The following is a 121,896-nucleotide window of genomic DNA, read 5'->3' on the forward strand; positions in this document are numbered from 1 at the left end:
TACAAAAAACAGAAATGCAAGTTGTTGGATAAACAGAACTGGTGAACTTTTTCTGGAAAGGGCCAGAGAGTAAATATTTGAGGCTTTGCAGGTACACAGTCTTGTTGGGTGGGATAACTCAGCTCTGCCACCATAGCACAAGAGCAGACAATACTTAAATAAATGGGGTGGCTGCATCTCCACACAATTTTACTTACAATAAGCAACTGGCTAAATTTGGCCTATAGCCCATAATTTGGTGACCCCTAGATCAGGAAAAAATAATAACTTGAAAGCTTAGAAGCAAAAAAAAAAAAAAAAAATGAAGATGGAATGCTCAAACCTAGGGAAAATGGGGCAAGTTGAAACCATACATTCCTAGAAATAACAGTATTAATTAGACATTGAAAATATTAGAAATACAAGATTGTATTATAATAGAAGTGGTTAGGCTGGGCATAGTGGCTCACGCCTGTAATCCCAGCACTTTGGGAGGCCAAGGCAGGTGGATCACCTGAGGTCAGGAGTTCGAGACCAGCCTGGGCAACATGCTGAAACCCTGTCTCTACAAAAAATACAAAAATTAGCCAGGCTTGGTAGCAGGCACGTATAATCCCAGCTACTCTGGAGGCTGAGGCAGGAGAATCGCTGGAACCCAGGAGGCAGAGGTTGCAGTGAGCCAAGATTGCGCCACTGCACTCCAGCCTGGGCAACAGAGTGAGACTCGGTCTCAAAAAAAAAAAAAAAAACAAGTGGTTAATTTAAGAACATATTACATATTGGTTTAATGATGAATAATGAACTGTTAACTGGTTCTCATATTTTTTTTCTTCATCTTACCACATTTCTTATGTAAGAAAGATGTGGAAGACAACCATTTCTCAGGTTAACGTTCAAAGGAAATAATACCAGGAATTCTTACTATCCCTGATATTTAAAAAAATGTATTTTTGAGCTGGTAAAGGCCTTGCAGGAATACTGTTCTTTTACTCCTAACAGTGTTTTATGGCTGATCAATTACAGTGTTTTAAATGGAGCTTTTAATGCAGGTTAAAAAGAATAAGCTATCAAAAAGGATTATCAATTCCACATGATCAGCCAAACACTGAAAGGAGAAGAATTTCCTCAGTGTTTTGCCATGTACTGAAGTGCTCTGCCCCAGAGAGAGGCATGTCCTTGATCAGGGAAGTCCATGTGCTGACATGCTTTCCCTTTCCTCTTTCACACAGTCCATCTCAAAAGATCCCCCAACATCTGTGAACAGTAACAAAACAAAACTCTGAATACATTTCAGTGAGTACCTGCCAACAATTATTAGGTGGAACCACATGAAATTGCCAATACTCAACCATTTTTGACCTACAGAAGGGAAAGGGTCATTTCATCCGGTTCGTCGAACACATTTAAAAGCAAGTTGCAACTTATTAAGAGCAAGACAAAAGCTTCCTTTATCTACCTAATTCATCCTAGATTAGAGTTTTACCACAGGAGCTATAAAGTACAGTATTTTGTAAGTCTGTAGAGAAATGACGAGGTCAATTTTTGAATGTAAAGAACTGCTTTCTCACGCCCATAATCCCAGCACTTTGCGATGCCGAGGTGGGCAGATCACCTGAGGTCAGGAGTTCGAGACCAGCCTGGCCAACATGGCAAAACCCCGTCTCTACTAAAAATACAAAAATTAGCCAGGCTTGGTGGCACATGCCTGTAGTCCCAGCTACTCAGGAGGCTGAGGCAGGAGAATCGCTTGAACCTGGAAGATGGAGGTGGCAGTGAGCTGAGATTGCACCACTGCACTCCAGTCTGGGCTAGAGCAAGAGTCCGTCTCAAAAAAAAAAAAAGGAACTGTTTTCATACTTATGCCTATATCAAGCATGCACATAGAAGAGAAATCCTCACTTACCTTGCCCATTCCTTCGTCCAATATCATCCTTTTTAAATACTGCACCTCCACTGGGTACACATTTTTCACCCCATTCATCCTTCAATTTCAATTCTTCAATCTGATCATCAGTCAGTCCTTGCATATTAGGAGGGAGAAATATGCCATGTTCGGCTAATTCTTCCATTTCTTAAAAATAAGTGAAAGACGGTATCACAATCCTAACACCTCATACCCTATTGGAATGTCAGCTCCAAAGAGCCAGAGGTCTTGCCTATCTGGCTCACTATTTTGTGGAACAAACATTTATATGCCACTTGCTAAGTGCCAGGCCTGGGGTGGACCCTTGACAAAGAGTCACTGATCCATCCTCAGCCAACAGCACAGAGAGCTCAGGAGCTCACCCCAAGTCCCAGGCAGTTGGCCTGTAGATTGAGTGCTCCAATCATTTGTGGTACGATGTGTTTTCTGGAACTCAGGGAGGGCAAAATTACTATTCATTGAACGCCTGAATATATATTCACATGGGTTTTATAGTTTTCCAAGTGCACTCACATGGACTATCTCATTTAATTTAACCTTATACATTCCCCCTACCTTTCTTAATTTACGATTGTATCATGTCAGGCTCACTCAGATGACACATATGCAGCCGATATCTTTTTTTTTTTTTTTTTTTTTGAGATGGAATCTCACTGTGTCACCCAGGCTGGAGTGCAGTGGCACGATCTCAGGCTCACTGAAACCTCCAACTCACGGGTTCAAGTGATTTTCCTGCCTCAGCTTCCTGAGTAGCTGGGATTACAGGTGTCCACCACCACGCCCGGCTAATTTTTGTATTTTAATAGAGACAGGGTTTCGCCATGTTGACCAAGCTGGTCTTGAACTCCTGACCTCAAGTGATCCACCCGCCTCGGCCTCCCAAAGCACTGGGATTACAGGCATGAGCCACCGCGCCTGGCCTGAGACCTTCTATAAAACTTCATGTCAATGCTCCATAAACAATTTATACAAATCAGTGGGGAGGATTTAAAGAAGCTTATACCCGTCAAAGGTAGCAGAGATGGGACAAGGGACTTGGTTTTCTAGTATCATGTTCACTATTCATATGCATGGCTATTTTTCCTAATCGTTATATATTCACCCCACAACCAGTCCACATTTTAACCTTGCAAAATTGCCTTCCTTCCTTTCTCCCTCTCTCCTTCCTTCCTGTGAAGGAGGCACCTGGATCTCGGTGTTCCCATAACATTGTGTGAAGACATCACCTGACCTGTAATAATACAGTATTATGAACAAATGGTGTAATTGAATGGGATGTTTATTGTCTCCCTCTCCACCACAGTCTAAGCTACTTATTTCTTAAAAATAAGGGAAAGTTAGACAACATCTATCACAGTCATCATTATAACACCTCATACCCCATTGGAATGTTAGCTTCCAGGGGTCAGGGGCCTTGCCCATCTGGCTCACTATTTTATGAAACAAACATTTATATGCCACTTGCTATGTGCCAGACCTGGCCTTGGCCTTTGACACGGGGGGCACGGTACTGGTCTTATTCATCCTCGTCTTTTTTTTTCTTTGAGACAGGGTCTCACTCTGTCACCCAGGCAGGAGTGCAGTGGCGCGATCTCAGCTCACTGCAGCCATCTCAGCTCACTGCAGCATTGCCTCCCGGGTTCAACCAATTCTCACACCTCAGCCTCCCAAGTAGCTGGGACAACAGGCATGTGTCACCACGCCCAGCTCAGTTTTGTATTTTTAGTAGAGACTGGGTTTCACCATGTTGCCCAGGCTGGTCTAGAACTCCTAGGCTCAAGTGATCCGCCCGCCTCAGCCTCTCAAAGTGTCAGGATTACCCGTGTGAGCCACCGCGCCCGGCCCCATCCTTGTCTTCTGAAGGCTGAGCACTGGTGCAGAATAAATACACGAATTTTAAGCTCACTAATGTGACTCTTAGCATTCAGCACATTTCCAATTTATAACGTTATAGGAAAAGAAGATGAATTCCTTTTCTCCTCAAATGCTTTAACTTAAAAATAACATTTAATATTGCGTTTGTGTTGGAAGCTCAATTAAGAAACTACACATAAGTTTGATGAAAAGAACCATGACCCTCAGGAATTTCTCCACAGTGCAAAACTCACATATTCATATAATGTAATAAATACATTTCATAATAAATCACATATTCATGCAATTTGATGAATCACATAAATGAATATACTATTTATTGCAAATAGTTACGTTTGTATTTTCTATATATACACATGATAGTTATATAAACATTTAGTAATATCCTAGACCACATCAGGAAGTATCATTCCGTCAAGTTCAAAAACTGTGCTGTCTAATGCGGCAGCTACTCGCTCCACTTGGCGATTTAAATTTATTTAAATTAAAATGAGCCAGGCGCGATGGCTCACACTTGTAATCCTAGCACTTTGGGAGGCGGAGGCAGGCAGATCACCTGAGGTCAGGCGTTCGAGACCAGCCTGGCCAACATGATGAAACCCCGTCTCCACTAAAGATACAAATATTAGCTGGGCGTGGTGGTGTGCGCCTGTAATCCCAGATACTTGAGAGGCTGAGGCAGGAGAATAGCTTGAACGCGGGAGGCGAAGGTTGAGATCGGGCCGCTGCACTCCAGCCTGGGCGACAGTAAGACCCTGTCACACACACACACACACACTCTCTCTATATATTTATATTTATATATTTATATATATATTTATATATTTATATATATTTAATTAAAATGCAAATGTAAAATTCGGTTGTCTGGCCGCACTAGCCACATTCCAAATGCTCTACGGCCACAAGTGGCCGGCGGCTGCCCAATGGACAGCACAGATGGGGGCCCTTCCACCGCCAGAAAGTTCTGCGGGAAAGCGGGTGCCCTAGAACCTGCGCGGGGTAGGGAGACGGCGCTGCAACGCAACAGGCCGTTTCCAGGGCGGGGAAAGATCACCAAGGCTTCCTCAACTGTAAGGCGCCGTCCCAAAGCCAGCTGGCTCGCTGCTTTACATCGGGCGACTAAAAATAGTAAATTCAGCTTTTAAAAGCCCACCTAGTTCTCATCTCACCCCTCACACGTGATTAATTGCACTAAGTCTGCTGTTCAGCTCGGCCTTTCGGCTCCCTCCTCCCTCCCCAGCCCATTTCCACTTATTCGCAGCACCCCAAGTCCTGGCTCCGAGAGGCACCTGGGCCCACCTCCCAGCCGGGGGTGTCAGACAGGCCGGACCTTCTCCGGTTCCTTATTCATCTCCGGTTAACCCTAGTGTCCCGTTTCAACCCCGGCTGCTGCAAATCTCTTCAATAATCTTCACAAACCTGACCCCTCGGCCCACCCTGCCCCTCTTTATCCATCCCACGCCTGTCTCTCGATCTGTCCGGGACAAGCCCGCCCGCGAGCCTCACCTGAGCAGAGGCGCTGCACCTTGAGGCGCCCATTATAGACGCGGGCCACCTGCACCGTGAGCTCCTCCAGCTCGGTGCTCCCAGGCGCCTGCAGCAGGAACTGGCTCTCGTCGCCCCGCTTCACGTGCAGCAGAACCATGGCGGTCCCACTGAGGCGGTGAGAAGGCCCTGGCTGCGTGGCCCGCGGGTCCTGCCGGCCGAGGGTCGCCGGATCGCCAGCAGCGGCGACGCACTAACAGCCGCTCAGAGTCCGGAATCCCACGCTCCCTAGACCGCGGTGAGCGGGGGAAACGGCACTCGCTCCCGGAAGTGGATGTTGCCAAGAGCAACAGTGAACCGGAGATAGAGGAGCCGCCAGCTCAAGCTCAGAACCCAAGTGGGGGAGGCTGGGGTGCACCGAGGCCCAGCAATCCACACCCGTACCGAGCTGCGGCCGGGGAAACCACCCACACGGTCTGAGAGGACAGCTGATTGTGAACGGACCGGCGGAAGGAGATTCGCAGAACTCCTTCCCGGAAGTGACTGTTGTCGGGGCAACTGCCAAAACACAAACCAAGTCGCTGAAGGGGAGGGCGGACCTCCCAATCGACTGGTCTGGGGCCCGAGATTTCCACTCAGAGAGATACGTGGGCTGAGATGGGAGTTACTAGATGGGGAACGGGAAGTATGGCGGGAACCACAAGCGCCGAGTTCCGCAGCAGCCGCCCCACACCGCTCCACATACCAGCGTCCCTTCCGCCGCTTTCAGTCTCCACTTCCGGCAACGTTTCCACGCTGCTTCCGGCCTGGGAAAGTTTGGCGGCAGCGACCTAGAACTGAGTCTTGCCATTCGCTGCTGTTTGCGCGGGTCAGCTTTTCAGGACGGAGGGGCCAGGGCGAGTGTCCGCACTTCTTCGTTCGGGTTGATTTGGATGGCGTTGCTAGGGTACCTCCAGCGGCTCCTGCCAGAGCGACCCTCCCCGAAATATCCAGCCATCCTCCAGCGGACTCTTGCTGAACGCAGTCGGCGTCAGTCGCTGTTTATTCCGGGCCCCACAGATCCAGAGTCACTGCTCCCATGGAGCTTATATTTTAGTGTGACAAAAAGAAAACAAAAATAAATGGACAGGCCGGGAGCGGTGGCTCACGCGTGTAATCCCAACACTTAGGGAGGCCGAGGAGGGCGGATACCTGAGGTCAGGAGTTCGAAACCAGCCTGGCCAACATGGTGAAACCCCGTCTCTACTAAAAATACAAAAATTAGCCGAACGTAGTGGCGCGTGCCTGTAATTCCAGCTACTAGGGAGCCTGAGGTGGGAGAATTGCTTGAACCCGGGAGGCGGAGGTTGCAGTGAGCCTAGATCGCGCCACTACACTCCAGCCTCGGCGACAGAGTGAGACTGTCTCAAAAATAATAAATAAACAAACGGACAATACAAATTCAAATACAGATCTAAAGAAAACTAAACAGGTTGATGGACTTACGTTTGATGGTCAGGGAATGTACACCTGCGATATTGGGAGTAATATTATCGTCTCCCTCCCTGAATATTTAGAAAAATATCACAGTGGGGTGTACACACCTGCGATATTGGGAGTAATATCATCCCCTCCACCCAGGAAATTACTAACAAGGTCACGAGGGGGTGTACTCCCCCTGTGATATTGGGAGTAATGTTGTCCTCCCCAAACCTGGATGTTAGCAACAAGATAACAGAGGGGGTGTACACACCCTGCGATATTGGAAGTAATATGATCCTCTCCCCCCCGGATATTGGGAAAAATATCACAGCGCGGGTATACATTTCCTACGCTGTTGGGAGTAATATTCTTTTCCTCTCTGGATATCAGGAACAATATCACAGGGGTGGTGTACATTTCCTTCAATATGGGGAGTAATATCATCCTCTCCCCGTTGGGATACTAGGAACAATATCCCAGGGAGTGTCCACCCTCTGCGATATTGGGAGTAATATCATCCTGTTTCCTCGGATATTAGACACAATATCACAAAAAGGTGTACACTCCCTGCAATATTGGGAGTGATATCATACTCTCCTTCCCTGGATATTAGAAAACAATATCATCAGGGGTGAACACCCCCTGCGATAATGGCAGTGATATATTCTTTTTTTCTTTCTTTTTTTTTTTTTGAAACAGTTTCACTCTTGCTGCCCAGGCTGGAGTGCAATGGCACGATCTCGGCTCACTGCAACCTCTGCCTCCTGTATTCAAGCGATTCTCCTGTCTCAGCCTTCCAGGTAGCTGGGATTACAGGCATGCGCTACCACGCCCGGCTAATTTTTTTTTTTTTTTTTTTTTTTTTTTTTTGTATTTTTAGTAGAGACAGTGTTTCTCCATATTGGTCAGGCTGGTCTTGAACTCCCGACCTCAGGTGATCCACCTGCTTCAGCCTCCCAAAGTGCTGGGATTACAGGCGTGAGCGATCGCGCCCAGCCACCACTTAGCATTTTCATTTTACATTTGTTGAAGTTACAGATTTATACACACATTGATTGCTGCTTTATTATACACTTGCATATACATAACATGGGAAATAGAAAAGAATAAAATGGGCACAGTATCCCTAAAGTTTCACATTCCGAAACATTTTTAAAATATTTGCTTTTTAGAAATTTGTTTCAATTAAGAAACTGTGGTATACACACCCAATGAAGTATTATTCAGCCTAAAAAGGAATAAAATCCTCTCCACTGCAGAAAAAATGGATGAGATTGCAGGTCTGTATGTTAAGTGAAATAAGCCAGGCACAGAATGACAAATATTACATGTCCTCACTTACACGTAGGAACAAAAAAGAAAATCTTGGCCAGGTGTGGTGGCTCAGGCCTGTAATCCCAGCACTTTGGGAGGCCGAGTTGCACACACTACTTGAGGCCAGGAGTTTGAGAGCAGCCTGGACAACATGCTGAAACCCCGTCTCTACTAAAAACACAAACAATTAGCCAGGCGTGGTGACGCGTGCCTGTAGTCTCAGCTACTCGGAAGGCTGAGGCCCAAGAAGCGCTTGAACTCGGGAGGCGGAGGTTGCGGTGAGCCTGGATTGTGCCTGTATGCTCCAGTCTGGGCAATAGAAAGACACTCCATCACACACCTACACACAAAAGGAATCTCAGGAAGGTGGAGAGTATAAAGGGGGTTAGCAGACACTAGGAAGAAAAGGAGTGGATGGGGAATGAGGAGAAGTGGATAATTGGGTCCCAAAATACAGAAAGATGGAGTAAGTGAGTTCTAGTGTTTGACAGTACAGTATGAAAATTTTAGTTCACAAGAATTTCTTGCATATTTCCAGATGCTTTGGTAAGAAGCTTCCTAACTTTCTCATTATGCTGGTTTTTAAGCTCTTGTCTTCTGCTCTTGAAATCATGCTGGTTTGTCTTTTGTTTTTTGTTTTGAGATGGAGTTTCGCTCTTGTTGCCCAGGCTGGAGTGTAACGGTGCAATCTTGGCTCACTGCAACCTCTGCCTCCTGGGTTCAAGCCTCCACCTCTTGAGTAGCTGGGATTACAGGCATGCGCCAGCATGCCCAGCTAATGTTGTATTTTTAGTAGAGATGGGGGTTTCTCCCTGTCGGTCAGGCTGGTCTTGATCTCCTGACCTCAGGTGATCCGCCCGCCTCGGCCTCCCAAAGTGCTGGGATTACAGGCGTGAGCAACAATGCCCGGACCATGCTGTATCCTTATCTGTTGTCTGTTGTTGTTTGTTTTTGAGCCCAGAAATAACTTCTGACCTATGTGTTCAAATGATTTTTAACATGAGTGCTAAGAAAGCTCATTGGTGGAAAAGCAGCCTTTTCAAGAAATGGTGTTGGAGAAACTTGATTTCCACATGCAGAAGAATGAAGGTGGACCCTATGTCACACCAGGTGCAAAAATTAACACAAACTGGATCAAAGACCTAACCCCAAGTGCTAAAAGTATAATATGCCTAAAAGAAAACATTGGCCACACTTTCATGCCATCAGATTGGGCAATGCTTTCTGGGATATGACGCCAAAAGCATAGGCAACAAAAGAAAATTAGATTCCTTGGATTACATCTCAATGACAGACACTTTTGTGCATCAAAAAACACTGTGAACTGAGTGAAAAGATAACCCATGGATTAGGAAAAATATTTGCAAATCATATATCTGAAAAGAGGCTGATATCCATCATATATAAAGAACAGCTAGAACTAAACAACAAGAAACCCAAAGCATCCCATTAACAATGGTCAGAAGATTCAAGTAGACGTGACCCTAAAGATATAGCAATGGCCAATAAGCATCTAAAATGATGTTCAAAATCACTAATCATAGGGAAGCACAAATCAAACCAATAATGTGATACCACACATTAGGATGGATATGATAAACAAACAAACATTGGTGAGACTAGAGGGAAGTAGGAACGCTCGAATATGATTGGAGGGAATGTAAAACTGTGAAGGAACGGGAAAATAGTACGGCGTGTACTGGAAAAATTAGAAACAGAATTAGCAGATGTTCCCGCAGTTGCATTTGTGGGTACTTACCAAAAAGAATTAGAAGCCAGGAGTAGAAGAGATATTTGTACACCCATATTCATAGCAGCATTATTCACAACAGCCAAAATGTGGAAGCAACCCGAGGGTTCATGGACAGATGAATGAAAAAGCACGCTGCAGTTCATTCATACAGTGGAAGACTATTCAGCCTTAAAAATGCAGGCACTTCTGGCCGGTGCAGTGGCTCCTCCTGTAATCCCAGCATCTTGGAAGACCGAGGTGGGCGGATCACCTGAGGTCAGGAATTCAAGACCAGCCTGGCCATCTTGGTGAAACCCTGTCTCTACTGAAAATGCAAAAAATTAGACGAGCGTGGTGGCGTGTGCCTATAGTCCTAGCTACTTGGGAGGCTGAGGTACAAGAATCTCTTGAACCCGGGAGGCGGAGGTTGCAGTGAGCCCAGATTGTGCCACTGCACTCCAGCCTGTGCGACAGAGTGAGACTCCATGTAAACACGAAACGAAACAAAACAAAAAAAAACAGACAGGCACTTCTGACACAGGCTGCAACATGGATGAACCTTGAAGACATTATCGTCAGTGAAATAAATAAATCCCAAAAGGATAAACATGACCAGGCTCAGTGGCTCGCACCTGTAACCCCAGCACTTTGGGAGGCTGAGGCAGGCAGATCACTTAAGGTCAGGAGTTTGAGACCAGTCTGGCCAATATGGTGAAAGCTCGTCTCTATTAAAAATACATAAATTAGCTGGGCGTGGTGGCACACGCCTGTAATCCCAGCTACTCGGGAGACTGAGACAAAAGAACCACTTGAACCCACGATGTGGAGGTTGCAGTGAGCCGAGATCACGCCACTGCACTCCAGCCTCGGCGACAGAGAAAGACTCTGTCACCAAAAAAAAAAAAAATTAAACACGGTATGATTCCACTTATATCGAGTGTCTAGAGTAGTTAAACTCATAGAGTTGCAAACTAGAAAGGTGGCCCCCGGGGGGGGCGAGAGACAGGAAGGGAGAGTTTGGTGAATGGGTGCAATTTCCATTTTGAAAGATAAAACTATTCTGGAGATGATGGCGGTGATGGTTGCTAAACAATGTGAGTGTACTTAATGTCATTAAACTGTAAATTGAAAAATAGTGGAAATTGTTTATACTGGCCATTCTATATGAAATAATATATATTTATAATTTTTAATATTTATACGTGGTATATTTTCCCATAATAAAAGATGAAAATTAAAGCAGTTGGATCTTAGAAAAGAAAGAAGCGAATAATACACACCAGCTGTCTCCTGATTAGAGGAAGAGCCCCAAAGCATCTATGGACACTCGCTTTTCTCTTCCTCTTGCATTATTATGAAGAAATCCTTAGAGGTTGGGGAACTTGGGCGACTTTGGCTAATGAGGAGCTCTGTGCCTTGAGCCCCCCCCCAGGCTACAGAATAGTAAATACTCAGTCTGTGCCTCCAGTCCTGCAGTGTGAGGTTCCAGTCCTGTGGGCTCCACACCCGTCACCTGTATCAGGAGGCTCATGTCTCACCCTGTCTTCTTGCCAGCCTTGAGGACGGAGTCTGAGCCTCCATTGTGCACCACGCAGGGAGGACAGTGGACCTGTTCTCCATGGTCGTGGCCCAGCAGAGGGGAAGGGCAGTTCAGTGAGTGCTGAGGGACTGCTGGGAGCCTTGTTTTGTTTCCTCATCCTCAAGACAAACAGGAGACTGCGGTGGGCAGATGGGAGGAGACCAATGTGCAAACTGTCCATTCAGCAGACTGTGGAGTTTCTGTTCTTGGTTGTGGTAGGGGTCTCAGAAATCTTATTCAAAATTTTGCTTTCCTCCCCCACTGGTTGTCCTTTTCATAGACATCTCACCCATGATAGCAGAGAATGAGTCCCACTAAACTATTCCCTAAGAACAACAAAAAGATGATGAAGGTGATGATGAGGATAAAGAGGATGATGACAGACACCATGGCATCATGAACCCTTACTGAGGGCTTCCTAAAGGCCAGGCTCTGAGCTCTGTGGTCTGTGCAGCTTGTTTCATTTCATCTGCGTAGTCTCCCAGTTATTAGTGCACATTTCATTATTATTTTACAGACTAGAAAAGGAGCAACGCATTTTCATATAGCTTGTACTAGATCATGAAGTCAAAAAGGGTGAAGTCCAATTTGAACCAGGCAGTCTAAGTCCAGACACATGGCATTTGGCCAGTCCTCTCCCTGCATCCAACCTGCCCTCTCAAATCCTTGTCACTCAGGCCAATGCCCCTGCTCACTGTGCCCTTCCCTTTGGGGGTTCCTTGTAGACCACAGCTAGACCAGTGGGTGCCACAATCACTGTGTCAAGTATAGAAAGGGCAGCTGAGATCACATCAAAGATTCCAGAAAGAATTGGCACAGGACCATTTGGGACGCATCTCTCCCTTGGCCCTGTTCCTGGCTTTCCTTACAGCTCTTGACTTCCTCAAAGGAGTCACCAATTCGGAGTTTGGCTTCCATTCCTATTGAGGAAGCTGGAAACCATTTCAAAAATGCTCCTCAGATATGCCTGTGGTTAAGACCTCTGAGCTCTACTTAAAAGTTTTTGAACCTGGCGCGGTGGCTCACGCCTGTAATCCCAGCCCTTTGGGAGGCTGAGGCAGGCGAATCTCAAAGTCAGGAGTTCGAGACCAGCCTGGCCAACATGGTGAAACACCGTCTCTACTAAAAACAGAAGAAAATTAGCCGGGCGTAGTGGTGGGCGCCTGTCATCTCAGCTACTCGGCAGGCTGAGGCAGGAGAATAGCTTGAACCTGGATGCGGAGGTTGCAGTGAGCCGAGATCACCCCACTGCACTCCAGCCTGGGCAACAGAACAAGACTCCATCTCAAAAAAACAAAAACAAAAAAACCCCACAACTTTTTGAGAGTTGGAAGACCATGAAGTATAGTACCCGGGACTTAGAGTCTGGCCATTAATTTTGAATACCACCCTTTCTACTTATCTGTATGGCAAGGGGTGAGAGGTCCATCCTCTGAGACTCAGCACTCTCATATGAGTTGATTTCTAGTTGATCCAATGGAAGTGAGCAATGATTAAACCGATCGTGGGTGCCCGCTGCATTATCTCTATGTGATGGATGCATAAAGTCAAGGCAAAGTGAATTTGAGATACATTCGTTAATATTTTGAGCTTAAACTCCATACAATTCAATGGAAATATCCCCTGACCTGCAGTTCTGCTTTCCCTGCATTCCAGACAGGACATTTTGTTTTGTCCTTGTCTCAGTAAGTACTGAGTACTGTGAGAGGAACAAGTGAGTCTCTTTTGTTTCTGATTCCCTAGAGCCTATATCTTGCTTGGCACATAGCAGATAGCCAAAGTAAAAATCTATGTTAATTATTGAATGGATGCTTCCTTGGTTCACAAAAATTGGCTGTCATCAGTGTGACTTCGGCTTACTTGATTCTTTTCGTTTTTTGCTTTTTGTTTTTTGAGACGGAGTTCTGCTCTTGTTGCCCAGGCTGGAGTGCAGCGGTGTGATCTTGGCTCACTGCAGCCTCTGCCTCCCAGGTTCAAGCCATTCTTCTGCCTCAGCCTCCCGAGTAGCTGAGACTACAGGCACGTGCCACCATACCGGGCAGTTTTTGTATTTTTAGTACAGGTGGGGTTTCACCATGTTGGCCAGGATGGTTTTGATCTCCTGACCTCGTGATCCACCCTCCTCGGCCTCCCAAAGTGCTGGGATTACAGTCGTGAGCCACCGCGTCCAGCCAAACTTTCTTATGAAAACTCTAAGTCCACCTAAGCTAAGGACAGGAGTAATAGCTTACATGAATTTTAAAACAAGACCCACCAATTTGAGTAAGCAATTACTCTCTTAAAGGAGAAAAGTCAGAAAACGTAATAATGAAATCACTAGGACCTAACTGGCATGTGGAACTATTTTCTGCTTATGAACTATCAACTTCAATTTCATTTCCAGATGGCATGGTCTCAGGTGTTATACAGTGTTTATAAATGTTCTAAATCAAGGGAATTTGTATCAGTCTATTAGAATAAAATAAAATATTTGAGTTCTTAAATTCCTTTAATTAGGATAACCTTTTTCTTAAAGTGAAGAGAATGGTTTTATTACATATTTTTCTTCGGAAAAGATAGGCTGTATTTTCTAGCAATTACGAATTTGTTATATATGATGATCTGGTTCTTGGAACATTCTTGAATCTAGTGTCTCTAAGGCAGGTGTGTACAGCAAGAAGTGAATAACACAGAAATCAATGATGAAAGCATTATAAGACAATTGAGTTTGTCAGAACTGCAAAATATTGCTGAGTGTGGATTGCTCTGAAATCTGAAAACATTAGTTGTGAATTGCTTATATCCAAAATGCAGACACAATGCTGGGTGTTGGTTTGTTTCCGATTTTTCAACCCTCTTTTCTAGGCAAAAGGTGTCCAAACTATACAGACCCACAGAATCTAACAGATGTCTCTATATTCCTCCTCCTAGAACCTCAGAGGATCCAGAACTGCAGCCGGTCGTCGTTGGGCTGTTCCTGTCCGTGTGCCTGGTCACAGTGCTGGGGAACCTGCTCATCATCCTGGCCATCGGCCCTGACTCCCACCTCCATACCCCCATGTACTTCTTCCTCTGCAGCCTGTCCTTGCCTGACATCAGTTTCACCTCCACCATGGTCCCCAAGATGATTGTGGACATCCAGTCTCACAGCAGAGTCATCTCCTGCGCAGGCTGCCTGACTCAGATGTCTCTCTTTGCCATTTTTGGAGGGATGGAAGAGAGACATGCTCCTGAGTGTGATGGGCTGTGACCGGTTTGTAGCCATCTGTCACCCTCTATATCATTCAGCCATCATGAACCCATGTTTCTGTGGCTTCCTAGTTTTGTCTTTTTTTTTTTTCTCAGTCTTTTAGACTCCCAGCTGTACAACTTGATTGCCTTACAAATGACCTGCTTCAAGGATGTGGAAATTCCTAATTTCTTCTGTGACCCTTCTCAACTCCCCGATCTTGCACGTTGTGACACCTTCACCAATAACATCGTCATGTATTTCCCTGCTGCCATATTTGGTTTTCTTCCCATCTCGGGGACCCTTTTCTCTTACTATAAAATTGTTTCCTCCATTCTGAGGGTTTCCTCATCAGGTGGGAAGTATAAAACCTTCTCCACCTGTGGGTCTCACCTGCGAGTTGTTTGCTGATTTTATGGAACAGGTGTTGGAGGGTACCTCAGTTCAGATGTGTTGTCTTCCCCGAGAAAGGGTGCAGTGGCCTCAGTGATGCACATGGTGGTCACCCCATGCCGAACCCCTTCATCTACAGCCTGAGAAACAGGGATGTTAAAAGTGTCCTGCGGCGGCCGCACGGCAGCACAGTCTAATCTCAATATCTTCTTATCTGTTCCATTCCTTTTGTAGGGTGGATTAAAAAAGGCAGCAAGGTCAAATAAGAATGATATCACAGGGTGAACACCCAGTGTGACATTACAAGTAATACCTCCCTAGGATATAAAAAATGCTGTCACAGAGTATACACACATGGGGTACACCCACTGTGATATTAGAAGCAATATCTCCCTAAAATATTATGAAAAATATCACAGGGTATGCAGACTGTGTGATATTAGGAGTAATATTTGCCCTGGTTATTATGACTAATATCAAGGGTGTACACACACGGGGTACACGCACTGTGATATCAGGAGTTGTATCTCCCTAGGATATTATGAATAATATCACAGGGTATACACTATGTATGTACATCCACTGTGATCTTTGAAGTAGTATCTCTCTATGAGATTACAAATAATATCAAAGGGTGTACACCCCTGTGACATATTAGGAGTAACATCCTTCTAGGGTATTACAGATAACGTCACAAGGTGTACACCTTCTGTGACATTTTGTACACCCTTTGTGACATTTTGTACACCCTTTGTGACATTAAAAGTAACACCCCACTAGGATATTACGAGTAATGACACAGGCGGTGTACACACATGGTGTACACCGCCTGTGCCATCAGGAGTAACATTCCCCTAGGATATTATGAATAATATCACAGCAGGTGAACACACATGGTGTACACTCCGTGTGACATTAGGAGGAACATGCCCCTAGGATATTAGGAATAGTATCACAGGCGTTGAATACGCATGATATACACCCCCGGTGACATTAAAAGTAACATCCCCCTAGGATATTACGAATAATATCACAGGGAATACACCCCATGTGTCATTAGGAGTAACATCCCCCGAGGATATAACGAATAATATCAGAGGGTGCACATGCATTGTGACCTAAGTAGTAACATGTCTTTAGGATATTACAAATAATATCACAGGGTGTACACACATTGTGACATTAGGAGTAACATCTCGCTATGATATGACGAATAATATCACAGGAGGTACAGCCCCTGTGATTTACGAGTAACATTTCTATAGAATATTACAAGTCATATCACTGTGTGACTCTGTGTACACCCTGTGTGACATTAGGAGTAACATCCCACAAAACTATTACGAATAATATCACAGGGTGAACACCCTCTGTGACATGAGGAATAACGTAGTTTTAGGATATTATGAATGATATGACAAGGTGTACACACCCTGTGACGTTAGGAGCAATATCCGTCTAGGATATTAGGAATAATATCACAGGGAACACACCCCCTGTGACATTAGGATATTACGAATAATATCACAAGGTGTACACGCATTGTGACATTAGTACTAATATCCCTCTCATATACTATGAATAATATCACAGGGTGAACATCCCTGTGACATTAGGAGTAACATCCCCCTAGAATATGACGAATAATATCACAGGGAGTACACACCCTGTGACTTTAGGAGTATCACCGCCCTGGAATATGAGGAATACTGTCCCAGGGTATTAACCCCCTGTGACCTGAGGAGTAACATCCTGCTGGAATATTATGAATAATATCACAGTGTGTACACCAACTGTGATACACACTGTTTACAATAGTGTGTACACCTACTGTGATATTATATTAAAAGTTATATCTCCCTAGGGTATTGTGAATAACATCACAGTGGGTGTACACCCACTGTGATATTTGAAGTAATATCTGCCTAAGATATGACAAAAAATATCAAAGGGTGGACCCCATCTGTGACATCAAAAGTAACATCTCTTGTGGATATTCCAAATAATATCACTGGGGACTGTGTATTGGGGAAGGGGGCGTGTGGGGAGAAAGCGTATGACTGAAGGCCTGGAAATGCCCAGAGCCAATCTGGGCTTTATAGGAAGACTGATAACTGATAGTGGATAGAAGGGGGATGGAGCCTTAGGGGGAAGATGTGTCATTATTTCTAGTACTGTTGAGACAGGGATCACCCAAATGCTGGAACAGGCAGTACTGGTCTGATTGGCAAACGTCCATCTCGCCGGAAGGAGAAATGGGCTACTATGTTTTCTTAGCTCCTGACTGCCTGCCATAAGGTCATGCCCTTTCTCTTGAATCCAATTCTGTACTCATCAACTTCTTAAAATTTTACACTATAGCCTTACAGATAGAGAGCTACATGTCCACAAACTTACATATTTTACAGGATCTCAATATAATTTTTAATAATGTTGAGAAATGTAGAAAATCGTTGCATAAGAACCCATGTACTGACCATCCAGTTTTGTTTAAATATGTAGTTTAGTAATCATCTAGTGATTATTAAAATTACCACAGATCAAGCCCGTGCAGTATGTTTAAATTTGTCAGCCCTGGTATTCGTCGTCCTCATAACTTTATTATACCTGCATTCTGTTCAGCATTTTCTTTTTTTCTTTTTTCTTTTTGAGACAGAGTCTCACTCTTGTCGCCCAGGCTGGAATGCAGTGGCTTATTGCAACTGCCGCCTCCTGGCTTCAAGCGATTCTGCCGCCTCAGCTTCCTGAGTAGCTGGGATTACAGGCGCCCGCCACCATGCCCAGCTAATTTTTGTATTTTTAGTAGAGACGGGGTTTCACCATGTTGGCCAGGCTGGTCTCGTGACCTCAGGTGATCCGCCAACTTCAGCCTCCCAAAGTGCTGGAATTATAGGCGTGAGCCACCACCCGGCCCTGTTCAGCATTTTCTTAAGGTCCTTTTCTTCTCATACAGGTCTTGTCTGAAATATCTGTTAGCTCTTTCTTGGTGTGATTTCAGCAATCATAAATCATGCAAAGCCTGTTGTCTTGCCCTCAGGCACCCAAGTGACTTCTGAATCTGAAGACCAAGATGACACCCGGTGTGGTCTTGTGAGTTTTGGCTGTTTTTCTCTTAGTATTTTAGGTGCTGTTTGTTTTCTAGGATGAAGAGCATCTTATGAACACTTGTATCTGTTAAGCAATCCATCAGTGATTAACGTCCTGGTCTGGATAATTTATGAGTCATTCATGATGGCTGCTGGATGTCAGGCAGCCAGAAAGAAAAAGAGCAAATTTTACTCTATTGACTGCTTTTTTTTTGTCCTAATACACTACAGATACAGTTAAAGCCCCCACATACCTCTTTCTAATCCCATTCTCTTCTTCCCCTTCTCCAGAGGTAAATTGCTATTCTGAATTTGGTGTTTATCATTTCCATTGCATGTTTTTTATACCATTAACGTGTATGTACCCCTAAAAATACATCCTCTTGTGTATTTTAAATTTTATTTTATTTTATGTATTTATTTATTGAGACGGAGTCTCAGTCGCCCAGGCTGGAGTGCAGTGGTGCAATCTCGGATCACTGCAACCTCCGCCTCCCAGGTTCAAGCGATTCTCCTTGCCTCAGCCTCCCAAGTGGCTGGCATTACAGGCGCCTGCCACCACGCCCAGCTGATTTTTTTGTATTTTTAGTAGAGACGGAGTTTCACTATGTTGGCCTCGAACTCCTGACCTCGTGATCCGCCCGCCTTGGCCTCCCAAAGTACTAGGATTACAGGCGTGAGCCACCGCGCCTGGCCTTTTAAATGTTATATAAATGGTGTCTTACTATTTTGTATCTTGCTTTATGGCTACACCGTGAGGTTTTCTCATATGTTCTTCTCACTCACTTATTTTCACTGTTGTCTACTATTCCACTGTATGACTATGCCACTCCACTCCCCTGTTGACGTTTATTTCTGGTTTTCACCATTACAAACAATGCCTCTCATGCTCCACAGGTCCTAGTTTCTCTAGAAGTCGGATTTCTTATTGACAGGGTATATGAATTTTACCTAACATTGTTAAATTGTTTTCTTGAGCTGATGTGCCGGTTTACCCTTTCACCAACCATGTAAGAGTTCCCCTCTCTCCATATAATTGGTAATCCTTGATATGGTCAGACATTCTTCTAACATTAATAAATTGGTGTTTTGATTTATACATCAGTTTCTTGTGAGTTTGCTTATTACATGCCTATCACCCTTGCTATAGTTTCTGGTCCTGCAGAGCTCAGAATCTGGCTGTGGGTCATGTAAAAACGATGAAAACTAAGCTACAGACTGGAGAAGTATCTGCAAACCACATATCCAATGAAAGATGAGTAGAATCTGGAATATGTAAATAATCCTCAACTGTAGAAACAAAATCCATTTAGATGATGGGTAAAATACCACAGACACTTCACTGAATATAAGATGGCAAATAAGCACTTGAAAAGATCTTCAGGCTGGGCACAGTAGCTCACACCTATAATCCCAACAGTTTGGGAGGCCGAGGTGGGCGGATCACCTAAGGTCAGGAGTTCGAGACCAGCCTGGCCAAAATGGTGAAACCCATCTCTACTAAAAACACAAAAAATTAGCTGGGCATGGTGGCAGGTGACTATAATCCCCACTACTTGGGAGACTCAGGCAGGAGAATCGTTGGAACCCGGGAGGCGGAGGTTGCAGTGAACCAAGATTGTGCCACTGTACTCCAGCCTGGTCGACAGAGCAATACTCTGTCTCAAAAAACAAAACAAAAACAAAATATTTTTATCATTAGCTGTTAGGGAAATGCAAATTGAAACCACAATGAAACATCCGCTACTATAATGGCTAAAATAAAAAATAGCGACAACACCAAATGAGGAAAAGGATGTGGAGAAGCTGGATTACTCATGCATTGCTGATGGGAATGTAAAAGGGTAGGCACTCTGGAAGAGTTTCAGTTTTTAAAAAACTGAAGCATGCCATTACCATATAAGCAAGCAATTGCACTCCTGGGCATTTATCCCAGAGACATGAAAACTTATCTTCATAGCAGCTTTATTTGTAATAGCCACCAAACTGGAAACAACCCAGGTGTCCTTCAGTGGATGAATGGTTAAATAAACGGTGGTACATCCATACCATGGAATACTATTCAGCAATAAAAAGGACCAGAGAGTACATGCAACCTAGATGAATCTCCAGAGAATTATGCTGAGTGAAAAAAGCCAACCCCAAAAGGTTTCATACCACGATTCAATTTACATAACATTCTTGAAGTGAGAAAATTATACATGCAGAGATCAGATTAGTGGTTGCCAGAGGTTAAGGGCAGGGGAAAAGGAGATGGGATGAAAGGGCAGCAGGAAAAGGGCAACATGAGGGCTCCTTATGGTGATGGAAATGCTCTGTATCGTTCATGTCTTGGTCATGCTCTGGTACTGTAGTTTTGCAAGATGTTACCCATAGGGGCAAGTGGGTAAAGGGGTACACGGGGTCTCTTTATTATTTGTTATAACTCCATATTAACCTACAAGTATCTTAAAATGGTTTTTGTAAGCCAATAGTTCTGTAACTTCTTAATAAAAGGTTAATGAACATTAATAATTAAGGTAAGAATTTCAAATATCAATCAGATAGGTCTGAAAAAAGGTAATACTAGCCTTGGCTTTTTTTTTTTTTTTTTTTTTTTTTTTTGAGATAGGGTCTTGGTCCGACGCCCAGGCTGGAGTGTGGTTGTGTGATCATAGCTCACTCACTGCAGCCTCGATCTCCTGGGCTCAAGTGATGCCCTACTCAAACTTCTGAGTAGCTGGGACTACAGGGACGCACCGCCATGCCCAGCTAATTTTTTTGATTTTTATCAGAGAGAAAGTCTATGTTGTCCAGGTTGGTCTCGAACTCCTGGGCTCAATCAATCCTCCTGCCTTAGCCTCCCAAAATGCTGGGAGTATAGGCATGAGCCATTGCACCTTGCCTAGCCTTGGCCTCTTTTTCTTTTTTTTGAGACAGTCTCCCTCTGTCCCCCAGGATGAAGTGCAATGGCGTGATCTCGGCTCACTGCAACCTCCGCCTCCCAAATTCAAGCTATTCTCCTGCCTCAGCCGCCTGAGTAGCTGGGATTACAGATGCCTGCCACCATGCCTGGCTAATTTTTGTATTTTTAGTAGAGACAGGGATTCACCATGTTGGATGTTGGTCAGGCTGGTCTCGAACGCCTGACCTCATGATCCACCCATCTCGGCCTCCCAAAGCGCTGGGATTACAGGCGTGAGCCACCATGCCCGGCCCTGGCTTTTTAATTTGGGTCTCTTTAGGCAGTCCCTTTTTCTGACTGGTTATTTGTGTCCCAATTCCTCTTTGCCCCCCAGTTGTTCCTTCTGCTTTGGGTAAGAAAAATCATTCCTATTTCTTGCATTATTTTCAAGTCAGCATGTTTTGTGTGAAGGCCTCTCTTATGCAATAAGCGCATGGACTTTTTTTTTTTTTTTTGAAACGGAGTTTCACTCTTCTCGCCCAGGCTGGAGTGCAGTGGCACAATCTCGGCTCACTGCAACCTCTCCCTCCCAGGTTCTAGCGATTCTCCTGCCTCAGCCTTCCCAGTAGCTGGGATTACAGGCCTGCACCACCACGCCCGACTAATTTTTTTTTCGTATTTTTAGTAGAGACGGGGTTTCACCATGTTGGCCAGGCTGGGCACGGACTTTTTAATAATGATCAGTAATCTCGGAAAATCTTTCTTCTTATTTTTAGAGGAAGCACTATCTGGAGAAATGAAAATAAGGTCTTGAATTAAAATATCTGATTCGGCAATAAGGGTTAAGCTTATTTTGTTTGAACGTCACCAAACTCGTGTATGTAAAGTACAAGGAAAACGGCTGAGAAAAATTCTTCCCTTTCGAGCAAAGAAGTCAGCATGGTAAAGACAGATATATTTATTTCATATGACAGCACGTTTCACAGGATATGTACAGAATGTCTGTGTACCACTGACTTTAATACTGTACTTCTATAAAGTTTATAGTTATAAATATTGTATGCCACATAAGCAATAAAATTCTTACATATAAACGGCAATCTAATATAGAGAACAGACAGTTCACAAAGAGATCCTTAGTGTCTAACTTCTGCTCTGCTTTTAACAGAACTAGTAAATATTTAATAATACACAGAATAATGGCTAGTTATTTGCAGCATACCTTTAACTTTCATAACTTTGTGCATTTTCAGCAACTTGCCATGTGTAATTTTCCTGATAAAGGCTGGGCTGCTGATATGTATATTTTAGACAGTAGTTTATATCCAATAGGAAACATTGCTCACAGATCTGCAATTTGCACTAGTGAAGTTTACCTAACAATGAATTATTTTGCTAATGGAGAGCAAATACCATATACACTAGTCACATGGATGTTAAAGCCACAGTTTCAACAAGTTAATTCACATTTTGAAGCATACTGCTTATAGTAATACTGCTGTTTAAAAGACACTACTGCTGAAATGATTAGAACCTCCAAAAAGCACAATATAAAACTCACAAGAGTTATTTCTAACAGCAAATCCTGGCTGTTAACAGAGACGATTACTTCTATAAATATAGTATTTTGATAACATTTGAGCATTTAGAAAAATGCTTTTTTTCCTAATAGATTTGCTTTATGTCATAAGTGCAGTGCAGTTTGCTGTGCTTTTAACATTCTACATATTCGTAGCCATGAACGCTATTTTTTGATATTCCCTCAATGTACATCTTTAAAGGTTAAGTGTGGACATAGGAATTTAGGTGGACATATACAACTCTTTATATAAAAGGAACGTTAATGTAAGTCTTAATGGGTAAAGATGATTGTAACTGAAACTGACAAAGAAACAACTATTGCTCAAGGAGTTTTCTGATTGGTTTACTTAACGATATCAAAATACTACATTCTGTAAAAATTCTGTGTACTTCTTCAAAAAATTAATAAATGCGGGATCAGTTGCATATTGGCAGTGCAGGAGACAAAATCCGCAGCTACTTTGAGGTATAGCCTCTAAAAACTTAAAGCAGCATCATAGATGTGTTATGTAGCCTCGTAAGAGGGGGGAGAACATACACTGGGTATATTCCCAATTCAAAGCACTCAGGGGATGGCTGCTTTCCCTGCTAAAAGCAAAGTTCAGAGCAAAAGCAGCAAAAAGAAAACATGGGAGGGATATGGGCAACATATATTTGAACGTACGCAGAGAAGAGAGTATGGTTAGCTCTAATATTTCTCATTGAACTTGGTGGTATGTGCCTTCCCTGCATATAAGGCCATAGTGCTTTTTTGGGAGCGCTAGAATATCCATCCACTTGACAATGACCACAAAATAGGCTGTTTCCAGCTGTAAGAACCTCCTCCTGGAGAAAAGCGTATGAAGGTGCTGGAGTGAAAAGTAACAAGGTTGTGTGTATTTGAAGGGGTTGGGTGTGGAATGGTAGAAAATTCTGATTCTGTGGTGAGATTATTCTAGTTTTGAAAATAAAATTAACGAAAGGTCCAAATTACATTTGCAGCCATCTTTTTGGTAATGTGATACTGAAAAAGGGACTTTGTTGGAACTTTTAGGTATAATTTGGTCTGAGTTATAGCCTAGAAATTAAACTATGAATTGTAAAAATATGTAAATGTATATAGAAGTACATGTGTTTGTATGTATTTATATGTACACATACCTATACTTTTTTCCTTTAAAGCAATGCCTTTCAAAACTCTGTTCACTGTAATCTTGGCAGCTCTTTGGTAAATACTCATAGATACCAATTGTTAACAAGTATGAGAGGGCTGGTGGAAATGTCAGCTGAAAGTTGGGTGGGCTTTTTGAGATTCTTCAGAAGACTGACCAAAAAGTTTCTGAATAAGGACGGTTTTCTAAAGTAGTTTTAAGCACTTTTTATGGCTACTACTGTCTCCTATTCATCCAAAGAGAAATACATCAAAACTCCAGTTAACAATGAGAAGGGTTTTTCCTTATTTCCAATATACACATAGTCCAACTCTGTACACATCAAATAGTGGTGTTTTGTGAAGATATCAGTGCACTTACAATGACTTATTGCACATAATGAAATACTAATGCCCAATTCTCTTGGCTCTATCCTGCCAAAAGCAAATACCCACTGTCTTCTATTGCATGGCGTTATCTTTCCGTAAAGTCCAGTGTGGGTGAAGCCTTAGAGGCCAAGGTTGTGAAAGGATCTACTGGAGGGCTGGTGCCGGGTGGGAGCAGAGGGACAGGAGGTGGAGGAGGTCTTCTTGATGGCAACACACAGAAAGAGACATTTGTACCTTTATTCCAGTCGTCATTCAATGTCAGGTTGGAGCCGGAAAATGAACTTGGCTGATTACCCAGTAAGTCTGAGCAAGCTGACTTTGACTTCCCTTTCACACCAAAATCCTCTTCTTCCTCGAAGGTTACCCACCCTTTCGGGTTGCTGATTTTTAATGTAGACCGGCCCTGTAGATCAAAACTGTCCTTAAAGTCATCAAGTGAAGATGAAGCCTTGCTTTTGTTATGACCAAGAGGCTGCAGAGAAGGGAAAGGACTGATAGTAACGGGCTCTTCTTTGGAGAACCATGAAGTTGCCTCTGATTCTTGAGACTCGGCTCTAAATGGGTTTCCAGGAGCAGCAGTCCTGTCACTGAAAGGATTTGTCCTGGTCAAGCCAGTAATAAATAGGTTTGGAGAACTTCGCATATTTTCCTGGGATTGACTCCGAGCTGGAATTGGAGGCATTGTTGGCATGCAACTTACAGAACTCAAAGTATTAACATTACTTCGCGTTGCAGAAGGCAACTGGATCAACCTCTTTGGGTCTGGGGTTGGAACAGGTGACGTTTGAACAGATAGCTGAGCCTTTGATACAGCAAGCAGATTAAATGACAGATCTTCAAATGGGTCAATCTTTAATGGTGATTCTCGTTTGCCATCAGAGATTCCATTTGTTTTTACCTGCAAAAGAAAGGGAGCACTGAAAAATCAGTCTATATTTACTCTTAATACCCCCTATTCTTCCTGTCTCAATTATTCTTCCCTTTTTAGAGGCAAGCATATAAATTTAAAACTAAAAAGTAGCTTTGTGTAGTTACTCTGGTGGTTTAAATAAGATGAAACAGCTACAATCTTTAAAAACTTCTTTCTAAATAAATCCTTTCTAATTAAATCCATTTTTAAATCCCTCAAAATCAAATAGAGCTTATTTCATTCATGCAAGTTTTGAAATGGTAAGAAGGAGAATTGTACAGAATTAACAAATTTGTTCATGTCCAGTTCTATCACATTTCAGCATGAACTTAAGAAATCCATACTTATAACTTATGCTAAATCTATAAAAATAAAATTCTAACACCCATCTATGATGATGATGTGGTTTCACTGTTCTTTTAAGTATGTTTTCTAAAAGTAATGTTACTATGGAAATTCGATTTTATAGATAAAATTAATTCTATTAGCATATTTTATTCCTAAGATGAAGACTCCATCTTTCCCTCTTCTACTTGGAAAAATAAATTTTGAGAGTTCTTTGCGCACCCCCCCCCCCTTTTTTTTTTTGGAGACCGAGTCTTGTGCTGTCACCCAGGCTGGAGTGCAATGGCACAATTTTGGCTCACTGCAACCTCCACCTCCTGGGTTCAAGTGATTCTTGTGCCTCAGCCTCTGAGTAGCTGGGACTACAGGTGTGTGTCACCAGGTCCAGCTAATTTTTTGTATTTTAGTACAGATGGGGTTTCACTATGTTGCCCAGGCTGGTCTCAAACTCCTGAGCGCAGACAATCTGCCCACCTCAGCCTCCCAAAGTGTCAGGATTACAGGCGTGAGCCACCACGCCCAGCACTGCTGATTTTTAATGTAAGTTCTCCTTTGTTGAATAAACTGAGTAACGTGAGGCTGGGCGCAGTGGCTCATGCCTGTAATCCCTGCACTTCGTGAGGCTGAGGCAGGTGGATCACCTGAGGTCAGGAGTTCCAGACCAGCCTGGCCAACATGATGAAACCTGTCTCTACTAAAAATACAAAAAATTAGCTGGGCATGGTGGTGCGTGCCTATAATCCCAGCTACTCAGGAGGCTGAGGCAGGAGAATTGCTTGAACCTGGGAGGCAGAGGTTGCAGGGAGCTGAGATCGCACCACTGCACTCCAGCTTGGGCAAGAGCAAAACTCCGTCTCAAAAAACAAAAACTGAGTAATGTGGCAACTTTCCGTAAAAAAATTGACCCTCCTGTCTTGTAAAAATATTCCAAAACAGATACACTGTTAGTAACCAAATGCAACCATTGCTTAAAACCAGAGGAAAAAAAGTTCCATTTTCTATTTGGTTTATGAAGTCTACAACCACAATGAAGTTGTGCCTAGAGTGGTGCCTGGTCCCTTCTATGTGACAGAGTTGGCTGTGAACTGTTATCAGTAGAAAGAGTGCTTGGAATTCCTTCACTCTTGCCCTAAATCCCTTGGTCCCTACTCCATAAAGAAGGTGGTTGGAGTGGAGCACAGCCAAGGGACTGAGCAAAGACAAATGATCAGATGAAGGAAAAGAACTATGTTTCTGGCCTCATAAGCAAATTAGCTTATCAGGCATACATTATTAATTTTGAAAAAAATGTATATAATTCTTAAAACTAGGGTAGATGACTTGGACACTTATGCTAACTTAAGAAAATTTCAGGGTTGGATACAATAGGGCAAAAAAAAATTCAGTTCAAGACTGGCAATGTAATAAAATGAGCACTGCCCAAAAGGAATTTGGATAGTTGTTAAAGCAACATCACTATACTTTCATGAAATATATTGGAAAAAAACAGCAGCAGTCTCAATAAAATGTAACTGCATATTATGAAACACTTAGTTACTGCTTAAGAATAAGGAAGGATGTTCACTTGTAAAAGGAAATGGATGACTTAAGTGAATAACTTTCAAGTATCTGTTTTATTCAGCTATCCTAGAATATGCTTTATAATTGGTTGAAACAGTATATTTTTCTTCAAACTTAGTGTGATAAATTTGTACAAAATTAAAGAGAAAACATGTCACAGACTTTAAACTGCATTCTAAATGTCTTAGGTAAGTAGACCTATATGTGGAAATGTACTTAAAAAGAAATTTATATAGATATTATAAAATTAACTCTATATTACCAAAAATCTCTGGACTATTTATAGTTAATATAAAATGGAAATACTTGTGTCTGAGACAAAATTCTCCTATGGCAGATAGAACCGTATGCAAAACAGACATTATAGGAAAGGAGAATTTTGTGCTCTGCCAGCTTAGAATAGAAGTCACCTGCTTCATAAGTGCTATACATTTAAATACCTTTATTTTCATATATAAGAAAATTTTTATTTCAAAATAAGTTAATTTGATAGAATCAGGATCATTCTTCCCAGACTTGAAATTACAATGACAACCACATCACCATTCATCACATTAGAATTAATTTGTAATCTAAGCAGAATTTGTGATGACAATATTAAAATTGGTGCTACTTTTACAGAGAAAGGTGTTGGAAGGACCTTTAAATAATCTTGTTATACTGGTAACTTTAATCTTTCTAAACCATCAATTCTTCCTTACCAATAACAATCTTGCTACTAAAACTATTTGAAAAAATATTTCCCCCAAATATTTTTTCCTAAAAAAACATACTGAATTTTATGTTTATGTAATTACATAAACACCATTGTTAAAACCAAGAACCAATCTGGTTTTGCCAAAAAGGCCTTCATATACCTAAATCTTACTTTCTTGAAGTTACACTTTTTAGTTTTGTTAATTTTCATTAAAAAATGAAGCAAAAAGTGGTAAAGCATTAGCAAGAACAACTACATGGTTCCTAAAATCCAAAATACTAAGAAAAAGAAAAAGCAGGTTTTATGGTATGATAGAATTTATTAATGGAGACAGGTGGTTTTAAAAATGGGTGAAACTTTAGATGTATGAAGCAGAGATTCATACATCTAATGTGCTGAGACGAATGAGAACACATGTAAGATTGATAAATTGTCAGATACCTGTTACCCTGATGGTTGCTCCTGCTTTGAGAAAGGAAACAGACATCAAAGGAAAGAGTTAGGAGGACAATCCGAGATCAACCAGCAACCCTAACAATTCAGTCAACAAAATACTTTCTGTTCTAAGTTACATACAGAATCCAAGAGCAGCAACATTTGCAGGTTGTAACATAAATTCAAAAGACAATTCCAATTCCTTTTATAATTTTGTTGAATTAGGGTCCAGACTTTAGTTTTGTCTGAGGTTGATTACTAACCAGTTCAGTTTTGTTATTCCAAAAATAATACTCCAAATGATTTCAGAGTTCTAAAATATTTTAAGCAACCTGTTTTGGACTGAATATTTGTGTGCTCTCCCCTCCCAAATTCATGTTGATTCCATAAGCCCCTGTGTGATGGTATTTGGAGGTGGGGCCACTGGGAGGTAATTAGAGTTAGATGAGGTCATGAAGGTGGGACCCCATGATGGGATTAGTGTCCTTATGAGAAGAGACACCAGAGAGCTTGTGCAAGGGTGTGTGCATGCTCTCATTCCAGGCACCACATGCAATGAGGCTGTGTGAACACACAGTGAGAAGGTGGCTGTCAGCACACCACAAAGAGTGCCCTCACCAGAACTCAACCATGCTGGCACCCCAATCTCGGACTTCCAGCCTCCAAAACTGTGAGAAAATAAATTTCTGTTGTGTAAGCCACCCAGTCTATGGTATTTCGTATGTCAACCCAAGCAGACTAAGACACAGCCTTAGGATAGCCTAGGGATGTCATTATTAGAGAAAATGGCAATGTAATGGTACAAAATGGTACCATTTTTGGTACATACTATTTTGCAAAAAGACTACCCCACTGAAAATTAGTACTCATTTTAACAAAATGGTCAGGATCTAGCTTGTTTTATCTTACTCAAATTTTCTGAAGGATGATACTCTTAATATCATTAATTTACTTCATAATGTATTAGTTGGAAGGTACAAGAAACTTGTACCTTACAAGAAATTTGGAATTTACCTTTGTTTAAAAATGAAATAATAATCCCTCTATAATATACCATTATTTTTTAAAATCTGGTATCCTCAAGCAACAGTTTTGAGGTAAATCTCCAATATCTAAACCTATTACTAAACAGCAAAACTAATTTTGACAATTCAGAGACATTACCCTGAAATATATTAAGTACTTTAGAATTCCCTGTCTAGTAAACATGAGACTCTTATTTAACACTCAGAGTTTTATGTATCAGCTCTGGCAGTGGATAGATCAGGAATAGGTTTATACTGAGAGGTACAAAGTTGCTGTATCCTCCATTAAATGGGTCTAGAATGCTGCGATTTTTCTACCAGGTCTCACAGTAACAGTACAGCAGTGAGTTCGGTTCCTTTACTTCCAGTTGCATTTCCTTATTTCTGGCTCTCAGCTGATAAAGATGACTAAGATGCTGGAAGTCAGATAGATAAGTGAGGATTTTTTATACTTTGTAAAGGATGTATGACATGTTATATAATCACTCGAATTAAACGAATCTCTTCTATACAAAATTATAAAGTCAAAGGATAAATAATAAAAAGTAAAACTGGGTCATGTACGTTATGTTTTAAATACCTTGTAGATTTGGAACAGGATAAGTAAAGACTTGTGAAAATTACAAATGTTCAATTCTAAAACTATTCCATGTCATTACAAAGTATCAAACTTGTCATATTTAAAAATCTCACCATCAGGTTTGAAAATCTTGTAAATTTTTCAACTTACAGCTACTTCCAATAATTTAAAAAAATTTTTATTATTTTTAAAATAGGCATTATTTTATGGTTCAACATTCAAAAGGTACAAAAAGATAAAAAGACTCCTCCTCACCTCCCTCCTGGCCCCCAGCATTGGGCACTCCCTGGAGGAAACTGTAACCACTTTGTGATCCCTCACAATGACACTCTGCATGTAAACAAGACCCCACCCTCCAAGAAAGAAAAGTGTCTCTGTGTATCTAATATTAAGGAGTTTGATATCAATGACTGAGGCAAAAAGATACTTCAGGATTTGAAACAAATATCTTTGTCTTTTTGATGAACTGACAACCATGAGATTCAAGAACACAATCTAAGGGGGCACACACAAAGCATGTGCCGTCGGCCACCAAATCGCTATACTCACTTCAATGAAAAACATAAATCAAAACAATGGAAAGTTTTCTGAGAAAATGATATGTGTCTTAGAATGATTTTATAATGATAACTACAAACTCAGCTGACAGTTTGCACTTCCGGAAGTTTTTCAGAGTAGTTTATCTACTTTCGTATTGGTCTAAGGACACTTAAACCATCAGAGTTTTAGTAATTATGGCACGCATCTACAATGAGATGGATGCCCTAAAACAGTCCTAGAAAGCTCAGAGTGGCTAGTTGAAAAAGCTTTTTGCCCTTCAATTACATTTTAAAAACTACAACATAGTATACAAGAAAATAAGAAAAATTCACGATTCACTAAAAATGGATTAGCAGAAAAAAAATTCATTATTTGAAGGAGTTCTACCATTATTATATATTTTCACCATCCTCAATTTTTCTTTTTTTTTTTTTTGAGATGGAGTCTCACTCTGTCACCCAGGCTGGAGTGCAGTGGTGCGATCTCAGTTCACTGCAACCTCCACCTCCCGGGTTCAAGCAATTCTCCTGTCTCAGCCTCCTGAGTAGCTGGGACTACAGGCGCACACGACCACACCTGGGTAATTTTTGTATTTTTAGTAGAGACAGGGTTTCACCATATTGGTCAGGCTGGTCTTGAATTCCTGACCTCAGGCGATCCACCCGCCATGGCCTCCCAAAGTGCTAGGATTACAGGCATGAGCCACCGCTCCCAGACTTCATCCTCAATTTTCTAAACTAAAAAAATATAGAATTCTTTTTGGTATTAACCAGCTTAAGGGAACATTTATTTTTCTGTATTATATATCCTTCAACTTTTACAAATGTGACTTAATAAATGCTAACTGCTAACTTTTTTCACATTGTATTGAATCATATTTACTTTAACATCTGTTTTCACCCTGTAGACACTTAAGAAACTGCTCACTTCTGCCAACTAGCTGGACATACCTATATATCTGTAAAAATAAATGTAAACTATTACTTATAAATGTGCTTAAGGGACATTGCCAATACGTATTATTTCTGTATTTCAGATCTTTCCAAAGTGTAAAAGAAGACTTTTTATTTATTTATTATTATTTTTGGAGGTACAGGGTCTCACTGTGTCACCAGGCTGGAATGCAGTGGAGGGATCATGGCTCACTGCAGCCTTGACCTCTTGGGCTCAAGTAATCCTCCCACCTCAGCCTCCCAAGTAGCCAGGACCACAGGTGCATGGCACAACACCTGGATAGTTCTTTAATTTGTAGAGACAAGGTTTCACTATGTTGCCCAGGCTGGTCTTGAACTCTCAGGCTCAAGGGATCTGCCCACCTCAGCCTTCCAAAGTGTTAGGGTTCACTCATCTCACAGTTTTTTCAAAAGAGTTCAATGAGATACTTTAAGGAAAGATCACTTTGAAAATTCAGAGTAGGCTGGGCATGGTGGCTCACGCCTGTAATCCCAGCACTTTGGGAGGCCGAGGTGGGCAGATTGCCTGAGGTCAGGAGTTCAAGACCAGCCTGGCTAACATGGTGAAACCCTGTCTCTACCAAAAATATAAAAATTAGCCGGGCATGGTGGCAGGCACCTGTAATCCCAGCTACTCAGGAGGCTGAGGCAGGAGAATTGCTTGAACCCGGGAGGTGGAGGTTGCAGTGAGCGGAGATCATGCCACTTCACTCCAGCCTGGGAGACAGAGCAAGAGTTTGTCTTAAAAAGGAAAAAACAAACAAACAACAACAACAACAACAAAAAACCCAAACATACATATACACACATATATATGTGTAATAACAAAATATAAAAAGAAAATTAAAACTCGTATTTATTTTTACTTCTTATAACAGGCAATAATTAAAATAGGTATGTTCAAAGACTAAATCATATGCATCAAAGATAATATTTTGTGTAACAAATGAGACTTACTTGCGGTTGTGAGGAAGCTTCTGAAGGCAAGCTATGGGATGACCTGCTTCGAGGTGGTGGTTGTGGTGGGGTTTCCAAATTTGGCTGGGGGCCAGACTGAGGCATAGGTGCTGCCACAGGGACAAGAGGCTCTTGCAACCTTTGAGCAGGCGGGGGCAAAGAAGATGGCGGGGGCAAAGAAGACTGCGGAGGAAAAGCAGCCTGAGGCTTCAGTGGTTCAGGAAGGAAAGTTGAACCTAAAAAACCAGTGGTTGTCAGATGTTAGGTGTATTCTAGAAAACCACGTTTTTTTCCTTCGTTAGTGAAATGTTAGGAGAACATTCTAGTTATTTCTTCCCCCAATAAGTAGCCTAATTTCTTGTGGCATAATGAAGGAAGGATATATCTATTTGAATATGTTGTAGAAGGTGGGAGATGACAGAAGGAAAAAGAGAAAAATATACAACAAACCCAGTAGAGTATTTCTAATATAGTATCTACCTTTCTTTTCTTTCAATTTTTAAAAATTTTTGATTTTTGAGACAGGGTCTTGTTCTTTTGCCCAGGCTGGAGTGCAGTGGCGTGATCACGGCTTACCACAGTCTCAACCTCCCGGGCTCAAGTGATCCTTCCACCTTAGCCGCCCGAGTAGCTGGGACCACAGGCATGTGCCATCACCCCTGGCTAATGTTAAGAGTTTTTAATTTTTTTACAGGCGGGTCTCACTATGTTGCCCAAGCTGGTCTCAAATTTCTGGACTCAAGTGATCCTCCTGCCTCAGCCTCCCAAAGAGGATCTACCTTTCGACGTTTCTGATGTTTTGCTTTGGCTTTCAGGAGTCAGTCTTCCAGCAGATGCCCGCGCGTAGCTCTGTGGGGCACTGATAACTCCAGCACGAGGAGGAATCGTCTACAGATAGGAAACATAACACATGAGACATTTACTTACCTTCCACAGGTAAAATTCTGTGAAAACATTTGCTTTTGCATCTCATTTACTTTCTTCTATGATGGTATTAGTCCCTCATTTGTCATTTTAAGTGCTCTCTACTTGAAGCCATTATAATGATGAATTTTAAAATCTTCCTGTTTACTTCTGACTATTTACTATGTGCCAGACATTATGTTAATTACGTACTGTACAGGCATTTCCATTTCATCTTCAAAATATCCCTCAGAAGTAGGTATTATTTTATCATCTCTATTTTAAATTAAGATGAAGAAATATATACAACTTGCCCAAAGCCACACAGAAAGCAGAGCCAGGATCCGAACTCAGGTCTGACTAGCTGCAGGGCTAGGGTTCTTAACCATGTGCAATGCCGTCTTCATGGGGAAAAACTGGGATGATTTTAAAATATACCAGGAGATAGAGAGATATATATACCTGAGCAACTAGGAGACTCTGGGGAAAAAAACACCCTGAGATTTGTTTTCTTTTGGTTTTTTTTTGAGATGGAGTCTCACTCTGTGGCCAGATGGGAGTGCAGTGGCACAATCTCTGCTCACTGCAACCTCCACCTCCTGGGTTCTGGCCATTTTCCTGCCTCAGCCTCCTGAGTAGCTGGGACTACAGGCACCCGCCACCACACCCGGCTAATTTTTTGTATTTTTAGTAGAGATGGGGTTTCACCATGTTGGCCAGGATGGTCTCAATCTCCTGACATCGTGATCCACACGCCTTGGCCTCCCAAAGTGCTGGGACCACGGGCGTGAGCCACCGTACCTGGTCAAGATTTGTTTTTTAAGAGATGGGGTCTTGCTATGTTGCTCCAGCTAGACTTGGACTCCTGGGTTCAAGCGATCTTTCCATTGTACTCCCCTGAGTAGCTGGGACTACAGGTGCATGCCACTGCCACCCAGCCATATATATATTTTTTAAACACAGAAGTACAACTTTTGAATGACTAACTCAATATTCCGAATTTTCATATGTTTGCTGAAGGATCTAAGCTAACAATATTTATTTTAAGCAAAATATGAACTTTTAAACTCACAAAAATCCTGACTTTCTTTTCCTATACTTATGGTATTCAACAGAATAAAGAAAGTTCTTGTGCCAAATGTGGTAATGGAATCAGTGAATGGCAAATTTCCCTTTTTTTGAAAAAAGGAGGATAAATATTTGAGGAGTAATAATTACATATAAAAAAGAACCTTCAGATTGTTAAGTGGACAGCTACAACAGAAAAGACAAAAAACTTCTATCTTCACAGTAAGTGGTTTCTTCAGTTCTCACAATCTTAATAATCTTAATTTCTAGGTACAGTAACAGCTCTCAGTTTCTTACTCTTCAGATATGGGCCTCTCAGTAGTCCCAGCTTCTAGTGGACTAGCCTAAGTCACTGATTACTGGTTTCTATTTGCTCTTTCTCTCTGTTCTTGATTACCTGTTATAGTCCAGAGAAAGTTTTCAAATAATAAAAAACCTACGTGTTCTGAGAACATATAAACATATAGAAAAGATACATTCATCAGGTAGGGAAAAATCCCGTAACAACATCTACTCTCCTATTTCTAATACCTTTATGGAATATGATGAACCTGATCAAGAAAAAAACCAAAAAGAGAAAAAAAACCTTTAGAACCAGTTTTATTATACTGAATTTATCATTTTTTTTCTGAAATGTAATTAAAATCCTTTTTAATGAAGGATTACTTTATATCTTCATTAATTACTCAGGTAAAATGATAAAAAGCTGCCCAAATCCATCATTTCCTCATATACTGAGACTCTTAAGATATTTATTTAGTGACCATAATTGTTTTAAGTGTATCACTTTTATCCAAATAATGAAGTTTGTTATTTTTGAAGAGTATGTTAAAATAATGTTAGAGTCGGAAGATCATCAAGCGCAATTCCCTCATTTTAGAGTTGAGGAAATTGAGGCCTTGAAGGGTCACATGATTTCTCCAAGGTAACAAAACTGACTAGTAGTAAACAGGACTTAGAACCGAGACCCCTTGGCCCCAGGCGAGGTTTTACCTACCGGTCTGGCTGTACTGTATCCAGCAGGTCCTGGGCCTGCAAGTCCTGCTTGAGGTGAAGGCTGACTGCGTCCTGGAACAAAGACATCATATCATATATTTAAGTTTAAAAAAATAAAAAAGAAACCATGTACTTATATTCCAAGTGTCTATTTCATGGTCCAGTTTTAAGGGTGAATAGCTACATTCAAGTGTTTTTACCTATATTATCTTTCCGTGTTGTTCCAGGGCTTTTGGGTGCTTTGAAGCAAGAAGGGAAAAAAAAAATTAGTTGTAAGTTAACAATTAAGCAATATTGCATAACATCAGCTTGCTGTTCTGCTTCATTACCAGCAGAAATGGGGGCATGAGATGGTAACAAAACAAAGCACTTTGCTTTGTATAATGATGAAGGGTATTATCAGTCCTGAATGAAGTACTCCAAAAGAGAGAAAAATTACAATATTTAGAGAGACCTTTATGGGAGACAAGTGGTAACTTTAGTTTGATACCTCACTCATGGGACCACTTTTAGGGTGGCATTCCCCATAGAGCTCTCTCTTGTGAACCTTGAAAACATACAGTCAGCTGTGTGAATGGCCACTAGATGCGGCACTGCTGCCCCTTAGAGTCTGGAAGACAAGTGGCTTCTGAGCAACAGACAGGACTGCATTTGTCAAATTACACAAGAGGCTCCTAGTAGCACTACCTTAGGGCTTCACGCTGTAGATGTCATTGTGGATAAGGTTATCTTATGATGAGATCTTTTGGATTTCTATAACAAAATCGCATCATGAAGACAGAAGACAGGCATATGTTATTACCAAATATCTGCCTTATGGAAGACAGTGTTAAAAATATGTTCACACTCATTAGAAAGGTAGCTGAAGGATAAAATGAAACAAATTACTCTTGGAGCCAAAAGGAGTAGAAGTGACTATCAAGGGCAGCATCTTAGATAAACTCTCCTTTTTGTAAATAAATTCAAGTACAATTGTTATAAGAAATACATCAGCCTTTTAATAACTAAAATCATAACAAATGGCCTCTAGTCTTAAAGGTCTTTTAAACAAATCTGGCTCAGTGCTAATCTATAAAATAGCTATGTTATCTGAAATCAACTACAAAATATTATATTCTTGGATCTGAATTAATAGGGTTTAATTATAATCCTTAATTTTTAAAACTTCAGATTAGTAAAGTACATTTCTAAATATTTTACTTATTTTGAAAATAATTTTGAAGACATTCTTAAACAGTAATTTCACAACCTGGGCATATATAAACTATATATGAAACAGAGTACAAACAACATTAAGGATCTCAGGGAAATTAAATGGATATCCATTAGAAACTATAGGTGACATAGAATGAAGAGAGGAAAAAATACAAGGTATACATAAGGAGGGGAAAGAGAAGTTTACAGCTGGACCAAGAAAAGATTTAGTATGCCTGTAAACACTGGGGGGTGGGGAGGTGGGGCGCTGACACTGAGAAATAAAATGAGAGAACCACTTCTATAATGCAAGAGTCTTGTTACCTTCCATCTCTCTCCTAGCTACCCCAGGACTGGGAGGGGCTCCAATACCTTTTCAGAGAAAGAACAGAAACTATATATTGTTCAGGGCCCACAGCACAGAATGAAAGGCAGGCACACAAGACAATTTCCATAGTAAACTCACTTTTGCAAAAAGGCTCTTTTATTGCTTTAAATTTCTTCAAAGGTATCAATACAAACCAAAGTCACTTTAGATGCTTGGCCCAAATCTGAATCCTCCCTTTACTCAAACAGAAGTAGAAACAGGATGACAGTTTTCTTTTTATGTATGCAATTACTACCAGTAGGGAATTTAAAAATATGTTTAATGAAGCCCTTTGCTTTAAAAATCATCTTACTCCTTATATCCAGAGCAAGTAAAAACTCTGATATTTGATACTCAAAAGGAAAGAAATCATCAATTTCTATGAGACCATGTAAGTCTTTTGAAGTTAATTTTTGATGCATTCATTTTAAAAACTCTAATGTACTATAATGACGTAAAGGAATTATTGTTTATAGGATGAAGAAACATGTTGCAAACACTACTTACAAAAGAATTATGAAGGGGAGCAATTTTTAAAATTAAGACAGATTTCACTGTAATTCACTGGATTGCTAATATAACTTTTGACAGATTCATTTTAAATTTATTTTCTACAGGATGTTTTCCTAATTAAAACAGATGATAAGCAAAAATTATCATGGAAATTTAAATAAAAGCAGGAGCTTGAAAAGGGAAAAATTAAATGTTTTCTATAAAAGCAGGAGCTTGAAAAGGGAAAAATTAAATGTTTTCTGTAGGTCAATGGAAAAATGATCACTTAGCTGTATTCAGCAGAAGCCGTAATGCTGAAATAATTTAGCTATTCTTATCACACGCAGTCATTAAGATCTACACACAGGCAAAGGCAGTCTGTAGAAAGACCTGAATTGCTCAGCCATGTCACTAGGCAAGCTACAATAGAAACAGACCAGGCTACACATGCACAGTGAGCCTTAGTAACACTGGATTTGTAAAAGTTCTTCTGAGGAATTGTGAAAACTCATCTCATCTTTTCTTGAGAATTAGATTAAATAAACTTGTCAAATGTATAACTCCAACTGAGCTCTGTGAGTTTTCATGTAAACCAAATAAACTATACTTCAAACAAAAGGTAACCCATTGTGAATAAAAATTTCCTTATGAAGAAAGGAAAAGAAAATCATACAGTTCTTTGCTAATCCACAAGCTTTTCCACTAGAAAATAAATGTATCACTAATCAGATACTTGGGAAATGTTCTGTATTTACTGTACCTGAATGACTTTTAAAATTAATATAACTTTTGGGTATTAAATCTTTGTAAATGAATCGACCACATTTAGTAAAAAAAAAATTATTAGGCCTGATGAACAATCCCAGCCTACCTGGGAAATGAAAGCCTTTATTAGTTTTATTTGTGGATTAGTTTTAAACTAGAATGTCATTCATTTTGACTTTTATCAAACAAACCTCAAATGTCTTTCAGCTGTAGGGATCAAGCTCCATAACATTAATGAACCACGATTCACACATGCTAACAAATGTAAATGGTTACCTCCAAATTCCTTTCTAGTGGGTGCAGGACTCCTAGCCCCTTATAGTTCATAAGAAAATAGGCAGCAGAAAGGAAATGACATTAAATACAGAGTGAAATGTCAAAGATTGCTATAGTATCCGTGATGTCAAGTATCATGCAGGAATTACATATTATCTAGGCACTACAAAAACTATTATTCAATGCATATGCTTATAATTGAAGTAACAGCACTATATTTAAAAGAACATTAAACAAATATATACAATTGTACATTAATACGTATGCTCTCCAGTTTTATTATACATTTTACAGAAATTAGTACATTTTAATTATTTTATGCTTATAAATCACCCAGAAGTGAGGATTTTGAAAAAAAATAAACCTAATTTAACCTAAGAACAGTTTACATGCCTAACTAGATCAAATCAGCAAAAACAAAATAAACCTGTCTGGTTGGCTGGTGAGAAGGCAGCTAAAGGCAGCTGTGAAAACACCTTAGAGGAATCTACTCTGCAAACACTGTACCTTGTCTGTTGCGCCTACCATGTTCTTCAGAGAAAAGCTAAGAAATAGCAATAATGATAGAAAAAACAGTAAAATCCAGAAGCTAGAGATTGGAAAACATGCAAAACATTTTAAAATAGAGTGAAGAATTTTACATCTAGCAGAAATGGAAATAGAAGGTTGTCACCTGAAGGCGGAGGAGGTCTCTGTGGGGGAGCCGGGCGTGTGGGAGGGGCGACCGGGCGGGGCGGCGGCGGCCGCTTGGGCTCCAAGGGCTGGGCGGGGTCTTTCTGCGGCAGCGGCGTTGCTGGCTGCGCGTCAATAGGAGAACCTAAAAAGCGCACAGAAGGTAAGAAGATTAGGTTCCAAGTAGCTGTTGACAGAAGGGAACAGTCCTTCATATATATGTGTAATGTTCTATAAAATGTGCACAATGGTGTAAAGAAAGGGCAGTCTACAATTAAACTGCCCTCTGGTACCATGGCAGCAATAATGCTACCTCTGTGCTGACTTTTTACCTAGGCCTCAGGTGCTGAAAGCTAATTTACTAAGTGGCCCTATTGATATGGCACAAAGTATTGTTTGAGTTAAGCCATTTTGTAGTCTGGCCAGTAGAGAGAAGAAAAAGCTCAAATAGTTAATGGGTTCATACCATAGAAAATCATCAGTTATAAGACATAGACAAACCTAACCACATAGAAAAAAGATTAAGAGCAATTGTCATCTAGTGACAGTTATAGCAAGTTTCCTTTCCATTGAGAGCTTATCATCTACAAGTTTTCCTATTCTGTACCGGAGAAAACACGGTGCACTTTATCACCTAGGTATGAAACTTAAACAATGACTCTCCAATATCAAGCACATTGGCCACAGGAAGCCATACAAAACTTTCAAATAAAATGCATACTCTGTGCACTGGGAGGCCCGGGAGTTCTTGACGGTGCTCGGCTTGGTCTGATGGGAAGGGAAGGTACAGGACCCTCTGATATCGTAGGTGACTGGCAGGGACTAGTTCGGGGTGAAGAGCTGGGGGAAGTACCAAGGCCGGAACTTGAAGATGGCTGGAGATGCTGAGGAAGAAGTTCCTCCACTTCAGCACTATAGTCATCAACATCACCTAAAGAAAAGCAGGCTTGATCAGAGATAACTCCATTTTAACTTGCTCAGAGATGTTTTTCACCTTAGGTTTTAAAAAGTTAAAATACACAAAACAAATATGAACATTATGTCATTGCAAACACACATGGATTAAGCATGAAGGCATGTATAAAACCACAATTAGTAGAAATGCTTGTTTCAGAAGATGTAAAGATATCTATTGTCTCTGAGCAATAAGATGCCAGGTGACCAACCACTTGGAGCTGGGGTGACCCAATGGGCTTTCAATATGCCCCAGAGCAGCTTCTCCAGTGCAAGCCAACTCGTTTCCTGCTCTCCTTCCAAACCTGTCCACTGTGCTCTGTGGAACTGCCCCACTCCCTTGCCCAACCCAGGTCCAGCCTCAGAGTCAACAAGCTCTCAGGAGCCACACAGTCTTCCCCCAGAAGGCTCCTCCCTGCAACCCTCACCCAACAAAGACCCGCTTTGCTTTAATTAAGTAAACACTGGTTCTCCCCCAGGGTCTCCTCATCTCCACTTACTTCTGGGTAGGAAAGTGGGGTCAAGGTAACCCTTGCAACCTAACTGCCACTCCAGAACATTAGTCTTCTAATCCTGAACAAAAAGTCCTACTGCTCTGAGGCTATGCCATCAGGAATTTATCTAACACCCTCTATGCCCACTTGCTACAGTCATCTCCAACGTCCATTCTTCCATTTCCTGAACCCAAGCACTGAGGACTAAGCAGAGAGCAAGACTGTAAGTCAGGTCCCGCACCATCTTTCTGCGTGGCATCAAAGTCCGTTTGGACAACTCGTTCAATAACAAAATGCCTTGGTCCTATCCTTATGGACATTCACCTCCACTCCTAACTCACACCCCTCAGAACTGCACTCCTCTGAAATAATATACTCAAAAGCTTCATTCTGACTTTGGCCTCCCAGCTTTTCAGTTCTCTCCCTTGGCTACTCTTTCTCTTTTGATTTCTTCAGAAGCCAGGGCTTGATCCCTCTTTTACCTCCATCTGATTCTGCTTTCTTCCGTACCTACCTTCAGATTCTATGGTTCTTCATCTCAAACATTACCCTACTTCACTCTTCTTCCATTGCACGTGCTTGACATAACCCCATCCCTGCACTGGTTCCCCTGTTTAATCTTTCTGTGGTAACAGTTGGACTGCTGACTGCCTCTGCTAAAGAAAACCACCCAGTCCTGACAACTGCAGTCACATTTGAAATTATGCTTTTCAGTCTCTTCTGGCCTAAAAGTGCCTGGCAATTCCATGATTTCCTGGTTTGCTCTTCCCCTCACACTTTGCTCTTCAGGAGCTTTACTGCAAAACTCCTCAACCCTCCTGAAACCGTGAGCTGTCCCACTCCTGCAGATAACTTCAACACTTCACAGAGAAGAGAGAAGTCTTAAGATGGGAACGCCTACTTCAACAGCCTGCCCCCAAGCTGGAGTCTCATTACATGGTTGTCACTTGGGTATCTGAGGATGGAACAAATGGGCCCTACACAGCCTAATTTTCTCAGTGACACTGCTTTACTATTCTGCCTTGCCCTTCCCCCGAACCATCAGCCCTTTCTCCTCTACTTTTCCATCAGCACTGTGCATTCTCAAGCCTGTCCCATCCAAAACCACCACCCTAGGACCTCCAATCTTCCTAGAGCAATTGCCCTCTTCTCTTTCCCCCCAAACTTCCTTAAAGAGTTGTCTACAGACACTTTTCTCCACTTCTTCACCTTCCGTCCATACCAATTTACCACTATCTGACTTCACCACTTCTGAGATCATTCTCATGAAATGTCAACAACAGCTTCCCTTCCTGTTATTAAATCAGAAGGACACATTTCCGTCCTCACTTCTTCTCATCTTTCTGTGGCACAAGACACTACTGACTACTACCCTTCCATGCTCCACTTTCTTTCCTTGATTTTTAAGCCATGAATTTCTCTTGGCTCTTTGACATTTCTAGAAACAATTGCCATTGTTTCTTCTCATTTTCTTTTCATGGGCAGCCTTCTTCTGTCTATATTTAAACTCTGTGTTTCCACATATTCAATCCCAGGTCTGTATTTCTCCATATTTGATTCCTTCTCTTCTGTCTCGTCATAATCCTATTGGCCAAAGTTATATTAACAAATGCCCGTGACTTTGCACGCCATTAGAGCTGCCTTGACTCCAGAGCTCTTTCCTGAGCACCAGACTCATGTTTGATTGACTCCATGAACATCTCAAATTCAACATATCTGAAACAAAATTAATCTTCCATCCCACACCTACTTCCCTCTCTGCATTTCTTTTCTTCATTTACTCCCTCACAAACATCCCTACATAATCCATTTGGATCCTCTTTATCCCCGCTTAGGCTGTGCACATGCTTTCTTCTTGGATCACTCCTCTATAGCATTAATTCCATTCTCCCCGAGTCTTTGGATTCTCAACTTAAATTTCAATTCCTCTGGGAAACCTTGCCCAATTTCCCAAATCCAGGTTAAGCAACTTTCCCATGAGCTACCACAAAACCATTCATTATCACATTTGTCACTTTATTATAATTGCCTGCTTACTTATATGTAACACCCAATAAGCTATGAGTTCTGGAAAGGCAAGAACCACAGCTGTCAAATCTCCAGCACCCAGCTGTATCTGGCATAAAGGTACTACATAAATATGTGTGGACTGAGTAAACAAATGAACAGATAATGTGAAAATGAGATAACTTTGTAAGACGTTCAACTCTTAAATGTGGTACCTAGCTATACAGGGCATTACAATATGCATTTTAATGAAAAACTGGCTAGAATAGCATATTGTGTTAGAAAACAAACGCATTTAAAATTTTTTTCTTTTGATAATGTTGCCATCAAACAAATGCATTTTTAAATCATGGTTAAGGAAATTTTCGGCGTAATTACTTAAATTCATTTCTGTTCTTAGAATACCCTTCTGGAACTTCTACTTTTTTACCTTAACTTTAATTATTGGGACTAAACCATACACCAACAATACTAATTTGGGTATTTATCCAATAAGAATATAAATTAACATTTGTAAAGGTCTTAATATTTGATTGGAAGAATGGTAAATACATTTAAAGTATATGCAAAATAAACACAATATGATGTGAAATAAATTCGTTTTGTTTTGTTTTGTTTTGTTTTGAGACAGTCTCGCTCTGTTGCCCAGGCTGGAGTGCAGTGGCACAATCTCGGCTCACTGCAACCTCTGCCTCCTGGGTTCATGCGATTCTCCTGCCTCAGCCTCCCGAGTAGCTGGGATTACAGGCGTGCACCACCACGCCCAGCTAAATTTTGTATTTTTAGTAGAGACAGGGTTTCACCATGTTGGACAGGCTGGTCTCGAACTCCTGGCTTCAGGCAATCCGCCCTCCTCAGCCTCCCAAAGTGCTGTGATTGCAGGCATGAGCTGCTGCACCTGGCCAAAATACATTCTAATTAATAGTGCTATGTACGTCCCAAGAAGAAGAAGAAAGATGAACTTGGAAAATAAGACTTTACAGATGGGAAGAAAACATATCTAGAACTACAAGAAGTAAACGTGTTTAAGAAACAAACCTTCCATATCAAAATCTGCTGCAACCTCTGCATCTTCACCAAGCAGGGTAGAGCTTGTTGATGATGGCAATGCAATGCTAATTTTCTCTAAACTCATTTCTTCTTCCAAATTTGTGATCCAGTCTGGACTTTTTAAAGCAATAGTTATAGTCCGATTCAATAACTAGTGGAGTAAAAGAGATATAAAATAAAGATTAACATGAAAGCTAACTGTTTTGGAATAAAGAGGCTGACTTCGTTAAACTATGCAATGGTATAGACAGTTAATTTAGTTAGACAATTCAGCATAGTTCTTTCACATATACTAAATTTCAAACTAGTTTAAAGGTTGTTCCCAGTTCTCCCTTTAAACACCTGTGGTGATAAATAAAGATCTTTTCTAGGCTGCCCAGAGATGCAAGTTTCCTTTGCTACAACCACTATGTTTTCCTGGCCAGATGTAAATTCAGCAACAACTCTGCTACATAACTTTATACTTTCTTTATTTTGATTCACAGATTAAGTAATTGTTCCCACGTGAAACAACTACAAAAGAGACAGCAGAAAATCTTTAAAATGCATTTCCTGTTCCTGTTCATTTGGTCTTTCCTAACTTGGCATATGGTCCTGAGAGCTGCTATATTGTCAGCTGCTAAGTGCTAACCTATACAGTTTTAGCATTTCAAATGTCAGAAGAATATTAAGAGAACTGAACACCATTTTAAATCTTCATCAAAAGTTAATCATTCTAAAAACAGAATGACTTCTACCTGTGAAACTGGCACTCTGCCTTCTCTATAAATTTGGGTGACTTTTAGACTAAAGTATAATCTACGACAACCAAGACATTATAATCAAGTTATAGCAGATCGTGTCAATGTATTTAAAAAAATACTCTCAAGAAAACTTGCTGATAATAGCAAGACTCTTTGGTCAAGGATAAAATGTGCACTAGAAAGGAGTTCTCATTTAAAACCCATATTCTTATAACAAACTTGCTTTCTAAATTTAATCTCTCTCCCACATAGTTTCAATTTCCTTTGTTTGAAGAGTTTCTTAATGTGAACAAGATGTGAATATTTTTGGTATTTGCAAATGAACTGTGTAGCTGTGATCAATATGCTGTGCTGACAGTTGGCACCTTGGTGGGTACAGATCTTCCTTGCCTCAAAGTATTACTGATATTAGAATTCCTTGAAGGCATAATAATGGAGAGGTTGAAAGTTGCTGAACTGAGTGGCACAGCTGTGTTTATTAGTAATTTAGCATCCACACTGAGCTTTAAAGTCAGAATCCTAAGAATTCATAATCCTTTACTTGCCAAGTAGATATGAGTATGAAAATCAATCCAATTTCAGAACTTAACACGCTTTACAAGTCATATATTACTTTTTAAAGTTAACAAAATTCTTTTATATTCATCAAAAAATACTAACAAGCATTCTTAAATACCTATCACCATAATGGCCAATTAAGATGTAATTCCTTAGGAATATCCCCTTGGTAGAGACCAGGGCCAAATGAAAAGGAAGAAATTTAGAAGACCAAAAAAATATTAAAAAAGATACATAGAGGTTCACTGGAATATTGGGTTTAATAATTAAGAATAGGAAATAATCTAGATGTCTATGAATAGGAGTTTGGTTTAATAAATGTATATATTTATTCACATAATGAAATTAATGAAGCCATTAAAAATGACATATTTGTTTAAGGTGTCCCTGACACAGTCATAAGAGGTAGTAAGAAAATAGCTTTATAACATGGTTTCAATTTGTGTTTGCGTATACACATATCCCATTTGTGTTAATGTGTTTGTGTGTATATAAAATCCCATTTGTATTTACATATGTATATGCTAATATGAAGGTTAAGAGAAATTACTTCAGAATGGTAGCATTATGTGAGTGGTCTTATTTTTAATTCTTTTCCATATTTCCTGATACATGATTTTACATGAGTATACTAGTATTACATTTAGGAAAACAAACAAAACTCTACAAAACCTATTTCAAAAGCAATACACACAAAGAATTTTTTTTTTTTTTTTTTTTTTTTTTTTGAGACAGAGTCTCACTCTGTTGCCCAGGCTGGAGTGCACTGGTGCAATCTTGGCTCACTGCAACCTCTGCCACCCAGGTTCAAGTGATTCTGCTGCCTCAGTCTCCCAAGCAGCTGGGATTACAGGCACCCACCATCACGCCTGGCTACTTCTTGTATTTTTAGTAGAGACGGGTTTTTGCCATGTTGGCCAGGCTGGTCTCAAACTCCTGACCTCAGGTGACCCGCCTGTCTCGGCCTCCCAAAGTGCTGGGATTACAGGCGTGAGCCACCGCACCCAGCCTAATACATACAAAGAATTTTTTTTCTCCAAAGAAGTTGATGTGACAGAAAAGGAAGCTCAGGACAGTGCTCATGGAGTTGCTCAGTGCTGCAGGAATCAGGCCTAGAGTACAATCTATCCTGTGCACTGACCATATACTTAGAAATTTAGGATTTGGGTCTAAAAGAGTTCAGAAAAAAATGACAGATGAAGCACTTCAGAGAAGTAAAACTATTCCAGGCCAACAGTGTAAGTTTCCGTCATCAATGACTTTTCAAATCACAGGTTAGGAATATCTCCATTCGTTAAAAATTTCTAAAATACTTCAATGGGATGGATTTGTTATCTCTGGAAATTAATTTAGTTATGTTTGAAGAAGATAACTAGGTAAGCCAAGCCAATGAAACAAATTCCTAGGAATAATGAGCACCTCCCTCCCTTGTTTTCTGGTATATAATGCATTTTCTTCACTTGATAGAATGTTTTTCTACTATACAGATAAGCCAGACTACCCCCAATTAAAAATTTAAAACTTTTTGCATCATAAAATGTAATAAATCAAATTAGGTGCTAAACATGTTTCCTTCTTAGTCTATATCAACAGTTAATATCTCTGGGGAGGGACCAAAATAAGCCTAGGCTAGTCAGAAATCCAGTGTAAATAAAAAACATTAAATAACTCCTCGAACATACCATAAGGTCTTTTCCCCTCCCATTTAGATAATCTTGCTGCATGTCTATAAAAATATCATACCATCTTTAGACATTTAATTTCAGAATGGTTTAGAATCAACAAATGCTACCTTACCTCTTTACCATTTAGGCTCAGAACATTCAAGGCAGAGCTTCCCTCCAAAAATGTAACCCACATTTTATCTTCTACAAATCTTTAAGAAAGAGAGAAACAATAAAAAACCATAATTAATACCATAGACATAACAAGCTCAGTGACTACTCCCATGATTACTGATCATTAACAAGGGCCGCAAGAGGCCAGGAAGTAAAAAGTAAAGGAGGGAGCGCAGGTAGGGCTGGTGGTGACCTGGAGAGGGCACTCTTCCCCTAAAAACACTCTAACTCCAATTTCAAATACTATGTTAATGGAACAGCCACAAGAAATGAGTCTGTGCACCTCATTTGTGATCACTGCTAATCCAGTCCCATCTAATCCTCCATTTCATTGACAAGGCAAAAAGGGACAGAGGTTAAGTGACTTGTTCAAAGTGACTCTATAAGGAGAATAAGTTACAGGGCTGGGATCCAAGTCTCCTGACCCCACAACCCAGTACTATGTATTTTCACTGTCTCAGTGACTTCCCTGAAGAAAATTTCCTATGATCAAAAAAGATGAGAGTTGCCAGTGAAAGAAAACAAAACCAGACTGGCCCCAAGAAGCCTTAGATAAGTTATGCTCCTTGTCTTTTGTCATTGACAAACACTTACTCTTTTGGGACTTGAATGGTCTTTGATAGGATTCCAAGTTTTTACTTTTGAAATAAAAAAACTCTCAAGAGGAAAAAAATAAATAAAAAGGACAGAAGAAGTTCTGAAGAGGGTCATGGGTATGTAATGAAGTTATTATTCAAAAAAGAACAAATTATGATGTTATCAATCTTATTACAGAAATAATTTGGCGAGTTGAACCACAAGTTCAGAAATCTTTACAGATTTTTCCACAATGAGAGAGAGGAAAACATGTACACACACACACACACACACACACACACACACACACACACAGAGTATCACTCTCCCCCTAACCCCCTGCTTAAACTAGGATTCCAAAGTATGAATTATGAATATTAAGAGGAAAAGGCCAAAACAAAAGTATGCACAAGTACTTCACCCTGGTAAAATCAAGGGCCTGGAGGGAACAGATTTCTACAATCCCATAGATATGACCGAGGCAACTGACTCAATTTCTTTGGCATAAAACTAAATTGCAGGATGCTATCCTTTGAAATACACGGGGAGACCATTCTTACCTAACTACACGAAGGTATCTTTTTCAGATTGTTGGCAATGGAGACTATCCCTCCTCCAAAGGTTATAATCACCACTGTAAGCATACATTTATGCCACACCAGTCCCCTAAAACCCCAAACATTATTTGTTCTTTGATAGGTACCAACACTTTTGTGGTCCTGGGTTAGGGCTAATATCTTTGCCCTTATTCTCAATCAGCAATGTGCCCCTTACACATTTCTAACTTTAACAAGGGATTCTGGTTCTTATATCTATTGATTTATGTAAGTTCTTTCGGAAGCTATATTTTCTTCCTGCTTTCACTCACTACAGTAAAAGCTTCTAGACTCTTCCTTCAATTAATGTAAGCATCTGTATGTATTTAAATTTATCCCATACACATTTCCAGGGAACCTCTTATTTAAAAATAAAGGGGTTCACAGGGTTTACTCACTCCTTAATGGCTGTCTTAATCTAGACTAAAAGGTAATAATCAGTTTCTTCTCACTGCTTAGAGAGATCCTCTCCTTGTTGACTTTCAGTGTTCGCTTTTTCTCTTCCAACTTAGTCATCTTGGGGTTTAACAACCAAAATATTCCAGGTTGGAGACACCCCATGGCTTTATAATGTTAGGTTAATGCCTTAGTTTCTTACCAATACTTTTCCTAATGATGACAAACATTTGTGGGAAAACTTCTGGCTTCAATTTAACAAGTTCTTTAGAGGTTGGGTTATAAAGACAGGTCCCTTTCCTGTATCAGAGTCTTTCATCCCTTATACAGTTTGGATTCCTTGTAGCTCAGTGCAGTATTTTACATTTGCTCAGGAAGACATTTATCTGCTACTTTGCTGCCCACTCACACAGTCTACATAATGCTTCTGGTGGTTTGGCATTTCTGTACTTGGCAAAGTATACTGTCATCTGTATACTTGCAGATTTCATTGTGTACTTTCTAGAACCTTAAGATTTTTTAAATGTTTTGTTTAATTTGAAAGCTTTGGGATAGATCTTCGTCAAAAGATTTGAGGAAAGTCTAAACACAATTTCTTCTCCATTTGTTCATTTACTCTCTGAAAGGACTTGAGGTGTCTTTGATTTTCACTCTGTAGAAGTCATACCATCTTAATTCTGTGGACTACGCCCTTTAGGATCTGGGAGTGTCATTACACACATGCTGACTTTCCCTACTAGATTACAAGCAGGAGTTGTATCTTCCATTTCTCCTCTGCTCTTCTACAGCAACTAGTATAGAGATCTGCCCACCAAATATCTATAAAACATACCTAACTAAGCAAATGAATGGTATTTAAAGGGATTTAATGGTACCTCTTTCCCTATGAAATCCAAACACATGCACACATGCACATCATTCAGTCTCTCAAAACTGCTGTATAGTTGGAAGACAACGTTTTTAAAACAAGGAAACAGGCATCTGGTTCTGCAAAAGGCAGATGGCTAGATCAATGAGGGAAACCAAGACTAGAGGGAATGACTCTTGACTAGTCATCACATCTCTGTTTGTTAGAAATTAAACATACTTAAAATTACTCAAATTCCTTTAACTGAGGCAGGGAGGGAGTCACTCTTATCTCTCCTTAAAAAAAAAAAATAGCAATCACAGCTTCATTTTTTTATGGGGTTTTGTTACATGTTCTATTTTACAGGAATCGTGAGAATTCATATCTGAACTTGCACCTATTTTTGTTTTCAATTGTTCACATAAAGTTTCACCGTTTAGCTGGATGTGGTGGCTTATGCCTGTAATCCCAGCACTTTGTGGGGCTGAGCTGGGCAGATCACTTAAGGCCAGGGGTTTGAGACCAGCCTGGGCAACATGGTGAAACCCTGCCTCTACAAAAAAAAAAACAAAAAAAACAAAACTTAGCCAGGCATGGTAGTGTGCACTCGTAAACCCAGCTATTTGGGAGGCTGAGGTGGGAGAACTGCTTGAGCCTGGGTGGTTGGGGCTGCAGTGAGACATGAACACATGACTGCATTCCAGCCTGGGTGACTGGGTGAGACCCTGTCTTAAAAAAAAAGTTTTACTATTCATTTAAGCTAAGTTGAGAATTCAGTTATAAAACCTACAGAATAATATCCACAGTATGATCTTTCTTTAGTTTGGAAATAAAAATACTCATATACTAAACACTAAATAAGGTGATAGCTTTCTTTTTTTAAATTCTCTCCTTCCCCAAATAAGGTGATTTCTATATAGAAATGATTGTTTATGAATCACAAGCTACTTTTGCATAATAAACATCTTACCTTATAAGTATAACTTCACCAAAACTTGCAAACTGCTGCAGAAGCTCATCAATCAAGGCATCATCAAAAAAATTATTTTCTGGTGAAGAACTTTTGATTGAGACCAATACTGTACCATCTGGTGGACCCTGAACTGCAATTACTTCTTTATAAATGTTTTGCCTCTCTTCAGCTTCAACTTCAAATATATCTATATCAATCAGGGCAATGACAGGCCTTAAGGCATAAAGGAAGATAGATGTATTAGAAATGTTTTTAAAAGGGTGTATTTCAAACAAATTTCAAACACCATTAGAAAAACTGAGACTGCTTAAACCTATGGTCAGAAGTCTTCAGCTCAGCTCTTCCATAGTGCAGCAAAGTGCCTGGAGTCCACGTGTACAGGATTTTGCTTTCATCTTGAAAACTAGCATTTAGAAGATCTAGATCTTCAGCTGCAGTCAGAAGAAAAGAAAACACAAGAGAAGCTGTATGAGCAGGACAGATCATGTAGAGCAAAGAGGCATTCTCCTCCCTTTCATGAGCTTCAGTGGTTTGAGGCTGGAATGCCAGAAACACTTGGTAATAGGCAGGCAGTCTAAACACCTTTAAATTCGAAAGGTTTTGGTAAAGTTATCGTTTTATTCTTTATTTAGTAAAAATTAGGATGTGGCTTTACTTCCGCGATTACTTAAAGGACTGTGACTAAATGGTGTTTCATAAACAATTCAAGAGACAAGTGGCAGTTCAAAACATATGCAAACCACTAAAGTTAGCTTAGCTAAAAACCTAAATTAGCTTCAATTAAAAATTTCACAAAAATATTTCCTTGCTTCTCTTTACATGAAACTATATGAAAATATGCTGAAAAATTAAATAAGTTATTATAAACAGATCTGATAATATTTTTAAAAATCTGACATATTTAAATTTTATTTATTCTATTCCAGTTAACTTTCTTGAAAAACAATATTCTCCTCATTTGATAATATGTCATTCCCTGCTTCCTCATAAGTTTACATTAGTTCATTTAAATAAAGAAGTCCATTTCCCAACCTGATCTATCAAAAGGCCATTTCCTCCTTCTCCAAAGGACACGGTCTGTCCATGCAGGGGTGCGGCACTTTTCACTGGTGTCATAGTCGTCAGAAAACAAGTCATACTTATATGTCGGAGCAAAGGTTACCTTTCCTTCTAAAAATCCTCTAAAAATCTAAAATAAACATATGCAAAATAAGTTATTCCCAAACAGCAACAAGTTCCGTTTTCATTCAGACAGTCATCCATTAAATGTCTATTACGTGCTGGATGCTCTCAGAAGAAATCTGTATGTGTCTGACAAACACTTCTAGCTGAATGGAACAAAGCTTAGAAAAATAACCTGAGACATAGCCTTTTTCATACTGATAGGGACAGGAGGCAGGGAAATTCTGGGCAGAAGTGGGTGGGTGCCCTTGCTGGGTCCCACCCTCAAGCCAAAAAGCCTGTTACCAGAGCCCCAAATGAGAACTTATATCCCTGTTTTCCCGCTCGAATGTTGCTTTTTCCAAAACCACCCATGGCCTGCCTTGCCCCCAGTCCTGTGCCCATAAAAACCCCAGGCTCGGCTGGCAGAGAGAGGAGAAGCAGCTGGATGTCAGAGAGAAGCAGTTTGACTTCAAAGGGACAGCTTGGCAGCGTAGTTTTGGAGAGGAGTCCAGCCATGGGATGGCTGGATTTCAGGGGAAGATTATCTTATTGCTCTGTCCCCTTCTCAGCTCCCCTTCCTGCCAAGAGCCATTTTCATCAGCAATAAAATCCCCCATATTTCCCATCTTCAGTTCGTTCATGTGACCTCATTCCTCCCGGACGCCGGATAAGAACTCAGGTGCCATGAGTGTGGGAGCATAAGGCTGTCGCACTGACCTCCCACTAAGCTGTTAACACTTAAGCCATCTGCAGGCGGCAGAGCTAAAACTGCACTGTAACACTTTCTCTGGGGCTTCAGGGGTTGGAGGTACCCTCCCCTAGACGCTGCCATGGGCCTGGTACAAAGTTCGCTCTTGCCGGTGCCCAAAAGCGCTCACCCCAGCTCCTGCACTCACTCACCAGAACTCCCCCTCCTACAGGGGTGGAGTGCAGCGGGTCAAGTGAGCGGAGTTCGCCCCGCCAGTGCCCATGCACTCCAGTTCCCACCTGCGAAGGGGTCAGGGAAATATCCTGCTTCAATACCACTTGTTTGACATTTGATTAAACTAACTGCATGAATAAGGGAATTCTGCCTGATCTTTGAGCTATATGAGATATTTGGAACTGTAAATGGGATTCTGGAAACATCTAGCCTGATATCTTATTCTCAATGAGGTGCTGAGGCCTGAAAAGGTAATGTGGTGCCCAAAGATTCAAGTCTGGTGATCACCAGGCACCGTACCAGATGGCCACTGATCCTTTTACCTAAAAAAAAAAAAAAATTTAATACATTCTTCCCAAATTTTGTGGTCATAAGCTTTAAGAAGTGTTTCAAAAGTCAGATGACATAAGAAACAAAAGAAAAGTCAATAACCACAGGACTTAACCCAAAAAAAAAAAACAGCCCTAAAGATGAAGATTCTAAACTATTGCCAAGGAAAAAAAAGTTTATCCTTCTATTTGAAAGTGAATCTTATAGATACATAATATATTTTTCTTTATGGGAATTATTATGGGTTTTCTCTTTCCTATTTTTATTACTTTTAAGGGAGGACACTACCCCTCATATTGTCTTATGCCCAATTTCTGCCTCCAAAGAAAGAAGAAGTAAAAACTAAAAGACAGAAATGGAAGCCACAAGCAGATAGCCCAGCACCGTGCCCTGGGCCTGGTAGTTAAAAATCAACCCCTGACCTAACTGCTTGTGTTACCTACAGATTTCAGGCACTGTATGGAAAAGCATCATGAAAATCCCTGTCCTGTTCTTTTCTGATTACTGGTGCATGCAGCCCCCAGTCACGTACCCCCTGCTTGCTCAATTGATCATGACCCCATCACGCGGACCCCCTTGGAGTTGTAAGCCCTTAAAAGGGACAGGAATTGCTCACTCGGGGAGCTCAGTTTTTGGAGACCTAAGTCTGCCAATGCTCCCAGCTGAATTAAGCCCTTTCCTTCTACAACTCGGTGTCTGAGGGGTTCTTGTCTGAGACTCGTCCTGCTACATTTCTTGGTTCCCTGACTGGGAAGTGAGGTTATTAACGGACGGTCGAGGCAGCCCCTTAGGCGGCTTAGGCCTGCCCTGTGGAGCATCCCTGTGGGGGACTCTGGCCAGCTTGAGGAATGCGGATCCTGAGAGCACTCCTGGGTAGGTAATTGCCCCAGTCGAACGCCTCACCACAGCAGCGCGTGGCAGGCCCCCATGAGTTAAAGGAAAAACTTATGTTGGCCCCAGCCCTAGGACTACCAGATTTGACAAACCCCTTTACACTCTATGTGTCAGAAAGATAAAAAATGGCAGTTGGAGTTTTAACCCAGACTGTGCGGCTCTGGCCAAGGCCAGTGGCCTATCTCTCAAAACAACTAGATGGGGTTTCCAAAGGCTGGCCCCCATGTCTAAGGGCCCTGGCAGCAATGGCCCTGTTAGCACAAGAAGCAGATAAACTAACCCTTGGGCAAAACCTGAATATAAAGGCCTCCCATACTGTGGTAACTTTGATGAATACCAAAAGACATCATTGGCTAACAAATGCTAGATTAACCAAGTACCAAAGCTTGCTATGTGAAAATCCCCGCATAACCAGTGAAGTCTGTAACACCCTAAATCCCGCCACCCTGCTCCCAGTATGAGAGAGCCCGGTCAAGCATAACTGTGTAGAAGTGTTGGACTCAGTTTATTCTAGCAGACCTGACCTTCGGGACCAGCCATGGGCATCAGCAGACTGGGAGTTATACATGGACGGGAGCAACTTCATCAATCCACAAGGAGAAAGATGTGCAGGATATGCGGTGGTAACTTTGAATGCTGTCATTGAAGCCAAACCATTGCTACAGGGCACTTCAGCCCAGAAGACTGAGCTCATTGCTTTAACTCGGGCTCTAGAATTCAGTGAAGGTAAGACTGTAAACATCTACACTGACTCTTGATATGCCTTTCTAACCCTCCGAGTGCATGGAGCATTATATAAGGAAAAGGCCCTGTTAAACTCTGGGGGAAAGGACATAAAATATCAACAAGAAATTCTACAATTATTAGAGGCAGCGTGGAAACCTCAGAAGGTGATAGTCATGCACTGCAGGGGACGCCAGCGAGCCTCCACCTCAGTGGCCTTAGGAAACTCCCGAACTGACTCAGAAGCTCGAAAAACAGCATCTACCCCTCACTGTGCATCAATAGCAGCCCCCTCACTCCCTCAAACACCTGACCTGGTACCTACCTATTCTAAGGAAGAAAAAGACTTTTTTCCACACAGAAGTGGGGCAAGTAATAAAAGAAGGATGGATCAGACTGCCAGATGGGAAGGTAGCTGTGCCACAGTTGCTGAGAGCCACAGTCATACTGGCCACGCATGAAACCACTCATCTAGGTCAAGAGTCACTTGAAAAGTTGTTAGGCCGGTACTTCTACATCTCACACTTGCCAGCCCTTGCCAAAGCAGTAGCACAATGGTATGTTACTTGCTGACAGCACAATGCGAGGCAAGGCCCCACTGTTCCACCCGGCATACAAGCTTATGGAGCGGCTCCTTTTGAGGATCTTCAGGTGGATTTCACAGAAATGCCAAAATGTGAAGGTAACAATTATTTGCTGGTTCTTGTGTGTACTTACTCTGGGTGGGTGGAGGCTTATCCAACACAAACTGAAAAGGCCTACGAAGTAACCCGTGTGCTTCTCCGAGATCTTATTCCTAGGTTTGGACTGCCCTTACGAATCGGCTCACATAACGGGCCGGTGTTTGTGGCTGACTTGGTACAGAAGACAGCAAAGGCATTAGGAATCACTTGGAAGCTACATGCCGCCTACCGACCTCAGAGTTCCGGAAAGGTGGAGCGAATGAATCAGACTATCAAAAATAGTTTAGGGAAAGTATGTCAGGAAACAGGATTAAAATGGATACAGGCCCTTCCTATGGTATTGTTTAAAATTAGATGCATCCCTTCTAAGAAAACAGGATACTCCCCTTATGAAATACTGTATCATAGGCCTCCTCCTATACTAGGGGGACTTCCAGGCACTCCACAAAGAGTTAGGTGAAATTGAGTTACAGCGACAGCTATGGGCTTTGGGAAAAATTACACAAACAATCTCAACGGGTAAATGAGAGGTGTCCCGTCAGCTTATTCTCCCCAGTTCACCCTTTCTCTCCAAGTGATCGCATGTGGATCAAGGACTAGAACGTAGCCCCTTTGCGGCCACAGTGGAAAAGACCTCACACCGTCATCCTGACCACGCCCACGGCTGTAAAGGAGAAGGAATCCCAGCCTGGATCCACCACAGCCATGTGAAACCTGCAGCTGCTGAAACTTGGGAGGCAAAACCGAGCCCAGACAACCCCTGAAAGTGACTCTGAGGAGGATGACAAGCCCTGCTCCAGTCACACCTGGAAGCTGACTGGTCTACGCACAGCTGAGGCATGAGGAGAATCATCGTGGGACTCATTTTCCTTATAATTTGGACTTGTATAATAAAAACTTCCACGGATTTTTCCCGCATAGAGGACTGCTCTCAGTGTATACATCAGGTTACTGAGGTAGGGCAACAAGTTAAAACAATCTTTCTGTTCTATAGTTACTATGAATGCCTAGGAACTTTAAAAGGAACATGTTTATATAATGACACTCAGTACAAGGTATGTAGCCCAGGAAACGACCGCCCAGATGTGTGTTATGATCCCTCTGAGCCTCCCATGTCCACAGTTTTTGAAGTAAGATTAAGGACTGAAGACTGATGGGGACTCGTAAATGATACAAGTATTAGCCAAAACAGAAGAAAAAGGGGTGCCCAAACGCATAATCTTGAAATTTGATGCCTGTGCTGTCATTAATAGCAATAAGTTAGGAAGGGTGTGGCTCTTTTGATTGGAAAAAAAGGCTATATGACCAAAAATAAGTATATTTGTCATTAATTAGGACTGTGTGGAAATCAATGTGGATACTAGTCTTGTGTCATTTGGGCCACTTGGATAAAAAATGAAAAGGATCCAGTACAGCTTCAGAAAGGAAAAAGTGGCTCTTCCTGTACTAAGGGACAATGTAACCCCTTATAGCTAGTAACAACCAATCCCCTTGATCCTCGCTGGAAAAAAGGGGAGCGTGTGACCTTAGGAATCAATGGGGCTGGACTGGATCCTCGAGTAAATATCTTAGTTCGAGGAGTTTACAAACACTCTCCTGAGCCAGTGCTTCAAACTTCCTATGATGAACAAAATGTGCCAGTACCAGAAATTCCAGGAAAAACAAGAAATTTGTTTTTGCAGTTAGCCAAGCATGTAGCCTAGTCTCCCAATGTCACTTCATGTTATGTATGTGGAGGAACTGTAATGGGAGATCAATGGCCATGAGAAGCCTGAGAATTAGTACCTACAGACCCAGTTCCTGATGAATTCCCAGCTCAAAAGAATCACCTTGATAATTTCTGGGTCCTAAAAACCTCAATTATTGGACAATATTGCATAGCTAGAGAAGGAAAAGAATTCACTCACTCCATAGGATGACTTAGTTATCTTGGACAGAAACTGTATAATGGTACCACAAAAACAGTCACTTGGTGGAGTTCAAATCACACAGAAAGGAATCCATTTAGTAAATTCCAAAAGTTGCAAACCGTGTGGACCCACCAGGACTGGACAGCCTCCACTGGATTATACTGTATATGTGGGCATAGAGCTTACGCCAAATTACCTAAACAGTGGGCAGGTAGTTGTGTTATTGGCACTATTAAACCATCTTTCTTCCTACTGCCCAAAAGACAGGCAAACTCCTGGGTTTCCCTGTCTATGCTGCCCGCGAAAAGAGAAGCATAGCTATGGGAAATTGGAAAGATGATGAATGGCCCCCTGAGAGAATCATACAATATTACAGGCCTGCTACTTGGGCACAAGATGGCTCGTGGGGATACCGGACCCCCATTTACATGCTCAACCGAATCATACGGTTACAAGCTGTCTTAGAAATAATCACTAATAAAACCGGCAGAGCCTTGACTATTCTGCCCCAGCAAGAATCTCAGATAAGAAATGCTATCTATCAAAATAGATTGGCTCTCGACTACTTGCTAGCAGCTGAAGGTGGGGTCTGCGGGAAATTTAACCTTACTAATTGCTGTCTATACACAGATGATCAAGGGCAAGTAGTTGAAGACATAGTTAGAGACATGACAAAACTGGCACATGTGCCTGTGCAAGTGTGGCATGGATTTGATCCTGAGGCCATGTTTGAAAAATGGTTCCCAGTGCTAGGAGGATTTAAACCTCTTATAATAGGAGTTATAATAGTAATAGGAACCTGCTTACTGCTCCCTTGTTTGCTACCTGTACTTCTTCAAATGATAAAGAGCTTCATCACTACCTTAGCTCACCAAAATGCTTCAGCACAACAAGTGTACTATATGAATCACTATTGATCTGTCTTGGAAGAAGACATGGGTAGTGAGGATGAAAGTGAGAACTCCCACTAATGAGTGAAGTTCTCAAAGCGGGGAATAAGGGAGGAGACCACCCCTCATATTGTCTTATGCCCAATTTCTGCCTCCAAAGAAAGAAGTGAAAACTAAAAGGCAGAAGTGGAATCACAGGCAGATAGCCCAGCACTGTGCCCTGGGCCTGGTAGTTAAAAATCAACTCTTGACCTAACTGCTTGTGTTATCTATAGATTTCAGACATTATATGGAAAAACATCGTGAAAATCCCTATCCTGTTCTGTTCCATTCCGATTACCAGTGCATGCAGCCCCCAGTCCCGTACCCCCTTCTTGCTCAATCGATCACGACCCTCTCACATGGACCCCCTGAGAGTTGTAAGCCCTTAAAAGGGACAGGTATTGCTCACTCAGGGAGCTCGGTTTTTGGAGACATGAATCTACTGCTGCTCCCAACTGAATAAAGCCCTTTCCTTCTACAACTCAGTGTCCGAAGGGTTCTTGTCTGTGGCTCATCCTGCTACACTTTAAGGAAAGATAATTCTATTATCTGTTTACCTACAGATGCATATTTAAGTATAAAAAGACCCCAAGAAAATTTTAAAACATCTTGATTTAAAAAGGTATGTTTCATGACCCAAAATCTTAATGCAAGTATTTTCTCAAGTATGGATATACCTGTCCAGCATTTTTCTGATTGATAAGTTGATCTCCTGCTATAAGAGAATCCCAATTTTGCTGTCTTATGAGCTCTTTAACTTCTTCATTAGGGAGATCGATTCGATAGTTGAAATCACCACACCAAAATACATAGTCATGGGAAAACAGCATCCTTCCCTGAAAGCAATGAGATAGAATTTTAAATCCAAAACAATCAATGTTCAAAAATGTTTTACAGCTATTTCTTTGCCTGAGATATGCTTGTCTCCTCCCATGTCCTGTTTCTTTAACCCAACAGTAATAACACATGTGAAAGGAAAATAAATCTCAGGACCCCAAAATCACTAAGCCCAGAGAAAAATCAAGCCAGGAACTATGACAAGTAAACCTGCCTCCCATTTTACTCCTAAATAAGATAGCTCCAAAGGTAAGAAGCTACATAACTCCCTCACAATTTGCCCACAGGAAATTCCCTGTGGACAAAGTATAGACTGAACTCAAAGTCATTCCTCTGAGACTCACCTGAGACAAATGCACATCTGACTGCTTCCTCTGCCCTATTGTTTATGCAAAAATGCAGATTCACTGAGCCAGACTAAATTGTGTATTCAGTGGAAAGCTGATCTAGGACTTAAAAGAATGCAACCTTTTGCCTCTTATCTACTTCTAACCTGGAAGCCCCCACTTCGCGTTGTCCTGCCTTACCAGACTGAACCAGTGTACATCATACACATATTGACTGATGCCTCAGGTCTCCCTAAAATGTATAAAAGCAAACTGTACCCCCGACCACCTTGGGCACATGTCATTCTGAATTCTGGAGGCTACATCATGGCCACATCCTTAACCTTGGCAAAATAAACTTTCTAAATTGACTGAGCCCTGTCTCAGATATTTTGGGTTAATACACATGACATATCTATTTAGGTGAATATTCTTAATGATTCCAGGAACTATGTTAAATTTTCAAAAACATTGATGTAGAATTTGGGGCAAATTAAAATACATTTCAAAGCTTTATCTTCAACAACAAGCAGCAAGAGCTTACCATAGGAAAACTCAATTTTCGTGCTATTTCTACAAAATCTTCATTTCTTTCTTTGACTTGTGACTGCCCTGCAGCAAAGTGGCTACAGACGAAGCAAAGGCTGGTTGTATGGAAGAGCATTCGGATTGCAACTGCTCCCTTATTTCCAGTTGCACCTCCCATTCCAGTCTTCACAGTATCAACTGCAACATCCCTTTGAAACAAAGAATTCTAAATCGCAGATTTGAAATTTCAAGAGTTCCATGTGCATATGAAATTAGGAATATACATAATCATATAAGTACACATGGTAGGGTACTTTGAGGGCAAGCCTTTGAAATAGTACAGTGAAGCTATTGGTGAGTCTTTAATCAAAACCCCCAAAACCCCATTTTAAAACGAGAACTATGGATAGTTTTTGTTTGAAGAACTGAAACAATAAACATTCTAGGCTTTTTTCTTGTTATTTAATGGTAGGAAGTAGCCTTAGAGGAGTGTTCTGTTTACTGACCTGATAAAAGGAGCATGCTGTGGTCTGATAAAAACAAACAAACAGACGCCCACCAACTGTTCAGAAGCCAGCAGCACATACTTGTTGTCTCTGGAGATTGTCTTCTGAAGTTCTACAGCCCAGAGCTTCTGATTTGTTGTGCTACAAGAAAATATTAAAAAGAGAATTTTTTAAAAAGGTATTGACAATAGCCTATTTTATGACAATTGTCAATTATACCTTTATCTACCCAAATTTCCTAAGACTCTGAAGGAAGCTTAGGCTGTTTTTGTTTCCTTTAAAAAGGAAAATCTACAATTTAGCCAAAAGAAAACCACATTTCAAAATCTAATCTATTACTTCTTTACAAATAAAATATAAAGACATTAAATGGCTACTCACTGGGTGAGTAAACTCAAACTTATACATTTTACTTTTTCCTTAAGTATTCATTAAGGTCACAGAGAAGTATAGTAGTATCTGTGGGAGATTGGTTTCAGGACCTCCCATGATACCAAAATCCAAGGATACTCAAGTCCCTTATATAAAATGGAGTAATACTTGCATATAACCCATGTAAATCTCTCGTATACTTTAAATCATCTCTAGATTACCTATAATACCTAATACAATGTAATTAGTTGTTATATTGTATTGTTTAGGGAATAACGATACAAAAAAGTCTGCAAGTAAAAAAGACAAAAAAAAAAAAAGGCTGCACATGTTCAGTATAGACACAATTTTTAAAAATATTTAATATTTTGATGAGTTGAATCCAAAGATGTGCGACCCATGGATAAGGACAGCTAACTGTGCACATATATGTGACTATATGTGCTTCCAAATACATTTCCCCACTTTTCAAAATTTTTCTAAATTATAACTAATGTCTTTTTAAAAAATCTTGCTATGGGAAATTAGAAGACATAATCATTAAATAAACCACCATATACCCATTTCAAAATTACCAACATTTTGCCAACCTATTTTTTTCCATCCTCTTCACCTTATCACATTTAAACATTAATAATTCTTTAATATCATCTAATAGTTTATACTTAAAGTTCCCCATTTATTAAAAAAAAATCTTCTAACAGTTGGTTTGTTTCTTTAAAAAGGGTCCAAACAAGGTCTACATATTGCATTTGCTTGTCATGTCTCCTAATCTCTCTTTTTTTCTTGAGATGGGGTCTCACTCTGTCACCCAGGGCTGGAGTGCTGTGGCAGGATGTTGGTTCACTGCAACCTCTGCCTGAGCTCAAGCGATCCTCCCACCTCAGCCTCGTAAGTAGCTGAAACTCATTCCTCATCTTCTCAATGAACCTTATCCTGATCATTCATTTGAGACTTCCAGCACTTCCCTGTGTCCCTATAGTTGATCCCCTCCTCCTCTCTTTTCCATTGCACTTTTCTAACATGCTGTATAATTTACTTATTGTTGTTACTGTTCACTGTCTGTTTCTTCCCACTAGAATATGAAGTCCATGAAGATAGGGATTTTTGTGTGTTTGATTCATTGGAGGTACTTAGAGTGGTACTCAGTAGGTACTGCTTAAATAAATGAATAAATATTCACCACTTTATTAAAGAAGAATATATACGTGTGTGTGTGTGCGCATGTGTATATATATACACACACACATATATATACACATATATATGCACATATACACATATATACACATATACACATATATACACATATATACACACATACACATATATATATACACACATATACACATATATACACACATATATACATATATACACATATATACACACATATATACACATATATATACACATATATACACACACATATATATATACACATATATACACATATATATATACACACACACATATATATATACACACACATATATATATTTGAGACGGAGTCTTGCTCCGTCGCTCAGGCTGGAGGGCGGTGGTGCGATCTCCACTCACTGCAACCTCCGTCTCCCGGGTTCAAGCGATTCTCCCTGCCTCAGCCTCCTGAGTAGCTGAGATTGCAGGCACAGGGCACCATGTCCAGCTAATTTTTGTATTTTTAGTAGAGATGGGGTTTCACTACGTTGGCCAGGCTGGTCTCAAACTCCTGACCTCAAGTGATCCACCTGCCTTGGCCTCCCAAAGTGTTGGGATTACAGGTGTGAGCCACCATACCCAGCCTAAAGAATTTGATTAAACCTAGCCTAAAGAAGAATTTGATTAAACTCTATTTAGACAAACAATTGATCCATGCGCTTAGTACTAGGAACCCTCAGAGTTACCGTCTAGTTTAGGACCTGAATATATTTTTCAGGAAACATAATCAAAAAACAAAATGAGTGAAGTTGATTTCTTTCCAATTTTCCTGATGTGAATTGTTATTCATTTTGGCTAATAAAATATTTGTCACTTGCAAGATTGATGACTATTTCAGCCTATAATTTTCTCCTGAAAAATCTTTAAAAATGTCATAAAAGATGGGAAACTGCTGAAATTTAAAAGCAAGCATACTTTGTTAAAATAGAAGCTTTAAGCTTCACTCATATAATTTGTATTTATAATATAAGTTCAGAGCAGCATTCCCAAAGTGTGATCTGGAGACATCTTTGAGGGTTCCCAAAGCCCATGGGGTCACAACTATTTTCATAATACTATTAAGACATCTTTCACTGTGTTGACTAACATTTGCATTGATGGTGCAAAAGCAACAATGGGTAAAAGTGCTGGTGCTTTCACTTGAATTCAGGCACCAAACTATACTAGTCATCATTACAATCCCTACTGCCATATACTTGCAGGAAAAAAAAAAAATGCCACTTCGCCTAAGAATGTCCTTGATGAAGCAACAGACATTATTAATTTTATTAAAGCTCAACCCAGGTCGCATCTTTTTAATATTCTGTGTGATACACAGGAAATACACACAAAGCACTTGTGTTGCATACTAACTTATGATCTGTAACTCAAAAAAAGAAAATGCTTTAAGTTGTGAGTCAAACTGCCACTTTTTTTTTGGAATACAATTTTTCCTTAGAAGAACTAATGACAGACGGTGGTTATTCAGATTTAGGTTATGTGGCATTTTTTTCAACTAAGCCTGTCTCTTCAAGAAAAACAACCAAGAGCATTTGTTTTCAATGGAAAAACTTGAGTTTTCAGGCAAAAATTAGTATTCTGGAAAACTTGTATCTGCTACCATGATCCTTACAGCTTCCCAACAATTATTTTCTGATGCAGTTACCAGTGATGGTAATTAATCAATATGATGCTTTGATATTATATAATGAAATGTATTAAAATTTGGAAGTGCTACATAACTTAGGGAACCCAAGTGACCAATACATGATGTTACAAAATCATGCAAAGGTAAAAGATGAATTTTAGATAATAGAGCAGAAAAAGTTCATCAATATGGTTTCAGATTCCATTTTGCAACTAACCTTTAAGACACTACCATTTGGATGTAGTGTCTTATCCACACTACACCAAGATAATACTTCTCTGTTATCTACACTACAGCAGAGAATAAATGATCTGTTTTGGTGTAGTATCAGAGAAGAAATTATCTAGAAAGGTTATTAAAATATTTCCTTTTCAAACTACATAGTTATGTGATTTTTCTTCATACACTTCAATCAAAACAACATATTTCAGCAGACTGACATAGAAGTAGATGTAAGAATCTGGCTGTCTTAAACTACACATTAAAGAGATTTGGAAAACTACAAGACAGTGCCACCCTTCTCAGTAAATTTTTTGTTTTGAAAAAGTTATTTTTCGAAAAATTTATTTTATGTTAGCATGTAATAGGTTTATTATTGTTTTTAAGTGAATTAAATGTTTTTAAATTTTCATTTTTAATTTCTAATATAATAAACAGAAAGAGATATAAACAACATTAACAAAAGTTATTTAACATTCTCAATATTTTTAAGTGTGCAGAGAGATCCTCAGACCCAAAAGTATGAGAAATGCTCTTTTACAGTTTTACGAGCACCCTTCCATTTATTATTTCAAACTATCCTTGTAACAATGACTTAATTATCTGTCCTCCATAGTTTCCCTCAACTGGGAAATTTTTCAGTGTATTAATGTGGCTAGCTTACCTTGCATTCACAATGTTTCCAGCATTCAGTTCTACCATTTCTTCAAAACCAATCGCAAATATATCAGTTGGCTTACTTCTTTTATCTACAATTAAGCACCCAAAAAATACTTTTAAACACAGCCTCAGGCAAATGGCAACCCCATCCAACACAACATAACACCAGATCTCATAAAGATTGATTTCTGTGTTTTGAGTTTAACCAAATTCATATTAAAGGCAAAAACTCTTGAGTGGAATGAAATTATTAAAATTTACTTTCTATTAGGGTGTCCTAAGTTTCCTTCTTTAAGACTGTTATCCTTGAAGATTCTTAAGCTCTTTCAGAATTCACTTTGAAAAAACTCTTGCTAAAGTTTTTACTAGGGACAGCACAGAAACAAATCATTTCTCAAATCAAAATCGCACATAAAACTGGAGAGAGAAATTATTCAGAAAAGGCACAAAGAATAAAGTGACTGAGAAACTACCTCAAATTGCTGGTAACAGTTGGGAGGAATTTTTCACATTCAAATTTGAAAAACATAAGCTTGATCTTTTTGCTATTTTCTGGGTGAAAGAAATCCAGGAAAACTAGGAGAGATCCAGAAAGTAAGACACATCACTCTGTCTAGCTGCTGGCACTCTGGAAACTACAAGGACTAATGGAGAACAGAGCTGCCTGAGAAAGCAGCCCAGGGAGACTTCGGGTGCCCGAAGTTTCTAGAAATGAGGACAAATAGCTAGAAAGAGCCTATATGGCCAGATGCTACAGCCCCTGCCTGTAATGCCAAACACTTTGGAAGGCTGAGGTGAGAGGATCACTTGAAGCCAGGAGTTTGAGACCAGCCTGGGCAACATAGTGAGACCCCCATAAGTACAAAAAAATAAAAATAAAAAAATTAGCTTAGCATGGTGGCATGCCCGTAGTCCTAGCTATTCAGAAGGCTGAGGAGGGAGGATCTCTTGAGCCCAGGAGTTTGAGGTTATCGTGACCTATGATATGGATACTGCACCCCAGCCTGGGCAACAAAGACCCTGTCTCAAAAAGAAAAGAAAAGAAAAAAAAAAAAAAAAGAAGAGCCTATAAATAGTCTGAACTAATACTGAAATTTAAAAAAAATTATTGACTGCTATTATGTGCAAGGCTCATGCATACATCATCTCATTTAATCTGCCACAAAAACATCTTATAAGAAAGATTATTTTTGTCTTTTATTTACAAACAGGAGGCTTGCCCAAGTTCACACATAAAATGCAGCCTGGCATACACACTCTAAAGCCAAACTGCCTGAGTTCAAATCCTGGCTTTGCAACTACTGCACAAACATGGGCAGGTTCCTTCCCTTTCTATGTCTCAGTTTCCTCATCTGTAAATTGGAATAATGGAGTCTATGAAATAATAGGTCAGCTCTGAGGAGTAAATGAACACATGTAAAGTACACAGAATTATAGTGTTAGCTGTTATTTTATTATTATTACTATTACAACTTCAAGTTAGGTTCAATTAAGTAAGAAAGGGCATTTTAGGCCAGGTGCAGTGCCTCACGCTTGTAATCCCGGCACTTTGGGAAGCCGAGGCGGGTGGATCAACTGAGGTCAGGAGTTTGAGACCAGCCTGGCCAACATGGTGAAACCCCATCTCTACTAAAAATACAAAAAATTAGCCGGGCATGGTGGCACATGCCTGTAATCCCAGCTAGTCAGGAGGCTGAGGCAGGAGAATCGTTTGAACTCGGGAGGTAGAGGTTGCAGTGAGCCGAGATCTTGCCACTGCACTCTAGCCTGGGCAACAAGAGCTAAACTCAATCTCAAAAAAAAAAAAAAAAAAAAGAAAAGAAAGAAAGGTATTTTAATAAAAAGTTTGGGGAAAATCCCAGGGTTTAAGATGAAACTGATGAAAAACAACTAAAAAAGAAAAATTTTATCTCACACCATTTCCTATACACATCACCCTCACATATAAAACTTGGTAATTATATGCTATCTTAAAAAGGAATTAAAGTTAATTTTTAAAAAGAAGAAAATTAAGTTCATGATTCTAATCAAAATCTTTTTTTTCTTTTTTTTTGTTTTTTTGAGAAAGAGTTTCACTCTTGTCACTTGTCACTGTTTCACTGCTGGATGCAGTGGCGGGATCTCCGCTCACTGCAACCTCTACCTCCTGGATTCAAACATTTCTCCTGCCTCAGCCTCCCGAGTAGCTGGGATTACAGGCACACACCACCACACCCGGCTAATTTTTTTATTTTTAGTAGAGACGGAGTTTCACCATGTTGGCCAGGCTGCTCAAACTCCTATCCTCTAGTGATCTACCCGCCTCGGCCTCCCAAAGTGCTGGGATTACAGGCGTGAGCCACCGTGCCCGGCCCAAAACCTTAATAAAAGTATCCTCTGCTCAATGTTTGATTCTGGCTATTTATTAACAGTTTGGTGCAGTGAACCGAAACTGAATGCCAACAGAGTTTTTCAAGGATAAACCAGTGCTCTTAAGTTATTACATAAAGTATCAATAAATATCACAAGTTTTATAAGGCTGCTCAAGACCCACTCTGACATTTCTTATCTTAGTAACTAAATAGACGATTAAGAATTGAAAAATGGAACATAGTAGGTTTGAAAAATAAAACTCAAGTGATCAATTATATTTTAATTATGTAATTTTAATTAAAATTAATAAATGATCAATGTTAAATGGACATAATCTTAGTTTATGTCCATAATCTTGGTTTATGTCCATTTAAAATAAAAACAAAACTAGATTTTCTTATATGTGTGGTTGCCTTCAAAGAAATCTATGTGTGAATTCCTACTTCCTGAGAATCAACTATGGAAAAAAGATTGTTTGTTTTACCATCATATATTTTTAGGAAGTAGAAAATAATGGTCTAGAAATTTTAAAAAGCTGAGATTTTAATAGATGTGATCTTTAAAGATATTGGTCTTCAAATGTATAGCTCCAAGTTTCTTTCATAAATTAATGCATCCTCTGAAGTGCTATATTTGTTTTCTAGATCAATACAACACAGTCAGGATTTATTAACTAAATCCATATTATAAAAAGCCAACCTTGAAACTCCTGGATGCCAGCTAACTTGGGTGCATCAAGAAGCCAGTCAGTGAGTGTCTGATTCTTAAAAGCTATGCTGCGAAATTGCTTCCCACCATTCACATTCCAGGTTCCGACACATACTCGAATTTTCTTGGGCTTTGAATATTTGTAGAAATTCTCACACATGCTCTTTAGTACTTTAGAAGATGCTAATCAAGACAAGACACAACAGAATTTTAGCTGCATCAAACCATTTATAAAAATTGATTTTCATAACTGAGATACGATGTCCGCTGGAAAGCACAATTATTATCACAAGCACAAACAAGCAATAGATACATGCACAGGCACAAAAAAAGATCAGCTTTCAATGCAAAGCCTAGTATGAGGCAATTAACCAACACGTCTTTAAAAAAAAAAAAAAAGTCAACATTAAACACAATAGCCAAAAAAAAAAAAAAAAAAAAAATACTACACATACAGAATTACTGCAGCAACATGCAAAACAAATAGTTCTGTTTCAATGAAATGGTACATTAATGTACAAATCCTATGAACTATACATTTTTAGGAATATAGCAATTAACTTTCTACAACTTTCATTAAGAGTCTGGTAAAAATATAAATTTTATTTTTCTCCAAGCAAAAACATTTAAGAACATTTACATTTAAGATTGTAGCTACTGACAGGCAGCTTGATGAATAATGGCTCCTTGACAAAAATACAAGCTGATATTTCTGAAAATGAAATCACTACTAAATGCTTCCCATCTCACTCAGAGTGGAAGCCAAAGTCCTTAAACAATGGTCCACAAGGTCCTCAACAATTTGTCTTGTTTTTCCACACTCATCTTCCACTCTCCCTGGTGCACTCACTGCTCAGACACTGGCCTTCCTGCTGTTTCAAAAACATATGAGGCCTGCTTCCACCACAGGGCCTTTGCACTGGCTGTGCCCACAGCCTGCAACACTCTTCCCGCACATCCTTCAAGTCTTTACTTTCCAATGAGGCCTTCTCTGACCACTTTATTTAAACTGCACTCTGCCCTTAACTTTCCATTATCCCCTCCCTGCTTTATTTTTCTCTATAGCATTTATCACATTTATAAACTATGTATTTTATTTATTTGTACTGTAACTGTCTCCCCTCATGAGAATGGAAAATCCATGAGGGCAGACATGTTAGTCTGTTTTCTTTATGGGAATACTCCTAGTAACTAAAAGACTACCTGGTACGCAGTAAGTGCTCAATAAATAATTGTTAAATCAATGAATGTTCAATACATTTTGAATCCTCAATCTCTCTCCTTTTTTTTTTTTTTGGTCTACAACCCATCTTTTCCCTTTCTAAACCACATTCTATCTTGGTTAAATTCTCAGCATAGAACCTTAAAAGCACCTCAACCTAAAAACAGAATCTGTACTTAATTGGTAGCTAACCAGTAACAGGAAAAGGACATCAAAACTATTTTCACCTTTTACCACATGATCTTATTTTATTATGATATTATCTTATGATACCAAGATATAGCAGTCTTACGAGGAAATGAGAGTGAAAAAGGCGAGTGACATCTTAGTATTCTTGTAAAGATAATTTTGACCTGTGGAACTGCTGATTTAGATAAGTATATCCCCATTGTTTCCAGGGGCAAATATGCAGATTTCTCACCACCTTGCTTTGATTGCTTGTATAGAGGTGTCTGGGTGGTAATGAAAGCAGATTACTTGTCTGGCCTGTTGGTGTGGTTAATTCAAAGCTGACTGTACCTAGATAAAAATAATTCCCTATGATTATGGTTTATCATTGCTCTTAAAAATTGAAGTCACTGCTTGTTACCAATGCAAACATAGCTTCTACAATCCATTCTATATCAACACACCAGTTCTATAATAATTACACGGCTTAAAATATTCAGCAAGACAATGAACTGTGTGAATAAAAACGTACTGCCTCACTGTATGAACTAACAAAGTCAAGTCAGTTTTTAAACGAAATAAAAAGGTAAAAAATAGTCCTAGTTTATTTTTAACTGGTGGCACCTTAATGTGCTTAAAGAAACAGTGAGTCAAAAAAATAAAATAAAATAAAAAATTTTAAAAAAGAAATGAGTCTATGCTCAAACAACAGATGTCCATCCCTAAATACCATACCATTTCAGAAAATGGTGTTCATTACATAACTCAAAAATATATCTAGGTGCTCCCTTCCTCTACCCTTCTCGAGAAAATAATCAACAGCTTCTCAAAACATTCAGAACAATAACTAAGCCAAACAATTCTTAAGTGATAGCAAATCCTTTTCAACTAAATTTCTGGCAAGAGTTAAGCTTTCATTCCTTTTGCCACAGATTCATGTTTAAAGACAAGATCATAAACCTTGCCCAGAGAATGAAGATGTGAGATTCCTAGGAATAAATAGGCAAGAAAAATAATACATAGTCTTTAGGTCTTACACACTTAACTATTCTTTGTTAGAAATCTTGGCACTTTTTAAAATTAAAAGATTTCAGATCATATTTTAGTGCAAGTCTATAGTTTCGAAACTATTTCATTCACAATAAGGAAATGCAACAATGCCTTCTTAAATATTATATGTGAGAAACACTGTTGAGTAGTCGTAAATATCACAGATGGCACTGAGAAATTAATTCAAAGTAGTTACATCTGGATTTTTTTCCATCAGCCTATTAAGCGTAAGGCATAACACTAATAATGTTTGTTCAATGAAATGTAAAAGTGCAATTAAAACTAGCTGAATTATCTTTAACTGGAATTAAGTAATTGCTACAGGAAGACAAAGAGCACTGCACATTTTCTTCAGAATGAAGTACTTAATTTTCTCAAGCTTGAAATTATTTTCTCAGATTAAAACAAGGTATCAATTTATCCTGTTAGGATCTGATGGCAAAATGAGAAAGTTTCCAATTATATGGCTTTATTTGTTTACAATATCAACTTCAGAAAAAATAAGAAAAAATGGCTTTTATTTATAGATTGATTTTCTATACTGTACCTGACTGTAATGTCTGTTCAGAAACTATGGATGCATCAAGAAGAAAACAAAGAATCATTAGTAAAAACAAGTTACAATTAAAATGTAGAGTATAGTGACAAAACATTTTGAGAAGACCTCACTTAGGTCAATTTGATGACTTTATTTTTTCTGATAGCTATAGAACACCAAAGGTTACAAATAAATGACAATGATTGATACAAACCTTTTGCACCTAAGAAAAATCCTACAGTGACTCAGTGATGTCCACCGTTTCACCATCAGAAGCTCCTAGGCCTGCTCTTCTGGCTGCTCCTGTGTGTATGTTATGCATGCATGTGCACATGTTTGAGAATATTATGAATATAAATATGAAAACCTAAGAAGATGGAGGATGTTGAAGATATGGAAGATACTGCCCTAATACACACCTTTTAGTATTCTTTCTGGGACTTAGCAGTTGATAAGTACAATCACTTCAGCTATAACAAGAAAAATGCTTTCTAAAAACATCACCATGCTATGCAAATTTTGCAAATTCCCACAGCCACAGGGCTTATGGGAAAAATGAGGTTAGGGGTACCACATTCAAAAACTTCAACAGTGACACATCAAAAAAGATAGGAACCTCATAAAAATAGTAGCAAGACATTACACATGTTAAATGGTTATGAAATGCATGAATATAACCATTAATAAGGCACTTCATCTTGAATGAAGTTGGCTTGTAGAAATGGGCATCAGACAGATTGCAGCTTGTAATGTAAATAATGGAGAAAGGGATATCTGAAATTCAATGAAAAGTCAAAAGAACAGATGTGAATGGGTATGACTCATAACACACATAGTGAACTGAGGCAGGGGAAGATGTTTGAGGTGTGTGTGCATATGTGTATGTGTGTTTTATATGCTGTATATATTTCTAGCCATCTTAGTTCTGCTGGGTGCACTTTTCTGCATTTACCTAGTGTTGCTTCCCAGCAAAATCACGCATAAGCTCATGCAAAATTGGCCTTATGCTCAAACAGTTCCCTAATATATCATATTGGAACAAATTCCCATTCTCAGAACACACGTTACAGCAGAACTGACTATACTTTTTTTTAAAGGCATTATTTTACTTATAGTAAAATGTGCAGGAAACTAAAAACACTAATGCTGAAGTTTGGGGATTACATAGGTCCCTTGCTTCTCCTCTTCTTTCCTTCAACCACTTACTTTCAATTGTTGCTTATTAATGCCTCCACATCAATGTAGGCACAGGTGGAAAGAGGTGACAAAACACAAATCAGTCAAGTCTCTACTTTTGGAAGCCAGGAAGAAAGCCTGAAGTTGAAAGTAGTAGCTAAGATCAGACGTTTTTTGGAGTTTTAGTAGGTCTAAGCTCCCTAGCCCACTTACAGGTCCCTGAGGAACTGTCCATAATTAACTACCTTTAGGCACCATGCAGAATTCTGAAATAACCCATAACCTATTTGACCAAGTAATTACCCAAGAATACATTACTTGATGCAGAAACAATTTTCTCCCACTTGAACGGGGAACATTAAAAAGTTTGGTTTAGGCCTAACAGAAAAAAAATTTGTTTTTCAGAGTGCTAAAAAGTTAAAATGGAAAAATTTTATTTTGTCAATTATACCTCAATACATTTTAGAGAAAGAAAAAGTAAATCTAATCTATTAAGTTCTACAATGAATGTTGAGTTTTCTCATCTGCTACTTTTATGTGCTCACTGATAGGAGAAGTTTTTTTTTAAAAAGACACAGTGGAAGGTGAAAACCTATTCTGAAGGTCATATATTTATTTCAAATATTAAAATTGGTAATAGCAGTTGGTGCCCAATAATTAGCACTACTTTAAATTATTAATATGATTTAATGCTTATTCAAACAATAGCAATTAAAAGTTAAGACCAAGTTACAGAAACTTTTGGGGTAGTGATTTAAAAAATAACCAATATAGGCATTAGTTTTCCCAGTAAAGCATTTTTCTGTATAATTAGATTATTAAATGCTGTATTACAAGTACTAGCTGAATATTCTATGAAATCCTGCCTTGTACAAAGTTAACAATGCTTAATTATTTACCCCCTCAATCATAATCTATAGAAGAAACCATGCATGGGCCTCAGTTTACAGCTTAGTAATACCACTGATTGTACAAACATTTTAAAACAGACAAACTTCCCTTGGAGAATGTAATTTTCAAAAATTACCTTTACAGAAATCCCTTCGAAAACTATTTTAACCAACTAAAAATTCTGTGTAAATAAGTTTACATTTACCTCTTGGACTTTTAGGAATATAAACAACAAATAAAATATAAAGTGCACATACCACGCAAACTTCCAGTAGTTAAAAGTGCTCTAGCTTTGTCAGCTAAATCACTATTCAGAGTATTTCCCAGTAGCAAAACATCAATGGCCTCTTGCTTGGAGCTGTCAAAGAAGTTATTCTGAATTGTTCGGGTAACAGAACGAGCACCATCTTTTAACTTTCCAGCCTGTTAAGAAAGGAGCGCAGATTTTCATTTTAAATATCACTGATTTTATTCAGTAGGTATTTTGAAATTTTAAATCAGTTTTATATGATTTTAGTATAAAAAAGGACCTAATAATTCTATTTTGAATATATAGTCATGACAATTAAAATGCCTCCAACATGTCACTGTTTCCTTTCTTCTTTTGGATTAAAGCTCTGCACAAAGAAATGAAAAAGCTCGGTGCTACAACCTCATCCAGTAATGACATCTAGGGCAATAAATGTTTAAAACTGCTTATTTTACAAAGGAAATAAACTGAAGTGAACTTATTTAAAACAAGAAAATTCCTTCTTACAAGGTAATTTGTAAACTTGGGGATAAAATGGGTAAGGAGAAATGGGAGATAAAAGAAGATACACTGAGCTTAACTGCCCCTAGAAAACTTCAAATTACTTTGGTAGTAGAAAAAGAAAATGGAAACTGCTCCCAAATAGCTTACATGAGTTAAAATTAAAACTAAACCTAAGAATGAAGGTCTAGTCTCAAAAGAAATTTACAAGTACAGTTCATAAACGAGTATTACATGTAAACTACAGTTTGTATATTTTGAGTCATTTTATTGCCCATGCAAAAATACAGCATTAGATAATAAACTTATTCCTATAGTGAGAGTTGATTATAACTTTTAATGAATATATATTTTACTTAGGCATGTTAGTTACCATAATGATTTATTTCGACCTTACAAATTTTGATGATTGTCAAAACAAAAAACTTGCGCCTTTTAGGAAATAACTTTAGTTTGCAATATGTAACTTTTATTCTTTAAAGAAATAACAGTAACTCGAGGCTTCTTTTTAGAATAAAGAGCCAATTTTCTTAAATGCCACTAAATGAAGAACCAGTTTTCTTCAATGCCATTAAATGAATGCTACTATATTTAATAAGCAATTAATGTTTGGCATTAAATGTTATTTCTTTCTATATAATAACACATGCAAATGACATTATTTGAAAAGACACTCACCATTCACATTATCAGGCAATTAATCAAAAGGAACCCAGAGAAAGGAAAAGAAAGAGCAGTTCAGATGTTAGATTTTAGTTCAATTCAGACTAGCATATTTAATGTATAAAATTTTATATCTATATATTATGTTAAAGATAAAAGACCACTGAAAATATATGTAACCTCTGTACATATATTGTAGTCACTGCAGAAATGAAAAGGTAGAAGAATATAAAAGAATATTTTAAGCAATAGCTTGAGAATCAGCTTTTAATAGCAAGAATTATGTTCTTTATTTAAAAGGAATAAATCAAAGTTTAACAATTTGATGTTTAAAAAAATAGGGACCACTTAAGAAGTAAATATTTGTAAAAGTCAATACAATTATTTCTATGAGTTGAACAAAAGAAACTTTGCAGGTAAGGCCAATACCTCTGGGCAGAGGCATGGCACATTATGAGACACAGAAGAGGAAGACTTGGAAATTAAAAGAAGACTTGGAGATCATGAATGGTCTTTAAAGAATTTCAGTTGCTGTATGGAAGAAGCTGAATGAGAACTATAAAAATGATAAATGTTCTCATTTCTATTCTTGAAATAATTTGAGAAATTGTGGAGATTTAGAAAGTTGATAAATTCAAGTGAGGCCAGGATTCTTAAAAAGTTAAACAAAAGAATATAAAATAATGAAAACTATCTCAAGTATTGTTCCAAACTCCCTCAATAAGGGCCAAATACTTGAGAAGAAAGTAGTCTGCAGATAATACCAGGAAATAAAAAGTAATGATGAAACAGACAATTATAATTAAGTCCATTCTTTTTTTTTTTTTTGGAACAGAGCCTCACTCTGTCACTCAGGCTGGATGGAGTGCAGTGGCGTGATCTTGGCTCACTGCAACCTCCACCTCCTGGGTTCAAGTGATTCTCATGCCTCAAACTCCCGAGTAGCTGAGATTTCAGGTGTGCACCACCATGCCCAGCTAGTATTTTGTATTTTCAGTAGAGATGGGGTTTCGCTATGTTGGCCAGGCTAGTCTAGAACTACTGGCCTCAAGTGATCCACCTGCCTCAGCCTCCCAAAGTGCTGGGATTATAGGCGTGAGCCACTACACCTGGCCCATACATATCTCACACTTCGTTGGCACATCTTGATAGCCACCTTTCTAAGGTAAGATAAGTAAAGATCAATTATGCCCTAATCTTGGGTTCCTAGTAAGCACTGCATAAGCTGTTGATTGACTTATTTGTCCAAGTGGCATACGTCACACATCTATTAACAGTAGGCACTGTGTTAAGTGCAGGGAACACAAAGCCAAATAAGAGAGAACCCTTTATTAAGAGGTCTATGGTTTTAAAAATCATATTTGTAATCAAAACAAACAATACAAAAAGTAAAACAGATACACAAGGGAAATCATGAAGAAAAGAGCAATATATATCATCTTAGTGGATTGTCACTAAATGACTAGATACATTATATATACATACTTCCCAAACTTAGGGAAATATCTATCTTCCATTTATTCACTAGTATCCACTGTGAAAGGAAGTATCAAAGAAGGCATAAAAGCACATTAAACAGAATTCTAAGACACATCTATTAATTTAAACCATCTATTAACTTTTAAAAGGCCATTTAAAAGCTTTATGAAGAGAGGAAAAAGAGGATATTCTCTAATGTTATGATAGATCTAGATATACCTTCGCTTTCCCTTCAAGAGCTCCAGTTCCTGCATATATCTTACTGATTGAATCACCATTCACAGACCACATTGACCGAAAAACTTCTTGAAAGCGAGTCACCAACTGAGGCTTTTCAGCTAAACCAAGAGCTTCCAACTGTTTAGCTAGCATCTAAAAAAGCAAAAAAGAAATTTTTATAAGTACATTAATATATTAATTGTAATATGGCTTTTAAAAACTACCAGAATCAAACCAAAAATTTATCATTATAGCACTATTTGGGACTAGATTCTGAAAACATAACAGTTTACTAGGCTGAGTTATTTCCCATCATTTCAATTTTTAAAACAAATACTGTATCAATGGAAACTACAAGTATTGATAAGGACTTCTTTCTGGTTAAATGATAAAATTTATCTTATCAAAGTATCCCTATAAATCAGAGTTGTTTACCTTGCCCACCTAAAAGAATTCATCAATCAACAGCCTGCATTGGAATCGAAAAAAATGTTTACTTAGTTTACCTAAACATAAATAACTAGGTCTCTTTAATTTTTGGATTTGGCTTTATAAGTTTAAGTAATTAAGGTAAAAAAAAAAATGAAAAAAAAGGAGTTGCCCTTAAATTGTCACAAAATAAAGAAAATAAGTAAAACTTCTGAATGAAGTCATGACAGCTTTTTAGGCATAAAATCCGCATCGGTAATATATATAAGGGAAGAACTAGGGGGAATAGCATGCAAGAAATTCAAGGACCTCTCGGCTTCCACAAGTCCTTATCACATATAACAATAAAAGTGTTCCAAAAAGTTATTGATCTTTATATGTATGAATTCTAGCCTAGAAATCTGACAGAGTCAATGTTCCATCTTTATCCAATCTGTGTATTTGGAATCTAGTCATATTCTATGCCTTGCATTTTAACTTAACTCTTTCCAATTTATGTTTTATTTTATCATGTAAGTATGGTGATCATCCAATTATAGAAGAACCAAAAGCTAAAATAAGATTAAAAAAACCTTAAACTGGGTTCATTTAATTACCTAGAGACTTACACCAGAGCTGTTCTTTGCTAGCATGGAGAATAAAACAAAATGAGCCCCAGGGCCTCCTTTATCATTTAAATCTTTCTCTCTTCAAGGAACTGGGCAAAACTGATCTTATTCCTCTACTAGTTTGGCTTTGTCTATCTTGGTGGCAAACTTTGTAACCTGTCAACCAATTGCTGTCCTAGGGAGTTTTCTAATTCCTAACTATCAACAGTGGAGAATCAGCTAAGGCAGATCCTGAAAACTAACATCTGTTATAATTTTGATGAAGAGGTCCAAGTATTTCAATAAGCTTATTATCAGAATCCATGTGCATTTATTCAGCCACTTAAAACCAGAACTTGAAACAAATCCAAGGCATGTGATAAACTCTTATCTAAATGACCAACATGCTTGCTTTCATTTTCTTGTTTCTGTCAAATTTTCTAAATAAATTACAAATAAACCTCAAAAACATACTCAAAAAATCCAAACAGTAAAATTTATTTAGTTACATGAAAAATATATTCTGTAGTAGAGAATTTTATACACTGTACTTTCATTTTTGAGATAAAGAACCTCAGCTGCAAAGTAACTAATTAACCAATACTCAGGTCAAATTTAAGATCATTAACTAGAGGAAATAAGAACACGTAACTTCCTATTGCTGTTTTTTCATAGTATTTGAGAACTATGTTAAGTTCTGATGGAACTAAACGAAGTTTAGCCACAGCCTTATAACCCTAACTTGCAGAGGAGGGAAGACTTAGAAAGCTCAGCATTGCTAAATGGTTTGTCAAAGAGTTGAGACTATGTTTATCTTAGGCTGAATCTGATGGATAAGTAGTAAAGAAAAAAAAAAAAGAAAAAACGTTGCAAACAGCGACCTTATCAGAGAAGTTGAATTGCATTCATTTTCATTCTCACTAACTATGGCATTTTCATCTGATCCTGTTTTTTTATAGCTACTAATTTGAAAACACCAAATGAACTGGATTGGGCTACAAATTGTCAAAAATATAGTCCTATATAATTGTACATGTGAAAATAGACCCTTCTTATCCTAAAATAGATTTTTAAAAGAGAACACAGAGAATAAAAGGCCAAATACACACATACACCCACACCCACACCCACACACACACATATATATTTCCTCCAAAAGACAGGGAAAAAATTGTTGAAATACTATAAACAGCAGATTTTAAAAGGGAGAATAAGGAACAACAGAAGTAGATAGAGAGCTACCTAAAGAGAATATGAAGATCAGGTAAAGGAAATATTTAAATCAAAAGAAAGTTTGGCCAAAAAAAGAGACGGAGATTAGAAGTACAAAATGAAGCATAACATTACATATACTTTCTGGTAAGTAATAAGAAACGCAAGTACTAAAAAAGCACTTAAAGAGGCAGATGATACAAGGCACATACATTTTAATTTATTCTTTTACCTCTAAGCCAAGAAATGCCTGCACACTATTTGTTCTATCAAGACAATCCAAGCAGTTTGTTCGAACTGTACCACTCTGGCATCTGTAACCAATAAAGTTAAATATCCAGTTTGGAACAAAAATAAAGCTAAAACAAACAGTGAATAATTGAGGTAATTAAAATGTAGCATCCACCTTCCCTCTCCAACTTTTTATTATTACAGTATTCAAATATACAAAAAAAATTATACTCTGAACATCCATGTACCCACCATTTAAATTTGACAACTGTTAACATTTTGTCACATATGCTTCATTACATTATCTATCACACACTTATTTTTAATTAGGCCAATAATTAGAAACTAAATATACATTCAGGTTTATGTTCTTACAGTTCTTTGCACATAAAATAAAAATATTTATGGAACAAAATTTTTTTTAAACCTAAGATCTTTTATCGCTAATGACTGTGTCTACAGCATTGATGCTAAATAAAATACAATTGAAAAATTAAAAATTTGAGCTTTCTGCACTAAAGTTTCCCTTAACTCTTTTAACATTTACTTTTCTCCTCTATTTCACATACAAAAACTGAATATTTAAATTATACTAAAGCAGACAGTAAACAATGTCTTTCACTTCTATTTGCATTTAATAGTCTTTACTGGCATCAAGAAATATTAAAACGTAAGTTTTAAAAGAGAAGCAAAACAGTTTCATATATAATAGCATGAAATATGGAGCCAGACAAATCCCAGTTCTAACTCTTGCTAATTATGAGACTTGCAGCAGATGGAAGTGGGCATAATAATAGAGCCTATCCCTATAATTGTTATTGATACATGTTAAGACTTAAGTACACTGCCTGCTCCATAAAATGTGCTCACTAATGTAACCTCTCATTATTATTTGGTGAATTCTAAAGAAAGAAAAACAAGTTTAAAATCAAGTATAGGATGGGTGAGATGGCTCATGCCTGTAATCCTAGCACTTTGGGAGGCTGAGGCAGGTGGATCACCTGAGCCCAGGAGTTTGAGCCCAGCCAGGGCAATACACGGAGACCCCCGTCTCTATCCAAAAAAAAAAAAAAAAAGCCAGGCATGGTGGCACACACCTGTAGTCCCAGCTACTCAGGAGGCTGAGGTGAGAGGATCTCCTGAAACCAGAAGGCAGAGGCTGCAGGGAGCTGAGACTGCACCACTGCACACCAGCCTGGGCAACAAAGTGAGGCCCTATTTCAAAATAATAAAAATAAAAATAAAATGAAATATTTAAAAGATATTTAATTATAAACTTTAATTTTAAAAAGAAAATTTAAGAGTTCAACATTAAGAGTAATTTTTAATTAATGTTCCAATTCAAAGAACAGAGAAACAGAACAGTCAAACCTTTGAACTTCACTTCCATTGAAATAAAAAAATCCATAATCTAGAAACTTCTGGACTTGAGGTTTAAGAACACTGTGTAATTTTTCTGCCTTTCCTCCCTTAACCATTTGATGATAGTCAAAATTCACCATCTGGATATCAGCAGCATGTTCAGAAGCTTTCAAATGACTCTGAAAGTAAAAAGGCAAATATTCATCTAAATGAAAGTAAAAAGGCAAATATCCATCTAAATATTCATCACATTTCATTGACACTGGCAATAAATCTTTTCCCTAAAGCCTCACATACTATCCCTGAGAGATAAGGTGACACAATTAACATCAGTGTACTTAAATAAGATTCTCATCTGGCTTAGGAAATAAAAAGTTATTTCCAATTGCCAGCATTTTATTTTTACAACACAAATTTAATAACTATTTAGACCTATTATAGAATCTCAAAGTTATCTAAGACAAAGCCTATCAAAGACTGAAAGATTCATATTTTATAACTTCATTCAATACATACAAATATTCTTAAATTTTACCATAAAGTCACTCTGTAAAGTATAATCTGTTTATTAATAATATTTATTTCACAAGATTAAAAAAATAGCTATAAAATTAGGATGCTTTTGGACTTAGGAGATTGAACTTTAGAAAATGTTTTCTAATGATCTTGTTTAAGTTTACAATCTTATGTAACACCATAATTTATATTAATTCATTATTAATTCAATAAGTGTTCATTAAAATATTTTTCTTTAGAAGTCAGGCAATTTTGGGGTTCTTTTGACATGAAATTCTCAAGTTTTCTCTCATCAGTACAAGAAGGTATAGTGTTGCATGTACATAAATGCATCATTCACAATTCCATAGGTGAAAAACAATGACTATGGTTCTAGGAAGCAGGCAAAGCAATCAACAGATGAAGAAGGAAACTGCTATTTCTCTACTAGTGATAGATAAACATTTTTGGCGAGGAGGGTATTTTTCTGTTTCTCTACAAAATAAAAAAGCAGATTAGAAAACAGTGTCATTTGCGTTGAAAGCTTTTTAGAATTCCAATTTCAGCAACATTAGCCTAAATTGTTTAATAGACCCAAAGAGTTCAAGTTTCCAACAAGTACCCAACCTTTTTCTTGGAAGTAATTTACTTCCTGGAAGAATTTGATTACTGTATTATTTTATTTTTTAATACCATTCTAGGTGTCCATGGGCCAGAATGAAATAAGAAATGACCATACTTACCTGGAAAGCTTTACTTAGCATATGTTCACCTTCCTTAGATCCAAGCAAATTTACTATTATTTGTTTACCATATAAGTTCTTAAGTGTTCTAAAATGCCTATTTAAGAAAGAAAAGAAATAAATACGTGCGAAATAAGAAGCCCAATTTTTTCAATAAACAATAATCCATTATTAAATATAACTTACATGGCAGTATTTTAAACACAGAATTGGAAAACTGGGTGCGAATTCATTGTACATGGTCTCAAAGCTGAATTTATGAAAACTCATGAATGCAATTTCCTCTCTGACTTATGGGTACTGAGACTTCCACCCCTGTTGGAGCTGTGGAGGCATCCAGCTTCTGCCCACTCTGTGAGGCTGGCACCAGACAAGACAGACACCAGCCATAAGCTTGACTGGAAAGGCAGTAAGGGCAGATGGCAAAGGGCTGCTGCTCACATGTGAGGACATCACATACTCCATTGAGTATTCAGAGCGACCACCTTACTAGCTCCAGTCTTCAGAAAAACGGGCCCCAAATATGAGTCTTTTTTCTTTCCAGCTTCTAACCATTCCAGAAACTATGTAGAGCAATGCCACACAAAGAAATGTAACGTAAACCACACCTATAATGTTAAATTTTCAAGAAGGTGCATTTATAAACATGAAATTAATTATACTTTCTTTAACTCAACATGTCTAAAATATCATTTCAACATGTAATCAATATAAAACAACTACAATTAACCTTTCAACAACACAGGTTTGAACTATGCAAGTCCACTTACATATGGATTTTTTTCAACCAAACAAGAATCAAAACTACAGTATTCCTGGCATGCAAAACCCATGAATATGAATGATGACTTTTCATAAGTATGGGTTCCACAGGGCCGACTGTGGGACCTGAGTATGCACAGATTTTGGTATGTGAGGGTAGAACCAATACTCTGAGTATACCGAACATGATTTTACTAATGAGATACCTTACGTTCTTTTTTATTTTTTAAGGCAGTCTTTGAAATCTAGTGTGCATTTTATACTAGCAGCACATCTCAACTGAGACTAGTCACATTTCAAGTGCCCAGTAGCTACATGTGGCTAGTGGCTGCTATACTGGACAATGCACCCACAGAGGAAGTTTTAAGGTCAAGAGATCAAGACCCACACTTCCAGCACTACCAACCCCAGAAGTCATAACACTAGGTGTCACTGTCTTTCAATTAAATTAGGAGTCAGAGGAATTTTATCTAAAGCCAAAAAAGTTTGAAATGAATCAGTAAATACAAGCAGTCCCACTGCTTAGCAATATCAAAACTTAAAGCACTAGGTAAAAATTGTCTTACCTGTCAAAAGCAGGTGCATTAGCTTCAAATCCCCTTGACATACGGACACGATGAGATCCCACCTTAGACAAGAAAAATATATTTAATCAAACCAAAAACCAACATATAGAAGAAAGAAATATCACTGCTTACAATATCTAACAATTTCTTTGCTGAACACACAGTCGTTAATCAAATAACTGATTTCCATTCATGATATGCTTTTAAAAAAACAAGTTCCAGGGAATTTCCACCCCCCACCTTTATTTTTAAAAAACCAACCTCATCAAAAAAAGAACTAGAAGTTACATCATTATGAAATACTAGTAAACTAATAGGAATTTTTATTGATGAAAACTATTTTTAAAGGTGTTTTCATATATGTTACTTTAAGTTCAAACTACATGCCCTGTGTAACAGATACTATTATCATTCGGGTAATTAAAAAAACTGAAATACCAACAGGTGAAAGAACTTGCTATCTGAGATCAACATAACTAATTCCAAAAGAGATTCAGATGAGACTTTATGTTTCTGACCTAAATTCCTACTCCTCCAAGCTGCCTACCAGTATAAATGTCTGTGTTTTCTTCTCTGCTACGTTGAATACTCTATTCATCTCTCCCTCACCAAAGTTCCACCAAATTGAGAATATCATTCCTTCCTGGAAAAGCAGACTTTCCAAGTCAACCTTGCCATCACCCAACTATAGTAATTGCACATTTTGCAGAATCAGGAATTTTGGGTTAAGCAAATTAAACAAGATGGAAAATATCTACCTATTGTATATTGTTATAATTTTTCTTTTCTTACATAGGAGAATAGCAGAGAGATGAGGCATAATTGAGAAAGATATAACATGGCAAGAAGAAATATATAGATGAGACCAGATTACTTCCCTGAACTTCAATTTAAACATTTTTCTCTGAGATGTTGGAATGAAGGTTGCCCAATCACAACAAGGATCACTGAGGGGGGGGCAGAAAAAAGTTGCCCAAAATTCATTCTTGCTAACCTGTGAACAAACTGCTTTTTTTTGTGTGTGGGGGACGGAATCTCACTCTGTTGCCAGGCTGGAGTGCAGTGGCGTGATCTCGGCTCACTGCAACCTCCGCCTCCCGGGTTCAGGCGATTCTCCTGCCTCAGCCTCCCGAATGGCTGGGACTACAGGCGCACGCCACCACGCCCAGCTAATTTTTGTATTTTCAGTAGAGACAGGGTTTCACCATGTTGGCCAGGATGGTCTCAATCTCTTGACCTTGTGATCTGCCCGCCTCAGCCTCCCAAATTGCTGTGATTACAGGCATGAGCCACCGCGCCCCGTGCAAAGTGCTTTTAAAGAGGGTGTAAAAGGAGAGTTGTCAAATCAGTCATGTAATTGGACAAGTAAAACCAGAAAATAAACTCTAATATGCTCATCCAATTCCAAAACTGAATTAACAGTACAGTATTATCATTCATTAAGAGTTATCCCTCACTGCACTAAGTCAGATAATCTAATGGGTATTCTGATAACCAGGGGATTCTCTCTTTAATTTTTAAATAAGAAATCAATTAGCCTAATGTCACATCTGTGTTCAATTTCATTTTATAGTACTTAATAATATTCATAAAAGTTTAAAACTTGAAAAACATATGTCCCAGGACATTAAGCATTTTAGACTGCAGAAAACTCAGAAGAAGTTGATACTTTTTCTTTGGAGTAATCCCAGATTAATTGCCTATCACTCTATACAAGTTCAAGACTTAGCATTTTCTTTACTGATTAACATTTATTTTGCATAGTACTGCAACTGTGCATAAGGTGAAAAAAATCCAGTTCTCATGTCTTCCAGGTAATGCCTGCGGTTGTTTTCCACCACTCTGTTCCCCAACACATATATACATTCAGCTATGTATCACAGCTCTCATAGCAATATACTGGCTAGACTAGATTAGATTTTTGTTTTTGTGTTATTAGAGACAGGTCTCACTCTGTAACCATGTTGGAATGCAGTGGTACGACCATAGCTCACTGCAGCCTCAACCTCCTGGGCTCAAGGGATCCTCCCACCCCAGCCTGCTGAGTAGCTGAGACTACAGGCACATGTCACCATGCCTGAATGATTTTTATTTTTTTTTGTAGAAATAGGGGTCTATGTTGCCCAGGATGGTCTTGAACTCCTGGTCTCAAGTAATCCCCTCCCACCTTGGCCTCCTAGACTAGGTTTTATTACTCAATGTTGAAAGAAAAGTTTTACAATAACAGAGCTGTTGCCAATCGTGATAAAAGTAGCACTCCAGAAAGTGTTAAGGCTTTAAATAACCATAACTTTACCCAATTAAAAAAAAGTTGCGGCCAGGTGTGGTGGCTCATGCCTGTAATCCCAGTACTTGGGGAGGCCGAGGCAGCTGGATCACCTGAGGTCAGGAGTTTGAGACCGGCCTGACCAACACGGTGAAACCCTGTCTCTACTAAAATACAAAAATTAGCTGGGCAAGGTGGCACATGCCTGTAATTCCAGCTACTCGGGATGCTGAGGTAGGAGAATCACTTGAAGCTGGGAGGCGGAGGTTGCAGTGAGCCAAGACTGTGCCACTGCACTCCAATGGGCAACAAGAGTTAATTCCATCTTGGGGGGAAAAAAAAGTTGCATTAAAGGTATTTTTAAAAATCATTTAATTGTGTGGTATGGAAAATCATTTTCCATCAATATTACTTCTTTACATTCACATATTTCTGAAATTTCAACCAAAAATTGGGCATAGATCTCACAATGTTTACCATTTTTTGACTGATTGATATGGTTTGGATCTGTGTACCCCCTAAATCTCATTCTGAATTGTAATCCCCAAGGTTGAAGGTGGGTCTGGTGGCAGGTGACTGAATCATGGGGGTGGAGTTCTCATGAATGGTTTAGCACTATGCCCCCTTGTATTGTTCTCATGCTAGTGCGTGAGTTCTCATGAGATCTGGTTACTTAAAAGTGTGTAGCACCTCGCTCTTATCTTTCTTTTGCTCCTGCTCCCACCATGTGAGACTCCTCGCTCCCCCTTTGCCTTCTGCCATGATCGGAAGCTTCCTGAAGCCTCCCCAGAAGCAGATGCTGCCATTCTTCCTGTACAACCTGCAGAACCATGAGCCAATTAAACCTCTGTCTTCATAAATTACTCAGACTTGGGTATTTCTTTACAGCAATGTGAGAATGGACTAATAAACTGATATATACTATAATGTAGTATAATAATATACGATCTGAGTATTATAAGTTATAAATGCTAAAGAAACTTCAGAGAAAGGAAATCATAAGTAAAAGGAAAATCACAAGTCAAAGGAAATCATAAGTTGCCAGCACTAAAAATATCATTCTTACTTGTGTAACACCTTATGACAATTCTTATAATGCCTCAAACAAATTCATCTTGGTATTTATCTTTTCCATAAAAGGCCTGAGTGCCCAAATGGCAACCTCTCTATGAAGCATCATTATATCTTTGAATCTCTCACAGCACCTAGCATAAAATAACATACATAGGAAGAACTCAAGTATTTAGTGAAGAGATCTGAGTGGCCACTGAAGGACAATAATTCTTAATTTTGGAAGTAGAGGATTCCTGCTAGAAAACTGCAAGGCCTGAAGTTGGACAGGCTGAGTAAACCAGATCATAAGGACATAGGTGCCTAGTAAATCTGACACACATAACATATATATCAAAAATAAGAAGACCTGTCGGAGCTAGTAGGAAGCAGGGCCTAGAGGGACAAGACAGAAAACTGTGAGAATCTTCCAGGCTAGAAGAAATTATGAAAACCTTAACTCAGAGGATAGTAGTGGGAATAAAAAGAAAGTCCCACTGCCTAGAAGAATGCTGAGACTAATGGTAACAGGGCTACTTTTCACTTGGTCAGGACTGGCTGCTTCATAGCCATTAGAGTAGGATCTTACAAAATAGAAGTTCTTGACTTTGAGTGGTAAAGAACTTGGTTAAAAATGAGGATTCCTGGCCGGGCACGGTGGCTCATGCCTGTAATCCCAGTGCTTTGGGAGGCCGAGGCAGGTGGATCATCTGAGGTCAGGAGTGTGAGAACAGTCTGGTCAATATGGTGAAACCTCATTTCCACTAAAAATACAAAAATTAGCCAGGTGTGGTTGCACGCGCCTATAGTCCCAGCTCTCAGGAGGCTGAGGTAGGAGAATTGCTTGACCCTGGGAGGCAGAGGTTGCAGTAAGCTGAGATCGCACCACTGCACTCCAGCCTGGGCGACAGAGCGTCATTCCGTGACAAAAAAAAAAAAAAAAAAAAAAAAAATCCATAATTTTCCACCTATCACCACATAACATTAGCCAACCAGACTGTATAGGACGGAAAGCACACAGGAGAAGGAAGGCATAAGGAAGTCCCACTCAAGGAAGATCCCTCAGTGTAACAACTCAGGACGTAACCTTATTGGATCATCAGAACACTGTAATTCAGAACTTCTGACTAAAATAACACAGGCCAGGTACAGTGGCTCAGGCCTGTAATCCTAGCATTTTGGGAGGCCAAGGCAGGAGCACTGTTTGCCCAGGAGTTCAAGACCATCCTGGGCAACAAGGTGGGACCCTGTCTCTACAAAAAATAGTGGTATGTGCCTGTAGTCCCAGCTACCCGGCAGGCCGAGGTGGGAGGATCACTTGAGCCTGGGAGATCGAGGCTGCAGTGAGCCGTGATTGCACCAGTGCACTCAAGCCTGGGTGGCAGAGTGAGACCCTGTCTCAAATAAATAAATATATAAATAAATAAATATAAATAAATTAAACAAACAAATAAAATAACACAAAAACAGTGTAACATAGGGCTCATAAACTGGTTATTAGAATCTCTAATGCTAGCCTGTCCCTAAAACAAAAGCATTCACCTCGCATCATATCAGGGTTTCAGCAACGTTCTTAAAGCAAATACTCCAATCACCCACTGTTGATCATGAAAGCTTAGGAGAAGTGGGGTTCTGTTGGCATTCTCTCCTAAGGGAAATTTGGGGAAAGATATATCTATTTACGTTATCCCTACAAAGATAAAACAAGTCAAATCGTCTTGACAAGAATTCAAGAATTTTTGCAGAGCAGTAGAAGTGTTAATCCTTGTTAACTCTTAGACTATCTTAAATAAAATGTTACTAAAAAGGTTCAAGTAGTCTGTAATTTTTCTCTGCAATAACCAGTCTATGATGTAAGAGATCCAGCAGTCAAATAAAGGAAGCAAGATTTTGTTTTTCTTTCCCTTTTCTCAACACTATAGGCTGAAGCACCAAACTTACTAGACTATACATACCCAGATCCTAAAGTAAATATGACATACTTCAAGGACTAATAAATTTTGAATAAAAATAAAATGTCAACAATAGTTAACCCTTACATGGTGCTGACTGAGGGCCAGGTGCTATTCTAAGTGCTTTTTATTTAATCCTTACAACAACCCTATAAAGTAGGTACTATTAATATTATTCCCATTATACAGATAAGGAAACTGAGACACAGAAGGGTTAAATTATTTGCCCAAGATGACACAGCTAATAGCGGCAGAGTAAGGATCCCAATTAAGAAGTCCGGTTCCCAAGGCTTTGTTTTATCTACTACATTCTTCTGCCTAAAGAGACTAAATCATTATATACTAAGATAAGAAGGTAATAAATATGGAATCACGTTGAAAATAAATACACTACAAAGATCTCAAAATTTTTAACACTAAATACAGCAGCTCAATTTCAATGACTATTTGAAAGAGCATTAAAAGAAAAAAATCTAAGATAATTCCAGAAACTCTGTACTCGTCTAGACCCTTATTTGTAAATCCAGCTAACATTATTAGATGGAATAATGGAACCATCAATGAATTAATTAATAAACTATACAGAAAGTTTAGAAAATATGAAAATTGTTCAAAAAATAAAAATAACTGAATGTCAAACACATACTTGCAACCCTGGTTGCTCCCAGAACAATGGAACAGATCCTCGGATTTGTATGAAGGAAGAAACTGAGTCATCTAAGTACACAACCTACAGAAAAAAAAAATAATATGTAAACTATTTCCACAGAAAAGTTGTTACACTTATATTAGAAAAACAAATTTACTAAAATTTATTGCATACTAGTTATATTTTATGATCTAACTCTCATATACAATTGTCCAAAACAGGCCACTATACAGATTTGACTTTTTTTTCTGTTAGCGATATTAACCCAAAAAATTAGTAAAATTATAAGCATAAGATTCACAACTTTTAAAAATAAATTCCTTTTAAATCTTAATATTTTACATACATATCTTTATATTTCATTTTGCTTAGCTCTTTATAACCTAATTTGAAGATCTGTGTTGGGCTGGGTTCATGGCCTGAATTTATAATCATATAGTTTCATAGCCAAAAATATCATAATTTCTAATTTTTAGATGGTACACATATTTGCCATTAAGAGCTGGGTTTAATTTCACTTCACAAAAAAACAAGTCATCTAGCTCTACAGCTGAGGATTTTTAAATTCAATACCAAAACACACAACACTGACTACGTCATGCTGATTAGTGACATCTTGTTACCTAGATGAAGAGCCAGACCAAAGTAAGTTTTTTTTAGGGAAGACTTTTTTTAAGGCCCATAAATAACCAAGAACAATCATAAAACATTATAGATGTTAAAATAAGTTCTGAATCAAATAAAAATCTGTTATTCTAGTATTTTCTGTGCCTCTCCTATAATACATTAATTAAGTAATATAAAACACTATATATACCTGTTCTGTTTCTACAAAATTGGCAACATGACCATCATCATTTGTTCCCCGGACATTAAACCTGGTCCCAGCTCGTTCACAGCTTAATCTTGAAATGAGGCAAGCCTTTGCCTGTTTATGAGCAGCATAAATTGTTCTGATTTCTACTCCTCCACACATAAGACGTAATAACCAGTCATCACAATTCACACCATAGTGTTTGAGATGCAAATGCAAAGACTGATTCCTAACAGGAAAAGAAATAAATGATTAGCTTATAGAATACAAAATAACAAAGTATGACTTTTAAAATAATCTCCTGGAAAATTAATTTAATATTATTAAATTTAAAGGCACAAACAACAAATCAATTCATTTACATTTACCATGCTAGGGATCAGAAGATAGGGCTATAAAACGAGATCCTTCAACATGTGATCTATGGTCCACAGAAAAGGAGTATTTTTGTGTTTTTAGTATCTGTGGCCCATTTCTGTTATGTCTTTATATATAATGTGTTTATAACCTAACTTGTTCCAAAAAGGATTACACGTGCATGTCCCCACCCCAATTTATGAAGCTCTACCTTTTAAAAAATTTTTATTTATTTATTTATGTATTTATTTTTGAGATGGAGTCTCGGAATGTCGCCCAGGCTGGAGTGCAGTGGCATTATCTCGTCTCACTGCAACCTCTGTCTCCCAGGTTCAAGTGATTCTTCTGCCTCAGCCTCCCACGTAGCTGGGATTACAGGCATGCACCACCAAGCCGGGCTAATTTTTTGTTTTTGTTTTTTTTCTTTTTTGAGACACAGTCTCACTCTGTCGCCCAGGTTGGAGTGCAGTGGCGGGATCTTGGCTCACTGCAAGCTCCGCCTCCCAGTTTTATGTCATTCTCCTGCCTCAGCCTCCTGAGTAGCCGGGACCACAGGCACCCACCACCATGCTCGGCTAATTTTTTGTATTTTTGGTAGAGACGGGGTTTCACCATGTTAGTGTTAGCCAGGATGGTCTTGAACTCCTGACCTTGTGATCCACCTGCCTTGGCCTCCCAAAGTGCTGGGATTACAGGCGTGAGCCACCACGCCTGCCCATGAAGCTCTGCTTTTAAGGCTTGACTTTTATAAGGCTCTATTTTAATTAATTTAAATGTAAATAGCAAGATGTGGCTAGTGGCTACCACATTAGATAATGCAGGCATAGGGTTTATCATCGCTCCAAATACTTTTAGCATTCTAGGTAACAGATGTGGCCCAGTTTCCAAACTTTTTTCAGAGAAAAAAAATTTATTCAAACAAACATGCAGAAGCCCAATGATTATGATACAGATAAAAGCTGCTATGGCTAAAGTGGGGATTGGGACTGAACTTTGCTGGGTTGGCCTTCTCACCCCGATTACCCCTCAGGGGTCTCTCCTGGAACCTTAGACCTCCACAGAACATATAAAGAAGCTTCTAACAACATACCACTAAGGAAAATATATTGTTAAGTGGAAAAACTCTATCAATTCGAAAATGAGTTTTCTATATTATTGAAGCTTGGTTCTCTAGGTTTTAAGTGGAATTCTTCTACTTAAATGCTCTGTGTTCTCTCTCTTCCTGTCTTAAATAAGGTATAAAAGATGTAATAGCATTCTCTTGAAGACTCACAGCAATAGCCCTCAACTCCCTGCCAGCCCCTCAGATTACAGGCTGCAATAGAGATAAAAAGGGTGGTCACCTGCAGTTCTGGAAAACCAGCTATGACGCCAACCCCTGCAGTTCTGGAAAACCAGCTATGACGCCAACCCCTCTTATCCATCCAGGAAAGCACACGGGAATATAAATGAGTGATGCTATTACTACAGGGATAATGTTCAATCTGATGACCATTACTTATTTTAAAAATACATTGACTTAAACTTCCATACTTTACTATTACCCGCATTGATCTGAGGCAAAGTTCAAATTGATTGTGACCCAGTATGTCCAACCACCACAGCTGAGACCTATGCCCAACAAAGTTATAAGAAACTTACTTGTCCCCATTTAAATAGACCTTAAATCCTATGCATTTTGTGCAGGCAAAGTTTCTCTCTCTGCTGTCAGTTTTCATTTTTCTTTGCTGTCAGTGTGTCACTGTTTTAGCATTTAAATTTATACATGACTTTTGACTGGCAGCAGCTTAGAATTTCCAATAGAGTAAAGCTATCTGGGCTTTGTGATAGGTATCTGCCACTCTTTGGCTACAAAAATTACATGGTTGTATCCTGGAAAATATTGCTACTAAGTGCAAGGGTATGCACAATGAATTCCAAAAGTTTCCGTTTTTCTATATAAACTGAAGCTCAAGAATGCCAACCCTTAGCAAAATTGTAAAATGAGCAAAATTCACCTTTGGTGCTCTAGCCGTCCCTTTGTTCAACCTGTCTCCTGCTGGACAAACCTCAGGCTTTCTTTTATCTGACTTTGCTCCCATCTCTACTCTTAAGTGAATTTAAAAAAAAAAAAAATGAGGCCAAGTACAGTGGCTCATGCCTATAATCCTAGCACTTTGGGAGGCTAAGGCGGGGAGATCACTTGAGGTCAGGAGTTGGAGACCAGCCTGGCCAACGTGGTGAAACCCCATCCTTATTAAAAACATAAAAATATTAGCCAGCGTGGTGGCGCACGCCTGTGGTCCCAGCTACCCAGGAGGCTGAGGCAGGAGAATTGCTTGAATCCAGGAGGTGAAGGTTGCAGTGAGCCAAGATTGCACCACTGCACTCCAGCCTGGGTGACAGAGTGACACTCAAAAAATCAACCAACCAACCAACCAACCAATTAATCGTTCCTGTTGATGAAACCTAGGCAATATATCTGCATCTGCTTGGACTTCTAATTGTTGTATGAAAGCTTTCATCTCTCAGTCTAAGAAACTTTGGGTAAAAATGAGGAGGGAAAAAAATGTAAGGACAGCTGCAACACACTTACCTTTTCAAGGGACTTCAGCATCTTCTACTAGAAAAAGTGTAGTGTTGACATGGTTTTAACTCTTGGAAGCCTATTTTTCAATGCTTCATAAAAGTACATCCCATCACTGCTAGCTTCTTTGGGCAGGCAGGAACTCATGTCCATTCATCTGCCCTTTTAGTCCCTGCATCCTCTCTCTCCTTCCCCTCATGGTCTCCTTCTCTGCTAAACCCAAGTCTCTAACACATAATGCTATAAACCCTGTTTTTATTCTGCCCACTCTTCTCCCTGATGCCACCACTCTGGGTCAAAACACTTCCATGTGAGCTACGACGTGACCAAGCTGTTGCTCTAAAGTTAGTTTCTTATCCTAAGGTTGTTGTTGACTTTGAGTCTTCTGACAGCTAGGGCAAATGGGTGACACCCGAATGTGCTACTCAAGGACTATATAAGTGACAGTGAAAGTGTGAGAGAGAAAAAGTACACAAGAGGAAACATCTTGAATCTGAACTGTTAAGGGAGGCCAAGAGCAGACAGTCCTAAACTTTGGCCTTAAAACATATGTCAATATAATAAAACATAATTTCCATATGATATCAAGAGAAAAAGTCAACATCAATGCTGGCTGTAAACAACAGAACCACTATACTAGAAATCTGGTCTGCTGCAATAGAACAATGCTAATTATAGTCCCATGTGTTCTGCTCACCATTTGTGCCTACTTAGAATACAGCACAGTTATGCATAATCATGAAATACATCACACTTACCTATATAAGTCCTAACTTATTATAGTACTAGACTTTGTCCCAGTATACTACTTCTTCACAGTCTGTTGCTCTTGAATCAAGACCACCTACTTATAACCTTAAAATTTAGAATAATAAGGGAATGTTGGCTTAGAAAGGGAATGCTGCCAGAGACAAGATCTCAAAACCAAGAATAGGAAATGTGAGTAACAGAGTTTTGATACAATTAAATTCATTTCTAAATATACACAACTATTTTAAATGTATTTTGGAAATGAAAGTTCAGTCTAGATCGGGGGGAGCACAGGGGTTTTATGTCACATGCCAACTTCAATAAACCGACAGTGGCTGCCTGCCATGCTCTGCTAAGGACTCCAGAGAAGGAAAGAGGGATACACTCAATTAGCAGTGTCTATCCCTTGTTATCTCTAGACATAACAACTGCTGAACTTTTTTTTGTAAAGCAAGCAAAAGTTTTATTGGGGAAGTACAAGTACACTCCAAGAAAGGAGTGGGCTGACCCTGCTGGAAACACCCCCAAGACATTCTGCATTGTTATCTTCTATTGTCTCAGTTCTTTCTTTACCCAGTTCTCACCAAAGTTTGGGGGATCCTCCCTTACTGTGCTTAATGCACATGCATGGGAACCAGCGATCAATATGAATCCTATCTAATGGTGGCACTGCTTATTACCACCACCCCAGGAAGGTATAGCCATCAATTTTGTACTCATTATGCCTGCTCAGCTCTCAGGAATTCCCCTTTGCCTTTTTCCTTCCTTATCAGGATCTACTTAACAACATTCTGACAGTTCGACCATGGAGTGAGTGCTGAGCATCCTAAGAGGTGTTCCGGGGCATTCTTTCCAACATGGATACCACCCCCTCATGCCGGCTCATATCTGACTGTCTACTCTTACATTGCTCCCTCAAGGCGCTGGGACCCAGAAATCTTTTGGGAGATGGGGTAGAGGTCATTCTCTGTAGCTACTTGCTGCTGAAAAGGGACATCGAGGGTTTTCAGGGTCCTTCGTCCTTTCTTGCTGTCACGGTGAGGAGGTTTTTGATGACTGAACAACTGCTGAACATATTATGTCCCAAATCACCAAAAGGGAAAAAATGAACTCACCAGAAAAATCTATTATCAGTTGTCTGTTCTTGCATGCTACGATGCGCATTAAGACTCAAATCTAAACTGATGCCAGATGCAGACCATGCAAAATAAAAGTTTCCTGAATTCAAAACTTTCCGCACTTCTGAAATGCGATCCTCATCTGAAGAATCGATTCGCAGTGATATAAACTCAGTGGAAGTAACTCGGAAAACTTCAGATTCTTGAATTTTTCCAACAGACATACATCCAGTGACTAGGACCAGATAATGTAACATAGTATCACCTGCAAAACCCAAAGATTTTACTGGATGAAAAATCCCAACATTTTCAAGCTATTCCATTTCTTCTTGCACCTCTATTTTCAAAATCTGACATTGTGATTATTTTAAACTTATCATGGATGTGCTGAAATTCACTAGACATTTTGGTTGAAAAAAATCCTTGTTTAAATATATTAAGTATAATAAAGCATTTAAACATTAACAGGATAATCTCACACGAAATTGTTCCTGAACTTACTCTGAGGCTAAAAAAACTTTATCGAATAATTGGCTGGGTACGGTGGCTCACGCCTGTAATCCCAGCACTTTGGGAGGCTGAGGCAGGTGGATCACCTGAGGCCGGGAATTCAAGACCACCCTGACCAACATGGAGAAACCCCACCTCTACTAAAAATACAAAAACTAGCTGGGCGTGGTGGTGCATGCCTGTGATCCCAGCTACTCAGGAGGCTGAGGCAGGAGAATCACTTGAACCTGGAAGGTGGAGTCTGCGGTGAGCCAAGATCGCACCATTGCACTCCAGCCTGGGCAACAGGAGCTAAAACTACGTCTCAAAAAAAACCACAGGAACAAACAAACAAGAAAAAAACTTTATCAAATAAAAAAGTATGTGTTACCTTCTCTACTTTTGCTTAATGATTGTCAGAAAATTCAGGTAAGATAATGAGTTCACACTCATTTTAACAAGTTCTTTGTAAATAGTAAAGTTGAAAAAATGGTATACTATTATCAGCTGATGATGTTGATGACATATGGACAAAAGTCTCTGGTAACAATTTATAAAGCAATTTGGTTTACAAAAACTTTCATAGAGATTTTTTTCATGTAATTATGACAAAAAGCCTATAAAATTAGTATAAAGTTGAAATTGAGCAATGGTATACTGTGAGCATGGGCTCTGACACAGGTAGAAGCGGCCCTGAATCTTGACTCCATTACTTATCACCTGGACCAATTTCAGTATGTAGCATAACCAACCTGAGATACCATCTCTTATAAAAAGAGATTAAAGCAAATACCTCATTACACTGTGAGGCTTACCCAGGAGTAATCAGTAAAGCACCTAAGTGCAGTGCTTTACATGTGATAGATTCATAACAAATGACAAATCTCCATTTTATAGACCAGTGCTACTCAAAGTATGGTCCATGAACTGTTACCAGCTCACAATGAGAAAGGACACTTAAGCCAGAATGGAAATCAACTATATTACTAAGTTCACCCTTTAGTTTAGCTGACTTTTTTTTTCTAGTAAGACTTTATCAATGAAGGAAGCCACATGTTGATTTGCATCATAGTGCAAGCTCCTTATCTTATCACGGATCAATAACAAAATAATTTATGGACCAGTACCAATCTTGTAGAACACTTTGAGCTGCACAATTACAGAAAAACTAGTAACTGCAAAGGTTACTCTGCAGCTCACAGTGACATTATGTGGCAAAAAAAAAAAAAAAAGGCTCAAGCAGACATTTTCTGAATTCAAAACAGATGTCTTTTCCACTACAAACCAAGAAAAACCAGTGTAGTTCTCATGAAGACACTTTTTCCTAAATGCACTGAAACAACAAAAAGGAGAATGTTCTGATTTTCTCTTTTGAGACAACTGATACTTATCTCTTCAAGTGGTCAAACCAGAAACTGTCTCCGAACTTCCACTCACATGAGTTTGAGCATGTAGCATGCCTTTTTGGGCAACAAACATTATCACAACATTAGCTACATTAATGTTTAAAAGATGTTAGCACATGTGTAGCTTAAATATGGAGTCTACAATAATTCATAGCTAGTCCCTCTCAAATCCTTAGAATTACAAAATAGAAATGAAAAAATGGATGAATTCTACTGAATGATAAACTTACCAAGATTTAACCGCAAAACACCTAAGAGTCCATATGCATCCAGTACTTTGGAGTATGTACCCTTGATTGCCTCTTTTTCTGCAGAAGCTACAAAAAAAAGTTTTAGTTTAAGAAAAATGACCTGAAACATTGGATTCTATCTAGCTAAGTATAAATCCAGAGTTTCAATCAAAAGTTTCTAAATCTGATATTCTTTTTTTTTTTTTTTTTTTTTTTTTTTCACAAATAGCACTTTTTATTTGCCACTATTTGAAGTCTGAACTTTAAACAGATTCTTGGACTGGTGGTTCATATCCATCAGCTCGTTCAACTTTAGCACCTGTCTCATAAATCTGATATTCTTAAAATAAATGTACTGCATAAAGTATTTTCTCAAACTAGTAACATTAGTATTCTTCCCAAAGAGTTAATAAATTATTCCAAGACCATCTATTAATTAATTCAACCTCTCCACTGATCTGAACTCTGTCTTCTTATCCTTTTATTCTTGACAGAATAGTGCTTGACACTTAGAAACTGACAAAACATTTAAATGATAAAAGCTAATGGCAACACTTGACTACACAAATGTAGCGCATGAATGGGGAAATCTGATTCTGAAAGGACAAAAGTCTGGTCTCTGCCTTGATTTATTTCTTCTGATATAAAGTTAACATTATCTTGCTAATGAATATAAACCACAGAATAATTTTCCTAAGACAGGCTATTATGATTATTCTATTGAGAAGAAAAAACAACAACAAAAAATCAAATCCTGAAACACTTAAGGAAAAACCTTCCTAGCACTTAGCAAATACACATTAAAAATTTCACAAAGAACCAAAGAAATATTAACAACCAGTATTTCAAAGGACAAATACAAATAATACATCCCACAGTCTACAGTTGATCCTTGAGAAAGATACCTTCCTTTCCTTCCAGGTTTCTTTCCTTTGCTTCTTTCCCTTTTCCATTATCTACACCACACTCAACTCACCTCCTGGCTGACTGGTTCACACCTTATTTACTTCTTATCTCTTACACTTATCCCCTTTCCTTTATCTACGAAATAGGATGTTTGGCAACAGAAAATCATGTAAGTAGATCCTTATGACTGTCTCATTTCCTGCCCATCTTTATTGCCAACAAAAGGGCTCTTCTCAGCCTACTGCTTTGCCTAATACTCCTTTGTACTTTGCATTAGAGATCTTCTACTTTGCCTGAAGCTCTTCGCCAGAGTCCTATAGAACATCTCACTTTCCCTGCCTGCTTCACCTCTTTTCAGACCATGTAGGCTTAAGCCTTCTTCCTAGTGATCTGGCTTCTGCCTTCTGATGAGTTTTGCTCTGCTAGTTGCAGCACAGGCTAAGACTAACTGACTCAATCACTCAATTAGCTGATATTTTCACGATTCTCTAACATGTTCATTATTAAGTGTGGGCCATTATCAAACCACCCAATATGAAATTAGGGAGTGGAGATTTCACCAACCCATTAAAGTGACGGGGATTTATATTTCATTCTGCATTCCTTGAGTTCCTATTATTATTATTACATCTTATGTTTATACAACAGTTAATCCTAACATTCCATGATAAGCAACCCAAATATAAAATATTACAATATAAACTTTAATTACATTTTATAAAGCAAAATAGAATTGCCTTCTAAATACTGCCTCGTTAAGAGTACCACATGTACTGTAAACATTAGAGAGACTTGTTATACCTCTCAGGACAGAAGGCATGACTTCCAGGATAAATATTATTCTAGAGTTTTACAAGTTATATGCCATATACATTTAAAATACAATCACTAATATAGTAATATAGAAAGTACTAGATATATCCATTTCAGCAGCAATCATCATTTGGGTTCAAACGCCAGGAGGCAGTAGGAGTTAAGAAGAAAATATAGTTTTATTTTTATTTTTATTTTTTTTGAGACAGAGCCTGGAGTGCAGTGGCACAATCACAGCTCAATGCAGCCTTGACCTCCAGGGCTCAAGTAATCCTCCCACCTCAGCCTCCCAAGGAGCTGGGACTACAGGCATGTGCCACTATGTCCAGCTAATTTTTTTTTTATTTTTGTAGAGATACAGTTTCTCTATGTTGCCCAGGCTGGCTGGAAACTCCCGGGCTCAAGCAATCCTCCTGTCTGAGCCTCTCAAAGTGCTAGGATTACAGGCATGAGCAAAAAACATATTCTTAACATTAAGTCACCACTTTCCTTTAGAAAACAGAAAAGTCATTCTATAACTTAAATTACCATGTAACAAAATGTTCTCTCTTCTAATAATGCATAATAACTATCTTCTCATTAACTACACTCCAAATACATGAACATATGTCTCTCAGGACTGATGAAGGCCCATCTATTAGACTATCATCTAATTCAAACATGCAAACAAATGCCTTGCAGTTTAGTTATTTACATGTTTGTATTCTATTCGGAGACTCAGGAAACAGGATACACACACACCCACACACACACCTTAAAGTGCATACTCTTAGAGCCAAATGTACTTTTAACTCCAGACATTCCCAATTTCTTAAGAGAAAACAGTATCTTCTTAATAAATATATTTGTATCTGAAGGACAGTAGATGTTTCCCTATTTTACGATACATGCTTCAAAGGTTTTGAGTAGACTGGAGGGAGGCCCAGTAATGGCCACTAGGAGAAGAAGGATGGCCTGTGCAAGAAGCTGAAGCTAGAGGCAGGGGAAAAGGGCGTCCACTTGTGGGAGGGGCAGCCTGGCATGAGTTCCTGAAGTCTGACTAGGGTGAGGAGAGGACTGTCTACCCATGGGTGTTAGGGGCACCCTGGCATGGTAAGTTAGAGCTTGAGAGGGATGGGGAAGGCAGGGTTTTGAAGTGCCAGTGGGGTAAGGAGGGCACCTATGCAGTGGAGGAGGCTACATTGGCAATAGGAGAGTGGTTATCTGTGGGGTATGATCAAGGATAATGAGAGCCAGGTTTCTCACTGTCAGAGAAGGTACTCACAAATGCAAAGAGAGAAACTAGAATGGACGGTGTTGATTAGAACTGGAGTTACCAGGCCGGGTGTGGTGGCTCACGTCTGTAATCCCAGCACTTTGGGAGGCCCAGGTGGGTGGATCACGAGGTCAAGAGATTGAGACCATCCTGGCCAACATGGTGAAACCCTGTCTCTACTAAAAATGCAAAACATTAGCCAGGTGTGGTGGTGGGCACCTGTAGTCCCAGCTAGTCGGGAAGCTGAGGCAGGAGAATCACTTGAACCCGGGAGGCGGAGGTTGCAGTGAACTGAGATTGCGCCACTGCACTCCAGCCTGGTGACAGAGCGAGACTCTGTCTCAAAAAAAAAAAAAAAAAAGAATTGGAGTTACCAGTGTTTTCTAGGTAGATTGATGACAGACAAAAAGATAGAAACATAGATATAAGTATATATATCATATACGTATACAGTTACATATACTCCTTAGCACTAGCCACTGAGCAAACCCAGGATCTATAATACTCTGACAGCAATGCACATACCTAGCATACTTTGGCTTCTACATACCATTCTCCACTAAAAGGAACTACTAGGATTCCTTGGAGAAATGGTTGATTCCAGGGCAAAGGCAGGGACAAAATGAGACATAGTATTGTGCCAAAAAGTAAGCAAGTGTTCAAAGGATAATTGAGATATGTCACAAACATGCAGAAGGCAGCTTGAAGTGGCTTCTACTGGTGAAATCCAGGACAATTTGAGCATCAAAATAAATAATAAGAGTAATGGATTATAAGCCTATGAATTGAAAGTCTCATGAGGAATGGGCAAAACAATTATAAAGGGAAAAAAAGTCTTCCCGACATGCCTAGCAAACCATCACCTTTATCAAGTAATCAAAGTGAACACCAACAGGGGCCTGGCACAGTGGCTCATGCCTGTAATCCCAGCACTTCGGGAAGCTGAGGCAGAAGGACCCCTTGAGCCCAGGAGTTTGAGACCAGCCTGGGCAACATGGCGAGACCCCTTCTCTACAAAAAAATATAAAAATTATCCAGGTGTGGTGGCATGCACCCGGGGTCCCAACTACTCAGGAGGCTGCGGCGGGAAGGTTGATTGAGCCTGGGAAGTCAAGGCTGCAGTGAGCTGAGATCATGCCACTGCACTCCAGCCTGGCCAACAGAGTGAAACCCTGTCTCAACAACAACAACAGCAAACCAAAGTGAACACCAACAGTAAGAGGACAAGTCAAAACTGTGAGCCACTTGTCAAGACACAATGAAAAGAGCACCATTGCTGCAATACTCCTGCCAGAGGTGAATAACCTGAATCTATGCATGAGCCATCAGACAGACCCAAAGTGAGGGAGAGTCTACAAAGTAACTGGCTTTCACTTTCAACATTTTTAAGGCCATAAATGTCAAAGATCGAGAAATTTTTCCATTTAAGGAGACTAAAGAGACATGACAACAAAATAAAATGTATACATCTGAACTGGATCCTTTCGCTATAAAAGACGTTGTTGGGGCAATTGGTAAACATTGAAGAGAGGATAAGGATTAGATAGCCATAATACATCACTGTTAAATTTTATGATAGTTTTACAAGAGAATGTCTTTCTAGGAAATACATAGCAAAGTATTTGGGGGTGATGGGGCATCATGTCAGCAACCTATTCTTAAAAAGTCCAGAGAATCCACTCAGTTCTGGGGCAAAAAAAAAAAAAAAAAAAGAAGTCCAGAGGAAAAATGTTATTTGTACCATACTTCAACCTTTCTTTATGTTTTAAATTGCTTCAAAATTAAAATTTTTTCAATGTAACCAGCAAAAATAATTTTTAAAAATACATATACTTATTCCCAGATAAAGAAGCTTTTATCTCTGACGTTAATAAGGTAAACTCTTCTAAATACCTTGTTATTCCCTCCCTGTACATTTTTTTAATGGGGAAAAAAGATTTCCTTATTTTATGAGACTCCATAAAATTCACAAAAATACATGAGGGAAGGGGGATGAACCTAATTAAATTTCTGCCCCACTTCTCTGGTATTTTAATTCCAGAAAATTATTTTAGAATCCTCTACTATAAAGAGATTATTTAAAATAAGAAAGGCTATACAACATTACATAAAATAATATGTATAATCTTTAGATAAAATACAGCACTTGGAAATATTTTACAATCATCACCATCATTCTTTTTCCCTTAATAATCTCCCTTGCATCCCATGCTTCAGCCAAAATGAATAATTTTGTTGCCCACATGTTCCACATTCTCTTCCCTTTCTCCCTTTTTTCATACTGTTGTTTCATCTGGACAAACCTTTAATCATCTTTGTATTTCCAAATATTACCTATCCTTCAGTTCCAAATTAAAACACCACTTCCATTCCCAAAGATTTTCCCTGATCACTCCAGCTGGAGGTAAATCCTTCTCCTATAGTTACATGTAAACTAGTAACAACAGAAACTAAGTCTTATTTCTTTTTCCCTTTTTTTTTTTTTTTTTTGAGACACGATCTCACTCTATCACCCAGGCTGGAGTACAGTGGCACAATCACGACTCACTGTAACCTCAAGCTCCTGGGCTCAAGTGATCCTCCTGCCTCAGCCTCCTTCCTGAGTAGCTAGGACTATAGGCACTAATACTACAGGACTACTACTGAGTAGTATTAGGACTATAGGCACATGCCACCATACCCGGTTAATTTTTATTTGTTGTAGAGACAGGGTCTTTCTATGTTGCCCAGGCTGGTCTGAAACTTCTGGCTTCAAGTTATCCTCCTGCCTTGGCCTCCCAAAGTACTGGGATTACAGGCATGAGCAACTGCACCTAGCCTCATTTCCTTATATCTCAACACAATACCTAACCTAACACAGAGACTCTGAATGGAACACTGCAGCTGCTGATTAAATATTCATCTAACAGACAAAAACAAATGGAAGGATTGTGCATTAAAGACCATGTTTTGCTAATTTAAAAATAATACATAAAGTGAATCATCTGAGGTTGGGAGATCGAGACCAGCCTGGCCAACATGGTGAAACCCCGTCTCTACTAAAAATACAAAAATTAGGTGGGCGTGGTGATGCACATCTGTAATCCCAGCTACTTGGGAGGCTGAGGCAGGAGAATTGCTTGAGCCCGGGAGGCGGAGGTTGCAGTGAGCCGCAATGCGCCACTGTACTCCAGCCTGGGTGACACAGTGAGACCCCGTCTCAAAACAGAGGTAAAACATTTTACTTTATCATTGAAAGTATTTGAATGCCCTCATTACTGAGATTCACATTCACCAACTCCTGAGTTATGTCTGGAAACTTTCAAATGTGTATGTCTGTGGCAGGGAGTAGTAAGGTGGGGGTGGGAAATATAGGCATTGTTAAATGATTGCTAACCAGGGTTTAAAATACTGAAGTTTATGAAGTGGCAGGGTGTGTGGGGAGCTCAGAGGAAACAAACTGAAAGAATGAGCGGAAATGAAAGTTCGGAAGATACAGTGTTAGGGAAGTTCAGGTCACTTTCCTGCTAGTGCAGTCTTTCAAGGTATCCACTGCACTTTCAATGAACGGAATAAACTCCCTTTTATGAAGACGTATTTTTTTTCCCCTCCTATTCATGGTGGTTATTAAACAAACGAGATGCTAGGCAAAACAAACCTTTCTTTGTAAGTTACTGATTTCTAACCATAAGTAGGTAGGAATGTCCCAGAAGAGAATTGCTTTCGGAGTGATTCTGAGCCCATCAAGATCACAGCAGTTGAGCTGAGGTAAGGCGGCCTGCACCTCATTAGTTCACATGCTGAACACATAAGCTAAAGCAAATTCCAACTTCTAAAGTTTCTGCTATAACACCTCAGGAATAAATAATACCTAACTCCCTCTATAGCTTATTTTAAAGGAAAAGACTCTATTTTTCCCATGTCATACTCAACACCATCGTTCATTCATACCTTTTCTTAGGTACCTTTTTTTTTTTTTTTTCCATTTGATACCAACTCTTTGTTAGAAAATAAAAACTTCTTTGTGGGCCCAAAAAGAATCATTTTGCTGGGTGTGGTGGCTCACACCTGTAATCCTAACACTTTAAGAGGCCAAACAAGTGGATTGCTTGAACCCAAGAGTTCAACACCATCCTAGGCAAGATAGCAAGACCCCACCTCTAAAAAATAAAAAATAAAGGTGGAATAATATGTAACAGGTGAGGGATAACCAAAACTTGCCACATAAAGACAATATGAAAATTTTAACAATTAACAAGATTCATTTTTCAATGGCTTATTAATCACAGAACAATTAAAAAGCTACATAAAAACCAATCTTACTTATGTATTAGAAATATATTTCAATTCACCCATGGATCCAACACGATTTTAGACAGGAAAATTTTTACTGACTTAAGAAAATACACTGCCCGTTGGGCATAGTGGCTCACGCCTATAATCACAGCACTTTGGGAGGCCCAAGGTGGGTGGCTCACTGAGGTCAGGAGTTCGAAACCAGCATGGTGAAACCCTGTCTCTATTAAAAATACAAAAATTAGCAGGGCGTGGTGGCGCACAACTGTAGTCCCAGCTAGTCAGGAGGCTACGGCAGGAGAATCACTTGAAGGCGGCAGGCGGAGGTAGTAGTGAGCCAAGATCACACCACTGCCTTCCACCCTGGGCGACAGAGCAAGACTCTGTCTCAAAAAAAAAAAAAAGAAAGAAAAGAAAGAAAGAAATTTTATGGAGTTTTTTTTTTCTTTTTGAGACAGAGTCTCGCTCTTGTCACCTAGGCTAGAGTGCAGTGACACAATCTTGGCTCACTGTAACCTTCGCCTCCTGGGTTCAAGCAATTCTGCCTCAGCCTCTCGAGTAGCTGGGATTACAGGCGCCCATCAACACGCCCAGCTAATTTTTTACTTTTAGTAGAGATAGGGTTTCACCATTTTGGCTAGGCTGGTCTTGAACTCCTGACCTCCGGTGATCCTCCCACCTTGGCCTCCCAAAGTGCTGGGATTATAGGCGTGAGCCATGGTGTCCAGCCAAAAACACTGCCTATTAAACTCATGTACTTACGTTATGCTTAAAGAGTATTGGCAGAATTCTCACTGCCATGTGTTTCACGTAAAAGAAATGGAAATCAGGTGGGGCGTGGTGGCTCATGCCTGTAATCCCAGCACTTTGGGAGGCCGAGGTGGGAGGATCACTTGAGGTCAGGAGTTTGAGACTAGCCTGGCCAACATGGTAAAAAACCCATCTCTACTACAAAAAATACAAAAATTAGCCGGGCATGGTTGCAGACACCTGTAATCCCAGCTACTTGGAAGGCTAAGGCATAAAAGCTCGAACCCAGGAGGTTGAGGTTGCAGTGAACCGAGATTACATCACTGTACTCCAGCCTGAGTGACAGAACAAGACGCCTTCTCAAAATAAATAAATAAAAACATAAATAAATAAATAAATAAATAAATAAGGAGGGAGAGACAGTAGGTAGAAATATAGAAAAACAAAAGTGTCCATGAGTTGATATTATGGAGGCTAGGTGACATATGTAACAGTTACACTATTTCTCCAAATAAAATGTTAAAAAAATTATTCTCATTACATTCTTTGAAATGCTGGATAAATTCAGAAAGGAGAGAGATAACTCTGGCCAATTATCTTGAGAGAGCCAGAAGCTACTGGAATTCTAACGGATCAGAGAAGTACTTTTCTCTAATTATCCTAGACCAGGAGTGCATTAGCCAAAAGTTCAATAGACATTTGAACTTTTTTTTTTTTCCCAGACAGGATCTCTCACTCTCACCCAAGCCTGAGTGCAGTGGCATGATCATAGCTCACTGTAACCTGAAACCCCTGGGCTCAAGTGATTCTCCTGCCTCAACCTCCCAAAGTGCTGGGATTATAAGTGTGAGCCATTGCACCTGACTGATTTGGACTTTTATAAACTTCAAAGGGACTAGTAAGTCCTACAATCTTTAGAATGGCCCCATAGCCCACACTTCCCAAGGCTCTCAAACGGTCATCAAATAGTAAATATATAATAAATTAAGAAAGAGAAGATTTAGTAATTCCAGAATGGAGGCCTTAGGAAGGGTAAATATTGCTATACCCTGCCATCAATGTTTTCCTTATATTCATCCTAAATAATTTAGTTTTAATATTCTACCTGTTAAAATGGAAACTATCCTTGGAAAATGATAAGTTTGTTTTTGCTCATTATCACAGAAGTTAGGAAATATTTAAAACTATATAAAGCCATGAGGTAGTAATATCCTACAACTTAATTCAGATAACTCAACTCCTTCCTTATTTTAGTTCTGTGCATGTTTTCAAACTTCTTTTAACCAAACAAATTCATGCATGACTGAAGGGAGGCCCAACCTACAACTTTTCCTCTTTAAGCTACTGGAAGGTAACAAAAATAGAAACGGTAGAGGTGGTCTACTTATAGACTACAGAAAACACTCAGAGTATAAATATATCAATTGTTCTCTATCAAAATTTAACATATCAATTGTGCTCTATCATATTACTTGACATCCTCCACCTTTTGCTTTTTTCTGGAGTGACTTACTTTTTTTTTTCTTTTGAGATGGAGTCTCACTCTGTCACCAGGCTGGAGTGCAGTGGTGTGATCTTGGCTCACTGCAACCTCCACCTCCTGGGTTCAAGCGATTCTTCTGCCTCAGCCTCCCGGGTAGCTGGGACTACAGGCGTGCGCCACCATGCCCAGCTAATTTTTGTATTTTTAGTAGAAACAGGGTTTCACCATGTTGGCCAGGATGGTCTGGATCTCTTGACCTCGTGATCCGCCTGCCTCAGCCTCCCAAAGTGCTGGGATTACAGGTGTGAGCCACCGCACCCAGCAGTGACTTATAATACTATGTCATGTGACATAACTGGCATTATTCAGCATTGTTGTATTACAACCTCGTTTCTCAAATTAGAATTTAAGGCAAATAATTATTAGGATCAAACTATAAAAATTCAGATGAAGACATAGTCATAAACCTATTTCTTGATTTTCATGAGTTGTGGCTCTAAAGAGAGGCTTGTTAAACATAACATAGTTGTCACATGATAATCACACCTGCATTGCTAACTCCACAACTGAACAGAAAAGAAACAAAATTAACTTCTTATCCAAGAGCAATAGGTAACTTAAATCTCACTTTCATTTAACTTTAAAAGTATTTTGGGGATTAAATTTAAATGTAAATTTCTCCAACTTCTGATGAATTACAATAATTTAAGCTAAATAATAAAGCCATCCAAATGAAGGGGCTACTATCCAATGTCAACATTCTGCTGTGGGTCAAACCTTGCAGTCTGAGAATACACTGTTCTTCCCCAGCTGATACAGAAGACTAAGCTAAAGAAGGTCAGCAACAATGTAAAAATAAGACTGCATGTTAGAATGATCTCTCTAGAACCACAATTTGCCTGTGGTTGCATGCACTGCAGTTTGTGGTGAGCTTATTTGCATGCAGACAGCACTTTGGTATAGAACCAGAGAACCTCCTGTATGAGCATCCTAGAGATCATGTAATCCAAGCTTCTCATTTTCAGAAGAAAAAGAGTAGAGATTAGATCATTCATCCAAGATCACATAACTAGCTGGCAGTAAAGCTTCTTTCCATTTCATCATATATAAAGAGAAAAATTATTTTAAAAGGAAAAGGTTCCTCTTATAAAAATAATTAAAATTCCAGCTGAAAGACATTAAACTATCTAAATTAATGTCCTATTTAAACTTCACATTCCAATCTTGGTGACATTTAAGGAAAAAAAAAAAAAACTTTCATTCATTCACACAAGAAGTATTTACTGAATGGCTACCATGCACCAGGCCCCTAGCCAGGTTGTAGGAATAAAAACAGTCAGTACCGTGACACCTTCTTAGGAATCAGATTAGGAAGACAGGTATTATATAACCATACAAATGCAAAATTATAAATTATAGTAAGTACTATAATGGAGTTCCAACAGATTACAATGGGAGAACCTAATTTAAAATTGTTTGTTGGAGGAGGACAATGATTAGAATAAACCTCACTGAGGAAGTGACCCTTATAGTGAGACAGGAAGGCTAGCCAAATAAACAGTGGAGATAAAAATGTTTCAGGTGACATACATATATACTGTGATCCAGCAATTCCATTCCTAAGAATATATCCAACAGAAATGTGTACATATATGTACCAAAAAACATGTACAAGGATGTTCATACTTGTGTCATTGATAATAGCAAAACTGGAAATAAAGCAAATGTCAACAAAACAGCTAAATATTTTAATATTCATAAAATGGACTACACTGCAACAAAAATGAGTAAACTACTGCCACTTGCTACAACATGGATGATTTCCCATATATCAACATGGATGATTTCATTGAGTGAAAGAAGCTAGATACCAAAGAATACACAGAGAATGATTCCATTTATGTTAAGCTGAAAAACACTTAAAACTATTCTATGATGTAAGAGGTCTGAATAGTGATTATCTTTGAAGATCATAATAAAGATAACTGGGAAGGAACATGAGGGGATTATTCTCTGGAAAGCTCTCTGGTATGCTAGTAATAATGTTCTATTTCTCAACCCAGTTGTGGTAATAAGGGTATGTTCATTCTATAATAATATATCAAGTTGTATGTTTAAGATTAATATACTTTTCTACATGTACTATAATTTAAAAAGCTTATTATTAAAAAAGAATACATTTGAGCAGTAGAACAGCATATGTAAAGACCCTGACGCCAGAAAGAATTTGGTACATTCAGAACTGAAAGGCGGCCAATGAGGTTGGAACATAGAAACCAAGAGGTAAAGTGGTAACAGGTTGAAGAGGGAAGCAGAAACTCGATTTTATTGTAGGTCATCTTAGAGTTTAGATTTTAACTTCAGTGGTCAATCACTGAAGAGTATTAGGCAGGGGAATAATAAGACTAAATTGTGTTTTTTAAAAGACTGGGGTGTAGGTGTGGTAAGTAGAAGCAGAGAGACCAGTTAAGGAGACAATTGTAATGATCCATGAAAGAGACAACAGCGTCTTGTTTGAAACAGAGCCAGCTAAACGGAGGCGGTTGCTCGGAATCTCAAGAAAATTAAGAGAGGAATTGATTAGACTTGGTAATAGAGAGAATGTGTGAAATGTGAGGGGAAGAGGTGTTGAGGATGATTCTTAAGTTGTTTGAAACAACTTGGTAGATGGAGTGCAATCCATTGAGATAAGGGAGACTGAAGGAAAGATCAGGTTTGAGGATATGCAGTGGTTGATAAGACCATCAATACAGTACCTATTCCAACTCTTCCTCATTTGGTAGCCACCAAACAGTTTGTGATACTATGGAAATCACAGAAATTTCTACCTTCTTCTGTCAATGATCTACCTTTTCCAAACAGCACATGATATCTCAATAGTCATTTTTGGTTCAGGAATACACAAACACTCAATCCAGTGCAAGGGGAAGTGCATTTTCCTTTTGTGGGTTCTAACCCATTATCTGAGTTTCAAAAAGCTGGATCTCAATTGTGTCATCCAACGTAATTATTCAACCCAGCTCTGTATCAATCCCACGTCACTTTGCCACAACTAAAAATCTGAAAACTATACTTTCTACCCCATTCTCTAAGAGAACTGATAAAACTGGGAACAAGATAGGCCAAAGATATATTCCCAATGCTAACCAAGGACAGACAACTAATGAGCACTAAGGTACAAACAGCTAGAAATTTACTTAATTATAAGATTCTGGAATTTAAAAATAAAAACTAAAAGAGGCCGGGCACAGTGGCTCACGCCTGTAACCCCGGCACTTTGGGGAGCTGAGGCAGGTGGATCACTTGATGTTAGGAGTTCGAGACCAGCCTGGCCAGTAAGGTGAAACACTGTCTCTAATAAAGAGATACAAAAATCAGCTGGGCATGGTGGCGCACACCCGTAATTTCAGCTACTCAGGAGGCTGAGGCAGGAGAATCACTTGAACCCAGGAGGTTGGGGTTACAGTGAGCCAAGATCATGCCACTGCACTCCAGCCTGGGCAACAAAGTGAGACTCTGTCTCAAAAAAAAAAAAAAAATTAAAAAAAGAAGATTCATTCTACTTATAGTTCACACATGGTCCACAGGATAGTAAATGATTTTGTTTATCTATATTTCAGCAACACATTCAAGAGACTACAGCAATCCTATGGTCCACTAGTAAACAGAATGAAACATAACTCATAATAAATATTTATTGCTAAGAGCTAGTTATTTAGTAAACACACCTTTATATATAAAAAGTTAAATAAGACTATAATGAAATAGAAACACAAAATTTTAATAAGTACATTTAACATATAGAAATATTTAATGTTTTGGGACAATAAAGTTTTTTTAAAATTTTTTTCTTTTCACTGACTCAGTTGGCCCAGAATTATCCAGGAATTTCAAGGGTCTAAAATTTTTTCACTCTGAACTGAGGAAGTAATGTGTATCCAACCAAGAAGAATTTATACATCTCTCCAAATGCCAAATTTATTTTCTCCAAGTGCCAAATCATTCAGTCATTTGCTTCAGTAGCTATGAAATGCAACCTAATGTGAATGCATGTGCTCACATATGTAACACTACAGATCAGCAATGGCTTATATTTATAAACTCTATTTAAGCTGGGAAAAGATAAAATACAAATTCTTATTAACAACCATTAAAACACTCAAGCAAATTTTAATTGTCACCAGTAAAAATATGATACGCAATTTTTAAAACAATATTTCCTTTTGATACTCTACAAGGCTAACCAATTGCACTGGCCCATTCCACTCTTTATTGCTTCTTTCACTTTGTATGCTTCTTTCAAAATGTCACTGATTCAGACTTTACAATCTCAAAAGTTTTGAAAATGTTGGTATTGGATGCTAAGAAAGGTAATACTATAATATTAAACTGCTAGTCATTATAATTAGCTTATATTTTTTCAACCTTCGAATGTCTGAAAAGTCTTTACATCTTCATTTGTGGTTGGGTACAAAACTCTAGGTGAATGGTTTGGTTTGGTTTCTTCCTTCCAGTACTTTAAAGATGTTCCCAATGTTCTCTGGCTTGGATTGTAAAAAAAAGTCTACTATCATTCTTATCTTCACTCTTCTGTAAATGTGTGTCTTTTCTTCCTTGGGCTACTTTTAAGATCTTCTCTGCATCATTGGCAAACAGTAATTTGATCATGTATTTGGGTATAGTGTTCTGCTTTGTGTTCATTTAGCTTCTTGGATATGTGGATTCATAGCTTTCAACAAATCTGCAAAATTGCCAGCTATTATTTCTTCAAGTATTTTTCTTCCCTACCACCTTCTTTCTGGGATCCACATATTCATGTACATTGGGTCACTGGAAGTCGTCCTGCAGTTCACTGATGCTCTGTGTATTTATTTATTTTAGCCTTTTTATCTCTCTGTATTTTATTTTGGACAGTTTCTATTACTATGTCTTCAAGTTTGCCAATCATTTCTTCTACAATGCCTAATATAGTAATCCCTATCACATCTAGAAGTCTAATTTGGGTCTTTCACTTTTTTTTTTTTTTTAGAGACGGAGTCTTGCTCTGTTGCCCAGACTGGAATGCAATGGCATGCTCTTGGCTCACTGCAACCTCCACCTCCTGGGTTCAAGTAATTCTCCTGCCTCAGCCTCTCGAGTAGCTGGGATTACAGGTGCCTGCCACCACGCCTGGCTTTGTATTTTCAGTAGAGATGGGGTTTCACCATGCTGGCCAGGCTGGTCTTGAACACCTGATCTCAGGTGATCCGCCCACCTCGGCCTCCCAAAGTGCTGGGATTAACAGTGTAAGCCACCACACCTGGCCTCTTTCATATTTTTCATATCTCTTTTTAACAGGTTCATTTTTTCCTCTACTTGTTGAACATATGGAGTATATTTATAATAGCTGTTTTAATGTCCTTGTCTATTACAGCATCTGTTTCTACATTTGACTTTGCTCCTTATGAGGTATATTTTCCTATATTCCTATAAATATTCTTAAACTTCGTTCTGGGATACAGTAGTTTGGAAGTTCAGTTACTTGGAAACAGTGGCATCCCTTTGGGTCTTGCTTTTAAGCTTTGTTAGGGAGGGCTGGAGTGGAATTTAGTCTAGGACTACTTTGCCCCTTTACTGAAGCAGTATACCCTTTTCAGTACTCAACCCAATTCTCCATGCAGGACTTCTCCACTCTGGTTGTTAAACATGAACTATTCCCAGCCCTGTGTGAGCTCCAGAAATTTTTCTGCCTACTCCTTTTTGATGATTCTTTCCCTGCCTCAAATGGTTTCCTTACACACTGGCACCGAGCAGCACTGAGCTGAAGTCTCAAACGGAGTCCTCTACAGATCTCTGGAGCTCTTTGTACAACTGTCTCATCTCTAGTACACAGCCTTGAGATTCTGGCTGCCTTGGCCTCCCCATATTCCCTACTCAGGAATCCTGTCAAGCTTTGTTTGAGTGACTCTTCTGCTGCTGTGGCCTGGAAGCTCTCCAGGCAGTAAGCTGGAGCATTCATAAAGCCCACCTCATTTGTTTCCCTTCTCTCAGGGGTCAGCATCTTGTGCTGCCTTTTGTTTAAGGTCTGCAAATCATTCCATGTATTTTGTTCATTCTGTTGTTGTTAATTAGGGTAGGAAGGTAAATCTAGTTCCTGTTACTCCACTATGGTCAGAACTCCTGTTATAGTCCTGAGTTACTTATATTTTATAGGACAAATTAGAACATCTGATAGACCTGAGATGATGTAATAAAAAGTCACAGAGTTTTTACTATTCAGTGAGAGTGGAAGTTCTGCCTTTCCTTTCTATTTCCTCATAGCAAAGTTAAGTGGTGAAGAAATGAAAGCACTTAAGAACTAACTACTGGTTTGACCCTAGGTCAATCCTACTACCAACCCAGAATAAAAAAGTTTGGCTGATTTTCTTTTTAAAGAGTTGACATTTAAGTTACTTTGTATTAAATACATACATTCCTCAGATTACAGGGGCACATAAGAAAAAAAAAAAAGAAAATAAATATGCACCTTCCAAAGGTATTTATAAAAAGAAAATGAATTTTTGCAACCCTAACATAAAGTGATATATAACAAGTCTAAATTTCATGATTTCTCTGCTGAAAAAGTCAACTATAAAAAGTCACTTCTTCCCTCAACTTGCAAATTTTTCTTTAAAAGAGACAGGGCACTGCAACTTATCTAAAGGGCAATCACTTTGACAGCGTTTGGCAATTTAAAAAAAAAAACAAACTATACACACTGTTTGGCATTACCACCTACTACATTTATCCAAAAGTCTAGAACCTGACATTTAACTTGGCCCAGGAAAGAAAGTTTGTTTTTAATGACTTTACTGTAAATTAAACCATACTTTCTCCTCTAATATATTAATATGTTAACAGTTTGTAGGGAAAAACACAAGTGTACAGTTCCCTCATTAGAAAATGCTACCAATTACACTCTTAACCTTAACGCCTTCCCTTATTTTTACACTTGATTCCCCACCCCTGAAAATAATAGCCACACAATATACGGTAATACAATAGCCTCACAACAGCACTAACAATAATTACAGTAAAAAAAATTAAATGGTAGGACTATGTCATTGGAGCAGTTATCTTTCCAATCTTCAGTTTCCAAATCTCTGAAATGTGGATAAAAGCACAATCTGAACTGAATGAAATAAAGTGTGTCAAATGCCACATCTCCTGAACTGTGTGCTAAGATGCCCCACGGCACTACAGCAAACTCCCAGGGAAGCTGCATATTTTAAACAGAAGGAAACACTGAGATTCTCAACACATGCTGGAAACCAGCCAAACTATTAACCTGCGGTGCTTCAGAGTTGTCATATTAGATTGCAGTGCATTCCTTGGATGATATATATTAGTGAAACTGGGTTTTTGCTGGTTGCTGTGATAAAAGCAAGGGTCACTTGAAAATCAATGTGGAACAGGAAATGAGGATGGCAGTGCACTCTGTTCCAAGGTTTGAAAAGCTATTCAGGCTGGGAGCAGTGGCTCACGCCCGTAATCCCAGCACTTCGGGGAGGCCATGGTGGGCAGATCACCTGAGGTCAGGAGTTCGAGACCAGCCTGGTCAACATGGTGAAACCCCATCTCTACTAAAAATACAAAAATTAGCCAGGTGTGGTAGCGGGTGCCTGTAATCCCAGCTACTTGAGAGGCTGAGGCAGGAGAATTGCTTGAACCAGTAGGCAGAGGTTGCAGTGAGCCGAGACCGTGCCATTGCACTCCAGCCTGGGTGACAAGAGTAAAACTCCATCTTAAAAAAAAAAAAAAAAAAAAAAGAAAGAAAAGCTATTTAGTGCTCAGTGCTCAACAAGCACACACATTTCATTAGTAAACTGTGGTTATTTATGAAGAAAATAAATGTTCTATTTTTTCTGCACTTTTTTTTTGAACAGCTACAAAAGTTGTTGGGACATAAATATTTTATTGGACCTAACTATTTAATAAACAGAACTATTAAGTATTGTTTGCGGCCTAGGCGCGTTGTGAAAAACTTAACGAGGCCAGGCACAGTGGCTCACGCCTGTAATCCCAGGACTTTGGAAGGCCGAGGCGGGCGGATCACCTGAGGTCAGGAGTTCAAGACCAGCCTGACCAACATGGAGAAACCCCGTCTCTACTAAAAACACAAAATTAGCCGGGCGTGGTGCCACATACCTGTAATCTCAGCTACTTGGGAGGCTGAGGCAGGAGAACTGCTTGAACCCAGGAGGCAGAGGTTGCAGTGAGCTGAAATCGCACCCTTGCACTCCAGCCTGGGCAACAAGAGCGAAACTCTCTCAAAAAAAACAAAAAACAAAAAACAAAATAAACAAAAACAAAAACAAAAAATACTTAATGAGATAATAAGGTCACCATAAAACAATGAAGTTTAAAAACCTCTGGCTTAATGTTGTGACTGGCAGAATAAGCTTCCAGTAAGTGGTAGCCATTATCATTTCACTATGATTAGTCCTTTATGCAGTTTTATAGAAAAGAGAGGATATTCCATATTCTGTAATAAAGATCTCAGAATATCGTCCTATAGTATTTTGACTTATATTTAGTATTATATATAGTATTATGACTTATGTTGTAAGAAAAAATTAGGTAGACAAAGAATCTCATATGGACAACCTGGAGGAAAACCAGGTCCAGTGATATGGCCTTGCTATTTATAAAATGCGTGATTTGAGTCCTAATCTGACTCAAATTATGCTACTTGAAAAGCCTGAAAGTAATTTTACCATTAGACAGATAAAAGCAATTCATCCTTACTCCCATGCTAGCATGTAATATGGAAAAGAGCAAAAGCTTTAAGAGTTAGGAATCCATGGCGCCACCTCACATCCCCATCTTTTACGTAGAGATCCATAACTTCCGTTTTTAGAGTTATCCTCCATTTCCCATATGTTGACCTTTTCTTTACTCCATCTTCTATTTAGGATATAATTATGAAATGAATCATTCACTTTATTGAAGCCTGAGATGGGCTGTAAAATATTGAAATTGTGAATTTAATGCATGTGTATGTCAGACTGACGGCTTGTCCTTCTCCTATGACAGTCTTTGTGTATGTGTGTGTAAACTGGAGAAAGACAGAACAATGAATTGTACACAAAGCTGAGAAACATTTTTATCTCTTAATAAACTGTTTCCAGGAAAAAAATATGTACCTGTTCATAACTTGCTAACCATCACACAAGCTGCTTAAACTGGTAGATGCAGCAAACTAGTCACAGAGCTCAAAGCTACACTGAACCACTATTCCAAAGACATCAAATTGCAATTTAATCAAACATTTGCTGTACAAATACTTTTCAAAACTGAGTAATGCTAAAAATGGGTACACTCCTAAAAAACATATTAACTGTTATCTAAGGGTAAGAACTTTTTAAAAAGTGTTTTAAATAAATAAACGCAACAGAAGAAATAAATAATGAAATTATTTTCTATTTTAAACAGGTAATTTTGAAGGCCGGGCGTGGTGGCTCACGCCTATAATCTCAGCACTTTGGGAAGCCGAGGTGGGTGGATCACAAGGTCAGGAGTTCGAGACTAGCCTGGCCAACATGGTGAAACCCCGTCTCTACTAAAAATACAGAAAAATTAGCTGGGTGTGGTGGGGGGCGCCTGTGGTCCCAGCTACTCAGGAGGCTGAGGCAGGAGAACTGCTTGAACCCAGGAGGCGGAGGCTGTAGTGAGTCAAGATCGCACCACTGTACTCCAACTTGGGTGACAGAGCAAGACATCATCTTGGGAAAAAAAAAAAAAAAAAAGTAATTTTGAAACAAATTAATAGTACTTATAGAAATAATAAACATTTATCATAGACATTTCAAACTGGCATTTCAGAAGAACCTTAATAATGTGGTTAATAGTTATTTCCAATAGGATTTGTCAATAACAAATCTAAATAATGTGTAATATATGTCTTTTATATCAGCAGTTCAGTCAGATAACAATTCTTAAAAATATAGGAAATAGGCCAGGTGCAGTGACTCATGCCTGTAATCCCAGCACTTTGGGAGGCCAAGGCGGGCGGATCACCTGAGGTCGGGAGTTCAAGACCAGCCTGGCCAACATGGAGAAACCCTGTCTCTACTAAAAATACAAAATTAGCTGGGCATGGTGGCACATGCCTCTAATCCCAGCTACTTGGGAGGCTGATGCAGGAAAATCACTTGAACTTGGGAAGGGGAGGTTGCGGTGAGCCGAGATCGTGCCATCGCACTCCAGCCTGGGCAACAAGAACGAAACTCTGTCTCAAAGAAAAAAAAAAAACATATATATATATATAGACACACATATGTATGTATGTATGTATATGCAATAAGTTTGATAGGGCTGGGCTTGGTGGCTCACGCCTATAATCCCAGCACTTTGGGAGGCCAAGACAGGTGGATCACTTGAGTTCAGGAGTTCAGATCAGCCTGGTCAACATGGCGAAGCCCCATCTCTACTAAAAATACAAAAATTAGCTGGGCATGTTGGTGTGCGCCTGTAGTCCCAGCTACTCAGGAAGCTGAGGTACGAGAATCACTTGAACCCAGGAGGTGGAGGTTGCAGTGCACCGAGATCATACCACTGCACTCCAGCCTCAGCAACAGAGCAAGACTCTGCTCAAAAAACAACAACAAAAATTTACAGAAAAATATCTCATATTTTCAAACATAATAACTGCATGTTTATCAACTTTGTAATCTACGTTAGTCTTTCCCTTGCTGTCATTCATTTAATAATCACATTTTCTTCAAGTATGAGTAAAACACTACACTAAGCACTAAGACTGCAAATATTACTAAGACACATAAGTCTTTTCCTCAAGGAGTGTGGCATCCAGACACAGGACCCGAGCACAATTCCATATGATATGAAGGCACTATACTCAAAGTGCTACAAGAGTATTAGCACTTGGTTCAGCCTGAGAGTTTCAAGAAAACTACTTAGTAGCCCCATAAAAGACAACAGCATCAAAATTCTGGAAACATGGTTATTTTGGATAAAATCTGCAAGCCAAAAAAAAGCAATCCCCTAATCTATCATAGAAAGGCCTATATACACTCTGCTCAGAAATGAGCATCACAATCTAATTATATTAGAATATCCAGGGGGCTGGAGCCCAGACAGTAGTATTTGTAAAAGTTGTCCAGGTGACTATAACACTGATAATGTCATAACATCATGACTGATTTAAGCTTAGAATCCTATCGACATAAAGACAAAGTCTTGAGGCTGCATTAGTGAACACTTGGGTCCCTAAGGGGATCCATGGTCTGAGACTATTTTCATTGTATTTTTACTTGCAACCTTTTGGTATGTGCTAATAATATGAAAGATAAAATTTCATGTTTGGTATCTCATGGCACTTCAGCAAAAGCCAAGAAAATTAAGTGATTGCCAATCCTCAACACTGTATGCTGACTAAAATGTCTGTTTAAAATTTACTTTTTAAAGTAAAGCCAGGGCAAGTAGAGACTTGAAATTAGGAACTTTGTGTACATAAAGACCAAGTCCTGCTAGGGTCACTTCCACCACCCATTTCCAAGAAAAACACCTACATATGAGCATTTAGACAACAACAAAACTAGCACATAAAAAGTATGCGTCTTGGCTGGGAGCAGGGGCTCACGCCTGTAATCCCAACACTTTGGGAGCCTGAGGCAGGTGGAGACCATGAACCCAGGAGTTTGAGATCAGCAGGACAACATGAGGAAACCCCCTATCTACAAAAAAATACGAAAAAAGTTATCTCGGCATAGTGGTATGCGCCTGTAGTCCCAGCTAATCAGGAGGCTGAGGCAGGAGGATCAATTGAGCCTGGGAGTTCCAGGGAGTTCAATTACAGTGAGCCGTGATCATGCCACTGCACTCCAGCCTGGGTGACAGAACAAGACCCTGTCTCAAAAAATAAAAGCAAAAAAGAAGTATGCACCTTGTGATACAGAGTAAGTTCTAGAGAAATGAAGAGAAGGTAGAGATAAAGGTGAGCTGGAGTGGTTGGGGCAGAGTCTTATGAAGGAAGAAGACCTGAGTAGGACCTCAGTGGGACTGACAGGCTCAGATTAGAGAAGCAGCACTCTAGCTGTCTTGGAGGAAGAAGGTGTAAAAAGCAACAGTATGATGAAGCTGAAAAGAGCATGGTGCTTGGGAAGGCACTGAGGAAACACCAGATCTCCTTAAAGGAGATCAACACTGGACAAATGATAGGTTGAGGAGTATAAACTTAATCTTGGTGAAAAACAGGGTTACACTTTGCTTTAATATAAAAAATGATTTTAGGGCCGGGCACAGTGGCTCACGCCTGTAATCCCAGCACTTTGGGAGGCTGAGGCAAGCGAATCACCTGAGGTCAGGAGTTCAAGACCAGCCTGGCCAACATGGTGAAACCCTGTCTCTACTAAAAATACAAAAATTAGCTAGGCGTGGTGGCACACGCCTATAATTCCAGCTACTTGGGAGGCCGAGGCGGGAGAACCACTTGAACCCAGGAGGTGGAGGTTGCAGTGAGCCGAGATCACGCCACTCCAGCCTGGGCAAGAGAGTGAGACCCTGTCTCAAAAAACAAACAAGCAAACAAACAAAGAAAAAACATGATTTTAGAAGATTCTTCACGTAGATGAACATGCAGAATGCACTGAAATTCAGGGAGCTGGGATTATTGAAGATGAAGAGAACACATTGATATTTTCCAAGCATAGCTTCTGAATACAACAGGCATTTTTAAAGTGTGAAAATTTTAAAAGTGAACACTGTACAGCACAATACAAACCTTGGTATCACTCCAAAATGAAGGCCAAATTAATTTTAAAAGTCAAATGACTTAAGAAGGTTTGTTAGCTCTTAAATATTAATATTTTAAGTATTACTGTAAAGTTTATAGTAGGAAAGATAATGACATTCCAAGAGATTAGACATCCATTTATGTTAGCTTTACAGAAGGAGTCAATATTCCAACATTTTTTTTCTGAATTACTCGCATAGTCTAAATCTAATGAAAATAGAAAAGCTTAGACAATATTTTAATATTCTTTCTCCTTAGAATGCACATTAATGCCAAAATAAATGTTTTAGGGCCTTTTGGTAAAAACAAACCATTATTTGGCATAAAAGATGGCTGCTGGAGGTTTTGGAAATATGATTATTCTTAGGTTTCCTAACCTTGGAGTAAAGTATAGCAATAATTCTAAAAACTATAAGTAATACACAGTTTGTAGCTGAATATTTGACTTGCTATTATGAGTAATCATAATTAAAGAAACATTTAGAATTTATACAAGATTAGTAAGTCAGGTAACGTCACCAAAAAACACAAGCAGCTGAAAAATGCTTCCCATACAAAAACAAACATTCGCCCCACCCACCCCCCCAATATTTTAATTCAGAATTCATCAGTATAAGAATTCTACTTGTAGTATAAAAATATATGCAATGGAAATTAATACTGTACCAAGGTATAGTTTAAATACAAAAAACAACTTGAAGCAATTAAGTCCATACTGATTGAGTATAGCCAATATTATTTATACTTATTTCTTGGAAGACCTAGAGCCCCTTCTCCTTCATTCAAAAAATATAGGTACCAAATATATATTTCTTATACACTGTTCTTTGCTTAAGACTTTTCATTATGTCACTATCTTTTTCCCCATCAAGATGCAATTATACTATTTAGTCAAGTTAACACTTTAACTGACATTAATATTCTACATGCAAAGAGTGAGGTCTTATGCTCTTCATTTATTGAGGCTGGAGAAAGCTTAGTAGTTTAAGATATTTAAGGGCTTATACTTGTAAGTACGCCTTTCAAACACTATTTTTAATTTATAAAGATATAATCAGTAACTAAACTAATCCTAACACTAGGATTATCTGCCTAAATCATATATATGTGTATATATAATCATATACTTTTTTTTTTTTTTTTAATTTTTGAAATAGATCACTGTGTTGCCCAAGCTGGAGCACAGTGGCGAGATCAAGGCTCACTGCAGTCTCGACCTTCCAGACTCAATCAATCTGCCCACCTCAGCCTCCCAAGTAGCCGGGACTAAAGGTGCACACGACGAGGCCAGACTACTTTTTGTATTTTTTGTACAGAAAGGGTTTCACCACGCTGCCCAGACTGGTCTCAAACTCCCCGCCTCAAGCCATCAGCCCCTCTTGGCCTCCCAAAGTGCTGGGACTACAGGCGTGAGCCCCCACACCTGGCACATCTTACATTAAGAAAGACACATAGTATTCAAATTAATTTTAATCTCATCCATCTGCCCCTAAAATAACTCAAACTTTACTATCTATTTTTCTTGTGGTACAACAGTCCTTTTCTTTAAATTAGACTATCAAAATACTTTTAAAAATATAAAATCAATCATGTATCTCACATGAAAATCTAGAGGTTGTTTACAATTCCCTTAATGAAAACATAACGGCCGTAACAGAAATACTCCAACAATATTGGATAATATTAGATAATACCTACTACTATAACTGACCTATCAGTAAATACGTCAAGCAAGACACTGTATGGGTTTATGTGATATATGATACAAACTGAAACAATATTTCTTTGGAAAAAACATTTACTTTTAGAAGCAGCAGCAGAACCCAAGAAAGCAAAATCCTGCAACCAAAACCTGCATCTCCCTGCACCCCCTCAACAAAAACCTGTTAACAAAAAGTTTGCAGGAAAATAAGTTTGATTAAAAGGAAATACAAGCATAATCTGCTAGAGGAAATACAGTGAAAGGGTTGTCGGGCTCTTTTCTAAAAAATGGTTGCATCTGAATTGTTTCAAATCAAAACAGAGACCATGACAAATTGGGCTCTAACAGATGACTTACAGAGCACGGCGACAGCCCCAGACTCGAACATGAGACATTCTTCCTTATGCCTAGTTTCCACTATGAGGCTGAAAGGTGGGGGATCCAATTTGTGATAGATCCGGAATCCTTTACTGAACGCCATTCTCTTTTCTTCGGAGGCAGCCCTGTGAAAACCAAGCAAAGCAAAGCAAATGAAGCTGATGTTTCCTTCTGCAGCAAGGACTGCAAAGCATCCAAAAGTCCCTCCCTGCCAGGTTTTGATGGGGGGTTGGGGTGGGAAAAAACAGACAACTCAGGGAGAAAATGGCTTTCTCCAAAAGATAAGTCGTCACTTAGTTTTACCAAAAAGCAAGAGGAAAAGCTACCAATTCTCATACCAAGGCAAGACAAGGTTTTAGCACTGTAAGTCAATCAACGGTCTGGCTGAGTTTCTCGTTTAATTTATGCTTACTGAAAGGAAAAATTTTGAGCGTATTTCGTCCGGAGTTGTTTATCAGCTTCCTGCTTCAAGATCTGTCACTACGTTGAAAAGGAACCTATTTGGAAACTTCAAGCAGTTCCTTCGAGGGGAAAGAAGCGGAGATGGGAAGGAAGGGTGACAAGGCTGGTTCAAAGCTCCTTAGGGGGCAGGAGGAGGAAAAGGATTATCCTACGCGACAGGCTCTCCCGGGGGTGGCGACGAAGGGCAAGGGAAAAGGCACAGGTTACCGCCGCCTCTCCTGCCCCGGGCTACCGCCGGCTGGGGGGACGGCAGGCGGGGCCGATAAATACGAATGGCCACCCAGGAAGAGTCACGACTCGGGGCACCGACCCCACTGGGGCTCCTCGGGGGTCCCGGGCAGTCGACTGCCCGGGAAAACGGCTCCTTCTCGGAGAGACGGAGGAGCTGAGCAGCCCAAACCCTCCATTTATGCGCCAGAAGAGATGCTCCGGCGCCCAGGCGGATTCGGTTCGTTCCCGCGAGCAGGCTGACAGCCGCTGTCACCACAGCCCCCAGCCTGACGCGGCACCCCGCACAACCCGTGGTCTCCTCACAACCCCGCCCGTCCTCCCGCACCCCGGCTGCTCGCGGTCGCCCCTCACCGCTCCCGCTGAGGCTGCGGAGGCAGAGACTGGTCTTGGAGGCGTCCTCCCGCCCGGCTGCCGGTGGGTCTGGCCGCAGCCGCTCCCCGCCCCCCGCCGGCTTGCTCACCTCTTCCTCCGGCTCCTCCTCCTCCTTCTCCCGCAGCCGCCGCCACAGCCGCCGGGAGCGTCACTTCCGCTCCAGCATGCCCATCTCTTCCGCATTGCGCCCCGGCTGGGGGCGGAAGATCCACCCCTCGCGAGGGAAGGGGCGGGGCGTCAGGAGGGAGACCACGCCCACTCTGCGCCGACCGGCCAGGCCTGGCACCCGCTGGCGGCCCCAGCCTCAGCCTCCAGCGACGTTTGCCTCCTGCGGCCGTCCCCAGGCAGAGCTGCGATCCCACCGCCGGGGGTGCAGGGAGAGGGAAGATCTGGCCTCCTTTGTCCTTTTGCGTGGGCTCTTCAGAGCGTGAGCGCCGGGAAGGGACTCCGGAGAAAAGCTTGGGGGGCTGCGTATTGCTGCTCCCCAAGCTGGGCGTCAGGACCACCCCCTGCCGCCCCCACGGGCCTGACGGGAGAGGAGGGAGGGCTTGGGACGGTCGGCTCGCCGAGCCAACCAGGTGGCGCCTGAAGAGCTGTCCATGGTGTCGACAGCCCAGCAAACGGCACCGAGTTCGTAGTCTGAGTGTCTGGGTAGGTAGCAGAAGAAAAACTAATGCCTGCTCTGGGACAGTTCTGTTCGGTGCCTTTTCTTGTGTGTTCTGGAGCTCACAGGGTTCTATCGAAGAGTGCTCAGGTGTATACGATGGAGAGTGGGACGTCACAAACCAGGATCTCAAGGCTGAGCCCAACAAAACATGGCTGTAGGGAGGCCACGACAGCTGTGGTTGTCACCGATGGATGAATAGCTTTTGCCAACCGTGGAATTTAGTAACTAAAGGCACCTAACCCCTTTATCTCATCCTCATTTTTCAACAAATCGTGCTTCCTGGCTAATATTAGCGTGTCCCATAGATTTATTTCTGCTTCCATTGAATAGACCTAATTATGAGAATGAAGTCAAAGCCAACAGGGCAGAAAGGAATTGAAAACCTGAAGAACCCAGCACTCAAACTGTCTCCACTTGCCTTTGCTTTTTCTTTACCTCTTCTCCTTCTGGTTTTTAACAGCCAAAGCAGAATTTAAATTTGGTTATGTTGCAAAAATCATTTCCCTCTTCAGGCCCTGTCATGTGACTTGATTTTTTCATCCATTTTAGAGAAGCTGTACCCACCCTGGTTTCAGGACACGGAACTAAATTTATTAGAAAAGAAGCCACTTCAAGTCATGAAGGAGAAATACAAAGATTCTTGGATTTAGTTCTAAGAACTAGAGGGGATTTCTATCTCAGTACTGTCTCAGAAAAAACTGTTGATATCAAATGCGTTGCTTGAGAGGTACCTTTTTTTTTCCTCTCTTTTTTGAGACAGAGTCTCGCTCTGTCGCCCAGGCTAGAGTGCAGTGGCGCGATCTCGGCTCACTGCAAGCTCCGCCTCCTGGGTTCACGCCATTCTCCTGCCTCAGCCTCCCGAGTAGCTGGGATTACAGGCACCCACCACCACGCCCGGCTAATTTTTGTATTTTTAGTAGAGACGGGGTTTCACCGTGTTAGCCAGGATGGTCTTG

The 121,896-nt window shown here is 39.4% G+C and overlaps 2 protein-coding genes and 1 pseudogene across 19 annotated transcripts in view; 1 reads left to right on the top strand and 2 right to left on the bottom strand.

Moving 5' to 3' along the window:
• Positions 1 to 6,667, bottom strand: part of CFAP298 (cilia and flagella associated protein 298) — a 12,967-nt gene extending 6,300 nt beyond the window's left edge. For 2 of the 4 annotated variants that reach the window (XM_054468508.2, XM_054468507.2), the window contains exons 1-2: positions 5,288 to 6,667; positions 1,883 to 2,050 (exon numbers count right to left, since the gene is read on the bottom strand). In XM_054468508.2, coding sequence (XP_054324483.1) covers positions 1,883 to 2,050; positions 5,288 to 5,426 — 307 coding nt within the window. In that variant the 5' untranslated portion in view covers positions 5,427 to 6,667. Of the gene's footprint in view, positions 1 to 1,882; positions 2,051 to 5,287 lie in introns of those variants that run through there. The other 2 variants (XM_054468509.2, XM_054468510.2) reach the window with 2 other exon arrangements.
• Positions 6,668 to 14,570: 7,903 nt separating this feature from the next.
• Positions 14,571 to 15,097, top strand: LOC129022253 (olfactory receptor 7E24-like; annotated as a pseudogene).
• A 6,760-nt stretch (positions 15,098 to 21,857) lies between these two features.
• On the bottom strand, positions 21,858 to 121,002 carry SYNJ1 (synaptojanin 1). Of its 15 annotated transcripts, XM_054468518.2 has the most exons (33): positions 120,362 to 120,512; positions 119,188 to 119,333; positions 94,875 to 94,961; positions 92,747 to 93,014; positions 87,962 to 88,187; positions 87,142 to 87,225; positions 81,228 to 81,289; positions 79,900 to 79,996; positions 78,671 to 78,840; positions 77,301 to 77,382; positions 74,841 to 74,993; positions 71,986 to 72,142; positions 69,671 to 69,694; positions 66,675 to 66,866; positions 63,628 to 63,712; positions 59,546 to 59,686; positions 59,056 to 59,248; positions 58,026 to 58,184; positions 50,823 to 50,979; positions 50,104 to 50,221; positions 49,788 to 50,003; positions 46,362 to 46,440; positions 43,252 to 43,414; positions 39,480 to 39,689; positions 38,760 to 38,903; positions 38,087 to 38,125; positions 36,511 to 36,558; positions 35,193 to 35,231; positions 34,994 to 35,064; positions 32,805 to 32,913; positions 32,026 to 32,261; positions 27,977 to 28,000; positions 24,787 to 24,921 (listed from the first exon to the last, which is right to left on the bottom strand). In XM_054468518.2, the coding sequence occupies exons 1-32, from the start codon at positions 120,454 to 120,456 to the stop codon at positions 27,980 to 27,982; spliced, it is 4,071 nt and encodes a 1,356-aa protein (XP_054324493.1). In that variant the 5' UTR covers positions 120,457 to 120,512; the 3' UTR covers positions 24,787 to 24,921; positions 27,977 to 27,979. The 15 variants fall into 15 exon arrangements, 13 of the variants coding, with proteins under 13 accessions (XP_054324487.2, XP_054324489.2, XP_054324488.2 ...); XM_054468512.2 differs by lacking the exon at positions 27,977 to 28,000 and having other exon boundaries at positions 21,858 to 24,921; positions 120,362 to 121,002; XM_054468520.2 differs by lacking the exon at positions 36,511 to 36,558.
• Positions 121,003 to 121,896: the final 894 nt, after the last annotated feature.

The sequence above is a fragment of the Pongo pygmaeus genome, chromosome 22, assembly GCF_028885625.2.
Source record: "Pongo pygmaeus isolate AG05252 chromosome 22, NHGRI_mPonPyg2-v2.0_pri, whole genome shotgun sequence".
Lineage (NCBI taxonomy): Eukaryota > Metazoa > Chordata > Mammalia > Primates > Hominidae > Pongo > Pongo pygmaeus.

Excerpts from the sequence above, each read along its gene's own strand:
- SYNJ1 (XM_054468512.2), bottom strand. The coding sequence starts at position 120,456 with ATGCGGAAGAGATGGGCATGCTGGAGCGGAAGTGACGCTCCCGGCGGC. Across the intron at positions 50,980-58,025 it reads ATCAGAAAAATGCTGGACAG|ATTTTTAGAGGATTTTTAGA; the intron begins GTATATCCATAC and ends TGTTTATTTTAG. Across the intron at positions 35,065-35,192 it reads AACACGGAAAGATAATATAG|GACGCAGTCAGCCTTCACCT; the intron begins GTAAAAACACTT and ends TCTTTGTTCCAG.